At 38.7% G+C, this 100,958-nt stretch overlaps 1 protein-coding gene across 4 annotated transcripts; it reads right to left on the bottom strand.

The window, feature by feature from the left end:
- Positions 1-8,485: 8,485 nt before the first annotated feature.
- On the bottom strand, positions 8,486-91,195 carry NR1H4 (nuclear receptor subfamily 1 group H member 4). Of its 4 annotated transcripts, XM_007503274.3 has the most exons (10): positions 91,050-91,195; positions 71,568-71,707; positions 48,420-48,782; positions 38,808-38,960; positions 28,831-28,964; positions 25,653-25,751; positions 24,950-25,049; positions 20,033-20,179; positions 11,102-11,215; positions 8,486-9,131 (listed from the first exon to the last, which is right to left on the bottom strand). In XM_007503274.3, exons 2-10 carry the CDS (start codon positions 71,650-71,652, stop codon positions 8,890-8,892), a joined length of 1,437 nt encoding a protein of 478 aa, XP_007503336.1. In that variant the 5' UTR covers positions 71,653-71,707; positions 91,050-91,195; the 3' UTR covers positions 8,486-8,889. The 4 variants fall into 4 exon arrangements, with proteins under 4 accessions (XP_007503336.1, XP_001372350.2, XP_007503335.1 ...); XM_001372313.4 differs by lacking the exons at positions 71,568-71,707; positions 91,050-91,195 and adding an exon at positions 56,375-63,145; XM_007503273.3 differs by lacking the exons at positions 71,568-71,707; positions 91,050-91,195 and adding an exon at positions 56,375-63,144 and having other exon boundaries at positions 38,820-38,960.
- Between the last annotated feature and the right edge of the window lie 9,763 nt (positions 91,196-100,958).

The raw sequence follows: 100,958 nt of genomic DNA, 5'->3' as shown, positions 1-100,958 counted from the left end.
CTCTTGCACTTTTACACTAATCCTTAAGATCCTCCCTACAAGTGTAATTGTAACATTCCTTCTGTATCTCCTATCTAACATGCCTCCAACATGACAATTACTACTTAAAGCTCCATCATAAAAATTAAAGGTAAGGACCTGCTTCTCTTTCATGGGTGGGATTTTTAATAGTTGCATCACCAATTAAATGACATACATCTTAATAGCCTTCTCTTTGCTTCCAAAATTAGCCTAGTTATTCCCTGTGGGAGAGTCTGCCTCATGAGCTTGACTCTCAATAGCAGGGGTCCCCAAACTATGGCCCAGCCAGCAGGCCACATGCGGCCCCCTGAGGCCATTTATCCGGCCCCCACCACACTTCCGGAAGGGGCACCTCTTTCATTGGTTGTCAGTGAAAGGAAGACTGTATGTGGCGGCACTACAAAAAATGGAAGTACTACTTCCAATGGCTAAGGCACCATGTAAAGGATTATGTGGCTGCACAATGGAAGCCATCAGCATGGTGAGCTGCGATCTGGGGGAGGGGATTCCACACTGTGTATGCTGCTGCCCTGTATAGTGGTGGCAGTGATGGGCCTGTGCAAGGTGTGACAGGCCAATCACAGCCTCAGCTGCAGCCTCCGCTATCCCAGACAGCCGTATATAGATTTGTTCATAGTTTCTTTGTTTTTTTTTTTTATAGTCAGCCCTCCAATAGTCTCAGGGACAGTGAACTGGCCAAAAGTTTGGGGACCCCTGCTCAATAGTCTGAGTTGGGGAACATTCACTTTCTTCCCCAATTCAGACTATATGCTGTGTGTAACTTTAAGAATAATGCAAACAACCAGTACTTATGAGTGTGTCAAGTGACTACTTGTTGACATAGCAATGTTCACTTTATGCAATGGGGTGATTTAAATATCCAGTGCCTCTAAGGTATTTCAGATATAAAAATTGATAAAATCTTGGTCTCACACTTACCATATATACAACCCTTTAGAAAATCCATTTGGGACTCTCTCTCTCTCTCTCTCTCTCTCTCTCTCTCTCTCTCTCTCTCTCTCTCTCTCTCTCTCTCTCTCTCTCTCTCTCTCTTTCCATGTCTTCTTCCTTTCCTCCCTTTATCTCTTTCCTGCTGACACTCTCTCACAGTCTGTTAAAAAAAAAACCCTGTGAAGTTTTTGAATTTAAAAAAAGTAAAAAAAGAAAGTCCATCTGTGGTTGAATTTCATTTTCTATCGCCTTTCTTTTGAACCCAAACTTAAAAAACAATCTTCCCCCATAAAATGTAAATTTCTAAGTTGTAAGGATTGGTTCATTTTGTAATCATCATATAAATCCCTATGGCCTTGAAAAGTGAGTGGCCAGGCAGCAATCCACTGGGTCTTCAAAGGTTTGTTTCAGTGACTACTATATGCCAGGAACTGTGCTAAATTCTGAGGATAGAAAGACAATTCCTTCTCTCAGAGCTCACATTCTAGTTAGGGAGATGATATACAAACGACTATGTCCAAACAAGCTATATACAGGATGAATTAGAAATAAACAGCATCAGGAAGGGATTAAGGGTAGGAAAAGATTTCTGGTAGAAGGTAAGATTTTAGCTAGGATTTGAAGGAAGCCAGGATGATGAGAGAGAATTCCAGGAACAAAGTAGGCAATTTGTAAATGCTTATTCCTTGATTGATTTTCTGTGTTGAGATGCTGAGGTTATAGGGATTTCTTCATTCAATGAGAATTTATTGAATACATAGCCCTGGACTAATCTTTACTTTATTTTTAGAAATATTATGGATTGGTGTTCCAACATAAAAAAGAGATGCATATAAGGAATATGCTTAATTTTCCCTTCCTGGGGAACATTATCTGCTAAATAAATGTATTTTATACTCCTTTACTTTAAATAAATATATGATCTCATCTCTACCAACGTATGTCAAAATTCACCTAGGTATGTCAGGATCTAGGTGACCACTGGCCACATTATTCCATAAGTTTGTCAGAGTGGGTCCTTGGGTTCTCTTGCTATTGTAATGTACCAGTGACACGTGCCAGTTGTCGTTTGGTTAATGCCTTGATCTCACTCTGACTGGTACATTTTTTCCCCCTGATCATTTCTCTGCCAACATCCTTCTCTAGCATAATTCCTCATTTGCAATGCATTGCCACTTGCTTACCTCTCAATTTCCTCTGTCTAATCCTCCATTTTAATTCCTTGGAGACTCTAGTGCTCCATGATTCAGGACTCTATATCATCAAAACACTCTTTAGGCATTAAAGAGATGGGCCTTTGTTTCAAGGAGAAGGATAGAAGTCATTAAAAGACCTAATCACTTTCTCAATGGCAATCTAGTTTGTTCTCTTCCTCCAGTTCAATTTTGGATTCAGCTCAACATCCATTTGCAGCAGTCATTTAAGATATGTTCAGGGAATAAGCTTTATGAATTGTCCATCCAATAGTCTGAACAAGAGGCATTCTTCATACACCTGCTTCACTGATTGATTTGTGGGTTATCTATCCAGAGTGTAAACATACCTGATCAACAGACATTCTTCTTTTATATGGTTTGCCTCCCCCCAAAGCATTTTATATACCCTGCAAAATAGCTTCTCTTTATTTTAGTACATTCATTTATAGATTTTCCATTTATTTTATCATATAATTTGGAAAATAGATTTTTATTGGTCCATTTAACTATGGTTACCCATCAATGTTACAATATTATCTAGATTATGAACATTAATATGCTTCATTTAAAAAAAGTGAAAGCCTATTGTGTGGTATATATTATGTTAAATGTTGAGGGGATTTAAAAAGGTGTAACTGGATCCTTAACCTCACAGAGTTCACAATTCAATGGAGAAACTAAAGTGGAACATCTTATTTGCTAGAAATATACATATAATAGATTTTCATTTGGTGGATTAAACTATGAATTGCCCATCCATATTATATCACTGTCTAGACCAGTGATGGTGAACCTTACAGAGGAGTTCCAGGACCCTCTGCCACTCTACACCCCAGACCAAGTGCCATGCCTGCCCCCCTCAGAGACCAAGTGCCACACTCTGTCCCTCCTCCACCTCACCCCCATCCCTTATCCCAGACAAGGGAGGGAAGAAGCACTCCATTTGGGCTACTGGGCAGAGGGGTGGGTGATGAGAGGAGCACATGGAGAGGAGGTGGAGAGGAGGAGGGTGGCCCCAGCACTCTGTTCCCCTCCAGCTATGTGCAACACTGTGAGTTATGATCCCCTCAAACCTAGCTCCTCTCCAATACCACCATGGGAATCACCTTCACCACAGACTCAATAGGCTGCTGTATGTGCTACACCCTCACACAGAATGTGAACCCCACTTCCAGCAACTTACCCCAGACAGGGAAGGGAGGAAGCACTCCTATTGGGCTGCTGGGCAGAGGGGCAGTTGAAGTGGGGAATATCATCAGGCACATGAAGAGCGGGAGGAAAATAACTCTGTCATAAGTCCCTCTGACTTTCTAGTAACAAACTCTGGCAGGCAACTATAGGCATGCCCACAGAAAGGACTCTGCATGCTCTTTTTTTGTACATGTTCCATAAGTTTGCCATCATGGGTCTAGCTCATGAACATTCTTCATCCACTTCTTTAAAAAAATACTACTAAAAAAATCTACTATTTGAGGGATTGAAGATATGAAGACAAAAAGGAGATTCTGCCCTCAAGGAACCTTCCTTCTATAAAAGGTATGTAATAAATTAAATGAATACAAAATTATTTTTGTACAATATGCTATGTGAAACAAAGTATAATATGAGAATAGGAGGGATAAGAAATTAATTTCATCTGTAAAAATTAGGAATAAATAATAATAATAATAATTAACATTTACCTGGTAAGGTTTGCAAAGCTGTTTTACATATATTACCTCATTGAATCCTCACAACATTTTTGGAAAGCAGGTGCTATGATTATCTCCATTTAACAGATGAGGAAACTGAGAGAGATAAATGTAAGGTGACTTGCCCAGGTTCTTTCAGCTAGTGTTTGAGGCAGGATTTGAACTCAGGTTTTCCTGACTCTCAGTCCAATATTTTATCTGCTGTTCCATGTAACTAACTAAAGTAAGGGATGCCTTCATGGAGAGGGGACATCTGAGCCAGATCTAAAAGAAAGAGATTTTCAAAAAACATAAATGTAAATGCAATTTATTCCAGGGATGGAAAGGACACCGGAAGATAGAGAGAAGCAAGAATGAATTGGGTTAGTTTGTGGAATAAATAATAGAAACCCAGAGTATAAAGGATCCTAAAATGAAATTATATCATTAAAGTGAGCTTGAGACAATGATTGAGGGTTTTAAATGCCAGTCAAGTTTATGGGTCTATACTTGATTTTTCTAAGCAACAGAAAACCATTAAAAGCTATTGATAAAAGGTGCAAGATGACCAAAATCCCATATGATGATTTAGTCCAGATGAGAAGTGATAAGTGCTTGCATTATTGGTAGTAGAAACATGAATGCCCAGAAGGGGGAAGATACAACAAAATATACAGAATTAATGTCTATACGATTGAACAATCAATTGGATGTATATATTAAAAGGAAGGCGGTGAAATTCAAGGCAACTCAAAGGTTTTCAGCTTGGGTGCCTGGAAGTTTTGTATAGCATCAAGAGAGAGAAGAGAGTTGGAGAAGAGGCATGAATTTAGTTTTAATGTAATCAATTTTAATTTAATTTAATGGAAGGTTTCAGATGCTGCTAGGGCACCATGCAGGTGGTGTCCAGTTGAACATGCAGAACAGGAATTAAATTAGAGGTTGGGGCTAGATATAGATTTGGAAGTCACCCACGAAGGCGATAATTTAAGCTCTGAGTACAGAGTTTTGGGAGAGACACCCATGGAGTGTATGGAAGAAGCAGAACTGGTGAAGGAAATGGACAAGAAGGAAATAAGACAGGTGGGAAGAGAAACAGGAGAAAGCCATATTAGGAAGCCAAAAAAAGAGAGGAGGGAAGGTCAAGAAGGTGGAATGAAAAACCCTAGATTTGGCCATCAGAAGACCATTGGCCTTAAACAAAGCAGCTTTAGTTCTGTGACAAGGTTTGAAGCCAGACAAACAGAGTCTTGGGAAGTGAGTAGTCAGGGAGGTGATGACTTCAGACTCCTCTTTCCAGACAGTTTAGGAGCCAAGAGGAAGAGGACTACCAGACATTGGGTTGAGGGAGCCTCAGGGTCCAAGGAACTGAAGCTGGTTTCTGTTGTGCACCTTTGACTAATGTCTCTACTCTCATGACTATTCTAAAGATCTCTACTGGGACATCTTAAATTTGACCATATTCTGATGTTTTGTTTTGTTTTTCTTTGGTTAGCCACAAAGACCAGAGAACAGAGACTGGGGATAAAGAAGAATGGGATCTTTTTGCAAAAACAGATCCAACATCCTCACAGAGTCGAGTTTGTGAAGCAGATGCCAGGGGGAAATTCCCTCACTTCCTTTTGGTGAGTTTATTCAGTTAAAAAGAGCATGGAAGACACTCATCTGTGCACAGGACTGGTATAGACTGTGCCTCTTATTGCATCAGCATTGAAGTGGATCCCATGTTTTTGTAAGTTTATCTCCAACAGACACTCGTCACTTCCCTCTTCAATTATGTACATATATACTTATGAAAGAGAGACATAATTCCATCAAGGGGGCACACTCCTTCCAGCCCCTCAGATTCATGACCTTGAAGTCATTCTCAACTCTTCACTCTCCATAATGCCCCTACCTCCTTACCTACATGCATTTTCCAGATCTTACTGATTTGACCTCCACAGTCTCTCTCATTTCTCCTCTCCATTTGCCTTAGCTCAGGCCCTCATCATGCCTCATCACCTCGAGACAGCTGTTTTTGCAGTAGATGGAGCAGTGGGCCTGAAGTCAGGGTGACATCAGTTCAAATCCAGGCTCAGATGCTATGACCCTAGACAAGTCACTTAACCTTTGTCTGCTTCCATTTCCTCAACTATAAAATCAAGATGATAAAGTACCTCTCTCTCAAGGGTTGCTATGAGGAACAAATAAACTATTTTTTTCCTTAAAATCCCTACATTCTGTTTTAATATTAATTCTAAGACAGAGAAGCAGCAAAGGCTAGGCAAATGGAGTTAAGCGACTTATCCAGGGCCACACAACCAGGAAGTATCTGAGTCCAGATTTGCACCCAGTCCTCCTGTCTACTTTCTTACCATGCTGCCATGTGAACTAATATTTAAACAAGCATATTGCCTGGTATAGAGTAGATACTGGATAAATATGTATTCCTTTCCTTTATCAAACCATTACAATTGCCTCTTAATTGGTTTTCCAGTTTTTAGTCTCGGCCCTCTCTACTCCATCTTCCACCTAGCTGCCAAAATGAAATTCCCAAAGTATAGATCTAACCCCACTCCCCAGCTCAAGAAGTTTCAATCATCAGTGATTCTCCCTTGTCACAAGGATAAAATACAAACTCTCTTATTTGTCATTTGAAGCCCTTCATGATTTGACTCCAGCCTATCTACCCAAACTGACTTGACATTCCAAGAGAACTAGTTTCCTTTCTAGTAGCCAAAACTTCCCCTATTTCCTCCCTCCATGCCTTTGTACAGGCTACCCCCATGCCATTCTCTCTTGTCACCTCCTCTAGAAATTCCTTTCCCTCTGTTCAAGGCTCAGAACAGATGCTACCTTCTACACAAAGCTTTTCCTGATGCCCCTAAGTATCAATGCTCCTGTCAAAGTACTTTGTATTTATTTCATATCTTTTTTTGTATTTCTTTATCTATAACAGTGTTTATCCTTCAGGAAATGTAAACTCAAGGACTGTGACTCTCTCATTACTGTCTTTGTATCTTTGGTGTCTAGTACACAATAAGCACCAAGAAGTTCATGCAGAATAGAATAGAATAAAATAGGATAGGATGGGATGGAATGGAATATATGTGTGTGTGAATATATATATATATATATACACATTCTTCCTATACGTCCACCAATAAGGAGAGTGGGTCTTGGGATAGGGGTTACATATTCGTTAAATACCATGTATATGCCCCCTTCCTACCATGATGAGTTTTCCCATTGACTAATAAAAGCCTCTGGATTAAAAAAAAATTAACCTCCTGCTTTTAGACATCTTTCACTGGGCTAACAGTCTTCTTTGATGAGCTTTGGGCTAGGCTGAGGTCAACCTCTTACTCCTAGAGGTTTCTCACCAATGTTCACTAAAGGAAGTTGAGCAGAAGAAAGAATGAAAAGTCAGGGCTACAATGTAGAGAGAAAGCACCCTAATTCTCAAGCTGGACCAGTCTAGAAAGGCTTCCCATACGGGTGTGGGCATGTTTGGTCCCAGTTCTTTGATGCAAAAAGCCTCATAAATGACAAATACCAATGTTAGTTGAGTTTTAAGAGTCTGGTCAAAATAGCTGGGGATAATGGAGCTTTTTTTTTTTTTTGTCACTGAGTCATCTGCATACAGAGAAACTAAAATGTCACGGTCATGAGCCTAAGTGGAAACCAATAAAGGAAGTGAAAGTGAAGGTTTGAGGAAATGTGTGGCTCAGGAATTTTTTTTAACCCTTCCTTTCTGTCTTAGTGACATCTCTAAGACAGATGGGCAAAGACTCAATAAATGGAATTAAATGACTTGCCCAGGGTCACACAGCTAGGAAGTGTCTGGGGCCATATTTGAACCCAGGTCCTCCCAATTCTGGGACTGGCAATCTATCCATTGTACTATCAAGCTGCCCCTCCAGTTCAAACATTCTTGATGTTGGTTCCCTATATAACTCTTTGGACTTCAGAAAAACTAGAAACAATTCAAGGAAGTAAGAGTAAACTGAATATCTAGGGTTTCACTGGATCAAAGAAAGCGACAAAATAGTAGTGTGCATAATTTTAACATTTCAAATAATCAGTCAACAAGCATCTATTGAGTAAGTGTAGACTATGTGCCAGGCACTGGGGACACAAAGACCAAAATGAACCAGTACCTACCTTCAAGGAGTTTCCATTGTATCATTAGTAACCTCAGAGGGACCAGAGGATCATAGATCTAGAGCTGGAAATGACTTTGGAGATCACCTAGTCTAACCCCACAATTTTATAGTTGGGGAGAGTGAGGCCCAGAAAAGTAAATCAACATACCCCAAATCACTGAGCTAAAATTATTGGATAGCAGATCAAGAATAGGAAGAGACATGAGAGGCTACCTACCCCAACTGTCTCATTTTAAAGATGAAGAAACTGAGGTCCCCCATCTTATAAGTTCATAGTTATCTATATGTTGCCTCCTCCATTATACTGTAAACTCCTTGAAGGCAAGGGCTGTTTTTGCTTTTCTTCACACAGTGCCTGGCACACAGTAAACAAGAAATGCTCAATTGACTGACTGGTTTTCCCTTTGCATTATCCAAAAAGACAATAAAGGACTTTTCAACATCCAAAAGAAAGAGTTTGTTTTGTGTTTCAGGATCCCAAGAAAAGCTCATGTTGACATTGTTTGCTAGTTGATTACAGTGTGTTTGGACATATGCCTTTAATAAAAGTCTTTGCAGTACAGAGAAGTCAAGGAACAAAACAAGAGCTTCCCCCATTATGATAAAGAAAATTGAAGCCACAATCGTGTGGATTTCCCAAGCTGAACAGGCTGGTCCCAGGGAGTGAGTCTTTCTTATGAGAACCATCATCCCCCAAAGAGCCCTTCTACCATGAGCTCTTCCTCTCCTGTGAATGGTTGGGAAGACTGGTGAATTACTCCATAAATACTAAAGAAAGCAGCAGTGTGAAATCTAAGTACAAATACAATAGTCATAAAACTAATTCATATTTTTTATGAAAATAACCTGCAGTCCACTCCATCCCTACCATCAACCCCCAACCCCAGCCCTTGGGCCTGAAGTTTAGCACTGGACATCCCAGATTTCACAGAGGAGTGGAGTAAACTTATGATCGTTCACTCTCCAGGACATCAGCATCTCTGCATGATGGTGATTGAATGTTCTCAGTTCTGTGAGGCGTCCCAGGAGGCAGGCAAAGTGTTGAGGGTTTTCCGGTTGATGGATCTTGCACAGTTTTTGTAGAACTTCCAGCAATGGTTCCTGAAGCCTCTCCACAGACTCTCTGTCCTTTATGTATTGTCTGTCTGGTATGAGATTAGCAATGAAGTTGTTGAGATAGAAGGCATCATTTTGGCAGAAGTAGGGAAGCATCTACTTTTGGAAAGGAGAACTTAATGGAAAACTCTCTGTCACAACTAGAGCATTCTAAGATGTCTGGTCTGGAATGGAAGGGATATCTAATCCAGCTGCACCCTACTTTAAAAAAGGGGAAACTGAAGCCCCTGGCTTGCCCAGGTCACACAGCTAATAAGCATCAGAGGGGATTTGATCCCAAGCCTGGTTCCACATCCAATATTCTATCTACACCACCACACTAAGGACTGATCAACATCTCCTGGATTCTAGGTGGCATAATAGTTAGAGTGCCAGGCCTGGAATCAAGAAGATTCACCATTATGAGTTTGAATATGGCCTCATATACTTATTAGCTGTGTGACCCTGGGCAACTCACTTAACTGTTTGCCTCAGCTTCCTCATCTGTAAAAAAGTATAAAAGGAAATAGGAAACCACTTCAGTCTGCCAAGAAAACTCCAAATGGGGTTACAGAGAATCAGACATTACTGAAAAATGATTGACTGGATTCTTATTAAAAATGTGTTTGATTAATCACGGAACCATGGAAAAATAGTCTAAATTAATTAATTAAATAAACTTAATAAAATAAAATAAGAAGAGACCCACAATAAAAAAAAAACATGTTTGAATATCATCACTTTCTCTGTTAATTAATGTATTTTGAGGGATCAAAGAAGACAAGAGAGAATAAATTGTTAGCCTTTTCTCACTTTTTGTTCACAGAACCACAAAATTGGGAGAGACCTTGGAGGCCAGCCAGTCCTACCCATTGCTCAGCAATAACCTCCTAATAACATCCTTGATAAGAAAACATACAACCTTGACTTGAAATTCCCAGTAAGGAGAAACCTATTATCTTTATCTGTTTTTTCTATTTTAACATCTTTTAATAAGCATTCATATTCTTTCCCTCTCATTCTCATTTGAAAGAAGAAAAACAAAATCCCTAGAGCAAATATACAGAGTAAAGCAAAACAGCTTTCCATATTAACAGAGATAAGGAATCTGGGACACAGAAGGAGACACACCCATTTGAATACACTATGTCTAGATGCTCTCAGTTACTACTTTCTAACAATTCTCATAGGCTTTTTCTTTTTTCTTGTATTTCTTTTTATATAAGACTTATTTCTCAGGGGCAGCTGGGTAGCTCAGTGGATTGAGAGCCAGGCCTAGAGACGGGAGGTCCCAGGTTCAAATCTGGCCTCAGACACTTCCCAGCTATGTGACCCTGGGCAAGTCACTTGACCCCCATTGCCTAGCCCTTACCACTCTTCTGCCTTGGAGCCAATACACAGTATTGACTCCAAGACGGAAGGTAAGGGTTTAAAAAAAAAAAGATTTATTTCTTACATTTACATATTTTTATTCTTGTATATATTATTTCTTGTGTTTTTTTATTATATTAAATCCAAATATGTCACTTTAAAACTTTTACCCATTGTTGAAGGCAGCTAAGTAGCAGAGTGGCTACAGTAGGCTTGGAGTCAGGAAGGCCTGGGTTCAAATCTGGCCTCAGACACTTCCTTGTGTGACCCTGGGCAAGTCACTTAACCCCCATTGACTAGCCCTTACTGCTCTTCTGCTTTAGAACTCATAGTAAGATAGAAGGTAAGAATTTAAAACACAATACAACAAAACAAAACAAAACAAAACTTCTATCCATTGTTCCAGATTTGACTCTCTGGAATCAAGCAGAATAGGTTTTATCCCTCTTGCACATGATAGGTCTTCAAGTCCGCTATCTTGTCCCCTTCCCAGCATCCCTACTTCCTTCAACTGATCACAGGACCCTGCTGCCCTTCCCTGGACTCCCTCCGACTTACCAGTGTCCTTCTTACACTGGATTGGTGCCCCACACTGCATACACCCGCTGCCCTTAGCTACTCAATAGATGGAATATCATTTTGTGATTACCTGGTGATAAGATGACAATTGCTGTGAGCAAAGCATATTCTTCTTGAGTCATTTTCAGCTCTCCGATGCTTTTATAAAAATTAAACATAGGAGTTATGTATTCATCCGAAATACCTGGAGGGGGAAAAGACACGTGTTTGCAAAAGCATGTCCTGAAGGATTTGCAAGCTTCAGGCAGCAGAGTGCATAGGTATGCACGTAGAGTAGACACATGGCCATTTGTTGAAGCAGCCACAGGCAAAAAGCACTAGCAAGCTCATTGATTGGCAATGTTGTCATCTAGTCTAGTTCCTTGTGTAACTTTGCCTTCATTGCAGACATGCTGGATAATGAATCCTAATGAGTTTGATTTCCACAAGAACTAAGAAATTCTTCCATTTTATGCCTGAGATTCCCTCCAAGTTTTTAATATATTTATTATCTTTTATGATAATAAATCCATTAATTATATAATATTATATATTATTATTCTATTCCTTCCCTCTTATATATCTTATATACATAATATAGGATATTATATTATGTGATATAATAATAAAATATAAGTCCACTAAGTTTGCAACGGTCTTGATGTACATTAGCTTTCTTGAGTTTTCTGGGCGCCATAACCACCCTGTGTGACAAATGTGTGACAAATTTGAAAAAAAAATTCCAACCTATAATTTTATGGGGACGGAGTTCCTGACCAAGGCAGAAGGACACCGTTGTGTTTAGTGCAATGGTGTCAAGAGAGGCCACTGACCTGTACATAAGGATCTCTGTGGCTACAAAGCTGACCTAGAAAATCACATTTTAATATTATAATCGTTTAACGTATTTTTATTTGTTTGTTAAATATCTCCTAATTTCATTAAAAAAAACAAACCTTTTTGAATCTTAGAATCAATACTAAGTATTCGTTTCAAGGCAGAAGAGCAGGAAGGGCTAGGCAATTGGGGTAAGTGACTTGTCTAGGGCCATACAACTAGGAAGTATCTGAGTTCAGATATGAACCCTGGGCATCCCATTTCCAGGGCTGACTTCCTGTCCTAGCCACTTAAATGCCTCTCTCAATTACATTTAATCTGGTTCAGTCCACACTCAGGAATGTCTTGGGTGAGGCCAGTCTCTCTGACTCAGAACCTTTGAGAATTGCCTGAGGCTTTGGGGAGTTAAGTGAACTCTGAGGTTGTCTAGCACAGGTTTTTAACCTGGGACACACACACACACACACACACACACACACACACACACACACACACACACACACAAATAAACTTTATTTTACTCTAAAGGATTTCCTGGAAAGCTGTGCATTTTGCCTTATGCCTTTGAAAACATTCTTCTGAGGAGTCTATAACACGCAAAAAAAGGCTAAGAACCTTTGATTCCAGGTATTATGATGATGTCCATTTTGCAGATGGCAAACCTGAATGCCAAAGAGGTTGTGACCTGCCCGTGGACAAGAGAGGCTTAGTCAAATATTCCAAAACTTTGGCACATAGTGAATGCTTAAAGCATCCTTGTTTACCTAGTTGGTTCTGACTCAAGTTCACTTTTCTGTCCCTTCAACTGGACTATTTCTAGTAAAATAACCCACTTCTCTCTGATTTTTAAATATTTTGGTTAGCTCATCTAACTTGCATAGCACATTTCCTTATCTAGTACTCTAAAAAGATACGAATAAAGAACTCCTTTGGACTAGAATAGGTAAGTTAAGTCACTCATAGCAGAATCAGAAAGGGCTAGCCAGTCTCTCTGATTGTCTGGAGTTTAGCTATGAGATCTGGGCTGCATGTGCTGGGAACAGTAGAGGCATCCCTAACTAGTCCTGCTGTCCATGGGTTTCCAGGTAAGCTCCAGTAAGTAAGTCAACTCATTCATTTCTCTGTGCCCGGTGGAAATTAGATGAATGTCACACATTTTGTCCTTTACCAAGATGGATGGATTGTTATCGATCACCCCAAGATTCACTAGGGACTGACAAATGGGCTGATAATTGGTTTCACTGGATTTCTCAGGTACCAAGAGGAAGCAAGGATGTGCAGTTTCCTGGAAGGTGATTTCTTTTTATCTTTGTAAATGTCAGCATTGTTTAGAATCTTCTTCTCCTCACTAAGTCTGTGAAGATGACAACTGCTAAGTGGTTCTAAAATAAGTGACTTCTACCTGATGACCCGAGAGGAGACCCAAGTGTCCTGGGACCTCATTAAGGCCATTTTTGAACAATGCTCCCTTTCTAACTTTAGCTTAGCCCTTTTTCAGAGATGGCGTGTGCCCCGATTATCTGATTACAGTGGGCTATTCTTCTGCAAACTTACATCAGGAAAATGTTCATTATTGTCAGTTCTGATCTCTGTTGAGTTTTAAAGGCCAAGGATAAAGGCACACATACAGAATGGCAAAAGTATAAATCAACAGAATGTAAATTCCTTGGGGGCAGATTCTGTTTCATTTTTATCTTTCTTCCCCAGCACCTAGCATAGTGCCTGGTATATAGTAAGTGAATAATAAATAATGATTGACTGAATGACCTAATAGAAGCAGAAAATGTTACTATTTTAAAAAAACAAACAGCCTTTACCTTCTGGCATAGTATCAGTTCTAAGTCAGAAGAGTGGCAAGGATGAGGTAATTGGGGCTAAGTGACTTGTCCAGGGTCACACAGCTGGGAAGTATCTGAGGTCAGATTTGAACCCAAGTTCTCCTAATTCCAGGCCTGATGCCCTATCAACTCTGCTCCCTTGCTTCCCCAGAAATTCTTTTTTAAAAGCTCATAAAATATTATTGTAGATAGAAAAAAATAGAACTGATTTTGAAAAGGTAGAAGTAGCTTGGAATAACCAGTAGTCAAAGTATACAAACAAAGGTTTTCAAAATTCAAGAACCAAATAAAACCAAATACTTTTGCTAAATATAAAGATGCCATCGTCCCAAAAGGGCCGCCCTTTTCCTATCTTCTCTCTAGCTTCTTTCTCTTTTATTTTATGGTCTTTTTATCTTTGCAGTGCTGGTCAGCTACCAGTTTAGTCACAAGAGGGGGCTATTCTCTAACTAACCAACTAAGAATGTGTCCATTTGGTTGGTGCAAGTTGGACAAGTATGAACTGCTCATGTGTTTCATTTGTCTGGGAATCTTTGCTTACTTATTCACAAAAGACTCTGATCCTTTCAGTGGTTCAATCATTGAAAAACCCATCTGTCTTTGTGAAACAGATTGGATTTTCTTTGTTTTCTAAAACCAATCTGTCTTAGAGGCATAAGCTGGTTTTCAAATATGTTTCAGGTCTAATCGAAGACTTCCTAGTTTAATTAATGATAAAAGAATCCAGCACGTTTTTATTCATTTACTTTCTGGTGAGAATCTTACCAAGACTGGAAGTGCAACAGATATTCATATACCTGATCTCAATACTGATTGGTCTACAAGCTTTAACTTGATTCATTTTTTTTCCCTAGCTGGTCTCATTTGCCTCTCCTTTGGCACTCCTGCTGCTCATCAAGTGCCAGATTTAGTTTGACCACCCAATTGGGCTTTACCTCTACTGTAGCTCAGGATCCCTGCACACTTGGGTCATCTACTAGCCTCAGCCTTCCCAGTAGCACATACTAGAAGCATGCTTTGAGAAGGAAGGAAGGCAGGCAGGAAGGCAGGCAGGAAGGCAGGCAGGAAGGCAGGCAGGAAGGCAGGCAGGAAGGCAGGCAGGAAGGAAGGCAGGAAGGAAGGAAGGAAGGAAGGAAGGAAGGAAGGAAGGAAGGAAGGAAGGAAGGAAGGAAGGAAGGAAGGAAGGAAGGAGGAAAGGAGGAAAGGAGGAAAGGAGGAAAGGAGGAAAGGAGGAAAGGAGGAAAGGAGGAAAGGAGGAAAGGAGGAAAGGAGGAAAGGAGGAAAGGAAGAAAGGAAGAAAGGAAGAAAGGAAGAAAGGAAGAAAGGAAGAAAGAAAGAAAGAAAGAAAGAAAGAAAGAAAGAAAGAAAGAAAGAAAGAAAGAAAGAAAGAAAGAAAGAAAGAAAGAAAGAAAGAAAGAAAGAAAGAAAGAAAGAAAGAAAGAAAGAAAGAAAGAAAGAAAGAAAGAAAGAAAGAAAGAAAGAGAAGGAAAGGGGAAAAGAACCAACTTCACATTTCTTAGCTAGCTAGACAGGATTAGCCTTGGTAACAGATTCATCCATTGGACATGCCCACTGAAGATTCTTTTCTGCCAATAGCTAACCAGCTGGTACTAAGGACTATATCCTGGCTACTTTACTACTTTCCATTCACCAATAAGAAATTGCTCAAGACTTACTGACCCTAAGAAAAAAGACTATGTGCAACCCTTAAAATAAAAGTTTCCATCAGTGGCTCTTTTTTATATCATGCTTCTCTCAGTATTAAGCACATCACCTGAAGTCATCCTGGAGACTGAGTATACTTTGATTCTTTTTTTTTTAACCCTTACCATCTACTTTAATTTGCATCTGAATAAGAATCTCCACTTCAACATCCCACACAAGTAGTACCCCAACCTCCACTCACTCCCAGACCTCCAGTGATAGAGGACTCACTATTTCCCAAGATAATCCATTCCATTTTGGGGGGCATTCCTACCATTAGGCAGCTTGGTGGTAACTACTGGGCCTGAAGTCAGGAAGGCTCATCTTCCTGAGTTCAAATCTGACCTCAGACACTTAATAGCTTTATATCCTTGGGCAAGTCACTTTACCCTATTTACCTCAATTTCCTCATCTGTAAAATGAGTTGGAGAAGGATATGGCAAACCACTTCCAAAACTGCTGAGAAAATTCCAAATGAGACACATAAGAACTGGACACAAACAACAAATTCCTTTAGAAAGTTTTTTCTTAGATCAAATCACTTTGTCTTTCTGAAATTTCCACCCTTTGCTCCTATTTACACAAACACACACACACACACACACACACACACACACACACACACACACACACACACACACGGGGCCAAAAAATAAAAAGGTAACCAACCTTCTTCCAAAGGATGAGAGGAGTTGTCATCATTTGCCTGCCCTTTTTCTCAGCCCTGTCCTCTCACCTTCTCTTGCTTGATTTTGGTATCATTTTCAAATTGCTGAGTACAAGTTATCTTCCTGTTCGATTTTGCTTAGTCAATAAATATATAGCTGCCTATTATGAGCCAGGTACTGGTCAAATACTAGAGACTCAAATAAGAGAAAGTCAATCTCTGCCCTTGAGGAGCTTATAATTGAATGAGGGGAAGACAATATACAAAAGGATGCTGAAAGGGTAGGGAAGGGTTGGGCAGGCAGCAGAGGGTATCCAGCATGAGGCATGATGTTCATGGCTGAAACCAAACAGATCAATTGGAGGGGAAGGAAGAATTGGTTCAAACTTCTGAGCCTCTTCTAAAGGGAAGCCTGGGAGGAATTCATTGCTCTGATCTCCAGCCTCCAATCAGATGGAGAGAGGCAAATGAAGGAGCTAAAGAGGAACTGAATACCAAAGCTGGAGCACTCTCCACAATGATGAGCTTTCTGGTGATGAAACTTATCCTTGAGGAAGCAAGACTTTCATTCTAGCAGAGCCACCTGAAATGTTCTGAGGGCAAACTAGAGATTTCTAGATATCCAAATGAAATCCTGCTCAACCTAACCATCCCATTCCTTTCCCTTTTTTTAACATCCAAGGAAAGACTAACTGATGGATGGAAGACCAAACTTAAGTCAAGAAGACATGGGCTCACATCTCCTCCCAGATTCTTCTTAGTTAAATGACAATTGAGTTTCTAATCCTCAGTTTCCTCATCCATAAAATAAGAATAGCGCTTGTCTCATGGGGCAGTTGTGAAGATCAAATAAGGCAATATATATAAAGTGTGCTTTGTAAACCACACACGTCATAAACTATTCTTCTCTGCAAACTAACATATATTTCAGATTCTTACATGAATCTCTATTTTAATTTAAAATTGAGTAGTTGCCAAAAATTCTCTTAGAATTACTGTAATAATTTTTTAACATGAAGACACCTTAAAAAAGCAATAAAGCAATTCATGTGACATCCAAGGTCTAAAGCCCAATTAGCATAAATTCTGCCCCCTCCCCAATAATTAAGGGTAGGTCTCCAGACACTATCTTTGTATCCATAATTGGGTTTTTTTTTTTTTTGGTTGTTATAGAAAATGTATGAAAGGATATGAACACAGAAAGAAATTTCATATTATATTATATCAAAAGTCCTGTGGGCGTAAACAGGGCAGCTATGAGCCATGATGCTACTCAAGCTGAAATGAACAAAGAAAAAGAAAAATGAGGTGAATTAACATATGAATCCAGTGATTCTGAAAGGTCATCTCCCCAGATCTGGGTTAGGTTTTGTTTTGGTTTTCCATTGTTAGTGTTCTAAAATTTCAACTTGGAAAATAAAATCCATAAATATTAATAAATGGGAGTGAGCAACATGTCTGATCAAACACAAAGCACCCTCGGCATCTCATTGTCCTCCTATATGGCTGAGATTTGGACAATGTATCTTATCATGGGCTGGTAGCATTCTTATTTGCATGCTTCCTCCCTTGAAGGTTTTTTCAGGAACTGCTTTGGCTAGGTCCCTGAGTAAACTGAATTTCTACCATTCTCCCCACTTTCAATTTACCCATCATGGTCAACCCCATCCTTGTTCATTATCCTTGGTCATTAGGATTCCATTTTCCTTGTCATTTTTTTTGCATTATTTTTTTATTTTTCCTCCTTCAATTTTCTGTCTATGCCTTGATCTCTTTGCTTATTAAATGTTTGTTGGTGACTTCAGATGCCAGTCAAGTTATTTCTTTTTTTTAAACCCTTATATATATACTGTATATTATATATATGTATATGTATATGTATGTATATGTATATATATGTATATGTATATGTAAATATATATATATACTGTGTATTGGCTCCAAGGCAGAAGAGTGGTAAGGGCTAGGCAATGGGGGTCAAGTGACTTGCCCAGGTTCACACAGCTGGGAAGTGGCTGAGGCCGGATTCGAACCTAGGACCTCCCACCTCTAGGCTTGGCTCTCAATCCACTGAGCAACCCAGCCGCCCAATCCACTAACTAACACTGGTATCAATTTGAAAACAGAAAGTAATGGTTTGTTTCAATAGAGAAATGTTTGTTGAGTACGGTGAATTTTAATTCATCTGGGAAGAAAAGTTGTTAGGGAATGGGAGCTTTTCCATCATAAACAATAGGGGCAAAGGGGTGAGAGGAAGCCTAGTGGTCAGTCAGTCTACAAGCATATGTTCAGGGCTTACTTATGCCAGGCACTATGCTAAACACTGAGGTACAAAGAAAGGCAAAAACATGGTCCCCCAGAATTCTATTGGAATGTTAGGAGTAGAGAGGAAGCAAAGATGGCACATAGTATGCATATTTATTTGAAAATGATACTATAGAAAGAAAAAGAACTGAAAACCTAAGAACTCAAAGCACTGCTATGACCACATAGGCTTTAGCCTACAACCAATAAAAGATATTGAAAGAAATATTTCTTAGAAATAGCCAACATGGAAATTTGTCTTGCTGAACTGTGTATATTTGTTACAAGGGCTTTGTCATCATTTTTTCCCAGTAAGGGTATGAAAGGGCAAGTGGGAATGAGGAGAGAGTAATCAAAAAAAGGAAAAAGAGAAAAGAGTGATAGAAGATTTTTTTAATGCAGAGAAGAGAAGGAAGGTCAAAAAATTCTTTTTGAGTTCCTCCACATATTTGCTTTCTCTATTAATTTACTGAATTTCTGAAAAAATTACTTAGCCTCCTTGAGTTTTGGAGGGTCTATTTTTTTAAACCCTCACCTTCCATCTTAGAATCAATACTGTGTATTGGTTCCAAGGCAGAAGAGTGGTAAGGGCTAGACGATGGGGGTTAAGTGACTTGCCTAGGGTCACACAGCTGGGACATGTCTGAGGTCAGACTTAAACTCAGGACCTCCCATTTCTGGGCCTGACTCTCAATCCACTGAGCTACCCAGCTGCACTCCCAGAGGGTCCATTTTAAAAACAGGGTAGAGAATCCATCACCAAAAAGTCATCCTACTGTTGACAGGTCTCTCCATGTTGTATTAACCTAGTCCTGGAAAAACAGACATAGTCTCTTCTTGTGTCTGCCTTTGAACTTTGCTAGCACAGTTCAGTATTTAGAATAGTGCCTGGAATAAGGAGGTACTAAATAAATGTTTATTAAGTGATTGGTATACTCTGCCAGAGCTTGTACTTTTCTGGAGTCGTCTTTAAGAACCCAGGACCCCCTCCACATCATGGTGAAACATTAGAAGAGGACCTAATGAAGAAGATAGTAGTAATACGTGCCCTTTCCTCTCCCATGGAAATTGACAGGAATAGAAATGTGGCCATGAGATGTCACAGTGGGTCGAGAGATCATAGAATGGAGACAGGAAGACTTAAGTTCAAATCCTCCTCAGATATTCATCAGATATGTCACAAGCTTTCTCAGCCTTTGTTTCCTCCTCTTTGAAATGGGGGTTATAATACTACCTACCTCAAAAGTTTGTTATGAGGATCAACAAGAGAACTGGTTTGTAAACCTTAAGAGGCTATGTAGATGCTAGCGATGATGATGATGATGATGATATGAGCACTGCTCCTTTTTTTAAGGTCACTCGCCAATAGTATTTTTAAGGTTTATAATTATACTTATTAGGATAGGGTTAATGACTACCGTAGTCCTGACGAAGCAGGAATTTCGCTAGAAAAACAGCTGTGAAAATTCCATTTGTTCAATGGACATCCCTGGCCCTGAATGCCCAGGCTCCCAGGCTCCCGGCTGTTATTTTGACTTCTTGCTTTCGTCGGAACTCCTATTGGCATGGATTAATGCTGGTCCGACACAGAGGTGCAGGGCCAGATCTCCAACGGCTTCCTTTACGTGCCTCATGAAAATACAGACTTCTCGCTATTGGCCAAAGCACCTACCGCTCTTGCGAATTCTTTCTTCTAACAGATCGGTATGTCCCACAGGAAGTTTCTTATTGAAAATCTCTGCTGATCGCAGGAACATGGCTTCAACGGCAGACCCCTTCAGCAGAGCAATCTGATCTTCGTGGTCTAAGGTTTGGAACCCTGGGAAGAGAATGACATTGAATTTTGGCCCAGTTCAGTCCCCAGTAAATAGTAGGTGCTTCCTAGACTGATATTTATGATAATACTCATAGCTAACATTTCTATAGAGAGACACTGTGTAAGTGCTTTTCAATTATTATCTCATTTGATCCTCACAGTAACCCTGCAAGGAAATATGACTATTATCACCTCTTTACAAATAAGTCAGATGAGATAACTAGAGGGGAAATGACTTACCTAGGGCCACATAGCTAGTAAATGTCTGAGGCTGGATTTGAACTTGGATCTTTCTAACTGTAGGTGCAGTGCTCTATCCACTGTGCCTTTGGCCTAGATTCAAGGCTCTCTTTATGGCTCTAAACTCCCTGTTATCACTATGTTCCTTCTTATATACTCTCAGTAATCCTGTGAAACAGGACTGCACACATTTCTCTGAATTTACTCTTCCTTTTCTGGTCTTTGTGGTTTTGTTTATACCACTCTCTGTCCTTGGAATTGACTTTCCATCTTGTCCTTGTTAAAGTTCTAAGCAAAAAAAGGCATCAAGGTTGTATAGTGGAGAGAGTGCCAGCACTGGAGTCAGGAAGATTTGTTTTTTTTTTTAGTTCAAATCTGGCTTCACACATTTACTGCCTGTGTGACCTTAGGCAAGTCACTTTGCCTTCTTTGCCTCAGTTTCCTCATCTGTAAAAGGTGCTGGAGAATGAAATGGCAGACCACAAGACTTAGACTCTTGAGCTGAAACAACTGAACAACAAAAATATTTTATAATGAATGCATTTTCAGGTATGGTGGATTAGACTAGGTGATTTCTGAGATCCCTTCCATGGCTCTAATTCTTTGATTTGGTGAAAATTCTCTATATTCTGAGATGTCAATTTGCCTCTTTGCAATTTCCACTAAGATAAGCTAGTTTTATACTCCACCCTAATGAGAGAGGTTTCTATAAAAGATGTTCCTTCCTCTGATATTCTATGATTCTCCAATAATCCTCCCAGAAGTTATACTATGGGGTTTTAAAAATATTCTTTGTCTGCTTATATATCTCCCTGAACCAAAAGCTAAGCAGGTAGCTAGGTGGCTCAGTGGGTTGAGAGCCAGGCCCAGAGATGGGAGGTCCTGGGTTCAAATGTGGCCTCAGACACTCCCTAGCCTGGTGACCCTGGGCAAGTCACTTAACCCTCATTGCCTAGCCCTTACCACTCTTCTTCCTTGGAACTGATCTAGGTTCTAGGACAGATTCTCAGGCGGAAGGTAAATGTTATTAAAAAAAAACGAAACAAAACCCAATCTTTTTTCCATTAGACTCTTCCTCTAGAGCTGTTATATGTACTAACCATAGAATAACACAGTTTCTGGAGGATTAAAGTTATGGGTAAGCCAGGAACAATAAACAAATGTGTAATGAACTTGAGGTTACAACATTTTGTCACTTCTTGATTCCAACCTCCATACCTTTGCATAAGTTGTCCTCTCCCCTGCCCCAGTTGTGCAGGAAAAGCAATATAAAGTATTTCATTAGAAAAAGTTATAAACAGAAAAGAAAGTGCATACATCGTGCAGTGAGAGCTGGAGCTAACAAGTGGACTGCCATTTGTCTTCTATTGGTGTCCACACAGTGTCACTTAATCAGAAACAGGTTCTGAACCTCACATACCTCCAAAGGGTTTGGGTAAAGATTTCATGGCGGGCATGAATTTGGGTGGGAAAAAGTTACATCTTTATTTCAAAATGATTGGCTTGTTCTATAGTCCTCTGTATTTTACTTTATGCATTTAATAACATCATTCTAAGAAATGTCATGGCAGTGCTTTGAGTTCTCAGGTTTTCAGTTCCTTTTCTTTCTATAGCATCATTTTCAAATAAATATGCATACTATGTGCCATCTTTGCTTCCTCTCTACTCCTAATGTTCCACTAGAATTCTGGGGGACCGTGTTTTTGCCTTTCTTTGTACCTCAGTATTTAGCACAGTGCCTGGCATAAGTAAGCCTTTTAATAATAAAAATATTATTAAAATATTTATCAAAAATTCATAAAAGTATCTGGCACATAGTAGGCATTTAATATATGTTACTCCCCTTCCCCCCTCCCTCCACTGCTTTCCCCATTATTTGGCCATCTAAGGGGTCCATAACATCAAAAAGGGTTAGAAGTACTGAATCCTAGAGTCAGGTTCCTGACCATTGGGGGAACCTAGATTAGAGAAGTTAGAGGAACATACAGACAATAAGCACAGTGTAGGTATGAGAAGATGTGCTTTAGTTGAACTCTATCCTGGGCAGATAGAAGGGGGAACTACTTCAATGAGATTATGCTATTGTGATCTTTACAGTATTTTATATGGAAATGTTTAATTTGATTCTATAATTTCTTTTTTTTAAACCTTTACCTTCTATCTTAGAATCAATACTAAGTATTGGTTCTAAGGTAGAAGAATGGAAAGGACTAGGCAATGGGGGTTAGGCTAGGAAGTGTCTGAGGCCAAATTTGAACCCAGAACCTCCCATCCCTAGGTTTGGCTCTCAATCCATTCAGCTACTTAGCTGCCCTGATTCAACTGTTTTGTGATTCCAAAGAAAGGAGCCACCGGAATTACAGCTATTGTAGCTTCTGTTCCAGAAATGGCTGGAAGAAATGTCCATATCCTTCCTCTCCCCACCCCCTTCCCATCACTTCTAACCTCCATGAATGTAGAATCTTGCTTTTTGATCATGAGAGATTGCCTTCAACTTAATTAGCATATAACAAATTAAATTCATCTTTCAGAGCTAATAAAGAAGTGAGAGAACGTTCACATTTCAATGATAAGTGAGCACTTTCTCCTAGCATCTTATGAATTTTGCCCAAGCCCACATGGATCAAAAGCGCTAGCTGCAATAAAATTAATAAAATAACACCACAGGCTGGGGGGAAGAAGATAGATTAATATGTCTAACAAAAACTCTGTCAAAAAATAGCTCTGCCTCCTAGCTTGAAACATCCCAAGTAACGATGATAAAAATTGACATTCCTAAAGCCAGATCTGACCATGTCACTATCCTGCTCAGAAATCACCAGTATCTCCCTATTATATCCAGGACCAAATACAAACTCCTTTCTTTGGCACTTAAAGTTCCTTACAATTTTCCTTCTCAGGACCTCGCTAGACTTTAGCCAGTACTTTCCTTCATGCTCTATACCTAGAATCTACACCAACTGGCCTATTTTGGATATTCACCATATACAATATTCCATCTCCCACCTCCATGCCTTTATCCTAGCTGTCTCCTACATGTGGAATTTGTTCCCTTTCCTCACCTCATCTTCAATGTCCTTAACTTCCTTCAGATCTCAGCTCTAATACCACATCCCTCATAAGGATTTTGTGAATCCCACCAATTGCTAGTGTTCCCACATGAAATTATTTTGTATCTATTTTATATACATGTATTTCTTTTTCCATGTATATGTTGTTTCCTATAAAAGAATGTAAGATTATGAGGGCAACAACTGTTGTGGTGTCTTTCTACATCTCCTAGCCCCATCATCTACCCCACAGTAAACATTAGATGGTTGGGACATGAAAACTATTAGATCAGAGGATTTCAATCCAGAAGAGATTTTCAAGGAAATCCACTCAAATTCTAGCCTTATTCGGATGAAGAAACGGGAATATTTTCTCAAGTCCACATAGGTAGTAAATAGTAGAGCCTAGATATAAATCTGAGACCTCTGGTGCTGTTGAGTCATTTTCGGTTATGTCTGACTCTTGGTGACTCCATTTGGGAGTTTCTTGGCAGAAATAGTGCAGTGGTTTGCCATTTCCTTCTCCAGCTCATTTTACAAATGAGGAAATTAAGGCAAACAGAGCTAAGAGACTTGTCCAGAGCCACACAGCTAATAAGAGCCTGAGACTAGATTTGAACACAGGAAGATGAGCCTTCCTGCCTCCAGACCAGGCATTCCATCCACTGCACCACCTGGCTGCCCCAGGAAGGTTTAATACCTGAGTGAAGACTCCTGTCATTACACTGATGTTCTTTCTGATAAATCCTTTTCTACTCTAAGAACAACTATTCAGATGTAATCTTGGGCATCTCACTCATCTCCGGGTCTGTTTCCTCACCTATAAAATGAAGTTAAAAAATGAAAAAAAAACAAAACCCTAAAATAGCATGATTTTATGCTGTGGTGTATAGAGTATTAGGAGAGAAGTTAGGAAGGCCCTAGTTCAAATCTAGTCTTGAATATTTCCTAGTTCTGTAACCCTGGGTAATTCATTTTACCTCCATCTACATCACCTTTACAATGAGGATGATAATAGCATCTGCCTCCCAGAATTGTTTTGAGGACAAAACAAGACACTATTTTAAATTAATTGCTTTAGGAGTCTAAAAGTGTCAATTGTAATTATTATCATACAGTTAGGAGGCACAGCAGACAGTGCAAGCCTGGAGTCAGGGAGACCTGAGTTCAAATTCAGCCTCAGATGTTTGCTAGCTTTGTGACCCTAGGAAGGTCACTTACCCTGTTTGCCTCAGTTTCTTCATCTATAAAATGAATTGGAGAAGGAAATGGCAAACAACTCCAGACTGACAAGAAAACCCTAAATGAGGTCACAAAGAGTTAGAAGTGACTGAAGCAACTAAATAACAATTAAAATTGTTATTGCTAATAATAATAAAAAATAGATTTCCTTTTAAAATGTGATGTTTATACTGTTAATACTCTGATCTCTAGTAGACAACCAAAATATCCTTATGAGGAAAACAACCATGTTGTGACCTACCTGGTAATTTTTTTGTGAATTCCACAAGGACTTGCACATGACTAGTAGCCATTTCAGTTAAGATGAGAAAATTTTCTTCTGCACTGAATTCTTCCTTTAACTAGACATTGAGAAGAAAGGGGGAAATTATAAAAGTCAAAATGGACAGCTGGTAAGATGTGAAATCACAAAAGAAAAAATAAAAACAACTTTTAAAAATCACATCCCCAACTTCAAAATACCATCTGTTTCTTGGGTCCTAACCTAGACTTGCAATGACGCTGGCATAAACAGACCCCAAAGTTTGAGAATTGCTGCCCTATAGCAATGAGATGACAGATCCAGTCCCTGATCCCATCGCAAATGAGGACAAAATCCTCTGGGACTTCAAAGGAGGGGGAGAGCACTTTGATGTGGAGGAATCAAAAAGGCTATCATAGATCAGTTTTATTTTTGTTTTTACTGTTATTTTTTAGTATTTTTCCATGGTTACATCATTACTCCTGCCCCCATCCCAGAGCTGACAGCAATTCCACTGAGTTATACATGAATTAATAGATTAGTTTTAAACAGGCTAACAAGGGTATATCAACAAGGGTACCTTTGCTGTCCCATTGTCAAATACTACCGAGTCTTGGTTAGCTAATTTTTATCCCCATTGAGAAGGACTCAAATAAATCTGCTGCCAAAGGTAGATGGACTAGTTTTCAGATATTATACTCACAATTTTATTAGTTATTTCTTGAGGCATTCGCTGTTTACTGTAAGCATCCATGATATAATGTAGAAGGTTCTGTTGGTCTGGAGTAAGTTCCATTTTCTCCTATACTGGCAAGAAAAAAAAAACCCCAGAAGGTTCAGTTTTCATATTTGTAAGGTCAAAATAGAGGAGACAATCTTCTTGTCTTCTCCATGTATCAGTGGGGTGGGGTATTTTTTAAAAGAGGGCAACTTGGAGTCAAGGGATGTAGATTCTGAGATATCATGTAACAACCATTTGCCATGCAAATTTCTGGAATGAATTACATGCTTTTCCATCTATACATTGGAAGTTCCACTTATGATCCATAGAAGAACTATAGAATGTTATAAGAATAAATGATATGGGTCAAATAATAAGAGCAGGCAGTTTTCAGAAAAAGAAATCAAGACTATCAATAGTCATAGAAATCCTCTAAATCACTGTTGATTAGAGAAATGTATATTAAAACAATTTTGAAGTGCCACCTCGCATCCAACAGAATGGTTAGGAAAATGATAAATGCTGGAGGAGATGTGGGGCATCAGGGATGTTAATGCACTGTTGGTGGAGTTGTGAACTGGTGCAACCATTCTAGAGAACACTTTGGAACTCCTCCCAAAGGGTTGTAAAACTATACATAACTCTTGACCCAGCAATACCACCATTGGGTCTATATCACAAAGAAAAAAGGACCCTTTTATTTAAAACTAATGATAGCAGCTCTTTTGTGACAGCAAAGAGTTGAAAACTGAAGGGTTGCCCCCCCTTTGGGAAATGGTTTGTGGTATAATGGCTTGGGGAATAAGTTGTGGCATATGACTATGATGGTGTTATAGGAAACGATGAGGGGATAGTTTCAGATAAACCTGGGGAGACTTATGCAAAGCAAAGTGAACAGAACCAGGAGAACATTGCACACAGTACCAGAAATAATGGAACCATAATCAACAGTGAAAGGCTTGGCTAATCTAATCAATACAGTGATGTAAGGCAATACCGAAGGACTCAGGATGAAAAATACTATCCACCTCCAGAGAGGGAACCGATGAACTCTTCAGTGCAGGTTGAAGCACATTTTTTTAATTTTTTCTCATATTTTACAACATGGCTCATCTGGAAGAATTTTATAGACTATGTTTTGCATGACTTCACTATACAGTGGGTATCATACTGTTTGACTTCTCAATGGGTAGGAGAAGGGCTGGAGGAAGGGAATTTGGAACGTAAACATTTTTGTAAATGAATGTTAAAAAGAAATAAATAAAATTTAAAAATAATAAATTATACAAAGTGAGTCCTTCTCTCCAGTCTATCAAGATAGGCATCACACAGATTCACAGTTTAACAGTAGCTCAGATGATGTCAGCATAAGGACAATGGAGGTTGTATTTAATCAAATAAGCATAGAGAGTCAGTCTGGATAATTCAGACCCCAAGATCATCTTTCCCTTCACCCCACTGGAGCATCTTTTTAAACCACTACCTTTTATCTTAGAACCAATACTGTGTATTGATTCTAAGACAGAAGAGTGATAAGGGCTAGGCAATGGGGGATAAGTGACTTGCCCAGGATTGCACAACTAGGAAGTGTTGAGGCTAGATTTGAACCCAGGACCTTCCATCTCCAGGCCTGTCTCTCTATCCACTGAGCCAGGTTGGTGCACTCCCCACTCCTATCTCTGGTAGCTCTTGGATGATTCCACAGATCCAGAGAACTTGAACTTTGGATGAGATCTCATTATGTCTTTGAGCTCTTTGAAGTCAGGGACTATCTTTTGACTCTATATTTTCAGCACTAAGTACGTAATTAAATGCTTAATAAATACCAATTAGCTTACTGACTCCAGTTTCCATTTAGTTTAGTCCTTGAAAGGAACTCTCACTTATCACATTCTAGCCTCTGCTTGAAAACTTCCAAGGAGGGCAAGCCTACCACCCTTCTAGGAAGCACATCCAATTTTGAGATAATTCTCAAAAACAGGAGAAAGAAATGGCAAACCATTCCAGAATCTTTGGGGAAAACCAAACCAAAGCATGGACAGTTTGGTCCACAGGGTCAGGAAGAGTTAGATACAACTGAATGACAGCAACATCATTAGGAAGATTTTCCTGATATCAAGTCTAAATTTCCCTCTTTGCAGCTTTTACTCATGGGGCCTGGTTCTGCCTTCTGGGGCCAGCTGAGATAAGTATATTTATTTAGCGACTTATACCAGTTCATTCTCATTTAACTTTATTCCTGAAAAAGACAACATGGCCCCATAGTCAGACGGCTCACCTCAGAGTCAGAAATACTGATTATATAACACCAGGCAAGTCACTTAATTGCTCAGTACTCCAATACTCAGTACTCTAAGACTGTAAAGAGAGTAAGAGCCAATCTTCGTTGGTAGAAGGAATTTCTGTGTCAGGAAACTGGCTTAAGTAATCAATGTGGCCTTTTCAGGGAATACTTTGGTAGCCATAAAGACACTATTGTTCCAAAGAGGTTGTTTTGGATTTTTGTTTCCTCTTCTGTAGTCTTTCCCAGTACACCTCTGTTTACCCAACATCTCTGAATTTTCTTTTTTAAATAAAATGTTATTTTTCCCTAATTATATGTAAAAGTAATTTTAACATTTATTTTTAAGTTTTGCATTCCAGATTCTCCTCCTCCTTCAGGTAAACAATCTGATATAAATTTTATATATATGATCATGTGAAATATTTTTCAATTTGTGGAAGAAATCTCAAATGGAAAAGATAAGAAGTACAAAGAAAGTGAAATATATTATATTTCGGTCTGCATTCAGACTCCATTGGTTCTTTCTCAGAGGGCAGATGGCATTTTTCTTCATGAGATCACTGCATTGCTAAAAATAACTATGCCATTCACAGTTTTTCATCAATTTTTCTCTCCCTTCCAAGTGCCCTAAGACAAGAGAGTGTGAGTATTTCAAGTAATTTTTACTGTAGTATCTAACCAACCTACTGGTTCTGGATCCAAATTATAGCCATTAGTCACATTTCACATATAAAAGGAATATGAATAATGACTACAAGGTAAGTCAAAAAGAATTATCCAAGAAAAGACTCAACTTCAGTGGTAATGAAATGGAATGATGCAAAGGAACAATCACTAGAAAGAGCATCCCCTGAAATTATGATTAAATTTGATTACCCTGTATGACTTTGTGGTAGATGTCACTTGTCTCAGGTCAGGCCCTTCGCTGTCTTCATTGGCTGACCGATCAGAAGGTGGCTTCATATTTTTTCTCAATCGTTTAGATTTACATTGGATTTCAGTTAGCAAGCCTGAAATATGTTTAAAAATACATGGACTTATAGACTTTACTGGTCACAGAAGAAGCTGTTGGGCAGAGTCATGGTCTTAATCTGTCTTTAGGATGAACTGTTTTATGCCAATTATTTCAGTTCCATGACATAGAAGTTGACATTCAATGAATGGATGAAATGAATGGACGAATGAAAGAAAATAAGACAGTTGATTGAAAAAATTAAATATCCCTGAAATCAATTTGATTCAATATGTTTTACTAAGCATATACTATGTGCAAGCCTCTAATCTAGGCAAAGATAAAAAAAGTCAAGTCATCCTTGTCTTCTGTTTACAACTCCCTGTAGTAGGGAATTATAGCATATACACAGTTGATGATAATAGCATTTATATGTAAAATTATTCATTTTGTCATCACAACAAACCCAGTGAAGTAGGTACTACTGGCATCCCCTTGTTACAGATGAGGAAATTGCATTCCAGAGGTGTGAACTAAGTAGGATCATCCAGTTAATGAGAATCAGAAACAAGAGTTGAATGCAGATCCTCTTAGCTTCATGTTCCCTACTTTTTTCCCCACTAGAATCTCAGGGGTTCTTAACATGGAGTCTATTAACTTATTTTTGAATAATATTTTAATAAAGATTTCAATCTAATTGGTTTCTGTGCCTTTTAATTTATGCTTCTAAAAGTCTATGGTTCATAGATGTCACCAGACACTGCCGAGGGGATCCAGTACAAAAACAGAAGGAGAAGCCCTTTACTGAACCAAATTGCAGAGAAAATCATTGCAAAATGTGTCTTCAAAAAGTTTATACAAACTAATTTTAAGAGAAAGAGAGAAGGTAGGTCTCTAATGGCTGGAGGGATCCTGAGCTCTGCTTGGAAAGCATTACTTGATATAGGATGCTAAATGTTCTGCACACTTTTATTTTCACTGTGATCATGTTTTCTGGGTAGCTAGGTGGCACAATGGATAGTTGCTATTAGAACATAAGTTCCTTGAGAGTAGGGACCATGTTCCTACCTTTCTTTGCATCCTCCCTCAGAGAAAGCTGCTACATAGTCAGTGCCTGGGATGCTCTTCCTCCTTCACACTCACTCCCGACCTTCCTGGCTTCCTCTAAGTCTGAACTCAAATCCCATCTTCTACAGGAACCAATGGCCCTGACTGGCTGAACATTATGTTTGCTAAAGTAACTTGGTTCTTTTCCCTTCCCCCATAAGAGAACAATGTAATTTGTTCAGTATGGAGCTACAGTCCTTGGTATCCTATTTCTGAATGATGAATTGGCTTGGATGTAATCTGGTGAAAGGGAAAATGAAATCGGGAAATCACGTAAGGCTTTTTAGAAAAACAGATTTCAGAAATTATCATGAAGAACTGGGTACAGTGTGAGGATGGTGGGGTAACAACCTCTCTTGGCCCTTTGTCCGAGGAAGTCGAGTTCAGGGAAATTCTGTGGACAAAATCTGGGAAAGCCTCCAAGTCAGGATTGGGTGGTGACAAAGAACCTGGTCCTAATGACTAAGCTAGAGCTCAGATAGAAAGGACCAGATTTTTCGGTAACCAAAAAAACGAGGAGAGCTAGCTTTTGGGGACTGGCCCTAGAAACCGTGAATGACCATCTACATCTTGTGTGAGGTATGAAGACTTGGCAGGCACAGGCTGCCAGTGTTGTTACCTCCTGCCAGGGTTTCTAGTGCTTTCTTGATATGTATCCAAGTTTCCAGATTTTCCACACACACACACACACTAGTTTTGGGGGGCTTCGAGATAATAGAAATGGACAATGGAAAAGCTCTAGAACTCTTTCTACATCTAATTTGGACATTTGTAGAGAGAGAGTACAGCTTGAAAAGTTCCAAAGCATGTTAGAGAACAGATAACCAAACTCAAGTCATACATAATGGTACAGTGGATAGAATGTTGAAAAGAGGAAGGGAATTGTGAATTTAGAACAAGAAAGAATATTAGTTTATTGAGTCCATCTCTCTCCTATTACAGGTGAGGAAAGTGAAACCCAGGAATGTCACATGGATTAAGTAACAGACAGGATATGAACTCAAGTCTTTTTGATTTACTCTTTCCACTGACCATGCATCTGACTCTTGGATGCTTAACCTGAGGCTGAATCTTGTTTCTGGCATTTTTAACAAGTAGCCACAGACTAGTCCCTTAATTTCATTCAGTTTGCTCATCTATATATGGTGCTCAATGAGGAAGCCCCACACAAAGCTCAGAATGGTTGCTAATCCTTAATCATCCAGTACTATCCAGTTCCAAATGCTGTAATGCACAAATTTAGATGATCCTTTCAGGTTTATGTGACGTTTCCCCATGTGAAAATGAGCTTTGATGCTAAGCCAACTTATTTCTTAATTGTTTCTACTCTGTTGTTTACTAACCTGTGTGAGCTTAGGAAAATCAGTTACTACCTCTGACCTCAGTTTCTTCATCTATTAAGTGGATGGGTTGGATTAGGTCACCAGTGAAGTCTTTTCCAGCTCAAAGACTATGGGAATAAAGTTGCAGTCTGAGAGAATATAAAAATGAGATATTGTTTGTGTAGATTCTGGACTTCTATTTGCTAGCCACCATGTTTTCTTACAGACTAGAATATAAAGCTGCACTTTATTTAGCTGCATCTGACCATTTTGTTCATCAGTGATTTAGATTTAAATGTGGGAGAAACCTCAGAGATCTTCTAGTTCAGCCCTTCCATTTTACAGATAAGTAAACTGACATCCAGGAAATGGATTACCCAAAGTCTCACAAGTTAAATGTGTTAGAAGAGATCTGATTCAAACCCAGATTCCCCTGGTTCCAAATCCAACATTCTTTCCATTTAACCATGAGTAGTACTAAAATATTTTGAGTCATGTCAGACATTTTATGGCCCCATTTGAGGTTTTCTTGGCAGAGATATTGGAGTGGTTTGCCATTTTCTTCTCCAGCTCATTTTTCAGATAAGGAAACTGAGGGAAATAGGGTTAAGTGACTTGTCCAGAGTCAAACAGCTAATGTCTAAGGCCAGATTTGAACTCATAAAGAGTCCTCCTGATTTTAAGCCCAGTGCTCTTTCCACTGCATTGAGAGTATTAAAATAATGTGGTCCTATTCTGGGCATGATGACAGGATGTGCCACCTGATAAACGAAATACAAAATAATTTATCAGACTATCTAAAATTCTTAGAAAGGAGTAGAATTGGTCAGAAAAATATAAATAAAACCTGTCTGCTCCATCTGCTAGACAAAAGGTGCTAGTCCTTCATTCATTGGAAAATAATCACAAGTGTTCACAACTTATACAAAATGCAAAACTCGGTCCTGGAAACATATAAAGATAATTAAGATTCAACTGCTAGGCATATCTTGGTCAAGTCTCTTCATGCCCCTAGGTCTCAGTTTCTTCATCTGTAAAGTGAGGAAAATGGACTCTCTCAGTTCTTAACAATTTTGTTTCATGGATCCCTAGAATAGTCAGTCTGGTGAAACCTATGGACTCCTCACAATAATATTTTTTTAATTCATAAATGAAGGCAATGGAAACTTTCTGTTAAAAATTAGTTTAAAAATGTAGATTTTTTCCCCATTCATTTTCATGGACCTCCTGAAATCTACCCACATATCCCAAATTGATTTAGTTTTTTAAACCTTTACCTTCTGCCTTAGAATCAATAATAAACATCTAAGAATCAGTTCTAAGACAGAAGAGTGGTAAGGGTTACACTGGGGTTAAGTGGTTTACAGGGTCACACAGCTAGGAAGTGTCTGAGGCTAAATTTGAACCCAGGTTCTCTCCATTTCAGGCCAGATGTTCTATTCATTGGGCTACCTGGCTGTTACCAGCTAAATGATTTATAAAGTTCGTCTTCAAGCTTTAAAAATCCTACAATCTGAATTAATGACAATTGACATTTTTAAAGTCATATAAAATATGTTAAATGAGTTATATATATATATATATGCAAATATATATGCATGTAATCAATCAATCTAACTAGCTAGCTACAGATATTTTGAATCTCACAATAACCCTGTGAATCTGAAGACCAGTATTCAAATCTCAACTCTGCCACATGACTTCAGATAAATAATTCCACAACTTCAGGGTTCAGTTTCCTCATCTGTAAAATGAGAGTCTTGAACTCAATGTTTTCTTAGATCTGTTCTAGCTAGAGAAGTTTGCATTTTTCTACTGAGGCAAAGGGCACAGAATGAAGGAAGAGAATCAAAATTTCCAATACATTAATCCAAATGCCTTGTTATAACCGTAAGGAATCATCCGCGTGGATCCTTCCAGTTCCTCTATCTCTTAACCTTTTTGTGTTCTGAGCTCTTGTGGGAGTCTGGTGAACTGATGGACTCCTTGGAATTATGTTATCAAGCACACAGAATGAAATACAAAGGATTATGAAGGCAAACTATATTGAATTAAGTTACTAAAATAGCCTTAAAAACAAGGTCACAGAACCCAGGTTAGGATCCCTTGTATCTGTTGCCTAACAAAATCCACTCAGAGAGTCAGTTTCTTTTGCTTAGAAAGCAATCCAGGCCTATGGATTGCCTGCCATCTTCTTTCCATTCCTTTGTGTTTCTAGCTTAAAGCTGCCATATTCAGGGTCTCAAATCATACTGTCTGGAGAGTATAAGCAACATCATTGCTTGTTTTTATACAACTACTCAATTCAGGATGGAGGGATATGCATCGATAAATGTGATCGAGTCCTCCTTAGAAATAAAGACAAGAGGATGGGGAGAATAGAAACCTCCCTAAAAATAGAAATCATTAGCAACCATCATTAGCCCAAATACCAAAAACATAATGACAACAAAAACCAAACCCTTAAAGATTTAGGCACTTAAACAAGCAAAAAGAAAAGGGTAGCTGTAAAAACAGTGATTTATGCTCCAGAGGGTCTGTGGGTTATTAGTAAAAGGTAATTTGTAAAGTGAATCACAAGTATAGCATTTGGAACAGCAAAAAGGATATTCCAGATCAGATCATTGTTATTTTCCTATGTTTTTCTACTCCTGTTTAGCATAAAGTCTGCTCAAATTCATATTAAGCATTCATCAATGCTAAGGACCTGCCATTTCATCCAGGATGGAACCCTCAGTGTGGAAATTCCATCCACTGACACAGATCACAATCTGTCTGTAACTTATTATTTTAGTTGCGTAAGGTTCTTACTCATCATAGATAAACAAAATGATTTAATTAAAATGATGTTGACTCCCTCTCCCTCCCCCAGTCTCCCTCTCCCTCTTCTCTCTCTCTCTCTGACTCTCTCTTTCTCTCTCTCTGACTCTCTCTCTGTCTCTATCTGACTCTCTCTCTATCTGGCTTTCCCTCTCTCTCTCTCTCTCTCTCTCTCTCTCTCTCTCTCTATATATATATATATATATATATATATATATATATATATATCTGACTCTCTCTCTCTCTCTGTGTCTCTCTCTATATATGACTCTCTCTCTCTGACTTTCCCTCTCTCTTTGTCTCTCTCTGTCTCTGTCTCTCTCTGTCTCTCTCTATCTGACTCTCTCTCTGTCTCTTTCTTTGTCTCTCTCTATCTGACTCTTTCTCTCTGTCTCTCTCTCTATCTGACTCTCTCTGTCTCTATCTGACTCTCTCTCTTCTCTCTGTCTCTTTGTCTCTCTCTGTGTCTCTCTCTCTCTCTCTCTTTCTCTCTCTCTCTTTCTGACTCTCTCTCTTCTCTCTGTCTCTTTCTCTCTCTTTGTCTCTCTCTCTGTTTCTCTCTCTCCCTCTCTCTGTCTCTCTGTCTGTTTCTCTCTCTCCCTCCCTCTCTGTCTCTCTCTCTGTCTCTCTGTTTCTCTGTCTCTGTCTCTCTGTCTGTCTGTCTGTCTGTCTGTCTGTCTGTCTATCTCTCTCTCTCTCTCTCTCTCTCTCTCTCTCTCTCTCTCTCTCTCTCTCTCTCTCTCTCTCTCCCCTCAAACACACCCTGAGATCAGATCTATGACTTCATCAAGAAACTCTTTCTGTCAATGATAATAGAAATCTGCTTTGCTATTTGTACCTCTAGAAAACTGTTTTGGGGCACTGATAGATTAAACAACTTGACTGGTATATAACAGAAGAAGCTAACTGGTGCCCAGAGTCAGGAAAACCTGGGTTCAAATTGTACCCCAAACACTAACTAGTTGTGTGATCCTGGGTAAGTCACTTCATCTCTGTATGCCTTAGTTTCCTTAACTGTAAAATGGAGATAATAGCATCTACTTTCCAAGGTTATTGTGAGGATCAAATGAGATGATGTTTATAAAGTTCTTAGCATACTGCCTGCTACATAAATAAATGTACTTCATAAATGCTTGTTTCTTCCCTTCCTCTTAGGACATGGCCAGGGTCTTTCTGACTCTAAAGTCAGCTCTACAGCACTACTTCTAGAGGGAGGAGAGAAGAGGTTTATTAACCTTCAGATGTACAAAGCAAATTAGGAATGATGATATAATAATAATGAATGATGATGACATTATAATGGTGATGATAATTGTCATTTATATAGTGTTTAAAGGTTCACAAAGCACTTTACAAATATCTCATTTGCTCCTCACAACAATATCAAGAAACAAGGGCTATTATTCTTTCCAATTTCCAGAGAAGGAAACTGAGGTATATAAGTGACTTGCTCAGAGCCATATGGCTAGTAAGTGACTAAGGGTGGAACAGAACCAGGGTCTTCTTGTTTCCAGGTCCAATTTTCTAGTCATGGTCCCACAAAACTGTCAAATTAATTAATTCATTAATTAAAAAGTTTTTAAAATCTCCAGATAGAAAATGTTGAGATTATAATTAAAAGTGAAAATAGTCCAAAAGCAAAGGTTTAAAATTCCTTCTTAGAGATTTAACCATTTGGATATGTCATTGGCTTACGTTAAAACAGCTTAGGCATAAAAATTTATAGGACTCTCCTCATACTCTTTCCTTATAATAAAATTCCCCATTTCTTAACAAAAGAATCCCAGCTCTAGGTAAATAGGTATTTGGAGACTTTCTTGTTTGGAAGGATTGCTTTGCCCATCAAGGGGAATCTGGATCAATAAATAAAGGTCATTCCTCTTTTGCATACTGAAACATATTTGGTGCAATGTCCAATTTCTCTGTGCCAGGATTCAAACTCACTCATGTTTAAGAGATGAGCCACCCGAGATCGCTAGCAATGCAGCCCTGTTTCCATTGCAAGGCCAGATTCAAATATCAGCACCTCTGGTGAATCTTTTGTTTCCCAGATGCCAAGATGAGAAAATGATCGTTGGCTTTAAAAGTTTCATGGGGCTAGACTTGGGATCATTTACACTGACCTCTTTTTCCCCAGGATTCAGTTATTTCCCTGCTGAGATGTCACTGTGGCTTTTCCACTATTGTACTCCGTGAATAGGAAGCTGGGGGTCACCTTCCTGAGTCTATTGTGCCTGGTGACAGTTATCATCACTTGGATGACATTTGTTTGTCTATTTACATTTTCAGCAGGAACACAGCATATCTCTGAATCTGGGTGCTTTCTAAAATTTACGGGCTGGAAAATTAATTATAGACTAGCATGAATTCCAAATAGGGATGGAGATTACTGTGTCCCCACAAAGCTGGTAGTTAATACAGCATCTCTATCAGATTGATGGACAAAATTATATTAAAAACTCAGTGTGGATTAATTTCCTGTGTGAAACTATGCCAATTGGTGCAATGCTACACTTCAACAGGTAGGGTTCCCCTGCAAAGAATTTAGTTTAAAACTTGGGACAATTCACTGCATGCCCTTTTTTTTCCTCCTAAAGGAAGTGAGGTAAAAGGGAGAGAGAGCTGCACTTGCAAATCAATATGAATGAGGTTCATATCCTATCTCTGACATTTATTTGCTGTGTGACCCTGGACAAGTGACTTACCTTCTATGAACTATAAATGAGAGGCACACATTAGATGATGTATTCAAATTACCTTGTAGGGTCAGGTAGGTGGCTCAGTGGAGTGAGAGCCAGGCCTCCTCTGATCCAAATTCCCTCTGATGGGCAAAGAAATCCTGCCAAACAAGAAATCTCCAAACATCTATTTACCTAAAGCTGGGATGCTTTGGAAGACAAAGTTCAAATACGGTTTCAGATATTTCCCAGTTGTGAGACCCTGGGCAAGTCCCTTAACCCCTATTGTCTACCCCTTATTGCTCTTCTGCCTTAGAATTGATACATAACATTGGTTCTAAGACAGAAGATAAGAGGGTTGTTTTTTTTTTTAATAAAATTGTGAGATAAAAAATAATTTTTTAAAAGTCTTATAAGCCTGACAGCACAATACACATATGAGGATCAAATGAGAGAATTGTAAAGTATATTGCACATAGTAATCCAGCCTATGATACTTCCTAACCATGTGATCCTGGGCAAGTCACTTCACTCTGTCTCAGTTCCCTCATTATAAAATGAGCTAGAGAAGGAAATGGCTAAAAACTCCAGTGTCTGCCAAGAAAACTCCAAATGGGGTTACAAAGAGTCAGATACAACTCATTGACAAAACAACAACAAGCACCATATGAATGTAAGCGATTATTATTAGTAGTAATGTATCAATCTGTCGGGAAGTATTTATGAAACATTTTGCATTTAGGAGGTTCTGAGCTAAGCTCTGGGAATACAAAGAAAGACAAAAGATCCCTTGAGGAGTTCACATTATAGCACCGGAGACAACTTGTAAAAAATTGTATCTGTGTGTAGTATATTAATGATTATTATTAAAGCAATCACACAAACATATTTTCAAGGAGATTACTTTTATATTAATTAAACTTAATTAAATAATATATTAACATTAATTTAACATTATATATATTTTAATTAAACGATGGAAATCTTCAGCTAGTTTAATAGCCTGTCATCCTTTTTAGCTTATGGAAATCTACAATTTTATAAATTTAGATCACAGATCATAGATTAGAGCTAAAAGGGATGTTAGATGTCATCAAGCATAATCAGCTCCTTTTACATAAAAGGAAACTGAGGTACAGAGAGATTAAAGGAATTGTTTAAGGTCACATAAACAGTGGCAAAGCTAGATTAGAACTCATAGGACTCTCTGATTCCATAGGCAGAATTGTTTTCAGTATGCAGGAATTCTTTCCAATTGTGGCACAGTGGATAGAGAGGTTTGGTCATGGCATCAGGAAGACCTGAATTCAAGTTCTACCTCTGACAAGTATCATCCATGTGACTCTGGGGGGAGGTCACAATATCTCAGTGCTCCAGAAATCTGTAAGATTTTAGTTTGCAAAGGTGCCAACCTGCATTAGTGGAAGGAGCTTCCTCTTCTTATCCCCATCTCTCTCCTACCATGTTTTTTTTTCTCTTTTTTTTAAAGCCCTTGGGATCTGTCTTAGACTCAATAGTAGATATTAGTTCTAAGGCAGAACAGTGGTAGGGCTAGGCATTTGGGGTTAAGTGACTTGCCCAAGGTCATACAGCTAGGAAGGATCTGAGCCCACTCAACAGGCTAATGTTGAGATATAAAGTGATGTAGGACTGCACCAAGGTAAGAACCCTTTAAGAGATGAGAAGGAGATGCATTTAAGAGACGTCCTCATCTAATAACCAGAATTTAGTTGTGTAAAAATGACAAATGCACTTTCTCAATGACCTTCTATAGTCCTAAGGAGAAGCTTGTTTGCCGAGAATACGGAATGTGAGTAATGTAAACTCTTCAAAGGCAAGGAGCGTTGCTTTTTTCATTATGTCTACCATACCTGCTGCCTAGGAGTTACCCAGCATGTGTTGGATTGGGAAAAAGGAGGAAGAAGTGATTTCATCAGGTGACGGGCAGTGTAACTGATTACATAAGTTAAATACCTGTATACATACATTCAGCCAACATCCCCATCTGCTTGCATTTCCTTAGGCGGCACTCCTGACATTTCCTCCTCATGTACATGTCCATCTCACAGTTCCCACCGTTCTTACATTTGTACACAGCATTTTTGGTTATGCTCCTCCGGAAGAAGCCTGTGAAAGCAACACAGGATGGTGTGAAACGGGCCTTCACTTACGTAGCAGAAATTACATTGGGGAGAAAAAGGAAGCCCACAATCAGACCCCAGACAATTGCTTGTTTCATTAGAAAAGCGTCTGTCAGATGTTGGATGGGGAATTCTATCATAGGAAGGCGAATCACAAAAGTACCTGCCAACTCTCAGTCTATGATCAGCAACAGAGCTACTTTCAAATGTCCGATGTTATATTATCAAGATATTTCAAATAATTGGTCCTAATAGTAACTTATTTATTCCACAGAAATTTTGGTGCCAAATACATGCAAGCATAGTGGAGGGTATAAAAATGATTAACAAAAAGAAGCATTGTTAAATGCCTACTATATTTTAGGCACTGGGGACATAGAGATGAAAATGGTTCTTGCCTTCAAAAAGCATACATTCAACTAGAAGAAGCAGCCTAGATAAAATAATTAAGTAAAATGGAAAAATGGAAAGAAGGAAGAGATGAGGGAAAAGGGAAGGAAGGAAGGAAGGAAGGAAGGAAGGAAGGAAGGAAGGAAGGAAGGAAGGAAGGAAGGAAGGAAGGAAGGAAGGAAGGAAGGAAGGAAGGAAGGAAGGAAGGAAGGAAGGAAGGAAGGAAGGAAGGAGAGAGGGAGAGAGGAATGAACTAATGAAGGAATGAACAAAGGAAGAAAGGAATGAAAGAACAAAAGAACGGATGAAGAGAAAAAAGGAGGAAAGGAGGAAGGAAAGGAGGAAGGAAAGGAGGAAGGAAAGGAGGGAGGGAGGATTTATTAAGCACTTAGCATGTACCAGATTAAAACAACTCAAAGGGGCAGGCACAAGAAATTCTGGGAAAGAAGAAAAGTTTTGAAAAGGATGTGGCACTTGAGATAAGTCTTAAGTGGAACTAGAGGCTCCTAGAAGAGTAAGGAAGGAAGGCGAGCATTCCAAACATTGACAATAGATAACTTGTCCAAAGCACAGAGACAGGAGACAAGATGTCACATATGAGGGACAGCAAGCAGGCCAGTCAGTCTAGACTGCAGCATGTGAAAGAAGTCTGCAAAGATAATATCTTTTCATAGCAGACATGGAATCGGATTGGGAAGGGTTTTAAACAACAAAACTAAGGGATTTGTACTGGATTCTAGAAGCAAATAGGAAGTTGGGCAAGCCTTGGATTTGGAGATGAAAGTACAAGGTAGTGCAGAAAGCTGCTGTCTCATCAAGAACACTGTTCATTTTGTAACGATCCAGCGCAAATTGAATCCTCATTCAGAGTTAAAGCTGTGTGACCTTGGGCAAGTTACTTATCCTTCCTGGGCCTCAGTTTCCTCATTTATAAAATGGGGGGTGTTGGACTTAATTACGGCTAAAGTCCTTTCCAATTCCAAATCTATGACCCTATGATTTCACAATGTCATGCATTTATCTTACTCTTATTTTGTATATATTATGGATAGATCTATAAACCTAACTATTTTCACTGATGGAATGTAGACTCTTTATCAGCAGGAAGTGCCAGGCACAAAGAGAAGCACATGAGGCAGCTAGTGCATAGAACTTTCATCAAAAACAGGGACAGAAATGCTTGGGTCAAATCATGAGTCAAAAAAAGAGCTAAGAACTCCATTTGGAGTGTAGATTTGGGTTTGTATTCTGCTACTAATACTTACTAAATATGTGATCCTGTACAAGCCATTTAATCTTATAGCCTCAGTTTCCTCACCTCTAAAATAGGAATAATAATATCTAAATAAAGATGCACCCTGGGGTTGCTTACTGTGTTTCAGACACTGTTAAATGTTGAAGATATATCACCAAACCATATCAACAATTCTTTAAAAACATTTTTTTAATGTTTCTGAAATTTAGACTCATCTTCACGAGTTCAAATCTAGTCTCAAACACTCAAACTCAAACAGTTTCCTCATCTGTAAAAATGGGGAAGAAAATGGTAAACCATGCTAGTATCTTTGCCTAGAAAACTCCACTTGGGGTCATGAGTCTGATAATGAATGAAATGACAGAACAACAACAATACGCCAAGTCTTGTGCTAGGCTCTGGGCATATACATATCAATCAATCACTTATTGCTTAAATACCTTTAAATTTACTATACCAAGCTGATTCTCATGTCCTTAACATTTAAGGTTGGTAAAATGGAATATACCTAATTATATAGGAACTGGAAATTATGATTTCATTGATTCAAGGAACTCCTGCCTGAGGGAAGTACTTCTACAAGTACGGGCTGCCACTTTCCACGTACTGAGAGGCTAAAGGACTTGTCCAGGATCTCACGCCTATGTATGTCAGAGGCAGAACTTGGAATCAAGCCTTCCAGGCTTCAGGGCCACCTGCCCGTTTACTATATCTCCATTTAATTATATAGCCCCAACATATATGGTTAGGACCCAACAAACTTTATCTTAGTAATATACTTTGCAGCAATATAATTGAATGCCAAGATTGCCATATTTCCTAAACATCCCTGAGTTCCATGGTCACAATACAGCTGAGCTTCTTGTTCTGTCCCTGACTTTTCACAACAAAGTGGTCAGATCCTGGCAGGAAGACCTCCTATCAGTGAGGGTCAGCACTTTGTCCTCTCGAATCGATTTCCATCAATGACAACAGTGTGAAGAAAATTTTCAAAAGACCCTCAAATTTGGATTAAAGCAATGGCCAAGTACCTCTACAGAGGGTATATGCAAAAAAAAAAAAAAATTGACCCACATTCCTGCAAAGAGTGGATGAAAATGTACATTTTTTGCCCATTGTATGGTTTGCTTGATTATGCTTCTTTTTTGGTTACAATTTTTTTCTTCTGTTTTTAATTGGGAGAGAGAATTAGGAAGCTGTGGAAGGAACATTGTCTTTCACCAGAACAAAAAAAAAGAGAAAATTACCATTGAATTTTCTTAGATCATAAAGAATAGTTCAGAAAGAAAAACAAGCAGGATAATTGTGAAAGTAATGGGTCCAATCAATTATATACACATCCTATATTTTTTAAGCAAAGAACTGTGGAAAAGAGATTATGGTTTTATATACAATCTCCTTTTGGTATTATACTTTGTATAAGGAAATGTTCTTTTTGAGGGGATATTTGTAAAGTTCAGATTTTTTAAAAAAATCTAAACCAGGTCAGTGAATGCTCATTGTCATTAACAAAAATGTGATCATGGAGATTAAAGTGTCAATATGAGTACCCATTTGCTCCTAAAAATGCCTTTCTAAAATGGTACGATGTCCCCTAGGGATGACTGTGGGTGGCTCTGGCATCCAAAAAGATGTGACTGGCACTGACCTATTCTGAAATGCAGGTCCTTACAAATATGCTCAGTTATTTCCAGATATGACTTTTGAGTTGACATCTGAAACCTGAATCCATATTCAATTGGTCATCAGTACAGAAAACTGGGGATAGAAGTAGGAAAGGAGGAATTATTGATTTAATGGTATGTCATGTCTGAATTTTTCAGTTATTACTTAAATAAATCTATAAAATCCTTCAACTGTTATTGCTACAAACACTCAGAAAAAACCATAATGGAGGATGAAAATGCTCCTAATATGACCAAAAAAGCAGATATAGAGGTCAGTGAGATAAGAAAATTACCAAAATTCAATTCAGAAGAGGGGGAGTCATTTTATTAAAGATTTTTCATGTCCTCTGTAGCTTGAAGAAATAACAACATGAAATTTAGTAGTTTATTTTATTGTTGCAAAAAAACCTAGCAATCAATCTATAGCCCATCAACTGGGAATTTGACTAAAGCAATCATGGTAAATCCATGTAATGGGACAAAGCAGTGTAATAAACAATATGAGTAGTTAAGAGAAATGTGTGAAGATTTGTATGAACTGAAACATAGTTAAGTTAGGAAAACCAGGAGAATGAAACTGACATGTAAATGAGTTCACTAAAACAAATGAGCTCTGAGTCAATGAAAAGCCACTAATGGTTCTGAAGAATAAATAAGCATAGCACCCTCCTTTCAGCAGAAAGGAGGAAGACAGCTCAAGCAGAACTGTGTATACATTGTCAGATAGGCTCATGGTTAATCTTGTTAACTGCTTTGTTTTGTTTTGTTTTGTTTTGTTTTTGCCACAGAAGGTTCCATTTCAGAATGGGGTAAGAGGGAAAGAGAGGTTTATGCTTTTTAGAAATAATTGTGAAAAGAAAACAAAATGCAACCAATCAAACCTAAAAACAACACACTACGAACTTTAAATAAGGATTTGATAGGCTCTTATCCTAGACATGAGATTTATGGAGTCAAAGTAATTTCATCTCTACTAAGACCAGCTAGGTGGCACAGTGGATAGAGAGCACTGGGCCTGGAATCAGAAAGAATTGAGTTAAAATCTGACCTCAAACACTTACTAGCTGTGTGACTCTCTCTGGTCAAGTCACTTAATCCTATTTCCCCCAGTTTCCTTATCAGCAAGATGAACTGGAGAAGGAAATGGCAAATCCCTCTAATATATTTCACAAGAAAACCCAAATGGAATCATTATTCCTTCATTGTCAGACTCAACTGAAACATTGTACTAGTCTCTGTGGATACACATATCAAATACTCAAATAACAAGAATATATGAAAAACCTACTATGTGTCCAGAGCTATGGTAGGCACTGGGATTACAAAGGCAAAGAATGAAAGAATTCCTGCTCCCAAGGACTTAATAAACTCCTTAAGGGAAGACATTTATTTATTTATTTTTATTCTTATTTATTTATTCTTAACACATAGTAGGTGTATTTATTCTTAACACATAGTAGGTGCTTAACATGTGCTTGTTGGATATGTGAATGAATGAGTGGATTGTACAAGAAAAAGTAAAGGATGCATCAGAGAGACATATAACCAGAAAATTAAGTGAGAGGGCAGCTACACAGCACAATAGATACATTATCACTTTTATTACACTAGCTATGTAGCCCTCGGCAAATCATATAACCCCCTTTGCCTCAGGTTCCTCATCTATAAAATGAGCTGGAGAAGGAAGTGGCAAACCACTCCAGTATTTTTGCCAAGAAAACCCCAAATAGGATTGGGAAGAGCCGGACATGACCGAAAATGACTGAAAAACAACATGCAGAAAGTCTGAGAGCTATCTAACAGGCTTAGCTCATGTCACCTTGACATCTGGAGGAAGCCCCCCACTTCACATGTTGCGTCCCCCTCCCTTTCTCTTAATGGAGGCCAAGATGAAATGCTCTAAGAGTATCCTGCCAAATCAGTCTTATTTTTTAAGATTTCATTAAGATTAATTTATTCATTAAGATTAAGATTACAAATACTAGTTCAAAACCCCCCTCTAAAATAAGGTCATCCAGAGATAACTATGATGGTTTTACACCACTTCCACTTGGTCACTGGTATTTGAAAAGAGTGTTTATTGACTTAGCCTGGCCATGGACCTTAACTATTCTGCTGTGTCAGCTATGTATTCTTATGGAAGTCACTGGCTATCAGGAAAAAAAAAAAACACTTTTAAAAATGTAGTATGAAGTTTAACAGAATTTTCTGTGATGTACCTTCAAGACTGCAGACTTGAATTTCCTTGAAACATGCTGTCTATATTACTATTTTCTTAGCAAAATTAATAACTCATATTTACAGAGTATTTTAAGGTTTGCTACATGTTTTCTTACAATGATCCTAGAAGGTAGTTGCTCAAGATACTTCTGACCCATTTTATAGATAAGTATATTGAAGCTCAGGAAATGAAAGTAGCCAGCCCAAAGTCATAGGACATTAGGATCATAAGATGATCTTATATCTAGAGTTAGAAGGGACCTTAGAAGACATCAAGTCCAACTTCTTCATTTTACAGATGAGGAAAGTGAGGATGAGAAAAGACAAGTGACTTGCCCAACGTCATACAGCTAACACATGGCTGAGGCAGAATTTAAGCCTGGCCTCCTGAACTTGGGATCTAAGTTTTATGTCCCCAAGTATATTGGAATATCCTTAAGGAAAGAATCAGTAACTCTACCTTCACGTGAACCTCAAAAGTGCCCAATAAACATTTCTTAATGAGTAATTGATAATGGCTAACATTTAGATGGGAATATTAGGTGTCACAGTGGATAGAATGAGAAGCCTAGTGTTGGGAAAGTTCATTTTCCTGAGGTCAAGTCCAACCTCAGACAATTACTAGATGTATGACCCTGAACAAGTCACTTAGTCCTCTTTGTCTCAGTTTCATCATCTGTAAAATGATCTGAAGAAAAATGTCAAACCATTCCAGACCTAGAGTCAGGAAAACATATTTTCCCCAGTTTAAATCCAATTTTCGATACTTACTAGTTGTGCAACTCTAGGCAAGTCACTTAACCCTGTTTGCCTCACTTTCCTCATCTGTAAATAGGGACCTAAATAGAGTTATGAAGTGTCAGATATGGCAAACAAACAAACAAAACAACTGAATGACAACCTTTATATTCCACCTAAAGGTTTATAAAGCACATCCTCACAATAACCCTAAGAAGCTGTACTATTAAAACCCTCATATTACAGCTGAGGAAACTGAGGTTAGGTGACTTGCCCAGGGCCACATATTTAGTCTTTGAGACCACATTTGAACTCAGGTCTTTCTGACTCCAGGTCCAAGGTTTTAGCTATAGTATCACTTAGCTGCCTCTAATGAATAAACCTGAAAAATGACTAAAATATAAACCTATATCCACTTAGAAAAATGGTTGTCCTAAATCTCAGCACATCTTTTGCCTTAGAAAAGTGATAGAAGATGCAAGATTTTACCAAACCTGGTACTGATCTTGATAACTACAATTTCTATAATGATGATAGGTATGAAGCATTGACTGCCTCGGGAGGTAGGTTGTTGGAATCATTACCCAAGTCTGGGTGGGAAGTAAAATGGTGATTTAACCTTAGTGGATTGCTTCCAGTATGGAAAGTCCCCCCACCCCAGATCCATATCAGCAGAGGAATGTAGAATTTTCTATTGTGGCCCCAGGCACCCCCAATCAGCCAGACTGTGCGGATCAGAAGCACAAGTGAGAGTCACGTCTTCCCTCTTTCAGAGCCTGCCCTTTACTGCCCACACCGTACTCCCATAATTAGTGGGCACTGGAGCTAGGGTTTTTTTCATCTAGGTTGCATGACCTCCCTTCCATTAGACTTTGCTAGATAAGAATTTGGTCCATTTGGAGAACTGTTCACATATCGTGAGATCATACTCAACGGTCACCAGGAGCAGAATCTCCAGCATCCCGCATCTTCCCTCTTTAATCCATGCATCCTTCAGCTGACCAATAGTCCAAAAGCCCAAGTCTGGTCATATCCCACCCCTCCGCAATAAGCTCTAGGGACCCCCTCTGGTGCTCAGGATAAAACAAAAACTCACAACTGTTGACTAAAACCCTTAACAATCTGGATCCAACTTACATTTTCCACCTTATAAGGCATTATTATAGGGGCAACCAGTGGGGGCAGTGAAGAGAATGCTTGCTCTGGGGTCAGGAAGATTCATCTTCCTGAGTTCAAATCTGGCCTCAGACACTTCCTAGCTGGATGACCCTGAGCAAGTCACTTTACCCTCTTTGCCTCAGTCTCCAAATGGCAAACCACTCTAGGATCTTTGCCATGAAAACTCCAACTGGGGTCAAGGAAGAGTCAGATGTGCCTGAAACAACTCAATAACCAAAAAAGCATCACTGCCCTTCACAGACTCTAAGGATTATCTAAATGGGCTTACTTTTATCCCCTCGTACACAACATTCCATCTCGCCCATCTGCCTTAGCAGGGGCTGTATCCATGCCTAGAACAGATCTCATCCTTGCCTTACGTCTTAGAATGCCTAACGTCCTTCAAAGCTCAGCTCAAACAGCACCTCCTATGAGACCTTTCCTGAGTCCCTTGTCTGCTAGTCTCTTCCTCCCAAATCACCTTGTATTTACGTGATATCAATTTATTTATGTGTATATGTTGCCTCTCTTAATAGACTATAACCTCATTGTGGGCAAGAGTCATGCAAGAGAAAGCATGGATGGGTTCCAAGGCAGAAGAGCGGTGAGGGCTAGGCAGTGGGGGATAAGAGACTTGCCCAGGGTCACCAAGCTGGTAAGTCAGAGGTGGAATTGAGTACTACATGTGCTGCTAGGCACAGCCCAAGCATTGACTAGATTCATTTAACAGAACTATTGTTGTTCAGTCATGTTCAGCTCTTCATGGCATCATTTGGGTCCAGTTTTCTTGGCCAAGATTTTGGATGGGTTGCCATTTCTTTCTCTAGATCATTTTATCAATGAGAAAACTGAAGCAAATAGAATAACACAGCTACTACGTGTCTGATGCCAGACTGGAACTCAAGAAGATGCATCTTTCTGACTTCTGGCCTGACACTCTATCCTCTGCACCACTTAGATAGCTTAAACCAGACTACAGTCAGGAATGAATATGATGTAAAAATTAATAATAAAAATATTTAAAGTAGTAATGCAGGGGACAGCTGGGTAGCTCAGAGGATTGAAAGGCAGGTCTAGAGACAGGAGATCCTGGGTTCAAATCTGGCCTCAAAGATTTCCTAGCTGGGCAACCCTGGACAAGTCCCTTAAACAAGCCTAGCCTTTACCACTCTTCTACCTTAGAACTAATTGATTCCAAGGAGCAAGGTAAGGGTTTTAAAAAAAAAAATTTAAGTAATGTAACTTGGACATTTTGTATATTTCTTTACTCTTTAAAAAATAATAAAAAGATGAGGGCAGCCGGGTAGCTCAGTGGATTGAGAGCTAGGCCTGGAGACGGGAGGTCCTAGGTTCAAATCTGGCCTCAGACACTTCCCAGCTGTGCAATCCTGGGCAAGTCACTTAACCCCCATTGCCAAGCCCTTACCACTCTCCTGCCTTGGAACCAATACATAGTATTGATTCCAAGACAGAAGGTAAGGGTTTAAAAAATAAAATAAAATAAAATAAAATAAAATAAAATAAAATAAAAAGGTACCTCAAAGGAGGTAGCTAGGTGGCAATAGCAAGTCAGGCCTAGAGATGAGAGAGGTCCTGGGTTCAAATCTGGCCTCAGACAATTCTTAGCTGTGTGGCCCTGGGCCAATCACTTCACCCCCATTACCTAGAACGTCCTTCTCTCCTGTCTTGGAACCAATACATAATATTGATTCTAAGGTGGAAGGCAAAGGTTTAAAAAAAATCACCAGAAAAAAATTTTTACTTGTATAAGACATTAATGATACAGATACTTTTTTGTCCTATTATAGTGGGACTTTGGCAGGAAAAAAATCATTATAGATAACCTAAAGCAATTTAGAGATGTCTTCTCTGGGTATACAATAGGCCAATCTCATCACCATAGTTCCAATTTGTAAGGAGAAGGAAGGAGAGGGAAAGAGGGCAGAGAATCAGGTCAAAAGTATTCTGAAAGTGCCCTAGGAGGTAGGGAGGGGATTGGTAACCAAAATATCCCTACCTTTGCACCCCTCACAAGTCAGTGCATTATAATGGTATCCAGAAGCTTTGTCTCCACAAACTACACAGAGTTCTTCTCCCTTCATCCTCCCTGCTGATGAGCCCATCCGGGGCTTCTTGGTTACCGGGACGTCCACCAGCTCAGGCTCCCTGGTGTAGAGAGTCTCTGAGGGCACTCGTCTGAGCTCATACATTCCAGGAGAGTACCATTCCTCAGGCTGCTGGGGGTAGAAGCCCAGGTTGGGATAATAGGGGGATGAGGAAATCTGTGGCTGGACTTGGGAAAATGGAATATTTCCATACTGTGTATAAGGTGACAGGTCAGTTTCCGGCCCCAGGTGCCCTGGTTGCTCTGTAAGCACACCTGAATGAGAGAACAGCAATAAAAGGAAAATTAATCCCAACTCACATCGCAAAGGAATCCTTTATCTATTGAAGAACACAAGTAGAAAGCAGAGTTTTAAAATATCTGGTTATTAAAACGTTTTCATTTCAAAGAAATGTTTAATGAATGACAGGACTTTGGAAAATGAATTGCTTTGAATTCTACCAATCAGCTGAGAAACTAAATAGGCAGGAATGAAATCGACAGTGGTGGTGGTGGCCGTGATTGGTTAGTTGGATGGTTGTTGCCCTTTGTGCTAGAAGAGGACCAAAATGATATCACTGGTGATGTCTTTTGACTGGAGCATAAATTGGATTTAAGTGAGGTAGAGTTGCACAAAGTCATTGGCCTCATTCTCTCTTTCAGTCACTGAAGTCCAGTGGCAATATCATGATGATGTGAATGATGTTAATAATAATAATGAAAACATTAATATTTACATAACAACCTAAGGTTTCTCAGTACTTTGATTGTTTATTTGTTTTTAAGTATTTTTCCATGGTTCCATGATTCATGTTCTCTCCCTCCCCTTTTCCCTCCCCCTCCCAGAGCTGACAAGCAATTCCACTGGGTTATGCATGTGTTATCACTTAATATTTATTTCCATATTTTTATAATAGAGGAATATTTTTAAAACCAAAACCCCAAATCCTATATCCATATAAACAAGTGATCAATCATATGTTTTCCTTTGGTGTTTCTGCTCCCACAGTTTTTTCTCTGGATGTGGATAACATTCTTTCTCATAAATCCCTCAGAATTGTCATGGATCATTGCATTGCTACTAATAGAGAAGTCTGTTACATTTGATCATGCCACAATGTTTCACTTTCTGTGTATAATGTTCTCCTGGTTCTGCTCATTTTGCTCCACATCAGTTCATGAAGGTCTTTTCAAATCATATGGAATCTCAGTACTTTAAATATAGATTATGTCATTGAATTTTAATAACAACTCTGAGAGGTAGGTATGATTATTATCCCCATTTTACAGAGGGAATTCAGAAAATAAGATGAAAATGGTTTTAAGTTTTCTGTGAGCTTTGAGAGATAGTATGGAAGAGTTGCTATAATGGTAGCCCTGGAGTCAGAAAGACCTGGGTTTGAATTCTTTTAAGGAGAGGAGCTTTGGATTTTCAGTCAGATATCCTGGGTTCAAAATCAGCCTCTGATATTTATCTGTGGTGTCACTGGGCAATCATTTCAATTCCCTGGGCCTTGGTTTCTTTATCTGTAAACTGAAGGGGTTAGATTAAATGATTTTTGGAGTCTCTTCCAGATGTAAATCTATTTTAATGTTGTAACTCCTCCTTGGGCATTATTTCAAAAAAACAATCTTGTGTTTTCTTACCAGGGAGTGGCATGACTCCTTTGTGGTTGAGTGCATTTATTGGGGCTGCCCACTGGGATATTATACTATCCTCCTGTCAATTCAGCCTCTTATACTTACCTGTGTATGACCATGTGCAAATCAGAATCTTTCTGAGCATCAATAATAAAATGGTCTTAGGTGCCTAAAGTTCATGTCTATGTCAGTCAATTAAATACCTACTATGTGTCAGACACTATGTTAAGCACAGGGGATGCAAAAAGAGATAAGACAGTCCCTGTCCTCAAGGATCTCAGAATTTAATGGGGGAGATAATGAGCATACAAATATGTACCAACAAGATAAATAGGAAATAAGAGAAGGAAGGTAGTGGAATACATGAAGGAAGGAATGGATGAACATAACTGGAGATTGGCAGGTATTGTCATTGATAAGATACATGACCTGGACCTCAGATAGGAACCAAGTTTAAATCCTAACCCAGACATATGCTAGCTGCATGACCCTGGGCAAGTCACTTCATCTTTCTCAATTTCAGATCTGTAAAATGGGAATAATAGTAATTCATCCTGTACTGATGCTATTTATACATACATACACACACACACACATACACACACACACACATATATATATATATTTATATATATATATATATATATATATACACACACACACATATATGTACACACAGGGCTCTAAAAGTCTCATCACAGTTTTAAGCTATTAAAGTTGACAACCACAATTATTAGACTTCTGAGACTTTGTGTGTGTGTAAAGAAGCTCCTTGTGAGCAACTTAAAAAGAAGTCTCGGGATATCCAGAACCCATAAGGAGCTCCTTACATCTCTGGCAACACAGGTCCAGTCAAACATAGTCAGATGAACAAAGAACTAAAGGGAGGGCAGAGAAGGACACATGCTTGTTATTCAGACCTTCTGGCTAACACAGCCTCCTCCCAGGCTGCTTAAGCAGGGCACGCTGGGGAGCCGGGTTGCTAAAGGCTAGGTCCAACAATCACATACCTTCCATCTGGAAAGGTGTCAAGGTCAGATCTGGTGAGGGCTCTGGAATGTGAACTGGCCTACCAGCGCCTCATTCCATTCCAGTCCTAAATCTGCACCACTGGTAATGCACCTAGATGGAAGAACTTAGCAAGCTCCAGCAACTCCTAGAACTGAGTGAGCATCTTTACTTGTCCTCTCCTGCATTTGATAACTTTTAGCTCTGCAAGGAAGAATATTTGGGTCATCTAGCATGTGGAATATATGAAAGGAAGGCCAAAAGGGAGAGAAGCAAGGGCTGCAAATCAGTGTCAGGGTATGGCAGCAACCACAGCTGTAGCAGAAAGAGAAGGAGGAGAGTAGATCTCAGAACTCAGAGAAACGAGCCAGCACTGGGAACCCAAAAGGTCAGGCAGGAAGAGTCTTGACTTTAGTTGCACTCAATAGGTTCCATAGCATCTGAGGTCCAGCACTGGCTCCCTTGCTCCTTTCCAACAGTGCTTATTTTTTTTAATTGATTTATTAAGAAAATTTTCCCATGGTTACAAGAATCATGTTCTTTCCCTCCCCTCCTCCTTCCACCCCGTTCCCATAGCCAATGAGCAATTCCACTGGGTTTTACATGTGTCCTTGATCAAAACCCATTTCCCTATTATTGATATTTGCACTAAGGTGATCCTTTAGAGTCTACATCCCCAATCATATCCCCCCTCGACCCATGTGATCAAGCAGTTGTTTTCCTTCTGTTCCAACAGTGTTTCAATAAGAAAGTGGATTCTAGTTCCCCACTTGTCTGGTACATGAAGTGATTGTCCCCATTTCACAGATGAAAAACCTGAAACTCAGTCTGAATGATTGGCTAGCAATACAGTCATATCACAAGGAAGTATCAGAGGAGGGATTCAAGCCTATGAGAGCTAGACTCCAGCTTCAGCATTCTATGCACTATGCCACAAGGAACTCCACTTACTAAGGAGGGGGGGGAACCTTCATCGACTCCATTGAGAAAAAACTCTCATTTCCATTTTATCAGCTGCTCCTAATATGGTAGTGCCCTCCTCTTTAGACAATTCCTGTCAACTTTTTTATGCTCCTGAACATGGCACCAGGGTGCTGTGACAAGACCACAGACTCCAGAAAATAAGGAGCTGAGTTCCAGTTTTACCTCTGGTACTTCGTATCTGTGTGGGAGAGAGACAGATCTTGGTCCTGTGATTTCATTGGTAAAGGGAAACTCCTGTAGCAATGCAAAATGTCATCTGCAATGTAGACTTAGACGCTTGCCTAGATCTCTGAAATGTTACGCATTTCTCAAGGGTCACATAGCCAATATGTGATAGAGACATGACTTGAACCCATGTCTTCCTGGAGTCAAGGCCAATGCTATTCATTAGTCACACGGGTAAGTAAATACAAAAACATACAAAGTATATTATATATACAAGTTATTCATACTACCTAAGTGCAAAGGATTTATACATACAAAATAATTTCAAGTTAATTAAGTACTAAGAATTTATTGAGGAGGTGAGGCAGGAAATAATAGTAGTAATAATAATAATAACAATAATGATGATGATGATCACTAGCATGTCATATAGTGCTTTAAGGTTTTCAAAGCACTCCCAAATATTTTCTCATTTGGTCCTGAGAACAATACTGTGAGGTGGGCACTACTATCATCCCCATTTTATAGATCTAGAAAACTGAGGTTGACAAAGGTTAAATGACTTGCCTATGGTCACACAGCTATAAAATGTCAGAGGCAGGATTAGCACTCAGCTATTCCTGTTCCCACATCCAACCTTCTCTCCACTGTGATTTGGAGTCAGAGGATCTGGGTTCAAATTTGAACTCTGGCACCAGCTACCATCCAACAAGATTATAGAAGTAAAGTATCATGAAAATTGTTGTGTAGACATGCTCTGGGGATGGTCAAATCATTCCCTCTCTTTGAATCTCATTTTCTTGATCTGTGAAAGTCCTGGCTTATACTGGATGATGTCTGAGGATGATGTCTGCCTATTCTCACCTCATAAAATTGTTCTGGAGATAAGCAATAGTTACGGATGTAGAAATATAAGGTCTAGCAGGGACTTTATACAATCTTTTTTCCTCACAGAACTATCAGGATGCTAGACTCCAAATAAGTCCTTGTCAAACACTTTTAACATAATAATCATCAAGGCATTGATTGCTGCAAATGCATCACTCATATTAATCTGCTTGCTTTTCCACTCCATGGATTAAAGTGATGGTTTAGAGAGATGGTGACAACCTGCCAATGGAATTGTTTTGGAGGGTTAGAGACAAGTGAGAGAATGTGGCTCCCTCTCTGACACAAGAAGCTAATAGAGGCTTCCCTTTGGGTATTCCTTTGGGCGTTTGGACATTGCCATTCTGTAGCAATGGGATAAGACACATGTCCTCTGATACTTCTAGTTACAGAATCTCCCCAGTTTATTAGATGATTACTTGAGAAGGTCGAATCGGAATCATTTGACATTTTTGAGCCTCCCTCATTTAGCCCGTTTTAGCCTCTTGTCATGTCCTTCACTCCCTACTATCCACTGGCCTAACAGTCCTCTTGGCTGTTGTTCAAGTGTGATCCATCAAATTCTACCAATATGTTTATATAAACTCCCACAAGATTCAGAGCTAAAAGGAATCTTAGACACACACACACACATACACCCTGTATATAAGATCTTAGGACCACTGAGCCCCTCTAATCCAATTCTCTCATTTTACACTTGAAGAAACTGAGGCCCAGGGAGAAAAGTCTTGCTCAGAGTCACATAGTAGACCCAAGATTTAATCCCAAACCTTCTGACACATACCCTGTGCTCTATCTATTGTATCATGCCACCCTCTTCCTTGCCTAGAATGGACTTCCTCTTCATCTCCACCTTTCAAAACCTTTATCTTCCATCAAGTTTTAATCCCAATGCCATGTCTTCTGAGGAACCTTATCCTATGTCTTCCCTCCCTCTACCCCAGCTGGAAGACTTCTCTCCCTGCTCATATGTTTCTAGAGCACTTTGTCTGATCTGTCCTATCTCTTCTCATGATTGCCTTTGAGTCCCCAGCTCAGCTCTTTATGATTCTAAGTTGGAGATGTTTTGCTGATCTGACTTGATAGAGAGTTTCTTCATTGGGAGATCACTACATCAATGAAATTATAGGTTCAGATTTTCTTAAAATTTCCAGCTCTAATACATTCCACGAAGTAGATATTTAATGAAGAGGTTCAATTGGATTCAATACAAAGTAATATAGATGATAATTTTATGCTGGAAAAAACCCCACCAAACCCAAGATGACAACTATATCTTGTTTGACTCATATGTAGAATTAGAGGTTTTATTCCTTAAATTTTTCTTCTTTTCAAAATCCCAAATCATAATTTCACAATTAAAATATAACTTTAGTAGTATTTTTTACATTTTATTTCTATCTTTAGTTTTTACACCAAACTCATCCTCCTCATCCTGAACCTTCCCTTAGAATAATGAAAACCAGTTAATCAATCATGTCTGCAGATTAGGCAACATTCTGTACCTATCATCTTGCTCTCTTCTGAGAGGAGGGAAACATGTTTCATCATAACACTTGACTTTTTTTGTGGAAACAGCTAAAATATCATTCAACACCCCAAAACCCTAAGTCCAATGTCTGAGAGCTTGTCTGGCTTAAACTATTGACCTAGCTATTTTTGTGAGATTCCCCTGTTCTTGATTCTCCCCTTCTCCCACCAGTTTCCAATTCTAAATAATACTATTGTTCATTATTGATATCAAGCTCAATAAAAATGATATGACACAAAATCTTTGGCTTTAAAACATCCTCTAAATCTTCTTTGCCAAGGAAAATGATTGTTCCTCAAATTTCATCTCCAAATTAAAGGCAACCTAGTTTTTATCTAAGACCAGATATGAAGTCTGTGCTCATACTCAGGGGAACCTATAGAACATGCCCAATCCTAATATATTTAAAGTACCATAAACCCAAGTGAGAGTCCTACTCTAGAACTGTAAGCTAGATCATAAGCTACTTGAGGACAGGAACTATTCACTTTGGTTCTTGAATCCCCAATATCAATTAGAGTGACCAGCAAAGTTTAATAAATGCTTCCTTAAGCTCTCTACATCCAGAGGAAGAACTGTGGGACAGAAACACAGAAGAAAAACAACTGCTTGATCACATGGGTTTATGGGGATATGATTGGGGATGCAGATTCTAAATGATCACCCTGGTGCAAATATCAGTAATATGGAAATAGGTCTTGATTAGTAACACAAGTAAAACCCAGTGGGACTGTGTGTCAGCTACAGGGGGAGAGGGAGAGGAGAGGAGGGAAAGAACATGAATCATGTAACCATGGAAAAATAATTTAATTAATTAAATTAAATTTTACAAATAAAAAAATATAAGTGTTTCCTTGATTAAACCATGCTAGGGACCCACACATGGATGACAGAATTCACTAGTGTTTGTTTTTGAACTGGGAGCAGGGAAGACACATTATTTGGAGCTTCAGGATTCAGAGGATAAAACATATGTGTTGGAATGACCATCCACAATTCTTGAGGACCCCAAATGAAACATGCTACCCCCCTCCTGAGATCGGGGTGACTCATTTTGGACATGGCCAATGTTGGAGTCGGTTTTGCTTGATTATACATGTCTTTACAGGGGTTTTGTTTCTCTTGCTTTCTCAGGAGTGGGGGTGGGAGCAAGCAGGAGAGAGAGAACCCAAACCTAAAATTAAAATAAAATTCAATTTTCAAATATGTGTGTGTTGAGGCTGAATTCACTTTAGCAAAATGTTGATAAGTTCCTTGTCTAAAGTCCTATGCCATATTCCTCATGGGTTTTCTTTTCCTTTTCCTTTTTCTTTTTTTGGTGGTGTTCGGTGGCTTGGGGGAAGGGTATGGAAAGAGAGAGAAAAGTAATGTTTTTGAATGGATAAAAAAGAAATGTAACTTTTCAGAAAGAACTGTGCCTGCCACTCTGGGATTTGTGTGTACGGACCTCTTTCTCCCATCTACAATTCATCAGACTTAGAATCATCAAGGACCAAAATGAACATCTTAATACATGAAGGAATATTGAAGCAAAGGGAGATTAAGTAACCAAGGTCACACAGGTAGTACTAAAGAGTTGTTAGTGACAATCTGTTGCCACAAAAAGTCATGGCCTTGAATCCATGTAAGATGACTGAACAAGACATCCTACCTTTAGCTGTCTTCAATCCAAGCATTTCTCCAATTCCAGAAGAACTTGGGCTCTCCCGGGGACTGTCTTGAACTAGATTTTCCAGACCCTGAAACTGCATTACCATTCTTTAGCCTATCCACAGCAAGTGAAAAACTGAAAACTAGGACTTCCTTTGAAACTTAGTAAGGAGTAACAGAGGCCAGAGGTTAGGTGGCTTACTGATTAACTTCCTTACAGGGGAAAAATTTGTAACTCTTTGTGAGGCACGTGTCTGGTGCCAGAGGGTTCTATAAGCCAGAAACCTTTCTCTTGGTGGCAAGTATCTCAAAGCTCTTCAGAGACTGAGCTTCCTTTTGGTCACTCTGGTCCCTTTGGTGTAAAATAAACAAAGCGAATGGTCAACCCCACCATGTGCTCTGTGTGCTCTTTCTTCCTAGCAAAAATAATATATCAGATGATGTCATTTTATGACATCTTGGACTCGTGCTGGAATTTTAGTTACTGATTGAATAGAAGTTGGCATTTCTTACTATATTCCATTTTCACATGGGCCATTTCAACTTGGTACAAATGTTCTTCAGCTATGCATTGGTAGGGTTGCAAATGTAAGAGCAGCACAATCTTCGAGAAATTCAAATGTAAGTGACCAGAAGGACAACAGATTCATGCAGGTAGGTATAAGTAGATCTCAGCCTAGTTCCATTATGACCTACCCTCAAGGGTGGAAGGGATATCAGCCAAAAGATGATGGGTTAGAAAAGAGGATGGGCTGGTTATGGGATGATTGATTGTTAGCTGGCACCCATGGCTGAAAGAAAGGAAAAGGAAGAGGGAGGTCTCTTTGGCTGTTGGAATCACCCAACCCAGGGAGGCATGAGAGAATGAGTCTGCACTAGTAAAAAGAGTATCCGCATTGCTCTACAGAAGTATCATCCTTTTATTTCACTATAATAGAAATAACATTGTTTCTCTTAATGTTGAATCATTTCAGTTCTGATTCTTCATGATCCTCTTTGGGGTTTTCTCAGCAAAGATACCAGAGTGGTTGGCCATTTCCTTCTCCTGACCATTTTACAGATGAGGATATTGAGGCAAACAGGTTTAAATGATTTGCACAGAGTCACATGGCTAGTAAGTGTCTGAGGACAGATTTGAACTCAGAAAGATCAGGCTTCCTACTCTATCCACTGTGCCATCTACCTGCCCTTATAATAATAATAATAGCTGGAACTTTTAAAGTGCTTTAAAGTTTATGAAGCACTTTAAAATATTCTCTCACTTTACTCCTATGACAAGTCTGACAGGTATGCGCCATTATTATTCCCATTTTACAGGTTAGGATGGTGAGGCTGACCAATGTGGTATGACTTGCTCAGGGTCCCATAGCTTCTAAGTGTCTGAGGCTAGATTTAAATTCAGGTCTTTCTGACTTCCACTGCAGTTCTTTATCCACCATACTACCAGATACCTCCAAGGTTAGAACCTTAAATGCCAAAAGAGAGACTTTATAGTTTACTTGGGAGCAAAGGTTGCATGAACCTTTTTCCTACGTGTAGTTTTGTAAAATTATCTCAACTTACAATTAGGTTCCTATGTGACCTTAAGTAATTTGTCTTAACTATTTAAATACATGATTCAGAGAAGGCTTTTGTAAGTTTCACCAGACTTACAAGGAGTTCTGTTGAGACACACAAAATGTAGTTAGGTTTCCCTGGACTAGAGCATTTCACAAACCAAAATAATGGGAGGTTATCTGGTACCTTCAGAAGCTTCCCTCTTAAAGAAGCATCTAGAGAGGATACTCTTGATTTTCTGGCGAATTCCTGAGGAATGATTCCTCTGGGGCAGGAAAAGAAGACACTGATTAAATAGTCAGTATAGTCAGCCAGCAGGCACTTATTGAGTGCTGACTTTGTGTCAAGCACTGTGCTAAGCTCTGGGGATGAAAAGAAGGAAAAATACCCTGGATTATCTGAGAGTTAGCAACCATCTGACAATCATCAAAGGATTTACCATTTCTATTCTACTTAAAAACCAAACTAAAACAAAATTTATCCCTACTCTTAAGGAGTTGAGTTTTTGTTTATTTGCCTTTGGTTTTGGATGGAAGAAATGTTAGCATTTGAAGGAATTTTAGAGCTCTTTCCTCTGACTCTTATTTTACAAATAAGGAAACGGAAGCCCATAGACATAGAATCATTTATTCAGAGATGGAAGGGACAAAAGAGGCTATCTAATCCTTCATTTTATAGGGCTAGGGAGGATATATGACTTGCCCAAGATAGCACAGGACATTAGCAAATAAGGAAGACTTAAATACTTACTGGCTAACTGATAGCTACTAAGTATCAGAGGCAAGATTCAAACCCAGGTCCTCTGATTTCAAATGCCATTCTCTTTCTTCTGCATCATTCCATTTCTAAGCTGGAAAGGATTTGAGAAAATATTTGACCCAACACCCTCAATGTATGGTGGAGCCCAGAGCGGGGAAGCAACTTTTCTGAAGTCACATGAACCATGCTAGAATTCTACCCCTAATCCTCTTACTTTAAGTCTGTTGCTTTTCATATTATACCACATTTCTTCACCTTCTTCTATAATTAAAACACCATCACCTCCCATTGTCAATGATAAGCTAATGAGAAATCACCAGAGTGAAGTCAAAGTGGATAGAGCCCCAAGTCAAAAGATAGGAAGATTCATCTTCCTCAGGTTGATTCAGCCTCAGATACTTCCTAGCTGTGTGACTCTGGGTAAGTCACTTAACCCTGTTAGCCTCAGTTTTCCCATCTGTAAAATGTGTTAGAGAAGGAAATGACAAACCAATCTAGTATCTTTGCCAAGAAAAGCCCAAATGAAGTGATGAAGAGTTGGATATAACTGAAATGACTAAACAACAACAATCTCTATAGTAGTGTGGGACTTCCTTGGGAAAAAGCAGTCATTTTAATATGGTTTCATTTTAGGACTACAGTGGTTTTGCATGTATGCTTCTACTAACTGTAGACTGACTCAGACATCTGACCTTGACTAGAGGGAATCTGAATCATAGTAAGCTGTTTTCTCCTCATTTAGTTATTCTCTATCAGTTAAGTTTTGGTTTTTGTGCCATAAACACATATTTCATTGATCTCTTTAAAAATTACATGGTTTAGAGCAATAACAGCTTGCATTATATAGCACTTCAAGGATTACAAAGTGCTCTGTATATGCTATATTGTTGTCATTGCTATTGTTTGTCCTTTGTTTTCAAAGAGGACCAATGGCATCACAGAATGATGTTTATCTACTCTTGCCCACGAATTGGGTTTAAGTGAGGCAGAGTTGCACAAAGTCATCTGTTATTCCAAAGAAATGTGTAAAAGGTATAGCTCTTAAAAGCCACTCTTCAATGACCATTAGAGATATTGCAGTGGCTGTTGGTGTAGGAGACACAAGAAATTCAAGGATTATTTAGAGCTATGATGAAACAAAATCAATCACACCAAGACTCAAAGGAAAATATAGTCTAAAATAAAAACAAAGACAAGAACTTATAAAGTACTTATATAAAAAATTAAATTAATCCACAGAAAACAAGCAAAAACCTTCAGAGGAACCTGGTAATCGGTGGTATTGTTATTGGCTTCTCTACAGTGTAATGGAGACTTCTTAAAGTTGGAAAAATAGTGTGAAAGCTAATTTTAAAAAACAACTGCTAATCATTGCTACAAAATGTTATCAGCAAGACAATAGTAAGCCTGGAGCTATGAAGACCAAAAAAGGCAATTCTTAATGATGAAACTTACTTTGTACTTCAAGACTATACCAAAGTCATTATTAGAAGAAATCCAAGAGACCTTGGAAGATCTGGACATCTGGAAATCCTTGTTCGTCTTTTTAGCAAATAGCAAGCCAAATCAAACCTCAAATTTAAATGTTTGGCAACTTTAAAGAGAAAAACAATACAATTAGCTAAGATCCTGAAATAGAATTACTTGAGAGAAGAGCCTTAGCCATCAATGTCATCTTGACAAGAAGAGAACCTCATGAATTTTGGAATATCAGCAGATTTGGACTTCTTATCAGCATCCTAGCTGTATACTCAGAAGAGCAGTAACTGGTAACAGTGTCCAAATTAGGATCTGAGGATAAATTAAATTTGTCAAAGGAAAGGTAGCTTCAGTACTCTATAAGGAGACAGCACTCTACACCTTGCCTAAGAGATGCCACATGAACACTCCCATGAAAGGAAAGAAAGTTACCCCTTCACTGCATGGACTCTCCAAACTGGAATCTGCCCCACTAAAGATTCAGTAGTATGTACTTACAGAAAAACATCTTAGATTCTTGGAGAAATATTTGTACCAAATGTTCTTATTATACCCACGTAATCAATACCTTAATCCACTAGCAAACCACTCCAGTATCTTTGCCAAGAACACCCCATGGACAATATGGTTCATAGGATAGCAAAGTCATGACTCAACAACAACAGAAGCTGAATTTGACTAACTAGTTGATATCAAGTGATATCAATTATATAATCACAGAGGGAGGCACCCAAGTGGAGGTTTATAAGATATTATATTAGAAAAACATTCTCAAACTCTCAAGGCTACCCCTAAAGCCATGCAGGGGATATATAGCTAGCTGAGTTATGGGAGCCCACTTTGCCATTGTAAATGGAAGTTCGGTTAGAAGCTCAAGAGCATGTGCTACATTGAGAAGAAAAACTGTTCTAGAATTATAGAAATTCCCAAATTTATATAGAATTTTGTAACACAACTTTCTACCTCTTCATGTGTCACAAAGATTATGAGAGAGTTGGAGATAAGGCAAGCTTCGGTGACCTGAGAACTCATGTGATTTCAATTCCACAAAAAACTCCTAGGTTGTAATCAATGCTAGGACTTTTTTTAAACCCTTACCTTTTGTCTTAGTATCAATTCTAAGACAGAAGAATAGTGAGGGCTAGGCAATTGGAGTTAAATGACTTGCCCAGGGTCTGAGGCTAGATTTGAACCCAGATCCTTCCAATTCTAGGCACAGCACTTTATACACTGTGCTACCTAGCTGCCTCTCTAGAAGGAATTTGTAAAAAATGTTTACAGTTTTTTAACTTTGTTCTCCTTTCTTAATACCATACTCCTCCACTCTCATAGACCCTTCACCTACAAGAAAAAAGTGTAAGTAATAATAAACCAATATACTGACCATGAACATGCTGCTTTCTCCCTTAGAATGTAAGTTCCTTGAGTGCAAGGCTTATTTACAATCTAGTACACTGCCAAGTATATAGATTAATAAATACATTTATTAGATATTATTCAATACCTATTGAAAAATAGATGTCCATAGACTAAAGAATGGCTAAACAAATTATGGCACACAAATATTTGTCTTACCCTATTATTCAAGAAAATATTGCCATGCCAAAGAAAATAATGAGTATAATGAATCCAGAGAAGCATGAGAAAGTTTTTAGGAACTGATGTAGGTGGAAATAGTAGAATGAGGAAAACAACATTATTGATGTTTTTTGATTGATATTGATTTTGATTGATATTGATGCAACAATGGAAACGAGAAGAGTACCAGTTCTGAAACTAGAACTAGTTTGAGATTTCTTAAAGAAAACAAATATTCTGCTCTTTTCCTGACACTAAAAAATGCTGAAGTTCTCTTTGATCAAAGAAGCAAAATAAAATAAACTATCTTCAAAGAAAAGCCTTATTCACATCTGGTCAAGTGAAGTCTAATAGCACCTTTTTATTTATTTTCAGTGTCATGCCATCTTCTTTTCTCCAGAGTTCTGACACAAATCTGTCCTTGTTCTAGCAACCAAAACAGGTGTTTGTCCAGAGCTGGAAGGAAAATTTGAGGCCATCCAGTGCAAACTCCTGATTTTATAAAGTAGGGAACTAAGTTCCAGGAAAGCTAAGTGATTTATTTGCCTTTGATCTTCAATGGAGAGCTTGATGGTTTCAGAGTTTATCAAAACTCTAGAAATACCTCAAACCAAATGTCGGAAACTTATATTTTTGGTCTGAACTTGTGATTTCAGAGATGTAGGGGTGCCTGTGGAAGAAACTCCCTCCACCTAAGCAGACAGTTATTCAGGGACTACTTAGTCATAGAGAATTTCCCAGGAGCACCGAGAGCTTAGGTTTCCTCCCCAGGGTCACACAATTACATTGTGCCACTGGCAGGATTTGAATTCTAGTGAGCTTAGCCCTAGCAAGAACACTCAACCACTCTAGAAACTACTAAACCAAAAATACAGCCATAACCCAGCTAATTATATTCACAACATCTGGCTGATTCTGAAACATCTGACAGCTTCCTTATCTTGAGCCTGATAAGTAGGCAAGAATCAGTCTCCAAAAAAAAAAATGCCTCATAGTCTAATAAAGATAAAACTTCCTCGGAGAGCAGCTGACTAGCTCTGCTGAAGTAGGCACAGGAGAGGGTGCAAAAGAGTCAGGATCCCTGCATGGTCCTGAACAGAACTGGGGAAACGTATAGGGCTGAGGTTCCTTCATCCTGCTACATGAAGGAAAAAGATCCTTCCTCTAACATAGGTATTTAGCTCCAGAAAGGCCTCTTGCTTGGTATACTAATGAGAGGTATTCAGAAAAAGATTTGCTTGGGGTTTTGCAATATATTTGCATGGTGAATCAACAAAGAACTGTAGCAAGAAGACTTATAAGTCTTAGCTCTAAGACAGGGACAAAGGTTCAGGTCCACAGCCTGATTGCAAGTTGTCCCTAAATTTGAATACGAAAAATGTTTTTAGATCTTTATTTTCACCAAAGTCTAACCAAAATTCAGCATTTTCTATATTATTTATTCAAGCGACTGTTGTATTATTTAATAATTATTAATAATATTCAATATACTCATTTTGATTATTCTTCTATTAATTATAATAGTTATTATTTAATAATTGTTATTTAATTGTAATATCTGTTAATATTTTAAATATATCACTGATATTATTTAGATAGCAAATAATATTTGAATATTTATTTATTACAATTACGTTCTTTAATTGTTATTAAATTATATTTAGAGAAATTATTAGCAATTTGAAAAAGCTTATCAGCCTACCAAAAAAGACTTATGAATCTCTAAATAGTTAAGAAAAAGGGCATTATGTGCTATCATGGAGAGAACACCGGGCTCAAAACCAGGTAGGTAGACCTGGGTTTGAATCCCAATTGTGATACTACAGGCAAGTCATTTTAAATTGCTGGGTCTCAATTTCCTCATCTGTAAAAGCACAGAGTTGGACATGAAGGACAAGACTCTTCTGGTTCTAAATCTATAATCTGAAATTATTTGACCGCCATGTGTCTCAGGCAACTCTCTAGCAATTAGCTATTAAAGGACTGAAGGGTTGCCGTCTGTTTTGGTGAAGAGAGTTTACATAGCTGAAGTGCCCTACGCTGCTAAGATCACAGATCCTTTACATGTTGCTCCAAGTTGGGGATTTGTAGCCATTTTTTTCGTGCCATGGCAGTTTGATGAAGCATTTGGATTCTTTATCAAAGTCATGTTTTTAAATGGATGAAGTAAAAAGCATTTACTGAAAGGGTGTTCGATTTGGAGTCAGAAGACAGGGCAGAGCTCAGTTCTGTGTCCCGTCATTTCATTAGCCATGTGACCTTAGAAAGGGTCATCGCCTCTGACCCTCCGGTTCCTTATCTGTGTTCTCTAAGACTGCTTCCAGCTCTGTGGATGATCCAGTGATCCAGTGAATGCTCAAAGTGAGCTCAGGCTAATGAGAGAAAATGGATCCTTTTGTGGGTTTGTCAAACTTCAATTGCCACCTGCTTTCTCTTTCCCCTCTTTTCATACTCTTGTAGTAGTTTTAATAAAGGGTTTCTTTTCGAATCTGAAGAGAAGCTTCACGATCATGAAACCAGGATGTCACTGTCACTTTAGAGTGGCTCATGTGAAAATAATCCAGAAGACAAAGCATCACCATAATGTGGAATGAGACAAAAGGGACTGGAATAACCTCTCCTGGGTCTCTTAGTTCAGCCTCCTCCCTCTTGGCAAGCTATCAGGAGCCATTCCCGATGGCATCAAACTGCTTCAGTTACCTCCGGGGGTAACTTGAGCTGGGACAAGGACTGGGAATGGAAGGACAGGAAGATAGAAACTCAAGATAACTGGTTTTTTCTTCTAGGTGATACCATGGCTTAAGAAGCTTGTTCTTTTTTTTTTTTAATTTTTTTAAATATTTTATTTGATCATTTCCAAGCATTATTCATTAAAGACATAGATCATTTTCTTTTCCTCCCCCCCCACCCCCCAGAAGCTTGTTCTAAAGGGCTAATAATGCCCACAATGGCAGCCACATCTTTTATCAACTTGGGTCCATTTAAAGGCAAGAAGGCAAAATGTATGACACTGCACATTTTCATTTAATGAAGGGGATCGCTGGATTCAATAAGAGAGAGTGCTATACAGAAAGACTATTGGCTCCAGAATCAGAGTACTTGGGCTCAAATCCAGGTTCTGATGCTTACTACCTGTGTGACCTTGGGCAAGTTTCTTAACCACTCTATGCCTCAGTTTCCAGTAAAATGAGGAAGTTGGACTAGATAGGCTCTAAGGTTCCTTCTAGCTTTAAATCTCTGGTCCCATGATCCTAAGTAGCTACTATCTGCCAGTTAGTAGGCAAAAATCAACCAGTCTCTGACATCCAGAAGTTTATATTCTACTGGATGGATATCAAATGTAACCTAGATTTTTTGGAAGGGATCTTAAAGGTCATCTAGTCCATGCCCCTCATTTTACAGATAAGGAAACTGAGGCAGAAGAGATTGGCTGTCTTTTCAGGATTACAAAGATAGTGTCTGAAGTAGAATCTGAGTCCAAAGCTCTAAGACCTAAATTCTCTCTAGTATGTTGCCTAATACACAACTCAGCAAAATGTATATTAATATATATATACATATATATATGTTGCTCTATGTTTGTGTCAAAGAAACTTTCAAGAAAGAGATAGTGCTAATTAATGGGGTGAGAGAGGAGATGATGACAATGAAGAGGAAGAAGAGGATGAAAGCTTGAATTAATATAGGCTCTTGAGGTTTACAAAGTGCTTTACATTTGTTATTTCATTTAATCTGGCCAACAACCTTCTGGGATGGCTGCTATTATTATGCAAATTTTTATGGATAAAGAAACCAAGATTAGAGAAGATAAGTGACTTTCCTAGTGTCACACAGCTAGTTAGTAAGTGCCAGAAACAGGATCTGAAACCCTAGTCTTCATAACTCCAAATTATCAGATCATAGGTTTAAAGAAGGAAAGGATTGGAGAGCTCATTGAGTCTGAGCCCCTAATTTTGTAGATAAGGAAAGTGAGGCACAAAAAGATTATGTTACTTCTCCAATGTCATACAGTTAGTTGGAGTCAGAGAGAGGTCTTCCTGACTCTAAGTTCTTTATTCTAGTCAACTCACTGTGATGCCTTAAGGCAGCAGGAATGTCAAATGCTATTTTAGTTGATTGCACTGAAAGGTAAGTTATATTTAAACTATGAAACTGGAATGGTGGAGCCCAAACAGATGAGAATTTTTTTCCACTTGAAAAACATTCATTGATTTATTGATTGAATGATATGCTACAGATTTTTATCATCCTTATTTTTTTAAATTTTATTTTTGAGACTATATGACTTGTCCATGATCCCATAGCTAGCAAGTAATTGGGTTTGTATTTAAAATTAGATCTTTATTGTAAGTCCTACATTTGACTTACTTTGTCCCATTGCTTCTCTTTCTATTCCCTTTGTCTTCAGAGAAAAGAACTGTCCCATTCCTTTCATTACATACTGAGTTGATCTGCTCAAAATTGTTTCCTAAATCCCTAGATACAATTGGCAGTTGTTTTTTTTTTCACTTTAAACATTATTTTATTTGGTCATTTCCAAACATTATTCATTGGAAACACAGATCATTTTCTTTTCCTCCCCCCCCGACCCCCTTCCCACCACCTCTCCCATAGCCGACGCACAATTCTACTGGGTATCACATGTGTTCTTGGTTCGAACCCATTTCCATGTTGTTGGTATTTGCACTAGAGTGTTCATTTAGAGTCTCTCCTCAGTCGTATCCCCTTCCCCCCTGTAGTCAAGCAGTTGCTTTTCATCGGTGTTTTTACTCCCATAGTTTATCCTCTGCTTGTGGATAGTGTTTTTTAGATCCCTACAGATTGTTCAGGGACATTGCATTGACCCTAATGGAGAAGTCCATTACCTTCGATTGTACCACAGTGTATCAGTCTCTGTGTATAATGTTTTCCTGGTTCTGCTCCTTTTGCTCTGTATCACTTCTTGGAGATCATTCCAGTCTCCATGGAAGTCTTCTACTTTATTATTCCTTTTAGCACAATAATATTCCATCACCAACATATAACACAATTTGTTCAGCCATTCCCCAATTGATGGGCATCCCCTCGTTTTCCAATTTTTGGCCACCACAAAGAATGCAGCTATGAATATTCTTGTACAAGTCTTTTTCCTTATTATCTCTTTGGGGTACAAACCCAGCAGTGCTATGGCTGGATCAAAGGGCAGACAGTCTTTTAGCACCCTTTGGGCATAGTTCCAAATTGCTCTCCAGAATGATTGGATCAGTTCAGAACTCCACCAGCAATGAATTAATGTCGAGACTTTGCCACATCCCCTCCAGCATTCATTACTTTCCATAGCTGTCATGTTAGCCAATCTGCTAGGTGTGAGGTGATACCTCAGGGTTGTTTTGATTTGTATCTCTCTGATTATAAGAGATGTAGAGCACTTTTTCATGTGCTTATTAATAGGTTTGATTTCTTTGGCTGAGAGCTGCCTTTTCATGGCCCTTGTCAATTGAAGAATGGCTTGATTTTTTTGTACAATTGATGTAGCTCTTTGTAAATTTGAGTAATTAAACCTTTGTCAGAGGTTTTTATGAAGATTGTTTCCCAATTTGTTGCTTCCCTTCTGATTTTAGTTACATTGGTTTTGTTTGTACAAAACCTTTTTAATTTGATGTATTCCAGATTATTTATTTTGCATTTTGTGACTCTTTCTAAGTCTTGCTTGGTTTTAAAGCCTCTCCCTTCCCAAAGGTCTGACATGTATACTATTCTGTGTTCGCCTAATTTTCTTATAGTTTCCTTCTTTATGTTCAAGTCATTCACCCATTTTGAATTTATCTTGGTATAGGGTGTGAGGTATTGATCTAAACCTAATCTTTCCCACACTGTCCTCCAATTTTCCCAGCAGTTTTTATCAAATAGTGGGTTTTTGTCCCAAAAGCTGGGATCTTTGGGTTTGTCATATACTGTCTTGCTGAGGTCACTTACCCCGAGTCTATTCCACTGATCCTCCTTTCTGTCTCTTAGCCAGTACCAAATTGTTTTGATGACCACAGCTTTATAATATAGTCTGAGATCTGGGACTGCAAGGCCCACTTCCTTAGTATTTTTTTTTCATTATTTCCCTGGATATCCTTGATCTTTTGTTCTTCCAAATGAACTTTGTTATGGTTTTTTCTAGATCTGTAAAAAAATTTTTTGAAAGTTCCATGGGTATGGCACTAAATAGATAAATGAGTTTGGGTAGGATGGTCATTTTTATTATATTGGCTCGTCCCACCCATGAGCAATCAATGTTTTTCCAATTGTTCAAGTCTAGTTTTAGTTGTGTGGAGAGTGTTTTGTAGTTGTGTTCATAAAGTTCCTGTGTTTGTCTCGGGAGATAGATTCCTAAGTATTTTATTTTGTCTAAGGTGATTTTGAATGGGATTTCTCTTTCTAGTTCTTGCTGCTGAGCTGTGTTGGAATTATATAGAAATGCTGATGACTTATGTGGGTTTATTTTGTATCCTGCAACTTTACTAAAGTTGTTGATTATTTCGATTAGCTTTTTGGCAGATGCGAATTTTTAAGTCAAGCTGAATGGTAAAAATAACATGCTTTGATATAATGGGAAGGAAAGAAGGTTACTGCTAGGACTTCCTTAGAAGGAATATGGACATTCTTTTCCCAGATTATTGACTTTGTTTTTCCCTAAAGGAAAAGTGCTTATTGGATACTTGAAAATTTGCTGGACTAGACTGGATTTTGAACCAGAAAACATACATCTTGGACTTAACCCATAGTATCCTATGTATACTAAGTATACCCAATAGTATATTTGCTGTGTGACTTTGACAAGCTACATCCCATTTCTTAGTTTCAACTCTCCTTTCTGTAAAATGAGGGAGTTGGACTTAATGGCCTATAAAATCCTTTCCAGATCTGATATTTGCTGTTTTCATAAATTCCACAGTATTTTCCTCATTGATTATTAGAATGATTAAAAATGAACAGACCTGTGAGATCAGTAGCCCCTTTGAAAGAGACTAAATTTCTTCTGTGGACATAATTTTTACTGGTCCAGGTAGCCATTTGTGATTTGCTATGGGAAATCTTAGGGTGTTGAAAATCTCTATACTTTGCTTCTTTGAGCCTTTGATATCAAGTATGTAGCTCATGGAAGAGAGAGCATTATTATTAAATCCACTTACAGATGAGAAAACTGAGGATCAGAAAGATTAAATGCCCATCCCATGGATTTTATCATATAAATTGTTCTTCTTGTGGCTATGCTCACTTCGTAACTTTCTATGTCTCTTTAAAACCATTTCCATCACTCTTTCTTATAATACAATAGTATCCCATGACATTGACCTGGCATAATTTGTTCAATCATCCTTCAACTGATGGGCATCCTCTTGGTTGTGTGAAGAGGAGGAGAGGAGAGGTGAGGAGAAGAGAGGAGAGGAGAGGACAGGACAGGACAGGACAGGACAGGACAGGACAGGAAAGGAGAGGAAAGGAGGCTGGACATTGAACTGTATCCAGAAAGGAATCAATTATTATTAGGCATTTGTCCTGTGTCAGAATAGTTGTTAGGTATATAAATATTTTTTAATTTAAATCCTTATTTGTAAAGAATTAATGTTCTAATGGGAAAGATAAGGAGTCTAAATATAAATATGTAAAGTATAAATATAAATTTAAATGTATACTGGACTTTGAGTCAGAAAGATCTAGGTTCAAATCTTGCCTTATACACTTTCCCTGGACAAGTAGCTTCATCTCTCTTAAAACCAGTTTCTTCTTCTGTAAAATGGGAATAGTAATGGCGGCTACTTCACACTTCACAGGGTTGCTGTGAGGCTTATTTTAAATAATATGTGTAATATGTTGCTTTATAAATGTTGGCTATTATTATTAACACAGCATTTTACTTATATTGTGCCATTTGGGTCTCACAACAACCTTGTAAATTAGGTTTTGTAAATATCATTATCCTCTTTTTTCAGATGATGAGTTGAAACTGAGGCTGAGACATTAAGGGACTTATCTGTGGTCATATGGCATTAGAGGTAAGATGTGAATCATACTCTTTTTGACATCCAATTAGATATTCTATCTGTCATACCACAAAAGGCATAGAACATCATAGTCTCTAAAGAAATAAAGTCACCAGCCACTCAAATGATAATAGACGTATGTCAGGCATAAGTAGGTCACAGTATATTATCAATATATCTGTGTAGAAGAAATATTGCATAGACTATTATCAGGAAATGGTTACCTAACCAGAAAAAAAAAACAAATGGTCCAGTCATAAATTAAGGATGAATGATGGCCAAAAGACAATTCACTGTTCCATTGGCATCCATGTAATGACTAGATATAAGAACATAGCCCTAAAGCTGAAAGCATCTTAAAAAGACACTCATCTAAACAGCTTATTTTTACAGATGAGTAAACTGAGATCATAATGAAGACCCTAGAACATATCACCCAGTTCAGGAAGGCTTCCATGCTAGCCAATGGAGAGAATACACCCCAGAACATTGTGAAAAGCCCCCTATCATAGGTTTATGGCAAGATATGAGGAAGAGTCACTTGACATTGGAGGGAATATCTCTATTAATGAAATCAAAGATCTATCAGTCTGTCTACTGGGGTCTATAACAGGGGTTCTTAGCCTTTTTGGAGTCATGGACTCCTCTGGCTGTCTGGTAAAGTCTATGGATATTAGTACAACTACAGTTTGTTGTCTACATTTTTAACTGGAGGAAATGCTAAATTTTAATTAGAAGTTAGTGAGTGAGGGGACAGCTGGGTAGCTCAGTGGATTTAGAGTCAGACCTAGAGACAGGAGGTCCTGGGTTCAAATTTGGCTTCAGACACTTCCCAGCTGTGTGACCCTGGGCAAGTCACTTGACACCCATTGCCCAGCCCTTACCACTCTTCTACCTTGGATCCAATGCACAGTATTGACTCCAAGATGGAAGGTAAGGGTTTAAAATTTTTTTAATTTAATTTAAAAAAAAAGAAGTTAGTAAGTGTATAAAGATGTAATATTTTTGTTATCCAAGCTCACAGATTCCTTGAAATCAAAGAGTTTGTGGGTCCAGGTTAAGTCAATAATATGCTTGTAGAGGAGGAAAGATGAAATGTAAGCCTCCATCAGCCTTGCATATGAACAGGACAAAGAGGCCACCTATGTATGTATTATGAAAGTATCTGTAAGGCTGCTTCCCTTTTTAATTTCTCCCCTTCCCCACCCCCTTGTTTTTTGCTGATTCTCAATTGAAAAAATTAATGAGGTACTTTTTATAAGTGTATAAAGCATAGCAATATACTGTTTTATGGTATCATTTAGTTACAAATCTACTACTAACAATTTAGTACAAGATGTCCTCAGTTTGACTGAAATGACTAATCCAACTCAGACCCAGTCATTTTCTCCCAGCAACAGGTGAACAATTCCAATCAACCTAATGGAGGATTGCCAGGAAGAAGTTTATTACAGACAATTTGAGACTTTAATTGGTATCATATTAAACTTTAAGAGTTGTTACTAACAGAAAAAGCATTCTTCAAGCTCCTCTAAAACAATATTGTAAAGAGCTCTGGGCTGGGAGTCAGAAGAATGGCATTCTACTCTTGGTTGTACTCCTAATCAGCAATGTAACCTTGACCAAATCATTTAGCCACTGTGGGTTCTTCTCATCCATAAAAAGAGAGGATTGGCCTCCATGGCCTTGATGTTTCTTCAAGGTCTAAAATTCTATGATTCCCAAATGGAAGACTACATAGGGGATTCAGAGAACCCACCAGGTATTCCCAAATTGTTATTTAAAGCTCAGAGTCAATTTGCAACTTACCATATAAATGAGAATTATCAACAAAAGAGAATTCTTCTGGAGAAGGTAAGTGGATGTGTCCAATGAGATTCGTTTCTGATCCCATGCAGTCACTCTAATCTGAGAAAACTCTCCACACATATATGTGTTGACAGAAAATCCTTATGGGTAGAAAATAAAAGTAGAGCTAAGTTTTAAAAAGAGTAATTCTTTACATATACGTTTTAGCAGATACTTCTGAAAACAGCTGGTATAGCACAGTAGAAATAACTCAGTCTTTGGGTTCAAATTTCACTCCTGCTTTTTACTACCTGTGTGATTCTGAGTAAGTCATTTCACTCCCCCAGCTTTAAGATGCCTCATCTTTGACAAGAGATCATAAGAATGTTCTAGATGACTTCTGAGGTTCCTTCTAATTCTAGATCTATGATATTGCTGTCAAAGATTCTTCCTTCCCTCCTTCCCTCCTTCCCACCTTCCTTCCTTCTTTCCTTCTTTCCTTCTTTCCTTCTTTCCTTCTTTCCTTCCTTCCTTCCTTCCTTCCTTCCTTCCTTCCTTCCTTCTTTCCTTCTTTCCTTCTTTCCTTCCTTCCTTCCTTCCTCTGTCTCTGTCTCACTCTGCTTCTGTCTGTCTCTCCCCAGTGATTTCATGAATGTTAGAAATCCTGCCTGTAGAAAATCATGCCATTGGTGCATATCAACAAATCCTCTAAAAGATGGAGTCCTGGAAAGTTTCCTGAGTCAGGAACAGATTGAAGTGCATTACCAAGAGTTACATAGCCAATAGAAGTCAGAGTCAGAACTTGAAGGCAGATATTCCTGACTCCAAAGCTGACTTTCTATCCAATATAGCATACTGTCTGAAAGATGATACAAATCTTTTAAAAGGTAGTGTCTTCTTTTGTGGGAGGAAGGGCTTTAAAACAATACAACATGGGAAAACCTAACAAGAGAGAAAAAAGAAGAGATGGGGGAAAGAGAAAGGAAAAGGGGGAAAGGAGGAGAGAGAGGTGAGTATAGAGTGGAGGGAAGGGGGGGAGAAAAGAAAGCAGGGAATGGAGAAGGGAAGTAAGAGAAAGGGAAGAGAAGAGAGCAAAGAGGGGACAGGAGGAGACGAAAGGGGAGAGGAAAGAAAAGAGTAGAGAAGAGAGGGGGGAAGAGAGAGGGGAGAAAAAAGGTAGGGAAGAGAGAGGAGAGAAGAGTAAGGGGAGATAGGAGTGAACAAGGGAGAAGAAAGAGGAAGGGAAAGAAGAGGAAATGGCAAAAAATTAATGGATTTTTCTTGATCTTCAGTTCTCCCTCCTTAGTTGCAATTCCCCATTTCTCTAGAACAACAGCAGATCCTTTGGACAGCATCAATCGATACTTATGGACCCCTTCTCAGTATAACAAGGTTAAATACATGCTGTAAAATAGCTAGGATTACAAAGGGAAAACAATCATATTGAAACAAAGATGTAATTCCCACCCCCTCCCCAGGATGAGTTCTTGGGCTCTTTGGACTCTATCCACAAATTCCCCAAGGCCTCTGAGTAACCCCTGGGTAAGAACTCACCCTCAGTGTTTTACTAAAGCTTTCAGGTGACTGAATTCTCAAGGACTATATGTTAGCAGATTCTGCTGGGCTTTGAATTAGGGGCTGATGACCTATGGTAAGTTTCTGCCCTTTGAGGACCTGACAAGATAAATTCAGTGAAATATATACCAGATTGACTATAAGGGGATGAACTATAAGGGTATGGCAATTCTTAACAATCTGCCAAGCTGTAAAGAGGTTGCTATCTGCACAGGTAAGGGGATAGAGCCACTGGCAAAATCATAGATGGTTGAAGGGTAGAAATAGTGAACCCTGAGTTTCTGTCTGAAACAAAAGCCCAGATATCAGGACTGACCAACCCTGTTGGTATTGTCGACATGAATTCTGGAAGCAAGCCCCACATTGGCCCATTTCCTTTGGGGACTTAAGTTCTCAAGGGAAATGGGCAAACTTGGCTTCCAGAATTCACACGGACAGTATCAAGAGAAACTGGAAAAACACCCTTTAGTCAATGCAACCAGGGTTCAAATCCCACTTGTAAATTTTAATATCTCTAAAACATTGGGCTGTCACTAGGCAAGTCACAACCTCTTTTGGCCTCAGTTTCTTCATATGTAAAACAGACCTAATGGAAGTGGCTAAGTGATGCAGCAAATAGGGTTTGAAACTGGAGTCAGAATTAAGATCCTTCCTCAAACACCTAGTAGCTGAGTGACCCTGCACAAATCACGTAGCCTGTCTTCTCCTCTGCCTCCAAGTCTAGTGTTCAGTCTTCCCTGAATCCAGTAGAGGGCTGTACCCATCCATCTCTCATCTCTAAGTCAATGAATAAGTACTTATTAATCACCTTCTGTGTGCTTTGTTGGAAATACAAACACCATGAATGAAAAATTCCTGTTCTGAAGGAGCTTCCATTCTAAGTGAGGGGCCAGGACAGGATAATGTCCAAGATGGCATCTGGGTCTAAGGGCATAGACTTCCAGGCAGGCCACATGGACCAGAAGAGGCATGGGTCTCTTAAGAAAGCACCAGACGCCCTTAAAAGCCACTCATTGTGGCAACTTCAAATGTACATTTCCTTTGCCAAGTCACATTTCTTTTGGCAGAGATTCAACCCAACCCAGGGCTCAGCATAGTACTGGGGAGAAAGAACACTCCCTTATGGTTATGGCTTTGTCCTTGAGGAGGCCTTACCTTGGCCTTGGACAAGTCAGATAACTTTCCCGTTCTGTTCTCTGCTAGAGTTTTCAAAAGAGTTTCAGAAATAATATACATAGACATAATATTTTTATATAATTTATACATACACACATTTAATACTATTTAATAATATATGCATATGTATTTTGAGTTTTAAAACAATTTTAGAAGTGATTTATATGTGCAAATGCACATATAAATCATGTGTACATATGTATATGAACACATGTGTATATTTAAATCTTAGACAATTTTTAAATGATTTCTATACACAAATGTACATATAAATAGATGTGTATATGCATATGAAAATCTATGTATATTTATCTTCATTTTATACATTATTTCGCTATGTAAACACATATATAAATATACATATATGTATGTATACATACATATGTGTATTTAAGTCTTAAACAGTTTTTAAATGATTTCTATATACATGCACATATAAATATGTGTGTATATGTGTATACATATGTATGTATAGTTAAGCCTTAAACATTTTTAAGAAATAATCTCTCTATATAAATGCACATATAATGAATACATATTTGTGTCTATACATTATATACATCTTAAACAGTTTTAGAAATGATTTCTATATACACACCTATAAATATATGCATGTTTACGCACACATATATTGAAGTTTTTAACAGTTTTAGAAGCTACTTATGGATGTAAACATGCATACATATATATAAATAGGTGAGTTCTGAAATCATTTTAGAAATGGTTTTAAATAGGATGTCTACACTTATACATCTATACCTATACTTGAGTTTTAAAGCTCTTTAGAAATGATTTCTATATATATGCATATAGATTTGAGTTTTCAAATAGTCTTCGATATACATAGATGTACACATGGACATGAATATAGACATATATTTGAGTTTTGAAAGTTTTAGAAATGATTTCTAGATAACCTATGCATATGTGTGTATATATTCATATGAAAGAAACTATTTGTGTGCCCCTATATACACCTGCCTATATAGATGTTTGAAATTTAAATCTGTTTTAGAAATTTCTAATTTTAGATTCTATATTTGAGTTTTTAACCAGTTTTTAAGACAATATATATATATAAATATATGTATGTATTTATGTACATGTATATAGTGTATGTATGTGTATATGCATATATGTGTGTATATTATATCTTTATGCAAACATATATACATGTATTTTATATATAATGATGTAAAATATATATACATATATACATACATATATATATACATATACATATATATATATATATATATAAAGTGATGTAAGAGGCTTGAAGCTTGGCACACTGTGTCCTTGGGTAAATTACTGAATCTTTGAACCTTGGTTTGTTTTCATCTATAAAATGGGGAGAGCAATCCTTCCCCCTCCTCCCTACTTGGCAGGACTGTTGTGAGGGGCATATGAGACAGGGCAGAAGTGGGAGGGAGCTCAGGAGCTGCTCATTCAGCACCCACCAGAACCTTTCCAACGTGTCACTTTTCTTCCCAAGCCCTCCAGTGCTGAGAGATCCCCAACTCCAGAGAAACTCTTCATTCCAAAGGCAGTCTAGTCTGCTTGAGAATAGCAACACCTCTTTGGACGTTTGTTCCTCCCACAGAGATGCCGAGGTCCTGCTTGGCCACCATGATTCAGCTGTCTTCTTCTCCCTCTGCCCCTGTCTCCTCTTTCTCCCTTTGCTGAATCTCTCCACAAACCTCCAAATGCCATTGGATGGCGTCCAAAGCAGCCATCTTTCTTTCTCTGGACTTCAGCACCATGACTGGCAATGGAGACATCCCTAGGACTGTGTCTCAGCTCTCTTCTATGTGCTGTCATTCCCTGTTAGAACCTAAGTCTGGGGAGGGATGTTGGTTGTATTTGTATCCTCAGTGCACAGCACTGTTCCTGGCATATGGCAGGTGTTTAATAAATGCTCCCTGACCTGATGAATCCTAAATCTGCCTCACTATAACTTCCACCTCCCTGCTGTTTCTATTTCTTTCCTTTGACAGTCAAACAGAACAAGTCTGATAACCCTTCAAATAGGCATCATGTGAGCCCTAAACTTTCTATCTTCTGGGTCAAACATGCTCTGATTCCTTCATCTGGTCCTTGTACAGCATGATTCTCATGGTTCTCCTCTAAAGTGCTAGAGCTAGACAGAATCTCAGAGGTCATCAAGTCCAAATTCTCAGATGAGTTGGAAGAACATCTATCATCAATAGGGAGATAACAGACAATCATCTTAGACTTCTTAGCAATATGCCATGTTGATGATGCCCCCAGCTCTTGTGTTCCACTGAAGCCTCCAGATCTTTTTTTCAGGTCAATTGCCACATCTATTCAGCTATATCTCTCTCATTTGGGATTGGAAAACTTAATTTTATAAACCAAAATGTTGGACTTAATACTAATCTTGAGTTTCACTTGCCTAACTTAGGTCCAGAGTTCAAGTCTACTTGTATTTCATATGCATGTACTTTTCAAAACATCTCAAAAATGAAAGGAATGATATAGTACAATGCTTTGTAACCTGTAAAGTTACATGACTATATATGTGTGTGTGTTTATGTTTATATATATATATATGCACATATATCAATTAATAAGCATTTACTAAGGACCTACTATGTGCTAACCCTTCTCCTAATTGCTTGGCTACACAGGTCAAAAAAAATTCATCCCCTGTCCTCAAGAGGCTTGCACTCAAATGTACTTGCCAAGAACGATATAGGAACAAAATATATAGAGAATAAATAGGGGATACTCAATAGAGGGATGGGATTAGCATGAAGGGGTGTGGAGGGGCTCAAAAAAGGCTTTCGGTGCAAACACTGGGTTTTTATCTGAGAATTGAAGGAAGCCAGGAGGGAGAGATGAAGAAGGAGAGAATTACAACTCTTGGAGATAACCAGAGAAAATGCTCTGGGAGATGGAGTGTCTTGTTTGAGAAATGGCAAGGAGGCCAGTGTCACCAGATCACTGAGTAGATCAGGGGATGTAGTAAGGGAAGCTGGTGGTTAAACCACTGAGCCTGGAGTCAGGAAGACTCATCTTCCTGAGTTCAAATCTGAATTCAGACAAGCTGTGGCACACCAAAGAAATCATTCAATTCTGATGGCTTCAGTTTCCTCATATGTAAAATGAGCTGGAGAAGGAAATGGTAAACCACTCCAGGACCTTTACCAAGAAAACCCCAAACAGAGTCACAGAGTTAGAAACTACTGAAATGACTTAATAAAATAACAACAAATGGTAAAATGTAAAAATCCTGGAAGAGGAGGAAGGGATAAGGTTATAAAAGAGCTTTAAAAGCCAGACAGAGGATTTTATATTTGATCCTGCATGTAACAAGGAGCTGTTGGAGTTTTGGATGAGTTGAGCTTATGGGGATAGCCAGTTCCAGATTTCTAATAGACAGATGGGGATTTGAAACTGAAGGTAAGGCAAGAGTTCAAGGTTGGATAAGGAGATCTGAGAATCATCTACATGGAGATCATAACTGAAACCACAGGACCTGATGAGAGATCACTAAGTAAAATAGTAGAGGGAAAAAGAGAAGGCACAGGAGGCAGAGCTGTGAGGGACTGTCACATCTGTTAGTAGGTGCAATGTGTATCAAGATGCAGCAAATGACACAGAGGAGGAGGAATCTGATAGGTAGGAAGAGAACCAAAAATGGGAGGACCATGAACACCAAAAGAGGAGAGAATATCAAGGAGAAGAGAGTGATTGACAAAAGCTACAGGTTGGTCAAGAGGGAAGAGAGTCTTTTTTAAAAAGCTGTTATATTTGGCAGTGAAGAAAGAGGTCCTTAATAACTTTAAAGAGAGCATTTTCAGTTGGATGAAGTAAAAAACCAGGTGACAAAGAATTAATTAGAGAATTAATTAATTAATTAAAAGAATTAATCTCAAGGAGATTAGCTACAATAGCCAGGAGAGCTATAGGCTGATAACTAGTAGGCACAGATGAATCAAGTGGAGGGTTTTTTGAGAAGGGGAAGACCTTAACATGTTTCTGGGGAGCTGGAAAAGAGATAGGAGACAGGAAGGTTCTGAAGATAAGTAGCAGTAGAAGTGATGGAGAGAACTATCAAGTGAAGGTGGGATGTAATAGGATTTCATGTGGAAGCAAAGTGGTGTCATGAGGCTTTGGAGGAGGACTTTGTGGAGGAATAATAACGATAGCACTACATAGACACATACATATATTTACTTATTTATGGTTTACAAACCATTGGATTACTCACATAATCCAGGTACCCTCTGCTATTATCTCCTCCTTTACCCCTGTTTCACATAAAGAGGAGGCCACTTTTCTTGCCAAGAAGATGGCGGGCTTCAGTTTCTTCATTTAATAAATGGAAATAGACTGGATGGCCTCTATTTCATTCCTTCTCGCTTTAGATCTTATCCTACACCGTTATACTGAAGGGGCTTAAACTGCACAGGTGAAGGAAGCACCCCCACTGGCAAAATTCCTTTTCTTTAAAGTGTCAAAGTATTGAAAAAGAAAACAAGTAATGCCAAGCAATTACTTTCTTCCAAAAAGATGGACAGGATCAACAAGGTTGCTTAGTGGTTAGAGTGCCAGGTCTCAAGTCAGAAAGACTCTTCTTCCTGAGGTCAAATCTGGCCTCAGAAATTTACTATCTGTGTGATCCAGGTCACATCCTCTTGTTTGCCTCAGTTTCCTCATTTGTAAAAAAGAACAAAGAAGGAACTAGCAAAACATTCCAAAATCTTTGCCAAGTAATGCCCAAATGGGGCCACAAAGAAATGGGCACAAATGAAATACCTCAACAACAGCAACAACAAGATGATTGTCTCTTCATTGAGTTAATTGAGGCTTCACTCAAATTGACTCCATTATCCAAGAACTGACCTAGCAATATTCAGAGAAGTTCTTTTTGGTTCCAGGAAAGAGTGTTCCTTTTTAACTGTACTGGACTCCAAGCCTTGGGCTGGGCAGTCTCACAGATCCACACAATGCCTCAAATGGCACCAGGGTGAAATGAAATTATTGGCCAGAGCAATTGTCAGTGGTCATGGCATGGCCTCATTGGTAGAAGACATACCATCAAAACTATAGAACTTTGAAACATTGACATGGGGGAAAATATTTGAAAACCATATAATAGATGATGAAGCAGTTGCCATCAGCATCAGTGGAGATCAGATCATTCAAGTAGGAATTATTCTTATTATTATTTTAAATGCTTCCTTACATAACACATAACATATGAACAAAGGCAAAAAGAAATAAATAGAACTAGGAACAAAATACACACAATGACTACAAAAAGTGAGAGGAGAGAATATCAACAACCAGATAAAATTGACTACTACTAAGTATAATGGCCAAGCCTATCCCCAAGGAAGAGATGTGGAAAAGCACGTCCCTATTCCTTGCAGAAGAAGAGGATTATGGATGTGGGAGACCAAATATCTTAGTGTTTCCCCTTGGAGATTGTCTCCAAATTATCCCATATAAACCCTGCTTCTACAAGATTGTTTGCATGTTTCCCTACACATCATTTGATTGTAAGCTTCTTGAGAAGGGGGATTTTTTTCCCTGTTTTCCTGTTCTTTACATGTTCAGTTCTTACCATAGTGCTTGACACATGCTAGGTACTTAATAAGTGCTTTTTCACTTGCCTTGTTGCTATGTTGATCAGTTCAGTTCAATAGTTTTTCCCTCTATATTTTTATTCTTTCTTATAAGGGCTGGCTCCATGAAAGTGGGACTGAGAAGGATAAATTGGGAAAGGAAGGTGATGTAAAATAAATGCTATCTTAGACATATTAAAATACTTTGTTGGCAGCACAGAAAAGAAAATACAAGTAAGTAAGAATAAGCATATGACCCAGGAGAGCAAAATGGGGTCGGTTACATCCAGAAAATGCTTGTATCTTATCTCAATTCTATGGACATTTATTGTTGTTCATCCTTCATTTTTGAAGAGGACCAATGACATCCCAGGAGATGATTTGTGTGTGAACTGCATTTAAGTGAGGCAGAGTTGCACAGAGCTGAGTTCCAACTATGTACTAGATACTTCTGTAGGTACAAAGGCAAAATGGCAGTCCCTTCCCTCAAGGACTTTCCATGCTACTAGTGAAGTGTAAAGAGAAGGAACATCATAGCACTTGTTTTTAACTTTGTGATTTGATTGTAAAAAATCATTCTCTGCAGATCAGGTCCTACAGAGCAACTGAATCTCAGAAAGATTCCAGGATGATGAAAAAGTAAGTGTCTAAGCTGAGAATCTGAAGCAAACATTTGAACCTAGTTCTTCTTTCACTGAAGCTGGTTCTGTAATTATTACGGGACAGCTGCACCCACGTTAAAATGTTCAGTGGTTTCTCAGGTTTCTTCAACTGTATCTACATATCCCAGAGAACTTGGCATTAACATCTCTGTTATAGAAGACATGTTGAAATAACTTGGCATGTTTTCTGGGGTAGAAATCAGATCACTCTGTTCCTAATGATGTCCTCTCTAATTGGCCCATGAGATCCTCTTCCTTTTTCAAAACACACAGGAGTTAGAAGCTACAAGGTCAGATAGATCCCAAAAGCCGGATGGTTATTTTTCAAGAGCTTCCCATCTATCACTAAGGAAGGAAATTCCACAGCTTCCATTGATAGTGTATTGTAGGATCCAAGAGTCCAGAGAGCCAGAAATGGTTGCTGATATCTCCTCTCAAATTCCTCCACTGTAACTTAAACTACAGCTTCCTTTAGGCATTAAGGGAATGTTGCTTGTTTCAGCAAGCTTTCCCATACTTTGATCTCATTTTATGACTTTCCTTGTATTCAAGGAAGCAGTGGGGAATAATTCAATTCAATTTAAGCAACATTTATTAAGCACTTGCTGTGTTCCACCTCCTTTGCTAGACACTGATATACAAAAACCAAAGTGAGACAGTCCTTGCCCTTAAGGAGTTTATATTCCGAACATTTATTAATTCAGTCAACAAACCATCCAGGTCTTGCTTTTGAGGAGTACTAGCTGTAGGGCTCTGGGTAAATCACTTCATTTCTCAGGGCTCTAAGCAACTCTCTAAGGCTGTACAAGTTGCAAAAATGGTAGCAATCTGTATTAGGAGAAGGAATTTCTTACATCAATAAAATCACAAGTTTAGCCTCATCCCCAGTGAATGCTAGCCTAGGCTTTAGGGAAAGAGGGACTCGTTCTAGAGATCTGTTATCAAAGGTCCTTTGTTCTGTCACTAACTAGCTTGTGACCTTGAGCAGTCACATCACTGGGTCTCAGATTCTTCCACCAGAACCCACCACCACCCCATCCCTGACTTTTAGTCCCTTCCAGCTCTAAATCTATATGCCTATGGTCCTAATAATAGCATTTCGAATGTATACAAGTGCTTTAGTAATCCGGTGGGGTGCCATTTTATTGATGAGGAAACTATGTCTCAGAAAGGGCAAATGACTTACCTAGGGTCACATTGGTAAAAAGTGTCTGTGCCAAGTTGCAAACCCAGGTCTTCTTAACCCACAAGCTCAATCCATTTTCCAGCCTGGTTTCCCTGCCCTTTGGCTTCTTTCATCTCATTATCATTTTCCTCTAGCCCACTCAGCATGTCCATGTCTGGCTTGTGTGGCACATAGGGATAGGAACAGAGAACTACAAGATGAGGAAATTTCTTCCACCAACAAAGGTCATCATCTCCTCTGTAACTTATATTCTTAGAGAATAGCCTAGAGAGCACTCAAGGTTAAATGACTTACCTAGGGTCACACAGCCAATGAATGGCAAAGGATGACTCAAACTCAACTCTCTTGCTCCAAGGTTTTATCTACCTACTATGCCACACTGCCTATTATGTGGTACAAAATCTTGTCCAATAACATATGTTGAGTCTCCTTCTCTTCCCCTTTTGAATTCTGAGAATCACTTTTTACTTTCCTTCAGAGATCAGCTTAGAATTTCCTTTCACTAAGTTTTCTGTCATTTGATTCTACCAATTTCTTTGACTTTGGGAGTGTAAATCATAGAAAAATCTCCTATATGTATTCCATTCTTCCTTTGGCCCAAAGGTTGAAGGTCACATCCTTGTTGGGTAAGAAACTGTCATCACATATTTTTGAGCCTGATGAGTTTCCTCATCCATAAAATGGCATAAATAATACCTGCAGTCCCTATTTCACAATATTATCATAAGGCCCAACTGAAACAAAGAGTGTAATCCAATATAAACCTTTGAGTGCTTAGAAATAAACATCTAATTCTGTTTCACTATGAACTTAAGTTTAACTCTTATTCAAACAGTATTTGTATGTTATGTAAACATATAAGTTTATAAAAATATATGTAATTTACATTTAATAACTATATTTCAACATTATTATTTCTTATTGTTTTATATAATGGTATTTTATTTCTGTTTTAAAACATATTTTAATAATTTAATAAAGGCATATTTATATAATTATATGCTACACACAAAATATTTTTGTTTTATTATTTAATTTATATTATCTTATACAAGCTCTATTTATAACCTTTTTGAGAATAGGTTACTTAGTTATTTATATTTGTGTCCTCGGCAACAAGCATTTAAGTACCTACTATGTGTCAAGAACAAGGAACAGCTCCTGCTACATAGTAGATGATTACCAGATATTTACTGATTGGTATTGTTCTTATTTCAAAAATTTAGGGGTGACCTAATATATGGCATTTGTTTTTTATCTTCATCTTCTCAGAGCTAAAATACTAGAATTTCTCCCTCATTGGAACTCCTTATACAGGGATGCCAGGGGCCATCAAAGTCATGATGTTTTGACAAGGTCACTTGTGGAAACCAGAGGTCACAAAGGAAGGATGGATACATCCACTCAGCCCCGCTCTGTGTGACTTCTCTCACTAACATCCCTTACTATTGGAATTGCTATGATTATTGTTCTCACCCTAGCTTCAGGAAAAATAATATGAGATCAAAATACTTGCAGGATTAATACTAATGTTCAACATTATCCCCCCAGAATATTACCAAAAGATTATACTCACAAAATCAAACCTAAAGACTCTTATGGGTTAAAACTTTTAATAAGACTGTACTCAAAATTCCCCAATGTACAGGTCTGGAGCAAGCTCTCCTGAGCAAGTTTATTAATTACCCTTCAGTAAGCCTTGCCTCAATGACTTGTTTTACCAACTAAAATCTTTCTTGGAAACCCCCAATGTAACATTAGGAAAATGATATTTAAAACTGGATTGTTTCTGTTACTCTTTGATCCATCAATTTAGTGACAGTGTTTGTTGATTGTCTTCTAAGAATTCCTGATTTACTATCTATTTTATTAAAAGAAACAAATTCTTTTTCTTTGATTGTACACAAGCCTAAGCACCTCACCGGTTAATGAAATAACTGACCTCAAACTACACTGCCTGTGATGAAATCATTTATCTTTTTCAAAAGCTTTGTATAGGTTGTCAGAATCAATAGTAACAATATAAGTATATAGAATGATCACAGAATGCTAATCAAACAATTTGTTAAAAGTTAATGTATCACTTATCAAATTATCTGCACTGAACATGTATGTTGAATAATGTAGCTGTGTGCCAAGAAAATATGTAATCATTGGGGTATAAAAATAAAGCCAACCCTGGACCTAGCAGAACAGTTCCGTGCAAAGCCTGACAGTCTCCCATCACTCCTTCATGCCTTGCCATCACACCTAGTCAAGGACCCCTGAAGCTGTGAACAGGGTGGAACCCAAGACCATATCATAGGGACACCTTTCACCAAACCAGGTTGCAAATAAGTTTTGATTTTAGAATCAAGATTACCAATCCAAAGCTGGAAGGGACCACTAAGGCCACCCAGTCCAATGCCTTCATTTTGTAGACTAGGAAGCAGAATCCAGTGAGGTTGAGTAAGTCACACCAGTAATAACAAAGGATAGATTTGAACCCAAGTCCAAGGACTTCTGAACAGTTTACTATCCATTATTTTACTTAACAGATTAATCCTAGGGAGTAACCTGAGGTCCAAAGTGACTTAACTAGTGTCTACAGTTTTTCAGCTCTAGAAGCCAAGGTTTCCTCATTCCATGCCCAGCCCTCTGTCCATGGTGCCACCCTAACTAACATCTAAGAAGCACCATCTATTTCTTGACCTGGACTATCCTATTAGGATGTTGAGCATCCTTTCAAAGTCTGCTCCATTCACTGCCTCCTTCCAAAAGCACATGGACCCATAAACAAATCAAAAGTTCTTGGGATGTGCAATGTACAAATAGACAAGAAGCAATAGCTAGAAAGTCCAAATAACCAGGAAATGTGTCTTACCTGACTACAAACACATAACTTTTCTAGGATTTATATTCTCATATTTTCCTAGAGGTTTCCTAAAGATTTTCCCAGAGTATGATACAAATGAAAGTCAAGGTATCTAGGTTCAAATTTCATCTCTGACACTTACTGTCTGTGTGATCTTAGAGAGTTATTTCATTCCCTAAGCCCCAGTTTCCTTATTTGTAAAATAAGGCCATTGGATTCAGTGTCCTTTGAAATCCCTCCCAGTTCTAAATCTATAATTTAATCCCAGGATTAAGTTATCACCTAGAAAAAAACAGTTGGAAAGCAGGATACTAGCTATGTAACAAGAGCAAGGGACACTAGATAGAACATACTGATAACTCTGGAATGTATAAACATGGAGGAAAGCATCCAGGGTGATGGCACCATTTTTCATGGAGTTGATCCTTCACCTCTGACCTGGACAACAGGCTAAGCAGGTGTTTGACTGCCTTCAGTCTCTGCGTCAATCCATGATCGACAGATATGTCCAGGTCTTTGAAGCCACACCCAACTTAAAAAATTACCATGGTTTCCTATTGCTTCCAGGCTAAAAAACAAACTTCTCAGACTGATGCTTAAAACCCTCCACAATCTGACCTCCCCCCTACCTTCCCAGGCTTATTTACTATCAATTCCTTTTTGTAATTCCACTTTCAAAGTTAACTTGCTTGCTATTTCTCTTAAATGACTCTCTGGCTCTTACCTTTTCAGAGAATGTGTTGAATATACTGGATGGATGAATATACTGGATGTCCCTGGGTGGACATTGGAGGCCATTCAGCTCAACTCTACCATTTTGCATGTGAGGAAACTGAGACCCACAGAGGTCAAATGAGTTATGCAGGAGTAGAACTGACACTCAAAAGCAGAACTTGACTCCCAATGCAGATATCTTTCCATTACTTCATTCTAAGGCTCACAGGAGTTATTATGTCCACTGCCCAGTGTCCCACAACTATTAAGTGGGGGAAATCTGGAACTTAAACCTAGATCTGTTGATTTCAAGTCTAATTCTATTTACAGTCATAGGATTGATTAGAGGCTGGAAGGAACTTTTGTCATTATCCAGTGCTAGATTCCTTATTTTACAAAGAGAAAATTGAGACTTGGGAAGAATTAACCTGTCTAAATACATGCAGAAAGTAAGCTACACAGCTGGAATTGGAACTCAGGTCCTTCTGACTCCACATTTATACTATTCTGCCTTTTTAAAACCTTGAGATCCTATCTTTAGTTCTTGCTTACTGTATAACTCAGGCAAATCATGTCACTTTTCTGTCTCCGTTTTTTTTTTTATTTGTAAAATGAAAGAATTGGATAAATTGATCCCTAAGATTCCTTTGAACTCCAAAACACATGGTGTTGTATTCAGTCCACACCTGTGATTTCAGTGATGTAGGTAATTCCAAGTTTAGAAACTTGAATGTCAAAGAACAACTCTGTACCTTATAGTCTTAGAGATCTTCTTGGACCATAGAGAGATCAAGTGACTTACTTGTAGTTTAACAACTAGTATGTTAAAGGCAGGACTTGAACCCAGGACTTCCTGACTCCAAAGTTAGCCCTTAGGAATCCACTATTAGGAATGTATACATACATACATATATTATATATAAATATATATATATATATATATATATTTATATATAATTCATCTCAATTCTATCTTCACAATATCTCCTACCTCCATTGCCCTTCCCCTTCTCTCAGGATAAAATGTCCTACCTTAGATCAGTTCAAAGACTGCCACTGGTTCTACCTGGTTCCCTGGACTATAGCCCCTCTCTCTCTACTCATCTTCCACCCAGCTACCAACAAAATCTAAGTAAGGCACAGGACTGACTAGATCACTTCCCTCCTTAAAAATCTCTAGTACTGATTTTTTTCAGTCATTTTTCAGTTGTGTTCAACTCTTTGTGTCTCCATTTCGGGTTTTCTTGGCAGAGATACTGGAGTGGTTTGCCATTCCCTTCTCCAGCTCATTTTACAGATGAGGATACAGAGGCAAACAGAGTTAAGTGATTTGCCCAGGGTCACACAGCTAGTGTATGAAGTTAGGTTTGAACTCGGGAAAAGGAGTCTTTCTGACTGCAAGCATGGCAAATCCTTAGTGCTTAGCACAGTGTCTAGTGCTTAATAAATGTTTATTGAGTGATTCATTCTACCAGACTGGACCCCAGAACCAGGGATAAAGTATGAAAGAGACAGATTGACAGAGATAGGCTTAAAAGGCTGTGAAGAAAGTTTGGTGAAATCACCAAATCAGAGTTCAAATCCTACCCAAGGAGCAATAGAAGTATTAACTGCTTTTGACCTCCATTCTCTATTAAATGACCAGAGATCCAAGCAAATTGGGAGTCAGGGATGTAATTCAAATTCCAGTTTTGACACATCTGGAGACAAGTCACTTTCTGTCTCTAGGACCCAAGTTTGAACCTCAGCTTTGTCACTTCCTGGCTGTGTGAACTTGGCAAGTCCTTCACTGGAACTCAGTTTCCTCCATAATAAAATTACAGGGCTGGACTGGCTGACCTCTGAAGTCCCTTTCAGTTCTTAGATCTATGAGCTCCTGCTACACTTGCAAAGAGAGCAGTCCCAGAGTGGAAAGGGCTGCCTCAGGAGAAAGGGAGTTTTCCATCAATGGTGTGTCTTCTAATGAGGCAGGATGAGACCCTTTGCTAGGATGTTGTAGAGGAGATGCCTGTTTACATTTGTATTGAACTAGATAATCTGAAGCCCAACCCCAGGGGTCTCCTGTAGCCCTGAGATTCTGAGATTCTGTGTTTCATCAGTTGACTGCTGAGTTGCATCAGGCCTATTGCAACGCTGGCAGCCACCCAACCTGGCCTGACAGTGACCATGGCTCACGTGGGTCTATGGGAAGGCACAGTGCTAAAGACAGAAGAAGTGAATCCAGTAACAGATGAAAATTTCTGAGTCCACAGAGTATTACATCTGGAAATCAATCCCTAAGCCTGAAACATCCTTGAAAATCTTCTTAAAACCTTCTGAGTTCTCAGCCCATTCCAGGGGCTAGCCCCACATCTCACTAACGCACAAAGGAGAGAATATTTGATCAGCCACCATTCCTCCATCCCATCCCTCAACAAAAACTCCACTAAGGCAAATCATCCTGGCCATTCTCACAATCTCCACATTAGTTGTGGCAGAACAATGTGCATCCTTACCATGCTTTCTCTGAGAATGGCTCTGGTTTTCTAGTGGTATGTAATTTTAATAATAAAACACTCAAGGGGCAGTTACATGACTCAGTGGATTGAGAACCAGTCCTAGAGATGAGAGATCCTAGATTCAAATCTGGTCTCAGACACTTCCCAACTGTGTGACCCTGGGCAAGTCACTTAACCCCCTTTGCCTAGCCCTTAGCACTCTTCTTCCTTGAAACCAATACACAGTGTTGGTTCTAAGATGAATGGGAAGGGGTTTTTTTTTAATAAAATAAATAAAGTAGAGCCTCAGTTTCTATACTCTCTGCCTTATAGGGCTGATATGAGAAGAATGCTGAACATTTCCCAGGGGATAGAGTGCCAGATTTGAAGTAATAAATGTCTAGTTTCCAATCCCACTTCAGACACTTACAAGCTCTGTGCCCCTGGAAAAGTCATTTATCCACTCTGGGTCTTGGTTTCCTTCTCTGTAAATGAGGGGATTGCACCCAATGACCAATGAAGTCCCTTCCAGCTTTAAAGGGAGCATACCATTGGCTTATTATCCAATGACTTTAAGCAGAAGAGACACATGGATAGTTGTGGTTTACAGTGTCCAGCACGTAGTAGGTTCTTAAATATTTATTGACTTATAGGGGTTACCCCTATCTCTCTAGCGTTCCAAGGTTTCCTTACAACAACCCTGGGAGTTTAGTAGTACTTGTATGATGGTCTCCATTTTGCAGAATCGAAAACCTAGGTTGAGTTAAGTTGTAAAGTCACACTAGTCCGAAGGAAGATTCTACACATGTCTCTAGACTCCAAAAACAAAATGGAAAGCCATTTCTTTTAAAGGCTCTAACTCATATTCCAGACATGGGAAGCTATGAAAGAGATTCCAGTTGAAATAAAGAAGAGTTCATTTTCTTACCCCATCAAAAAAATTTTTTTAATGATTTCTTAGAGCAGTTAGATGGATCAGTGGATAGAGAGCCAGGCATGGAGTAGGAAAGACCTGGGTTCAAATCTGACCCCAGACACTTCCTACTTCTGTGACCATAAGCAAGTCCCCTGAAGCCATTTGCCTAGCCCTTTCCCTTCTGTCTTAGAATTGTTACTGAGACAGAAAGTGGGGGCTTAAAAAGTGATTTATTATGAACATAATATTAAGACACCTCTTTGAAACGTCCTTGAATGGATCTGTGACTTGTAAAACTGGGAGTCCCTTCCTTTGATGTGCTTATGCCTGTCCCAAATGACTCGTCCATACCTTTCCAAATGTCTACTGCCAGTGATTCACCCAGAACTCTGGGGACTTTCCTCATTGTCTCTTGACATCTCTAGAGTAGCAGAGCCACATCAAAGTAACAGTGTTACATGGACCTGACCAATTAGACCTCCTTTGGATTATATACTTTAAAATATATATATGTTAAAAAAAAAAAAAAACCTCTTGCTTTCTGTCAGTAGCAACTCTAAGACAAAATGGCAAAGGCTAGGAAAATAAGGGTTAAGTGACTCACCCAGGGTCACACAGCTAGGAAATGTCTGTGATTAGATTTAAACCCAGGTTCTCACACCTCCAGACCTGTTTACCTATCCACTGAGATACCTCACTGCCCCAGTAAACCATTTTTTAAAAATTATTTTTGATAGGGCAAAAAAATGATCTATCAAGCTGTCCCCCAACAACTTACATTTAAATAAATGAAATTTAATGCATAAAATTCCACAACAACTCTCAAATACTTTGGCTCTCTATTAGCTTTCTCTGTCATCCATTCATTTCTATTCAATTCTCCTCTGGGTAATTTTTGCTCTTCTCCATTTTGGATCACCTAGCTCAGAATTATAGGTTTCAAGCTCAAGCTTATCCCAATCTCCCTTAATTCTGATGCCTTCCCTCTATTGACTATATCCCACTTATCTGACACATAAATTATCCCTACAGAGCTGTTGGCATGTGGTCTCCTCTGTTACACTGTGAGCTCCCTGAGAGCAGGGATTATCTTGACCTTTCTTTATATTCCCAATGCTTAGGGCAGTGCCTGGCAGACCGTAGGTATTTAATAAGAGCTTGTCAACTCTAAAATCAGTTTATCCAGAGTTGTTTTAAATACATGTCTTCCCCTTTAGACTATGAACTCCTTAAGAGCAAGGACTATTCTGCCTTTCTTTATATGTCCATTGCTTAACACAGTGCCTGTGTACATGGTAGACACATAATGGATGTTTATGGACAGACCGATTGAATATCGAGTTGAATTCCTTGATTTTACAGATGGAGTGTGAGTTCAAATGGTGCCTTTGAAGTTTACCACCTATGGAACCTGGGTAAATGGTGTAACTTCTCTGAGCTCCAATTCCTTCATCTGTAAAATAAAGGGAATTGACTGAGATGGTCTCCAAGTTCCCTCCCATCTCTAAATCCAAGAGCCTACAAGGACAAGAGAATTCCAAGGGTTGTTGTCCAGATAATAAGTAATCAGAGAGCTAATAGGCTGGGGGATTTGGAGTTCAACCTACATCCTCTAACCCAACCCAAATCCAATATACTTCTCATTGTACCTGCCTTCCTTTAAGAAGGGTTTTTCCCAAATGTCTTTATTCCTCAAACCCATCCACTTCAAGTATATCATAGTTTCATTATACCAGTAAATGCTATTTACTTAATGATTTTGTTTCACTTAATATATTTGTAGTGTTGTGTGGCCACTATTTTCCCATCATTTCAAATGAAAATTTCTTTTTAAACTCATAAGCTTCAGGGGCATTGGAGCAAAGTTAGTAGCATTAAACCCCAGACTTGCTTCTTTGATGATGTTCCACCAAAGGAGATATCACATGATTAAAATAGACACAAAAAAATCATTTTTCCTCTAAGGAAGCTGTGGGACTTCTCAATTCCCTCAGGATCTTGGGGCCATTTAAAGCACAGCTTCTTAACCTGCTATTTGGGAAAGTTTCCACATTTTTAAATATTTAAGGAATCCTTTCACAATACAATTTAATTTATTTGCAACCCTGTATATTTTATTTTATGCATTTAAAATATTATACCAAAGGGATCCAGAAGTTTCACCAGAGTACCAAGGCAACCCATAATACCAAGATAAAAAGAGCTTAAGAAACTTTGATTTAAAGTTGTTTTTTTCAATATGGCTGAACTAAACACCTCATAGGTTTTGTTTTTTTAAAGATCTATAAATTTCTTCTCCATTTCCTAGAAATAAAAGCCCCCCTCCCATCTGGGCAAATCACTTACTTGTAAAGTCTTTGGCCAGAGTCCTGTTGTTCAAGGTACATAGAGGATAGCTGTGTTCAAGCCTTTTAGTTAAACCCAGTGATTTTCTACACGTCCATGGGATGTGTGGTGTTTTCCTTCATGGGGTGGTTTGGGGGTGGGAGATTTTTTTAAAGTGAAAGTTTGAATGAAAACACATTGCTGGCCTAGCCTTATTTCTTCTTTGGCTTGTTGCCTCAATGGACATGGATTAGTCATTAACAATTCTTTCCTGGCTCCATTATCTAAACATAGATTTGAAGGCTGGAAACCTCAGTAAATAACCGAAAGATGGCCAAAGCATAGCCCTGGGATTTTCCCTGGGATCTAAATTGGACAAGATCCTTACACCAGCACATATTGGAGTGAACTTCATAGAAGATACAAGAAGCTTCTAAAAACTAAAATAAAAATATAGGTTGCTTTTGGTAGCAAAATAGGACGGAGAGGATAGCCTTCTATACCAGAATTGTGGGTCTATTCAGGGTTTACTAAGGGAAGAAGGGTAAGCCGGAAGAGGGAAGGGAAAGGTAGAGACACACAGATGGAAAAGGAAAGAGAAGAGAAGAAAGGAGAGAGAGAAAGACAGAGAGAGAGAGAGAGAGAGAGAGAGAGAGAGAGAGAGAGAGAGAGAGAGAGAGAGAGAGAGAGAGAGAGAGAGGAGGGAGAGGAAGAAACAGATAAAGGCAGATTGCAGAGCAAATGACCATCTGGACTGAGTTTTCTCAAGGGGAGTTTTCTCCATGAGTGGCACCATGAAATTTCAACCATGAGTTGAACCCCTATACCAATGTAAAAATAATAATAAACTAACATTTATATAGCACATAGTATGTGCCTGGCACTGTACTGAGCATTTTACAATTATTATTTCATTTGATCTTCATATGTGCTACCTATCAGGGTCATCATAGGGTTAGAGAAAAACATTGGAATTATTAAGTCCTATGTCCTCAGCTCCCTTAGAAGGAGATTTGAAATCTCTGTACACTATCAATCAAGCAAATAACAAAGATGAGAGAGATAGAGGAGCAGAAGGAAAACATACAGAGAACATAATAAATCTTTAATCAGGTGGATACCATAAAATATGATGCTTTGATGAACTGATATGAAGATATTAGAATCAGGACATTTTTGAGCTGGACAGTAGTAGGTCTTAGATGGTCTTCTTAGAGGTCATCTAATCTAAGGCCTTTGTATGATAAGTAAACTGAGACCTAAAGAGAAATAATTTTCCCAGGATCACACAGGATATAAATGGCAGGGCAGGAATATTAATCCATAGGACTGTCATTTTAGAGCTTAGAGGGACCTTAGAGGCTATCTGATCCAAGCGCCTCATTTTATGAATGGAAAAAGTGAATCCTGGAAGGAGAAGATGACTTCCCCAAAGAAGAAGTGGTAGAATAGGGATTGAACTGAGATTTATGGATTCCAAATCCAGTGTTCTTTCCATCATGGGCTGTCCCTCAGAAAGTTTAGGATCACAGGTTAGAATCGCACTTTGTCCTCAGAGGCCACCTTATCCAACCCCCTTTTTTTAGGAAATCACTGAAGTGCACAGATAGTGATTCACCCAAAGTCACCTGTACAGATATTTCCATGTTGTCAAATATTTAACAGCAATAGAATGTCTCCAACAAAGCTATGTAACCAAAGCCTCAAGTGCTTATCACACACACACACACACACACTGATGTTAAAAAACCCCCAGCAAAATATGAACTAGGAGATGGAAGGAGACATAAATGATTTCCAAAGTTGTGAAGATAAAATGGCATATTTGTAAAGTATTCTGCAAACCAAAGTATTTTGAACCAAAGTGCTTTATAAATGCTACTATAATTATATTTACTGTTATTGTTCTTAAAGAACCTAGCACATTCTCAAACTGTTATATAAGGAAATCTTGTTTTATTTAGAACCTCTGTTTTGCCAGAGGGGCTTATGTCCAATCCTCTCCAGCCGCAGGTGCAATATCTCTGTTTTGGTGCATTCATCTCATGTAAGAGTCTCAAAGGAAAGTGACCCATGTATTTCCATGGGCAGTAGAGGCTAATTGGCTTTTAAACCTTCTGTGAGAGCTTCCAAACAAATGGCCCAATTCTAGGGAACACAAGGGGAGATGATTCATTCTGATCAGGCTAATCCTTGTTCAAAACTAAAAGGTTCCTAAAAGATAATGAAAAACACAAACAAAAAATTACCGAGGGAAAACACTGATTTCCAAAGTCATTTAAGGTGGGGCATTTTCCATCTTCTCTTTGGAAATTTGGCTGATTACCTGTTGATGCACCATTTTGGGTGGAGAATGGACTTTGAGTTGCGCTTTCAGTAGCGATGATGCATATGCCTACATTCTTTCCCCCATGATTCCCTTTGAAAAGTGCCAAAGGCATTTGCAAGGCTGCCCACTAGGGTTAAGAGTGCAATCTAGGGCTATGGAAGAGAACCAAAGCTAACTGGGATGGAAACCATGACCTTGGGCTCTTCCAACTTCCAGTTGGATCCAACTCAATGGAACACAGTAGCAATCTAGATTAAGTATTTAAAGTGACCTTGGCAGGTAGGGGAAAGTGTTAATCACAAATAAGACAAAGTTCACTAGAGGCAAATAAACATTTCATGTGTTTAGCACTCCTCCTTCCCCTACTTTATATTTTTTGGTCTACATTAATGACTTTATCAGTATGAAGAAGCATAGACATGGAAACTTCCTACACCAACATATATCAGCAACTTGTCTATAATTTGTAGTTTCAGATAGTCATCTATGGTCAATGAGACATTAACTGTCCTGTCCAGTATCACACAGCCAACAGATGTCAGAGACAGAGTTAGAACTATTACCTCATGCATTCTCTCTCTTTGCATCCAGTAGAGTTTTTTAAAACTGAATATTTGCCAGCCTGGTGGCACAAACATTCCTCTGAAGACATAAATAAAAAATAATATCTAATATTTATTTATTTAATATTTATATGGTACTTTAAAGTTTTTAAAACAATATATTCTCAGACCCGTAAAATCTCATTTGATCCTTACAATACCCCAGAGGTCAGTGCTCCTAGAACATTCTCCCCATTTTACAGATGAAGAAATTGAGCCAAATGGAAGTTTAATGGTTTGCTCAAAGGCAACCCAGCCAATAAATGCCCGAGGCAGGATTTGAATCTATGTCTTCCTGACTCTAATGCCAGTACTCCGCAGTCTAGATGCCTGAAGGCTTTGGATCTCTTTAGTAACTGTCACATCTACTACAGCCAGGCCTTTAGACTCTCTTTCAAATATTTATTGTCTTTTGTTTAGCATAAAAGACTTAACAATTATGCATGGGATCTCCAAGGCTAAAATAGATTAAAATCTGTATGATCTAAGGGGTTGGGGAGGCTGGTAGCAGAAAGATGGGACAATTGAGACTTCCGGTCAAGATGGCGGCGTAGAAGCAGCTAAAGTTCAGACCTCAGAAACCCTTCCTTACCAATCGCAAACAGAGTGCTCCTAGGCTACCGAAATTCAAGCTGAACAACAGGATAGACCTGGGGAAACCTCCTCCTGGACCTGGATCAAAAGGTACCACACCCCAAAAGCCAGAACCCTAGATCACTCAGATCTAAGGGGTAGACAGAAAGAAGGTCCCAGGACCCATCCTCCCCAACCCAGAGTGCTGAGTCCAGGGCAGCAGCGGGAACCTCAGGGCTCTGAGGACTCACCTTGAAAGCAACCTGAGCCAGTCTCTGGGGCACCCAACACAGACGGCAGGGAAACATAGAGAGAAGGGGGAAGCCTGTAGCCCCCTGGCGGGGTCCTTCCATCTGAGTCTCAAGGGAGGTCCCAGTTTTAGGGCACCAGCTGAACCCAATCCCATCAGGAGCCCTCAGAGCAACTAAAAGGACAGAAAACTCAGGGCTGGCAAAGGGGTTGCTCCAAAGAGCTTACTTTGAAAGTAACCCGGGCCAGTCTCCGGGCATTCAACACAGACTGTGGAGGAGGAGGTTGCTTTTTTTTTCTTCCTTTTTTTTGGCTTGGGGATCATTCGGCCCACAGCAGCTGAACCTAATCCCATCAGGAGCCCTCAGAGCTTCTGAAAGAACAAAAACCTCAAGGCCAGTGAAGGGCTTACCTTGAAAACAACCCAGGCCAGTCTCCAGGCATTCAACACAGATTGTGGAGGAGGAGGTTTTTTTGCATCAGGGCTCATTTGGCCCAAACCAGGTGAACCTAATTCCTTCAGGAGCCCTCAGAGCCCAGGCAAGCCACGACCCCTCCTCCCTTAGAGAGCAGGGTCTTCTGAAAAAAAAAAAAACAGAAACCTAGAGGGCAAATCAAGATGGCAACATAGAAGGAGCACAGACCTGGCAGCCTGGCCAGAGCTTTGGAGATCCTCCATATCTGCTCCAGCTGTCCAGGAAGTTTAAAACTCAGAGTAAACCCAGCTCAACTAAGCTGAACTCAATCCCATCAAAAGTCTCCAGAACACAGGGAAGCCCAGGCTCCCCATCCATCCTCATTGACTGCTGGACTTTAAGCCAATCAAAAGCCTCCAGAGGACATGAAAGCTCAAACCCCCAACAACCCTCCCCCAGAGATTACACCAAGAGATCTTCTCTTAAAGCTCCAAGAGGGGAGACTGAAAGAAGGACCCAAAAAACAAAAAAAATGAGAGGAACAAGAGCACAGACAAATATGGGGAGGAAAGAAGGGGTGAATTTGAACAAACAACAGAAACAGAAGAAAGAAACTACAATAGATAGCTACTACTCACCAAATGGAACAGAGGGGGAGAGATCAGCAAACGATAAACCAGAAATCCCAGCAAATTGGATACAGGCTGTGGAAGAACTCAAAACACAACTAAGAGAGGCTGAAGACAATTGGGAAAAGAACTTAAACATTAAGATAAGTCATCTGGAAACAGAGGTACTTGAACTAAAACAAGAAAATAGTGTCCTAAAAGTCAAAATCATCCAGCTGGAAAATGAGGCAAAGGAGGTGAAAGACGAGGTAAAGAGGATGAAAGACGATCTTCAAAGAAAATCAGACCAGAAGGAAAAAGACGACCAAAAAGCCAGAGATGAAATCCAATCTTTAAGAACCAGAGTAAAACAACTAGAATCAAGTGACCTCACAAGGCAGCAGGACACTATAAAACAAAACAAAAAGAATGAAAAAATTGAGGAAAATGTGAAGCATCTCATTCACAAAACAGATGATTTAGAAAATCGTTCAAGAAGAGACAATTTAAGAATAATTGGACTACCAGAAGACCACAACAAAAGAAAAAGCCTGGACATAATACAAGAGGAAATTATACAGGAAAACTGTCCCGAGTTCCTAGAACAAGAGGGGAAAGTGGAGATTGAAAGAATCCACAGATCACCCCCTGTATTTAATCCCCAACTGACAACACCAAGAAATGTTATAGTCAAATTCAAAAACAATCAGATGAAAGAACAGGTATTACAAGCTGCCAAGAAGAAGCCATTCAGATACCATGGAAACACGGTGAGGATAACACAGGTTCTGTCTGCATCCACACTGAAGGACCAAAAGGCATGGAATACGATATTCCGGAAAGCAAGGGAACTAGGCCTATAGCCAAGAATAAAATACCCATCAAAACTGACTATATTCTTACAGGGAAAAGTATGGTCATTTAACACAACAGAAGAGTTCCAAGCATTCATAAATAAAAGACCAGACCTGAACAGAAAATTTGAAGTCCAACCACAGAACTCAAGAGAATCATCGAAAGGTAATTTAAAAAGAGGGGAAAAACAACAACAAAAAAAATTTTTAAGAGACTCAATAAGTTAACATGATATGTATCCCTATAAGAAAAGAGGTCATTGGCAACTCTTAAAAACTGTTGCTATCACCTAAGCAGCTAGAAGGACTACACTCAGAGGGAACAGTGACAAACCGTATAGGATGAAAGGACAAGGCATAAATAGGTATATAGATATATGCATGCATAAATACATATACATGTGTATATATATATACATGACTAAAGCTAAAAAAGAAAAGAGGTTATGACTAAAAGAAATGGGAAAAGAAACAAATGGAGGTAAATTTATATGTCACAAAGAAGCTCATGGCGGGAGGGGGGAGAACATCGATACACTGGAAGGGTAAAGAGGTTGGAGATAGGAAATACTCAACTCTTACGTACTTTGAAACTGACCGAGAGAGGGAAGAACAATCCAATCCATTGGGGAAGAGAATAGATTTGCGCCCTATAGGGGAGTAGAAGGGTAAAAAACAGACTGGTGGGGAGGGAAGCAGTACAAGGGAGGGAGAAGGTGTGTGTGTGGGAATTTTAAAAAGACTACAGGGGAAAATAAGGGAGGGAATAACAAGGGAGGGGGGTAGAAAGGGAAGTACAAGGGGGACTGATTTAAAGTAAATCACTGGACTAAAAGGTAGAGCTGAGGAAGAAAGGTTAGAATTAGGGAAGGATATCAAAATGCCAGGGAGTCCACAAGTGACAGTCATAACTTTGAATGTGAATGGGATGAACTCACCCATAAAACAGAGACGAATAGCAGAATGGATTAGAATCCAAAAATCTTAAATAGGATACTAGCAAAAAGACTCCAGCAAGTGATCAGAAGGGTCATCCACCATGATCAAGTAGGATTTATACCAGGGATGCAGGGCTGGTTCAATATTAGGAAAACCATCCACATAATTGGCCACATCAACAAGCAAACCAACAAGAACCACATGATTATCTCAATAGACACAGAAAAAGCCTTTGATAAAATACAACACCCATTCCTATTAAAAACACTAGAAAGCATAGGAATAGAAGGGTCGTTCCTAAAAATAATAAACAGTATATATCTAAAACCATCAGCTAATATCATCTGCAATGGGGATAAACTAGATGCATTCCCAATAAGATCAGGAGTGAAACAAGGATGCCCATTATCACCTCTATTATTTGACATTGTATTAGAAACACTAGCAGTAGCAATTAGAGAAGAAAAAGAAATTGAAGGCATTAAAATAGGCAAGGAGGAGACCAAATTATCGCTCTTTGCAGATGACATGATGATCTACTTAAAGAATCCTAGAGATTCAACCAAAAAGCTAATCGAAATAATCAACAACTTTAGCAAAGTTGCAGGATACAAAATAAACCCACATAAGTCATCAGCTTTTCTATATATCTCCAACACAGCTCAGCAGCAAAAACTAGAAAGAGAAATCCCATTCAAAATCACCTTAAACAAAATAAAATACCTAGGAATCTACCTCCCAAGACAAACACAGGAACTATATGAACACGACTACAAAACACTTTCCACACAACTAAAACTAGACTTGAACAATTGGAAGAACATTGACTGCTCATGGATAGGACGAGCCAATATAATAAAAATGACCATCCTATCCAAACTCATCTATCTATTTAGTGCCATACCCATGGAACTCCCAAAAAATTTCTTTACTGATTTAGAAAAAATCATAACAAAGTTCATTTGGAATAACAAAAGATCAAGGGTATCCAGGGAAATAATAAAAAAAAAATGAGGGGAGCCTTGAAGTCCCAGACCTCAAACTATATTACAAAGCAGCGGTCATCAAAACAATTTGGTACTGGCTAAGAGACAGAAAGGAGGATCAGTGGGATAGACTGGGGGCAAGCGACCTCAGCAAGACAGTATACGATAAACCCAAAGATGCCAGGTTTTGGGACAAAAATCCACTATTCGATAAAAACTGCTGGGAAAATTGGAAGACAGTGTGGGAGAGATTAGGAATTGATCAACACCTCACACCCTACACCAAGATAAATTCAAAATGGGTAAATGACTTAAACATAAAGAAGGAAACCATAAGTAAATTGGGTAAACACAGAATAGTATACATGTCAGAGCTTTGGGAGGGGAAAGACTTTAAAACCAAGCAAGACATAGAAAGAATCACAAAATGTAAAATAAATAATTTCGACTACATCAAATTAAACAGCTTTTGTACAAACAAAACCAATGTAACTAAAATCAGAAGGAAAACAACAAATTGGGAAAAAATCTTCATAAAAACCTCTGACAAAGGTTTAATTGCTCAAATTTATAAAGAGCTAAATCAATTGTACAAAAAATCAAGCCATTCCCCAATTGATAAATGGGCAAGGGACATGGATAGGCAGTTTTCAGATAAAGAAATCAAAACTATTAATAAGCACATGAAGAAGTATTCTAAATCTCTTATAATCAGAGAGATGCAAATCAAAACAACTCTGAGGTATCACCTCACACCTAGCAGATTGGCTAATATGACAGCTATGGAAAGTAATGAATGCTGGAGGGGATGTGGCAAAGTAGGGACATCAATTCATTGCTGGTGGAGTTGTGAACCGATCCAACCATTCTGGAGGGCAATTTGGAACTATGCACAAAGGGTGATAAAAGAATGTCTACCCTTTGATCCAGCCATAGCACTGCTGGGTCTGTACCCCAAAGAGATAATGGACAAAAAGACTTGTACAAAAATATTCATAGCTGCACTCTTTGTGGTGGCCAAAAATTGGAAAACGAGGGGATGCCCACTAATTGGGGAATGGCTGAACAAATTGTGGTATATGTTGGTGATGGAATATTATTGTGCAAAAAGGAATAATAAAGTGGAGGAATTCCATGGAGACTGGAACAACCTCTAGGAAGTGATGCAGAGCGAAAGGAGCAGAACCAGGAGAACATTGTACAAAGAGACAAACACACTGTGGTATAATCGAACGTAATGGACTTCTCCATTAGTGGCAGTGTAATGTCCCTGAACAATCTGCAAGGATCTAGGAGAAAAAACACTATCCATAAGCAGAGGACAAACTGTGGGAGTAGAAACACCAAGGAAAAGCAACTGCCTGACTACAGCAGTTGAGGGGACATGAAAGAGGAGAGACTCTAAACGAACACTCTAATGCAAATATTAACAACATGGCAATGGGTTCAAATCAAGAACACATGTGATACCCAGTGGAATCACACGTCGGCTACGGGGGGTGGGGGGGAGGAAAAGAAAATGATCTTTGTCTTTAATGAATAATGGAAATGATCAAATAAAATACTATAAATTTAAAAAAGCTACAAAAAACAAAAGATGGGACAAGTGACAAAGTGACCAAGGAAGGGGAGAGAGAAAAAAAATTCAAAAGCAAAAAACTTTCTACACATGATAGCACAGTCTAAGAAGGAATATGCATGATGGCAATGACCCTGAATCATCAAGAAAGGGTTAAAATCTGCTCAGTGCCTTCTGTTTAAGAGTTGAATGAATAGAGAGGTGACTTCCACAGGAAATCTTGCCTCTGTCACACACTAGTTGTATTACCCTGGGCAAGTCACTTAACTATCAGGTGCTCCAAATAAATTTCTAAGACTGTAAATTTCAGAAAAGAGGCTCTTCTATATTGTCATAAGAATGTCCTTCATCCTGGAGTTCTCTATACTATATATATGTAATATAATATAACATAACATGATATGACATGACAATATAATATAAAATAACAGAATATAATATAATGTAATGTAATATCAAATGATATTATAGGATATAATACCTGTCTCTGTCTTCTGTTTAACCAGTAAAGTCTTCTTCTAATGCTTCATTTTAAAATGTCTGGCACATAGTAAATTTTTAATACATGTTTGTTGACTGAATGTCTGACTGGTGCAGAGGAAACACAACCCAGAAAAGATATGCTAACATAAATTCAACATTGACAGGTCCTAGCAAAAAGAAAGTCTCCATATAGCACCCTTGGAATAGACAGAACACATTCCACTGGAAAATTAGGCTAGTTAAATGATGAGAACCTCATCATCAAATTGGCTTCAGGGAAGAATTTTGTGACTCCAGCAACTCTCTTCAAGT

The sequence above is a fragment of the Monodelphis domestica genome, chromosome 5, assembly GCF_027887165.1.
Source record: "Monodelphis domestica isolate mMonDom1 chromosome 5, mMonDom1.pri, whole genome shotgun sequence".
Lineage (NCBI taxonomy): Eukaryota > Metazoa > Chordata > Mammalia > Didelphimorphia > Didelphidae > Monodelphis > Monodelphis domestica.
Note: the sequence above shows the minus strand (reverse complement) of the source record. Positions and strands in the feature narration are given on the sequence as shown.

Excerpts from the sequence above, each read along its gene's own strand:
- NR1H4 (XM_001372313.4), bottom strand. The coding sequence starts at position 56,480 with ATGGTAATGCAGTTTCAGGGTCTGGAAAATCTAGTTCAAGACAGTCCC. Across the intron at positions 25,050-25,652 it reads AAGAAATAACTAATAAAATT|TTAAAGGAAGAATTCAGTGC; the intron begins GTGAGTATAATA and ends CTCAATGTCTAG. Across the intron at positions 20,180-24,949 it reads ATTCACAAAAAAATTACCAG|GGTTCCAAACCTTAGACCAC; the intron begins GTAGGTCACAAC and ends TTCTCTTCCCAG.